This window comes from Geotrypetes seraphini, chromosome 13, assembly GCF_902459505.1.
Source record: "Geotrypetes seraphini chromosome 13, aGeoSer1.1, whole genome shotgun sequence".
Lineage (NCBI taxonomy): Eukaryota > Metazoa > Chordata > Amphibia > Gymnophiona > Dermophiidae > Geotrypetes > Geotrypetes seraphini.
Window position 1 is genome coordinate 61,037,189 of NC_047096.1, and position 144,179 is coordinate 61,181,367.

A 144,179-nucleotide genomic window follows, 5' to 3' on the forward strand; every position below is an offset into this window, starting at 1 on the left:
TGGAGTGGTCCTTTCCTTTTCCTGCATTGTCTCACATGGGTATCACTGGTTGGTTCTTAGATTGTTTACAGACTCTATTTTGATTAATGGGACTCAATCTTCCCCATTTGTTGTATCGCAAGGAACCCGTCAGGGATGCCCCCTTTCTCCGTTATTGTTCCTTTTAACATTTGAACCTTTATTGAGAACTTTGAAACATGATGTTCACAACACTGGTCTTTCGGTTGTGGGCCATGAATTGAAAGATTTGGCATTTGCGGATGATTTGATGCTTATTTTAACAAATTATTTTAACAAATTATTTTAACTAATGCTTGATGCATTAGATGAATATGGATTTCATTCTGGCTTTTTGCTGAATTTTCAGAAGTCTCTTCCGTTTCATCCGAGTCTACCTGCCAATTGGTCTGGTTCTTTTCCCCTTACCTGGGCGTCTGGGAAAGTTGTTTATTTAGGGATTATAATTCCACAAGATTTTACTCAGTTGCATGATCTTAATTTACAGCCCTTGTTGGAAAAGACTAAATCACATCTATTGACTTGGCGCCATTTTCCTATTTCTTTAATGGCCATATATAACATGATGATATTTCCTCAATGGTTGTATGTTTATCAAATGTTACCCTTGTCTTTTTCTCGGAAGGCGGCATGTCAATTGATACGTGGCTTTCTTTGGGTGGGAGGTCTTCCTCTTTGTAAGGTGATTTTACAAATTGATTGGGATGGCCTGGGATTGTTACTTTGCACTTTTTCATAGAGATGTGTCATATGCGGCATATTCATGATTGGTTCCTTTCTACATCATACTTTTCTTGGACTCCGGTGGAGTTGCAGTTCTGGAAACCCTTTCTACATCATACTTTTCTTGGACTCCGGTGGAGTTGCAGTTCTGGAAACCCTATCATTTTAGTTATCTCTTTCATACCCCTTGAGTTGTGGCTGCTGCTGTTCTAGGGAATCCTTATTAATTTTTTCTTGCTCCTCTGAGATTCACCTGGCAACGGGTTTGTGTTCAGTTACACCTGGATTATCACATTACACCTCTAGTGCCTGTTTGTGGCAATAGATCTTTTTTGCCAGGCATGACATCCGTTGGATGGTTTAGTCAGATCACCGTTTTATGTAATTTCTATTTAAAATGGCAAAAAAACCCAGGTAAACTAAGTAATAATTCAAGGCTTAGGAATAAGAAGATAGAAGTTATGGGAAGGAGTAAGGTTGACCATGTAGAATTCTGGTTACACTACGAATTGAGAAATATAGAGGGACAAGAAGAAAATGTTTTATCTTATTGGGAAATTTTAAGCAATCAAATTTTAGATGAAATAGCACCTTACAAAAAAAATAGTCAGGCGAGATAAAATACATAATAATTGGTTCGATGAAGAATTATTAGAACTAAAAAGGGCACTCAGATGGATGCAGAAGATTTGGTTGAAATCAGGTAAAGTAGAAGATAGAACTAATTGGAGATTGAAACATAGAGAATATAAAAATATGATTACGGAAAAGCGTAGTAGATATTATAAGGAAAAGATAGGAGACGTAAAGGTAAAAAGTAGAGAGCCTTTTAAACTGGTTCATGGGCTATTTGAGACAGACTCTAAGAAGCGTCCAAATAAGGAAAATATTCCATCTGCTGATGATTTGGCAACATTTTTTAAAGATAAAATTGATGGCTTACAAACTGCTTTTAGTAGCCAAAATAAGAATGATGATGTGAGAAAAATTCGCCATCTCAGATTGGGAACTTTTTAGCAAATTATATTCAAAGTATGCAAAAAAAATTGTCGTTTAGATATATGTCCAAGGAACGTATTGGTGAATTCCTCGCCTACCTTTAGAGCTCATCTCTATAAATGGATTACTTCTCAATTACAGTCCAGACAATTTGAAAAAAACCTAGGAAAAATAATAATAACCCCTATAGTAAAGAAACAGAAGGAGTCACTTGCTAGCGAAAAAAAATATAGGCCAGTTGCAAGTATCCCATTATTTGAAAAACTAATGGAGGGACTGGTGAATGCCGAATTGGTGAATTATTTAGAGAAATATAATATCCTACATGAAAATCAATCTGGGTTTCGTTCTGGACACAGTACAGAATCAGTAATAACATCACCATTAAATCAACTCACCATTCTGTTCAGTACTGGTACAAGTGCAAGAGGCCAAATGTAAAAATGAAGAACTACAAAAAGATCTGAAGGGACATTTTGTCTTCATAAAAATGGATGCATGCACATGTCACAGAGTCAATTATTTTGCTAGTAATGTTAGATTTGTTGATGAAAATAATAAAACGATAACACAATCCTTGGGAGTAAAGGATATCCAGGCACATCACACCAGTGACTATCTTCAGAAGTTAGTGCAGGATGTTCTAGAAGATTTTAAAATTATAAAGGAACAGATTCTATGTATTGTGACAGATAATGCTTCTAATATGTTGAGCATAACTGAGAAAATGAATAAAGTACATGAAGAAAGTGACAGACAGATATTAGAGGAAGACAGTTCTGCAAGTATTGGAGAAAGTGAAAGTGAAGAGAATAGTATCATTTTGGACAACATTGTTGAAGAAGCATCTAAGCGTACTACGTTTCAATATATGAGTTGTGCTGTTCATACTCTGCAACTTGCAATAAGAGATGGATTGAAAGATCGTCATGCATCTACTCTAATTGGCAAATTGAAAAAAAGTAACTGTTGCAGCCAGGGCCCCTAAAACAGATGCCATTTTGAAAAGATGTGCAGGAAAAGGAGCTATTTTGGATCAAACAACACGCTGGGGAAGCACTTATTTGATGGTAAAGCGTTTACTTGAATTAAAAGACTTTCTTGAAGAACTGGACAGTGAAAATGTTTTATTAACTGAAAGCCAGTAGGCACAAGTAAAAGTACTGGAAAATCTACTTTCTAACCCCTTTACTGTCACCAAGAGTTTGCAGTATGAAGATTTAACACCTGGTAAATTCTTCTTGAAATGGAAGAGCTTGATATATTGCCTAAACAAAAGTGGAGGGTTAATAGCTGATGGCATTGTATCTTCAATGAAGAAAAGAGAGAATCTTGTTAGCTATTTATCTTGATCCAATGAGCCGAATTTTGTTGAGCAATGACCAGACTGATACTGCAAAAAAAGGCCCTCTATGATGTAGCAGTTCACATGAAGGGATTATTTATTTATTTAATTTGATTTCTATCCTGTCCTCCCGGGAGCTCAGAACGGGTTATAAGCCAACAATCACAGTATGTTACATCGGACAGTATGTTTGGCAATACAATACAATATACTACAATACAATACCATATAATACAGTAGCATAATGACAAGGCTGGACAGTACAGTAACTTAAGGACAGCTTGGGTGGGGACATTCATAGGAAATTCCTGGGGAGGTAATACAGTAGATTGGAACAGAGGGTCACCAACTAGTAGGTGGTTGGTGGGAGAGAATTGAGGGGATTGTTTGCGGCTGGACCTTTAGTTGAAGAGAAAGGGCTTCACAGCTCTTCGTAAGGTTATTAATGAGTTCTGTGATCTGATTTGTTAGGGGAGGTGGTTCCAGAGCTGTGGGATGAAGTGGCTGTAGGAGCGTTTGCGGGCGGTTTCCATCAGGAGAGACCTTCCTGGTGGGGGGATGCACAGTCGTCTCTCTGCTCTAGAGCGGAGGGGGCAGGTAGGGGCGTAAAGGTGTAGCTTGGAACTTATATAGGCTGGGGTGGTGGTGTGGAATCTTTTATGAATGTGCAACGTTTTGAGATTGGTAACCAGTGCTCTGTGCAGAGGGCTGGGGAGATGGGATTATGATAATTGAGCTTGTATAAGAGGCGGATTGCTGCGTTTTGGACTCGCTGGAGGCGTTTGAGACGAGTTCCTCTTTGGCTACTCCATTAAAGATGGAGTTGCAGTAATCCATCCCGGAGAGAACATAGGCGTAGAGGAGTTGAGTTAGGTCTAGTTTGGATATAGGGTTTGATCCTTCTCAGTTGGCGGAGGTAGTAGAAGGAAGTGGAGACCATCTGGGAGATGTGAGTGGATAGGGACAGGTGGCCATCCAATGTTACTCCAAGGCTACGTACCTGGTCTGCTGCTGTTAAGGAGGTGGATTCCCATGATAGTGTTGGGCGGGTGTATTTGGTGTTTTTCTTTCTAATCCATAAGAGTTCGGTCTTAGTGGCGTTCAGCTGCAGTTTGTTATTTGTCATCCAGTTTTTCATGTCGGAAAGGCAAAGTTGGAGGTTGGCAATTTGGGCTGATCGATTTTCATCTAGTTGAATGTCGTTGGCATAGGAGTGGATTTTGATGTTGTATTTCTGGGCTATATCAATGACCGGTCTGATGTAGAGGTTAAATAGGAGGGGGGGGGGGATAGCAGGGCACCTTGGGGAACACCATATTTGATAGGTTTGGGTTCTGACTTGTGTGGTCCTAGTAGGACTGTTTGAGTTCTCTGATGCAAGAAGGAGGTGAACCATTGAAGGGCAGAGAGTCTGAGTGAAAAAATATTTCCTCCTCTTCAGCTTGGAAAAGAGACAGCTGAGGGGAGATATGATTGAAGTTTACAAAATCCTGAGTGGAGTAGAATGGGTACAAATGGACTGATTTTTCACTCCATCAAAAATTACAAAGACTAGGGGACACTCGAAGTTACAGGGAAATACTTTTAAAACCAATAGGAGAAAATATTTTTTCACTCATATTAAGCTCTGGAACACATTGCCAGAAGTTGTGGTAAGAGCGGATAGCGTTGCTAGGTTTAAGAAAGATTTGGACAATTTCCTGGAGGAAAAGTCCATAGCCTGTTATTGAAAAAGACATGGGGGAAGCCACTGCTTGCTCTGGATCGGTAGCATGGAATGTTGCTACTCTTTGGGTTTTGGCCAGGTACTAGGGACCTGGATTGGCCATCGAAAGAACAGGCTACTGGGCTTGATGGACCATTGGTCTGACCCAGTAAGGCTATTCTTACAATATGTTTTTATGTTCTTATATTTTTGTATTTTCCTCAGTATATAAGAAAATACCATTTATTTCTATTTCTGCAGGGTCTGGGTTCACCGGTGACAAGTAAACTCTTGTGAGCCGCAGGGTCTAAATGACACAGCTTCAAAGTGTGTGTCTATCCCACCAAAGGAACAAAGGAAAGACATTGTAGAAACTACTCCCAGCATGAGTGAGAATACAGGCAAAGAAATAGTTGAAGTGGCTGGTCTTGTATTGGATACAGAAATTCCTGTGCACACAGTGTTGCTTGCCAGTGCAGCAGCATGATCGTAGTGTAACTCACTCAGAGGCTGCAGATGTTTCTGTTTGGGCACAAGATTGTGGGAAAAGGTACACAGAAATTTTGTTTGAAGGCAAAGATCCTGAACCACAAACACAGCATCCAGTACATCCTCCAGCAACAGAACTAGTGCCTAAGATGGAGGAGAGGGGTCTGAGTGGACCTATCTCTTCAGCATATGGCTCTCCAGCTTGGTCAGATGCTAAACCAGAGGGCTCAGTTAAGCTCACTATATACTCTCAGGCCCTAACTAAGATTTCAAAGCCTGTAGCACCAGTGGCAGCCTCTTACTCTTACATTACTGTGAAATTTAACCCTGAATGTGCATTTTTCTCTGTCCTAGACATGACTAATGATTTTCAGAATTTGCCCCTTGCCTCTGAATGCCAGGACACGACAGTGCAGACAAAAGAAGACAAATCTAGCCTTCATCTGACTTCTGCACTGCAGTGGCCACTCCTCCGAGTGCAGTGGGACCCAGATGGCAGACATGTAGTCCAGGCCGGCCTGAATGAAACATGGACAAAGTCTGTTTTAAGTGACCTTGAGGATGCTGCCAATTTAAAATGTTTTTTCTTTTTCTTAGCAGCAGTTCGGATATATACATAGCCATCCCAGACCAGTTTTGGCACAGAGATATTTCTAATGTATTCCAAGGATCCTCTTTATCACTGCAGAGATAAAGACGCTCCAAAGAAGATATTAGCTTTATGCCTATGGAATGGTTATGCTATGCATTATTTGGCCATATACTTTACTCATGTGTTCATCTTTGTTTTGTTTTTCTATAACAATGTGTTTGTTTCCAGAGATAAGTTCAGCCATGAACACTTGACAGCAGGAAGAATACTTCCAAGCCTTTGTGTTTTGTCTGTGCCGTGTGGTCTGTGTTTTGTCTACTTGTTTTGGTTTGGGGGTGCCTCAGGATACATAACATTGGCCATTTCTAGAGCTCTATTCCCCACTTTTTACTAGCTTTTACCTATAGCTTTCATATTTTAAATGTAGGTTAGTTAGGGGTTATACTTTTAAGTACAGGTTTTACTTTATACCGTGTTTATTCTATGGTGCTCACTACACATTTCTGACATAATTTTTTTTTTTAATACATTCAGTACAGAATTATGGTCTCTCTGAATTGCCATAGTAGTTATATGCAGCACACAAAAACATATCTTTTTGGAATGTCTGATTAAGAACCTTAAGTACCTGAATATTGTCTCTCTTTTGCCATAACTATAACAAGTAAACAAATTAATATTGTCACATGTTGCCACATTCCATACAGGCAACCTGTCTCTCTCTCTCTCTCTCTCTCTCTATTCAGTACAGGCAATATGGTTTCTCTCTCGTTTTTCTATCTCTTATTTGGATTACACTGGAGTACAGCTGCTGAATGATATCTGGACTCTTCAAGCTGGTGTATCCCTCCCTGTACACAGACATCATTTCATCCCAAGGGTGAACACCACCAGTTTCCAGTGACTGACAGATCCTGTGCAAACATCATTTCATCCCAAGTGTGCATCTCACCAGTTTAAAGACACTGTCGGTTCCTGCTGACTAATTAATCTTCATGTTCCCTGTTCACAAAGATCTCCTACTCCTCTACTTCTTCACACACGTTGTACTACCTTGGAGCTGGACATTTTTGTTTTCACCTATTCTTTCCACAAAATGTTTCCTGTTCGTTGGATCCCCGGATTCATGACACACACCTTCCTAAGAATGCTTTGCTGTACAGTTCAACTTATTTACTGAACAATACCTGGTGTAGTCATTCACCTCTGTCCTCCATCACCATTAATGGGACAACCTACTCCACACCTCTGGTAACTAATGATTCTATGGACATTCCAGACTTTATTTCATATGCTGTGCATCCACTACCTCTTGGTATGGGGAATGAGACATTCCACAAGCTGCTGAACTTTACTGAACTCCATACTTACATTGAACAACTTAAGAAAACCTCCAAAGAAGAGAATCATACTATCACTTTTGAAAATGGACAGTTTGCACAAACTGTAGAAAATTTGCTATGAGACGCTCATCTCAGTTTGGGAACTTTTCTTTGGGTATTCGCCCACTGCAAACCACATATTTAATGTTTTAATTCACTCTATCATTATCTTAATTATTGTACAAATTTTGTTATGTATTGTTATGATTTTCCTTTGCTGTAACATAACATAACATAGTGCTTCTTGACCGCGTACCCTGAAGTTCAACGCGGTTTACAAAAAGTTATAAAAGTAAACATGTTACTTGAATTAAGATGATTCATTAAACAGTCAAATATTTAGAAAAAAAGATAGGTCTTCAATTGTTTTCTAAAATGGCCATAGGAATGGGTAGTAAGCAACAATATTCGGAATTCGTTGTTATGAAGAGCTGCCTGAGATGCCAAAGTATGATTTCCTGAATGTTTTGTAGTTGGGCGTCGTGGTCAACAAATTTGAGAAATGGTGGTCTATTTTTGCTACTCTGGTGGCTAGCAGCATACCACGATAGAGACTTTCGACACTTATTGCTTACATCTTGTTCTTACAAACCATTTAGAAAACAACTAAAAACTTTCCTTTTCTCAAAATTTCTGACCTAACAATTCACGTTGTATCTTTTTAATAAGCTTTTGTAAACCACATAGAACTCATGGTTATGTGGTCTAGAAATCATTGTGTGTATACATGAAAAATCAATGGAAAAAATGATATTACAATTAGTACTATTATGGGGGCAGGGTCTGGGGCGGAGCTTTCACCCCTGCCCCCAAACAAAAAAGCGTTCTGCTGCCTATGCCTAGAATGACTATTTGAATAAAGTTGGGATTAAGTATGTAACATCTAAGGGGTGAAAATAACCAGGTGGATCGCTGGAATGGTATCTCAGGGTGAGGAAGGATCTATACTTCTACTAAGACTAAAGGCCTCTTCTATCAAACTGCGATAGCAGTTTTTAGCGCAGAGAGCCACGCTGAATGACCTGTGCTGCTCCCGACGCTCATAGGTACTCTATGAGTGTCGGGAGCAGTGCAGGCCATTCAGCGCAGCTCACCGCGCTACCAACCACTAACGTAGTTTGATAGAAGAGGCGCTAAGTATCTTAATTAAAAATTTGGCCTGCAACTGAGCCTGTGTTTTAGATTTTGGTCCCTTATGTGATTGAGTTTGACACCCCTGGTATATAGTATACAATTATTCTGCATTCTGTCATATCTTCACTTGAAGAAATTTCTGGAAGCAGTAATACTGGATCGTGTTAGGCATGTCATCACATACACTGGTGCAAAATATCTGACAACTTGTAATATGTGAATATTTATCAAGCTTGGAAACTCCACGGGGAGGAGGGAGCTACATCAATTTTTGAAAAATAGGAAGGAAGAGTACCTAGAGTAGAAAGGACATTTTTCATTTTCGTGTGAAACACTTTAAATGGTTTTTGAAGTATAGCAGTCCCAGTTTGTAATAGATGTTATTTTGCCTTTCTGTTCGGAAGGTGCTATAGATTTTCTGCATCTCAGCATTCTTAGGATCAGAGCTTATTTTTTTCTTCTGGTGGTCAACTTTGACATCGTTGCATTGCCCAACAAGCAAAGTGCCCAGGCCATCAATAAAAAATTCTGCAATGAAAGCAAACCATTAGTTACCATCTTCATGTCACTCAAACACCCTATAAATCATGCAGAACATATAAAGCAGCGGTCTCAAACACGCGGCCCGCGGGCCACATGTGGCTCTCCAAGTTTTTTTTGCAGCCCGCGGTCTGGACTGGATAATTCCTTCCTTTTGGAGCAGCAGCGGGTCTGGCCGGTTCGTTCCATTCAAAGCCGTGGGTTGGCGGCTCCTTGCGCTATTCGCTCCTGCATCGGAAGCCTCTCTGACATCACAACATCAGAGAGGCTTCAGACGCAGGCGCGGATCTCGCAAGGAGCCGCCACTCGCGGCTTTGAATGGAATGAGCCGGCCAGACACGCTGCTGCTCCAGTGGCGTACCAAGGGGGGGGGGCGGTCCGCACAGCTGGTCACCCTCCACTGTTCTTCCTAGTGCGGCTCGCGGCTCCTCTAGAGCAGGGGTGCCCAACTGCTTCCCTTCCCTTCTCACCGCCGGCACCATGCTCTTTCATCTCCCTGCTTCTCTCGCCGCCCGACCTCAATTCTGACGTCAAGAGGACGTTCTGGCTAGCCAATCGCTGCCTGGCTGCCCGGAACGTCCTTTCCGACGTTAGAATTGACGTCGGGCGGCGAGAGTTGGTCGGCCCCATGGAGATCTCTTCCTGTTCCCGATGGCGGCAGCAGCAGCCTATTCCCCGGCGGGGGCGGCATGGGGGAAGGCAGGAAGGAAAAAAGAAAGAAAGGGGGGGACAAGGAGCCAGAAACAAAGCAAAAAATGGGACAAGGAATCAGAGAAAGACAGACATAGAAAAAGAAAGAAAAAGTTGGGGGAGGGAATGAGGTCTGGAGGAGAGGAAGCATACAGGAGGCTGAAAGAAGAGAAGAAATATTGGATGCACAGTCAGAAGAATAAAGTGCAACCAGAGACTGATGAAATTACCAAAAAAGGTAGGAAAATGATTTTATTTTCAATTTAGTAATAGAAATGTGCCAATTTTGAGAAAGAAAAGATATTAAACTTTAAATGTGAGTGCTGCAGAAAAAATAGAGTACTTGGAGGGCCGCAGAAAAAATAGTTAATGTCTTATTAAAGAAATAACAATTTTGCATAAGGTAAAACTGTTAAAGGAAAGTTTTATAAACTATAAAGTGTTTAATCTCATGCAAAATTGTCATTTCTTTAATAAGACATTAACTATTTTTTTTCTGCGGCCCTCCAAGTACCTACAAATCCAAAATGTGGCCCCCGCAAAGGGTTTGAGTTTGAGACCACTTATATAAAGAGAAATTAGGTTCTTACCTGCTAATTTACTTTCTTTTAGCCTCTCCAGACCAGCATAGGTTAATCTTAATGCATACCCCCCACGTGTCTGTGTCTTTCATGTATATATCCTATGTATACATCCCCCAATTTGCATTGGTTCCAAGTACAGAATCCATGTGTACATAGCACTGTTCCCGGAATGTTATCTAGTGTTATCTAGTGGGACATCAGAGTGCTCTGTGCTGATCCGACACTGTTTGTCTAGATTGTAAGCTTTTTCGAGCAGGGACTGTCTTCTTTGTGACTCTGTACGGCACTGCGTATGTCCAATAGTGCTATAAAAATAATTCATAGTAGTAGTAGTAGTGTGAAGACTTTCAATCTTTGGGAAGCAGAGTTGAGATTGTGATATCATAATGCCTCATTCCACCAATAAGAGCCATCTTCATCAGTGATGTCACAATGGCTTGATTGTCCTGTGCTCCCCTCTGCCCTCCAACCCAGCCAGCAGATTAACCATTCCCCTTAACTGTATCCATGACATCCTGTTTGTCTGTCTTGTCTTTTTAGATTGTAAGCACTTCAAAGCACTTCTTATTTGTGTCTCTGTACAATGCTGCGTACATCTGGTAGCTCTATAGAAATAATTAATAGTAGTAGTAGATCATCAACATAGCTGCCAGGAGGGAGTGAAATGTCTCTGATGCAGAGAGTAACCTTCTAGTATGTCTTGTGCTCAGCTGCAAGAAAGGTCTAGAAAGGAGTTCAGATGATCTTACTCACACTACCTACCACGCCTTTGGAATAAACTATCTAACCATATGAATAAATATAATAAACTTGGAAACTTGGAAACTTAGATCATCAGAAGGTCTACTTGAGCTTCAGAAGGCAATAAAAACTCACCTCTTTCCCTGACCCTCTATGAGTGCACCAATCCAAATTCCCCTAACCTTCTGACGATGTGCCCTGACCCTTGAGCCTCAAACGCTAGGTGATTCGTCCTATGCCAGACATACCATATTTTCTCATGCAATGTTCTTCCACACCTTGTCATACTGTTCACCATCTTTGTCCTAATGCACTAGACTACGCTTTTCTATAAACCATATTTACCATACTATGTTTGCCATGCTATGCCCATCATGCCATAATCTCTCATACCATGTTTGCCACTCAATGTTTACTGTATAAACATAGAAACATGAAGGCAGATAAAGGCCAAATGGCCCATCCAGTCTGCCCATCCGCAGTAACCATTATCTCTTTTTCTCCCTATTGGTTAAGGCTCTTAACATTTTGCATCTCCTCTTCCTATAGGCTAAGGTTCTTTACACCTGCATTGTGCGGTCATAGAACTTTATGGTTAAAGAAACATAGAAACATGACAGCAGATAAAGGCCAAATGGACAACTGGAAGCAAACGACCAGGACCTGGAAGCTGAATTGAGGCAGGTATGCAAAAGCGGAAGTGTGGTGGTGATGGGTGACTTCAACTACCCTGGGATAGACTGGAAAACTGGACACTCAAATTGCACGAGAGAAACAAAATTCCTGGAGGTGGTGAGGGACTGTTTCATGGAGCAGCTGGTCAAGGAACCAACACGGGGAGATGCCACTCTTGACCTAATACTCAACGGGCTAGGGGGACCCGCAAAGGACATGGTAGTACTAGAACCATTAGGAAACAGCGATCACAGCATGATCCAGTGCAAGATAGAAATGGGAGCATCAAAGGTGAAAAGAACTACAACAACAGCATTTAACTTTAGAAAAGGAAATTACGAGGCCATGAGGAAAATGGTGGGAAAGAAACTCAGCAACAGCTCAAGGAAGATGGAGACCGTAGAGGGTACCTGGGCCCTACTTAAGGGCACGGTGCACGAAGCACAAAACCTGTATGTCCCCAGGTTCAGGAAAGGGTGCAAAAAAAATTGAACCAAAAACCCGGCGTGGATAACAAATGCGGTGAAAAAGGCGATAAGAGACAAGAAAACATCATTTAGAAAATGGAAAAAGGACCAAACAAAGGACAACCAGAAGGAACACAAAAGGCACCAAAAGGACTGTCACCGAGAGGTTAGGAATGCAAAAAGAGAATATGAGGAGAGGCTGGCGGGGGAAGCAAGAAACTTCAAACCATTCTTCAGGTATGTGAAGGGGAAACAACCAGCCAGGGAGGAAGTGGGACCGTTAGACGATGGAGACAGGAAGGGAGTAGTAAAGGAAGAAAAAGAGATAACTGACAGGTTAAACAAATTCTTCTCGTCAGTCTTCACGAGAGAGGACACATCCAACATCCCAGAATCTGAGGAGCACATAAACGGAAACCCTGATGAGAAGCTAGTCCAACTAGAGGTAAACAAAGAGGATGTTCTCAGAAAGATAGACAGACTAAAGAGCGACAAATCACCAGGTCCGGACGGCATCCACCCAAGGGTATTAAAAGAACTGAGAAACGAAATAGCAGATACACTAAGCCAAATATGTAACCTATCCTTAAAAACTGGGGAGATCCCAGAAGACTGGAAAATAGCCAATGTCACTCCCATCTTTAAGAAGGGATCAAGGGGTGACCCGGGAAACTACAGGCCGGTGAGCTTGACCTCGGTTCCGGGAAAGATGATGGAAGCACTAATCAAGGACGCAATCTGCGAATACATAGAAGGCAATGGACAACTGAAGGCGAGCCAGCACGGCTTCTGCAAGGGAAGATCGTGCCTCACGAACTTACTGTATTTCTTTGAGGGAATAAACAACCAGGTGGATAAAGGGGAATCCATAGACATCATTTACCTTGACTTCCAAAAAGCCTTCGATAAGGTACCTCACGAAAGACTACTTAAGAAGCTGTGGAGCCACGGGGTGCAGGGGGATATCCACCGATGGATCAAACACTGGCTGGCAGGCAGGAAGCAGAGGGTTGGAGTAAAGGGCCATTACTCAGACTGGCAATGGGTCACGAGTGGAGTTCCACAGGGGTCGGTGCTGGGACCAATCCTGTTCAATATATTCATCAACGACCTGGAGACGGGGACGACATGTGAGGTTATCAAATTTGCTGATGACACCAAGCTTTGCAGCAGGGTTAGAAACGCGGAAGACTGTGAGGTCCTGCAAAGAGACCTAACAAGACTGGAAGAGTGGGCAAAAAAATGGCAAATGAGTTTTAATATAGAGAAATGTAAGGTCATGCATGTAGGGAAGAAGAACCCGATGTTCAGCTACAAAATGGGGGGATCACTGCTAGGGGTAAGCAACCTTGAAAGAGACCTGGGGGTGATGGTGGACACAACATTGAAAGCATCAACTCAGTGCGCAACGGCCTCAAAGAAAGCGAACAGAATGTTGGGCATCATTAAAAAGGGTATCTCGACCAGGACGAAGGAAGTCATCATGCCGCTGTATCGTGCAATGGTGCGCCCACATCTGGAGTACTGTGTCCAATACTGGTCGCCGTACCTCAAGAAGGACATGGCAGTACTTGAGGGGGTCCAGAGGAGAGCAACTAAATTGATAAAAGGTATGGAAAACTATTCGTATGCTGACAGGTTGAAGATGCTGGGGCTCTTCTCCCTGGAAAAGCGGAGACTTAGAGGAGACATGATAGAAACCTTCAAAATCCTGAGGGGCATAGAGAAAGTGGACAGGGACAGATTTTTCAGACTGTGGGGAACCACTAACACAAGGGGTCACTCGGAAAAATTGAGAGGGGACAGGTTTAGAACAAATGCTAGGAGGTTCTTTTTTACCCAGAGGGTGGTGGACACATGGAATGCGCTTCCGGAGGTTGTGATAGCCCAGAGCACATTGCAGGGTTTCAAGGAAGGTTTAGACAAGTTCCTAAAAGAAAAGGGGATTGAGGGTTACAGATAAAAAAGAAGAGGTAGGTTACAGAAACGGACAGGAACCACATTACAGGTCATGGACCTGACGGGCCGCCGCGAGAGCGGACCGTTGGGCGCGATGGACCAATGGTCTGACCCAGTGGTGGCAACTTCTTATGATCTTGTAGCTCAGAGTATGATGACATATAAAGAAGGAATCTAAAAAAGGCCTCTTTGAGATAAGTGAACTAAAATTGTTATGTAAACTTCTTCAATTCATTGGAAAGATAAACTGGAAGACCCAAATGAAAAGATTTGTAAAACTAAACACAATCCCCCTGGAGTGCCAAAATCTGGGTGTGATCCTGAGATGTGCACACAACTTAGTTGGTTAATGAGCCAATTAATGACCATAATTGGGCACCAACAATGGATTATTGATGTTAATTTGTACTAATTGGGATTTGCGTGTGCATCTTGCTATGTCAATTTTATAACACTGCCCAAATTCCACAGCGTTTAACCCCAAAGGGGGTGTGGCCATGGGAGGGGCATGGGTGGATCAGGGGCGTTCTGAAAATTTTCGCACAACATTCTAGAATACCAGGGATGCATTTATACCTGGCACCCAAATGTGGGCACAGGAATTGGAATTGACCTACAAGTGGATTCACTCATCAATATCTCTCCTCTCTTGTCTCTCCCTACATTCATCAGGCAAATCTGTCTGATCTGTACCCTTCTCTTCTACTGCCAACTCCATACCCCTTTCTCTCTTGCTGCATCTTACGCCTGGAACAAACTGCCTGAGTCAGTACATCAAGCTCCTTCTCTGGAATTATTCAAATCCAGATTAAGAGCCCATTTAACTCATAGCTCCCTTACCCTAAGCATCCTGAGAAACTCCCTAAGCCCCTACTTATCTGTTAATTTAGATTATAAGATCTACTGAGCAGGAACCATCTCTCAAATATGTTGTTGTACAGTGCTGCATATACCTATCAGCATTATAGAAATGTTAAATAGTAGTAGCAGTAGTAGTACCCTTTATAGAACAGCGTTGGGTGCCAATTTTTTCTGGCACCTAACTTTGGCCTGCACAACACACAAGGTAACTTATGTCAAATAAAACCTACTCTGACAAAATAACTTAGATACTTGGGAGAGTAGGCTATGCCTAAGTTAAACAAATCTTTTATCCGAAAAGAGTCTCAGAGCTACAGGCCCGGCCAGGAATGCCAGAGCCTCTGTATTCAGCTATACAGCTGGCCTGCTATAATCATCGGCTCCTCTTACAGCCAGCACTTACCAGGAAAAAATTCCACCCATGGGAGAAAAAAAACCTAAGGTATTGCTAGATGTAGAGACAAAATCAAACCAAAAGCACTAAACTCCCCAGTGTCTAAGAGTATGGTAACACAAAGAACATACACTTAACAAAACAAACACATAGACAAGCCAACAGTGGCGTACCTAGGGTATGTGGCACCTGGGGCCCATCATTTTTTGACATCCCCCCCCACCCACCCTCCATGTAAAAAATATTTTTTGTAATAACCATGAAACGGTACCTCTCTAACCTCGCTGAGAACATATCCACTTGTATTACGAATCTCCAATCCTGGGCCCAATCTGTACAAATGAAACTGAATGAGTCCAAAACAAAACTACTTTGGCTCGGCCCAACATTAGATCATTTACCCACCTCCATCCCATTACCTTCTGGACCCACTCTTCAGCTTGAGTTTTCAAGCAAAGTCCTAGGCATCGTCATAGACTACTCTCTCTCCTTCAATGATCACCTCAACTCTTTGATTAAAAAAATGCTTCTTTTGCCTTCATATGTTGAGGAAGGTGAGATCCTGCTTTCATCATTCTCACTTTACTGTCCTCGTTCAAACTACTATCCTCTCTAGACTGGATTACTGCAATTCCATCTATATAAGCCTAACTAAGAAAAACCTCCATAGACTTCACCTAATTCAGAACGCCGCGGCTAAGCTTATTTTCGCAAAAGGCAAGTTCGATCATGTCTCCCCACTCCTCTCCAAGTATACTCCAGAGTCCTCTTTAAATGCGCCTGCTTAGCCTTCAAGATCCTACATGGCGTCCTTCCTCCCGTTATCCCACTCTTTTGGAATTCCTCAAAACCACACTCCACCAGACCCTCCCAAAAACTGAAACTATCATTCCCCTCTATAAAAGGTATATCCCGCACAGGAAAACTTGGAACATCTCTCCCCTTTAGAACCACAGAACTCTGGAACAACCTCTCATCCCCACTCAGAAACTCAAGCTCCTTCCAATCCTTCCGCAAACACTTGAAAACTTGGCTCTTTGCAACTCCCATTCTCCAGTATTCTGTCCCTCTCTTTCCTCTTAGTCCCTCTCCTTTATCCCTTATTGTAGTTCCTTTCCTCTTAACTCTGTAAACCGTGCTGAGCTCTGCGCTTACAGAGATGGCGCGGTATACAAACCTAAGGTTTAGTTTAGTTTAGTTTAGTTTGCTCTGGGTGTCTGGGACTTGGACAAATTTTTGGTTGAGAATGCAGTATAAAGATAGACGTAGTGGTGGTCTGGGTGATTAAAAGATGTAATTTACTTAGATTTAAGCAAGGCCTTTGATATGGTTCCTCATAGGAGGCTGTTGAACAAACTTGAAGGGCTGAAGTTAGGACCCAAAGTGGTGAACTGGGTTAGAAACTGGTTGTCAGACAAACGCCAGAGGGTGGTGGTTAATGGAAGTCGCTTGGAGGAAGGAAAGGTGAGTAGTGGAGACCCTCAGGTCAGGGCCGATCCTGTTCAATATGTTTGTGAGTGACATTGCTGAAGGGTTAGAAGGAAAAGTGTGCCTTTTTGCAGATGATACCAAGATTTGTAACAGAGTAGATACTGAAGAGGGAGTAGAAAATATGAAAAAGGATCTGCAAAAGTTAGAGGAATGGTCTAATGCCTGGCAACTAAAATTCAATGCAAAGAAATGCAGAGTAATGCATTTGGGGATTAATAATCGGAAGGAACCGTATATATGCTAGGAGGTGAGAAGATGATATGCACGGACGGAGAGAGGGACCTTGGGGTGATAGTGTCCAAAGATCTAAAGGCAAAAAAACAGTGTGACAAGGCAGTGGCTGCTACCAGAAGGATGCTGGGCTGTATAAAGAGAGGCATAGCCAGTAGAAGAAAGAAGGTGTTGATGCCCCTATACAGGTCATTGGTGAGGCCCCACTTGGAGTACTGTGTTCAGTTTTGGAGACCATATCTGGCGAAGGATGTAAGAAGACTTGAAGTGGTCCAGAGGAGGGCGACAAAAATGATAGGAGGCTTGCGCCAGAAGATGTATGAGGAGAGGCTGGAAGCCCTGAATATGTATACCCTAGAGGAAAGGAGGGACAGGGGAGATATGATTCAGACATTCAAATACTTGAAGGGTATTAATGTAGAACAAAATCTTTTCCAAAGAAAATGGTAAAACCAGAGGACATAATTTGAGGTTGAGGGGTGGTGGATTCAAGAGAAATGTTAGGAAATTCAACTTTACGGAGAGGGTGGTGGATGCCTGGAATGTGCTCCCGAGAGAGGTGGTGGAGAGGAGAACGGTAACTGAATTCAAAGAAGCGTGGGATGAACACAGAGGATCTAGAATCAGAAAATAATATTAAATATTGAACTAAGGCCAGTACTGGGCAGACTTGCACGGTCTGTATATGGCCATTTGGCTGGAGAATGGGCTGGGGAAGGCTTCAATGGCTGGGAGGGTGTAGATGGGCTGGAGTAGGTTTTGACAGAGATTTCGGCAGTTGGAACCCAAGCACAGTACCGGGTAGAGCTTTGGATTCTTGTCCAGAAATAGCTAAGAAGAAAAAATTTAAAAAATTTAAATTGAATCAGATTGGGCAGACTGGATGGACCATTGGGGTCTTTATCCCATTGGGGTTACTATTTTTGAAAAAAAAAAGATTTGGATGTACTTCTTGAGAATGAACATTTTGCCGCTGCCGACTTTGAACGACTAGCGCCCTACGTGCAAATCGGACTTAGATGTTTCTTTTGATTATGCCCCTCCAAGTATCTTTTAAATAACCGGTACCTCAAAACTCCACAAGATGCACCAATCAAATTTCATTCTACCTTTAAATGGAGACCCATTATTATCAAAAGTCTCTGGTTTAAAGGTAGCATGAAATTTGATTGGTGCAATTGTGGAGCTTTGAGGTTCCAGATATTTAAAGATACATATTATTTAATATGGAGTCCTAGTTGCTCTCTCCAAAGTTTTAGCAAACCAATTTTTTTAAATTTTGGTATCCTATATAGTTCCCGTTGATATACATTTTTGATAATATATTTAGGTACATAACAAGTGGAGGCTCCATTTACCTGATATTTACCCATGTGATAAGTAGACTCCATGTATCCGGATTATCTGAAACTTGGTTATTTGTGAGATATTTACCCATGTGATAAGTAGACATCATGTATCCGGATTATCTGAAACTTGGTTATTTGTGACAATCAGAGGCCTTATTTACCTGAGTGAGCCACTCTTTGGTGTTTAGGATCAAAGCCAACACTTCGTGCTTTCTCAGTGTGTGCCAAGAAGAAATTCACCACGCCCCCAGTAACCGTGCAGTTTGGAAATCCTTCTAGTGGGTAGTAAAAACCAGATCTCCAGTGTAAACAGTGCCCTTCTTCATCTCCTTCTTCCAGTAGTAGTTTAAAATTGAAATAGTGTCCAGCCACTACACCACCTACCTGTGCGAAACAGAAATCTTTAAGTACTTGAATATATCCTTGTCATACAGTGTGCTAATTTTCAAATAATTAGAGACCTATACATACGAAGGACCACTGAAAAGTTCTCAGCCCAACCAACCAAGCTGGGGCAGTCTCCATCGAGGGTGGAATGAAAATAAATCGCTGGATTAAGTGTACAGCCCTCGATGGAGCCTGCCCCAGCTTTGTTGGTTGGGCTGAGAACTTTTTAATGGTCCCTTGTAGCACCAATTAACTGGACAGTGCTGCTAAATATGATGAACTGTTCAGTTAGATCTTGAAACAGAACAATTTAGTACATTTTAGGTAAAATCTGATAAAACATTAACGCTGGGTTTTACTAAATGGCGGTTGAGGTTTTTACTACAGGTCGCCTAGTTAAATGATCTGACGCTCATAGAATTCGTGTAGTAGAAATCTCTACTGCCGTTTAGTAAATGGACCCCTAACTTATTAGATCTTTCAGATAAATGATTTTCTTTTTCATATTTATTATTATTATATCAATACAATCACAATAAAGAAATAGTGCAACTTGGGAAATATCACAAGCCTTCCAAATTAATAAAAAGAAAGAAAAAGGAAATATCCAAATTGCTTTGACCACAAAAAAGGATCCAAGAATTAGGAAATAAGAGGAAATCTGTTCCATCAAGATCACTTTGCAGTGCTGGCGGCAGCAAAAAGGGCAAACAGAATGCTAGGAATGATAAAGAAGGGGATCACGAACAGATCAGAGAATGGACCTTCATGTATCAAGCGATGGATTGGTTTGGCATTGGATCTGGATTTGTTCAAATGATTCAAACCTTCCGCCAGACTGTATATTAATAATACTTTTTCAGATTGTTTTTGTTTGGGAAGGGGAGTTAGGCAAGGATGTCCGTTAACTCCTCTTTTGTTTGATATTGTTTTGGAACCCTTGTTATTGGCTATTCAACAGACAGAGAAGATTCAGGGTATTCCTTATGCAGGTCGAGAATATAAAGTCTCTGCTTATGCGGATGACATTCTGCTTCACTTGAAGAATCCGGAAACAACCATTCCACATTTACTTGAGCTGATTGAAAGTTTTGGGAAATTTTCAGGATATAAGATAAATTGGAATAAGTCTGAGGTCCTTCCTTTAAACGTTCACTGTTCCAAAGGATTATTTGATAAATTCTCTTTCATACGGAAGGAAAGAGGTATTAAATATTTGGGTATCCAGAATACATTGGAAGAAACGATATAGGTAAATGAAAAATCCATTTTGCTAAAAGTCTCAGAGATGTGTTTAGCATTGGAATCCATTGCATTTATCTTGGTGGGGGAGAGTTCAAACTGTAACTATGATGATTCTGCCTGTAGTTTTGTTATCAATCGGGTATGATACCAGTTTACTTTCAGGGGTCTTTTTATAAAATATTGAATAATATTCTTACTAAATTTATTTGGCTGGGTAAAAATGCTAGAATTGCTATGGTAACTTTACAAAATCCGATTGCGGAGGGTGGGGTAAATTTTCCCAATTTTTATAGATACCATCAGGCCTATATTATGCGCCAAGGAATGTATTGGATCCTCCCCGAGCTCATGGAACATATGCCAGACTGGTTACACCTGGAATGGGAAAATTATGTCCCCAATGCGACTTTCTCATGTATTAAATATTAGATTACCTAGCTATGCCAAAGACAACATAATTCTATTGGATACCTGGAAAACAATTACATTTATTGATAAACTAACAGATGTTCCTATATCGAAATCTACTTTACAGTCCTTATGGTTAAACTCCAAGATTCAAGTGGGCGGTCCTGGGATCGCCTGGAAGAATTGGATGCAGGCAGGTATTCGAACAATGGATGATGTTATATCTAATGAGAAACTGCTGGATTTTTCACAGCTGCAGCAATCATTTGGCATTTTGAAATCTCAACAGTATAGGTGGCTACAGTTGAAGCAGGCCATTCGGAGTGGGTTCCCTAAATAGAAAAATTTTTAAAATTATTATAGCCTGCAGATTCTTTGCTACCAGACAGATTTAATAGGGCATCAGGCTGCCCAGTGGTATAAATTAATTTCTAAATTCTTGAATAAAAAACCAAAAAATAGTCTTAGAGATATATGGAGCATTGAGATTAAACAGTATATTTCTGTATCTCGGTGGCCACGTATTTAGACTTGGAGATTGAAATGTACAGCGTCAGCATCTATGAGGCAAACATGGTTATTTTTATTACATAGGATTTTCTGGACCCCAGTTCGTTTGCAAAAATTAGATAGTTCCAAATCTAATAGAAGCTGGCACTGTCTTGCTGATATTGGGACTTTAGATCATCTCTTATTTTTTTGTCCGCTGATATTTAAATTCTGGAAATCAATTTGGGGTCAAATAAATATAGTTTTAGAATCGGATATTCCATTAACATACGAAGTAATAATTTGTGGTACTATGTTACAAGTTAAACCTCTCCTTGATAAATTTAAAAGCCGTCTTTTCTTGATTTTGACTGGAATTGCGATTCAATTGATCACAAAGAATTGGAAAAGTCATGATAGATTAAATTACGTGGAATGTTTAGGATTTAGTGTTTTATTTAAAAAGGTATGGAGTCCATTGACTTTATTTGTTGCTTCATAGTAAAGGATAATGTATTACCTTCTGAGTTTTTTCATTACACATCCGGGGCGGGAGAGGGGTAAGGGAGGGAAAGATACTGGAAAAATGGATATTAAATCTTTTTATTAAAGTAATAAAGCTGTTTAGTATTATCAATAATTGATGGAAGGGGGATATAGTTATGCTTCTATATACTAATTATATGAAATGGTGTATTCTCTGTAATAATTTGCTATTTTTAATCAAATGTATTACACTGTTGTAATTTAATAAAATAATTAAAAAAAAATTTTTTTAAAGAGAAGGTTATCATGCCGCTGTACCGGGTCATGGTGCGCCCTCACCTGGAATACTGCACCCAGCAATGGTCACCGTACACGAAGAAGGACACGGTACTTCTCGAAAGGGTCCAGAGAAGAGCGACTAAGGTGGTTAAGGGGCTGGAGGAGTTGCTGTACAGCGAAAGATTAGAGAAACCGGGCCTCTTCTCCCTCGAACAGAGGAGATTGAGAGGGGACATGATCGAAACATTCAATGTACTGAAGGGAATAGACTTAGTGGATAAGGACAGGTTGTTCACCCTCTCTAAGGTAGAGAGAACGAGAGGGCACTCTCTAAAGTTGAAAGGGGATAGATTCTGTTCAAACGTAAGGAAGTTCTTCTTCACCCAGAGAGTGGTAGAAAACTGGAACGCTCTTCCGGAGGCTGTTATAGGAGAAACACCCTCCAGGAATTCAAGACAAAGTTAGACAAGTTCCTGCTGAACCGGAACGTACACAGATAAGGCTAGACTCAGTTAACAGGCAGACAGACATGGATGACCCAGTTGACATTGTATATCTGGATTTTCAGAAGGCGTTCGACAAGGTCCCACCTTGAGCTCCCGTCGTAGTTTCGAGAGACGACGGGAGCTCAAGGCAGCCATTTCCTGTGAGCGATCTGCATGGGGCAGGAGCGTGGGCAGATCGCACCTGCCTGAAAACCCGCTAGACCACCAGGTAAGGCTTACAGGGCTTATAATAGCTGGGGGGAAGCGGGGATTAGGGGCAGAACCGGCACAAATATTATTTGCGGTTTTTTAATATTCGTGGGCCAGCTCTGCCGCCCCTAACCACCGTGAAAACGGAGGGTGAAGTGTATTCTTATGTTCTTATGGTTAAAGGTCTAGCCCTGAAATCTAAATCCTGGAGAAATTGTTCAAACCTTGCTTATTTGACTGTGAATTTTTAAAGATTCACTGCATTGTTGCAGAAGTGTTTTCAGCTCTTACCACATCCAAGTCCGTGTTTTCCAGAACTTCAACCATTTTCTCAATTTTAGTGTTTTCATTGAATAAAAAGTCGTCATCAACCCAAAGGAAGTATTTAGTTGTAACCTGAGATACTGCCAGGTTTCTTCCTGCAAACCATCCCTATACGAAGAGAAAAACATCCTCAATTCCTCTCCCAAAATGCAAGAAAATTAGTCATATTAGCTACTCATGACCCAGAGAAAGAAATAACTCTCATATAATTCAAACATAGAACCATTGTGAAGCTGGAGCCCTCATAAACAGGAGAGAGTGGGGATTGCTCCTGCACTTCCCACACTAGAGAAAAGGGGGGGGGGGGAGCTTTCAGAATGAGCTAGTGATTGGAGGGGGAGGGATGGAGGGGGTATGACTCTTTTTGGAAGGGCCAGTGTTCTTGGAAGAAGGGGTCAGAATTGAGAGGGGTGAGCAGCCCATGTAATACACATCAAGGAGTGCCTATTTTAGCATGCAAACTTTTAACGACAGGTCAGAGCTCTCATAGTCTTGTTTTCCTGTCAGTGCCTGAACATTGATTGGCTCAGGCACTGATAGGAAAGTAAGGCTAGAGCTCAGATTGCAACCCCTCTGATTCCACCTCCCACCGCTGCTGCAGAACTCCTATTGCTGCTGAGCCCTCCAATTCCCCCTCCTGTTGCTGTCGTGCTCCCTGCTGAGCCCCAAAACCCATCAAAAGTCTGGTAATCTAGTGGGCTGGGCTGCCCCCCCCCAATATAGCTCAGGGGCCTGCTCCCTCCTCCTCACCCCCCAACCAGGGCAGGATTAACCAATAGGCCTAGTAGGCACGTGCCTAGGGCCCGAAATGGTTAGGGGGGCCCGATGAAGAAGGGCATTAATATTGTTTTTTCCAAACGGCGATGGGCCCCTCTAGCATTGATCGGCAACGTGAGCCCCCCTGATCAGCAACATGAGCCCCCCCCAGATTGGTAACATGGGCACCCCTGATCGGCAACACGGCCCCCCCCCATCGATGGAAAGTAAGACAAGCAAGTAACATGGGTAAGAAATGCAACGGGAACTGTAATTTTGCAAGCAGTTCTGCTTGCCCAAAGCTTCCCTCTGACGCAGCTTCCTGTTTCTGCCTGGGCACATGGTGGGGTGGGGCAGGGCAGGGGGCCCAGTGTACTTGTGTGCCTTGGGGCCCTCATTGAATTAATCCTGCCCTGCCCCCAACTGGTCATACAGGCCAGGACTAACAAACCCCTGAGCCCCCCCCCCACCCCGGTACCTTCTATAGAAGAATGGCAGGAGGGATGCCCACTCCCTCCTGCCTCAGGGCCCACCTCTTCAAATTGGCGGCCCTGCCCCGCCCAGTGCATCCTGGTGCTGAATATTGGGTCCTATGTGTTAGTTTCAGGATCTTACATTTAATCCTCTGAAAAACCATCAGTCAATGATATTGTCTAAACAGAGGTGTGACGTGTGCTTTGCTTCTTAGCATTTACCATCAGTAAAAAGAGCAAAACGGGAATCAACAAGAAATAAAGGTTGCACCACAATTATGGAACCAACTTTCCACATTTGAGGCTCGAGCCAAATATTAAGGCTTTTAAAACTCTTTTGAAAGCCTTCTTTTTTTCGAGAAGCATTTGGAAAGAATATTACTTCAACTGATGTGGTTCATATTTATTAGGTCAGTTGGGATCTTGTGGCACTAAGATAAGATTTTTGGTAGACAGTACGGTTGAGTGTGTGTAAGAAGTAGTGTGTGGTAGGTCTATTCTATTCTTTTTTATTGGCGTTCCTTTCTTTTATATTGTATTTTTTTTAAAATTGTAAACCACTTGGACCTGTCATAAGAACAAGAGGTATAACAAGTTTTACTAAAGCATAAACCTAACAAACTAATTGCTGTATTTTGCTGTCTCCAAAATACCAAAAGGGGAACAAACAGTGAGGCTAGAAGTCAGGAGCTTTCCAATTGACCAAAACCATTTATTCAGTTCTTAAGCCAGGGCTGTGTTTCGGCAATATAGCCTCTGTTAAGAGTCAGCAGACCTTATAAGCAGCACAAAGGTAGCAAAGCGAAACGCTGTATCATGTATCACGGATCACCAGTGTCTCTCACAAAAATTAAACAAAATGCAATAAACATCATTCAAAAAGGAGGCCAGGCCTGTTTTGGCACTATTAAAACAGCAGAAGCCACCCTCCTCCTTTTATCTTATTATCCCTCCCAGCTGCCTACAGAAATGACTCCCCATGGGCGACCGACTCGGGCCATCCGGCCCATTTTTAAGGTCGCTCATTGAGGCCAGCTCTCGGGCTCTTTATTCTTCACTGTCCTTCGAATGGTTAGTGCGATGGACTGAGAACCAGGAGAAATGAGGCTTGATTTCCACTGCAGCTTCTTGTGACACTTAAACCTCCATCGCCCCAGTATAAAACTTAGATTGTGAACCCACTAGGAACAGAGAAAGTGCCTGCACATAATAAAGGTAAACCTCTTTTGGCTATACCACAGAAAGGTGATATATCAAATATAGGATTCTTTATCACTCTTTTTTGTGTTCTACAAAAAGCAGTTAATTAATGCTGGGTTTTACTAAACGGCAGTAGAGGTTTCTACTGTGAGCCAGCGAGTAAAATGCTCCAATGCTTATAGAATTCCTATGAGCATCAGAGCATTAACTCGCTGGCCAACAGTCAGTGGTGTAGTAATGAGGTGCAGGGGCAGACTGCCCTGGACAATGTCTTCGTGGGGGCATCTGTAGCTCTCCGCCCCCACCCCCTATGCCACACTTGTGCCCGCCCTTCCCCGCTCCTAGTAGCTCTTTAAAATCGTAGCAGCGCGAGAAACTACTCTGGCCTGCTGCTTGCACCGGCCTGGCTCCCTCTGAAATCACTTCCGGGTTGCAAGGCCAGGAAGTGATGTCAGAGGGAAAGCGAATGCCAGCACGAGCAGTAGGCCGGAGAAGCTTCTGACACTGGTGAAAATTTAAAGAGGTACAGGGATGGGAAGGGAGCGCGTGAATGTGGTGTAGGAGCATGCAAGAAGCAGAAAGAAGGGGTGGAGAGGAGAGGGTGGAGAGGAGGGGGTGCCTTCCACTCTTGCTACGCCACTGCCCACAGTAGAAACCTCTACCGCCATTTAGTGAAAGGTGAAATTTAGTGAAATTAGTAAACTAAACAAAGGGAGGAACATGGCATCGAACCCAATGGAGACAGAGTCCATTGAATTCAATAGAATCCAGGCAAAAAGAACTGGGCTGTCTCTCAAAAAATGATTCTAATAAAATCTTTCAGATAAATTCCTACTTCGATTTTTTAAATATTTAAATCTTTTTACTAAGGAACTAGTTATAACGGTAACCCCCACCCCAAAAAAAAGAAGAATAGGTAATTTTCAAAATGTCATCTGTAAGTTTCTTTTTTAAAAAAAATTCTTTATTGATTTTATTAAACATATCAAAAGTGCAACAGAAATATATTCAAGAATTCAAAACAACAGCACTTAAATACTTGCAAATTGCTTAAATCTCATTATCTATCCCCCCTCCCTCTCTCTCCAGCCCTTCTAGATGCATGGAACTAAAATCAAATCTGGAAGTAATATTAATCATTAAGATATTTAACAAATGATTCCAATGGACTTCAAATTTCCTTAACTTTCCTAAACTGCCCCAATTGGTCTGCTAACAATCTTCATAATGATAATACAAACAAAGTGTTTCCCACCAAAAAGTAAAATTCAACCTATCCCATTTCTTCCCATTTCTAATTTTTGTAATACACATGGATGGGGAGAGGACCTTGGGGTGATAGTGTCCAAAGATCTAAATGCGAAAAAACAGTGCATCAAGTGGCTGCTGCCAGAAGGATGCTGGGCTGTATAAAGAGAGGCATAACCAGTAGAAGAAAGAAGGTGTTGATGTCTCTGTACAGGTCGTTGGTGAGGCCCCACTTGGAGTATTGTGTTCAGTTTTGGAGACCGTATCTGGCGAAGGACGTAAGAAGACTTGAAGCAGTCCAGAGGAGGGTGACGAAAATGATAGGAGGTTTGCACCAGAAGACTTATGAGGAGAGAATGGAATCCCTGAATATGTATACCCTAGAGGAAAGGAGGGACAGGGGAGATATGATTCAGACGTTCAAATACTTGAAAGGTATTAACGTAGAACAAAATCTTTTCCAGAGAAAGGAAAATGGTAAAACCAGAGGACATAATTTGAGGTTGAGGGGTGGTAGATTCAAGAGCAATGTTAAGAAATTCTACTTTACGGAGAGGGTGGTGGATGCCTGGAATGTGCTCCCGAGAGAGGTGGTGGAGAGGAAATCGGTGATGGAGTTCAAAGAAGCGTGGGATGAACACAGAGGATCTAGAATCAGAAAATAATATTAAATATTGAACTAAGGCCAGTACTGGGCAGACTTGCACGGTCTGTGTCTGTATATGGCCATTTGGGGGAGGATGGGCTAGGCAGGGCTTTAATGGCTGGGAGAGTTTAGATGGGCTAGAGTGAGCTTTAATGGAGACTTCAGTAATTGGAACCTAAGAATAGTACCGGGCAGAGCTTTAGATCCTTACCCAGAAATAGTTAAGGAGAAGAAGACCCCCCCCAACAAATTTTTAGATTGAATCAGGTTGGGCAGACTAGATGGACCATCCGGGTTTTTATCTACTGTCATCTACTATGTTAGTATAAATGCTAACGCAGTGCAACGCAGTCCAAACCCGTGGCCACTGAGTAATAGAAATATTTTGTTGTATTTCCATAGACCAAATATCTCTCAAACTTGATTTTGGTTTCTTTGAAAGATATTCATATATGACTTGATACCACTGGGAGGCCTGGTGACCATGAGCCTCCATTTGGAAACATATGACCGGCAAGTTATGTTGATTTACTAAAGCACGCCACACAGGGAACCCTTTCTGAATGGCCTGCCTTAACTGTATCCATTTATATCCTTGAGATTTCAAAATTCCAAATAATTGTTGTAATTGCAAGAAAGAAGCCATTTTATTATCCATAATTACATCACTTAATATTCGAATGCTTGCCTTTAACCAATGCTTCCATAGGATTTTAGAATTGCCTACTAATATCCTGGAATTCAACCATAGGGACTGACTGGTGGTTTTATGTATCGGGACTAGAATTAACTGAGCAATAAATTTTAGTGTTTTTCATGTTGACTGAAAAATCATATTATTGTTATAGAGTCTGGGAAGCTTGATACTCAACACATGATTGAGATGAAGTGGGGCCATAAGATGACTTTCCAGGATTAACCAATCCGGCAGATGTTCTATAAGTTCAGGAAGGATCCAATACATACCCTGACACAAAATAAAAGCTTGATGATATCTATAAAAATTTGGAAAATTTACTCCTCCCAATGATTTAGATTTCTGTAATGAAACTAAAGCTATTTTAGGATTTTTACCAAGCCAAATAATTTTTAAAAGAATCCTTTTAAATAAAAAGATGATTGAAAATAAATTGGTAACATACTCATTTAGTAACAAATTACAGGTGAAATCATCATTTTGATAGTTTGGACTCTCCCCCACCAAGAAAGATGTAATGGATTCCATTGCTCATACATTATTTTGATCTTCAACAATAAAGTTTCCAAGTTTCCAAGTTTATTAGTTTTTAATAACCCGATCATAAAATGAATATCTGACCGGTTTACAATTATATAATAATTAAAAAAGAATTTAATATAGAATAGAGAGAAATAAAAAGAGTGTAAAAGAGTAGTTAGAGTGAACACGTATGACATTTACAGACAAACTAGAAAGTGAGGAAAAATGGGGAGGTGGGAAAAAGTTACATAATTGTAGAAGGAAAAAAGGATATAGAGGGAAAAGGGGATGACACATAAGGGGTGGGGGTAAAATAAAAAAGAAAGTGGACTGCTCTAAAATTAAAAAAAAAAAAAAAAAAAAAAAATTATATTATTATTTTATGATTAAGATTTATCGTAGGCATCTTGAAAAAGGAAAGTTTTGAGATTGACCTTAAATTTTGGTAGTTGTAGTTCATCGCGAAGATATTGAGGGAGAGAGTTCCATAAGGTGGGTGCTGTTATTGCGAAATTAGTTTTTCTAGTGTAATAGGATTCTTTTAAGGATGGTATATAGAGAAGTTTTTGATCAGTAGATCTTAAAGAACGAGGTGAACTTTGGGGTATTAATAATTTATCAAGAAATGAAGGTAAGTGAGAGTATTTAATTTTGAAAGAGAGGAGAATAATTTTATAGGTTATACGGTGAGTGATCGGGAGCCAATGAGCCTCCTTAAGGAGAGGAGTGACATTTACCATCATTGTATCTTCCAGCATCTTTTGAATCATTATCCCTAAATATTTTATTCCCTCTTCCTTCCAAAGGAAAGGAAAAGAGTCAAATAATCCCTTTACACAATGAACATTTAATGGAAGCACTTCTGATTTATTCCAATTTATCTTATATCCAGAAAATTTTCCAAAATGCTCTATCAGTTGTAACAAATGAGTGATAGTTACTTCAGGATTCATCAAATGAAGCAAGATATCATCCGCATAAGTCGAAACCTTATAGACTCGACCTGCATATGAAATTCCCCGTATCTCCTCTGCCTGCTGAATAGCTAACAAGGGTTCCAAAACAATGTCAAAAAGCAAAGGAGACAAGGGACATCCTTGCCGAACACCCCTCCTTAAACAAAATCTCTCCAAAAACATATTATTAATATAAATTCTAACTGAAGGGGAGCTATACAAGGTTTGAATTATTTGAATGAATCCATGACCTATCCCAAGCCACTCCATTGTTTGGTACATGAAAGACCATTCTACTCGATCAAAGGCCTTCTCTGCATATGGAAAAGGCTGGATTGCCGCAATCTTTACTCTCCGCTGTTTAGCTTTGAGATAGTTTGCCAATACTCTTTCCGCTTTATTCGAATTTCCATAATACACCGCTTGCTGAATAAAAATTATTTCCTAGCCAATTGTGAGCATATGTCATTATATTTGTACTTGGCCGACATCAAGGCATTTAAAGTTACTTGATCCCACTTTAAAGCTAATTTTGATTCTAAATCAAAAATAATTTTTTCCAAATTAGAAAACTCCAATCTAAGCAATTTCCTAACATGAGCCAAATAGGATATAATCTGCCCTCTTAAAGTTGCCTTAAAGAAATCCCAAAGAGTTTCCAAAGATATCTCATCTGAGGTGTTCAAATGGAAAAGCTCATTCTTGTTTATCTAAATTTCCTTAAGAAACTTTGAGTCAGCAAGCAGTGCATTATTAAACCTCCAAATCTTCTTTATCAAATTGATACTCAATCCAAATACCAGCATGTTCCATGATAATAATAGGCTCTATCTTGTACAACTAGAAACTAGAGAATGACACGGGGACCAATTTTTCCCCGTTTCCGCAGGAACTCATTTCCCATCCTGGCGAGTTCTTTTCCTGTCCCTGCCCCATTCCTGCAAACTCCGTCCTCATCTGCACAAGCCTCAAACACTTTAAAACATAAGTAGCGAGTGTTTCGGAGAGACACGGATCCAAGATGGCCGCGGTTGTGGTCTGCTGAACGCCGTCGGCAAGCCTACCTCCTAAAAACTTACTTCTCTGGCGTTGGTGCGGCAGAGTTTTTGCTATGCCGAAGAGAAGGGGAAAGGGAGCTTCTTCGGCCTCACGGCGTCCCGGAATAGCCTCCTCCGGTAACATTGAGGAGTTGCTGCGGCGGATGCAGGGCGTCATCGGAGCGTCGGTATCGCCCCCGGCTGAGACGCTTCCTGATGACAGACTGGAAGAGTCTCCTCGGGCTCACGAGATCACATTGAGCCCCGACGCACGAATCCCTCCTCCCAACCCTCGAGCCGCTAGTTCCCCGGGAGTGGGGAGGCAGCCGGAAGTCGGCTTGGGCCCCCTCCCAGAGGCTGTGGGGAACGGCGAGAAGAACATCAACCCAGGCTCACAGGGATCGCAGTTGAGCCTGAGTGCACACGAGGAGATTTCCATCTCAGAACCAACCCCGACACAGGAGATACGGAGAGGAGAAGGTCCCTCAGCTGGTGAGCCTAACTTATCACTATTAAACTTGCAGACATTTAACATAGTGAAACCCCAAGAAGTTACATTGGAGGCTTTGTGGGATCTGATTGCTAATTTAACTAAGACAGTAAATACTAATCATCTTCAAATAGAGGGAAAAATAAAAATTCAAGAGAAAGAAGTTTCTCAGATAAAACAAGACTTGGGAGAATCCAAATTAGATATTCAAAGTATTAAAGATCAACTTAAATCTTCCAAATTGCTTCAGGACACTCTAATTAAGGATAATATAAATTTAAGAAGAAAGATAGAGACATTTGAAAATTTCTCCAGGAATAATAACTTAAGATTGATTAATTTTCCACGGATCTCGACAGTGACTCCAAGAGAAATGTTAAAAAGGTATATGCTGGAGATACTGGAAGTATCGGAAGATTTAATGCCTCCTTTCACCCAGGTCTATTATCTACCTAATAAAACTCAAGATCTTCAAGAAGAAAAAATTCAGGGACCAATTGATGTATCAGCTTTGCTTGAATTATCTGATAAAGAAGTTGCTACACCTGCTACATTGATTGTGACCTTGGCTATTACGATGGATAAGAATTGGCTTCTGAGATTATTCTTTAAAAATAAAGAGAAAAAGTTTCTTGATCTAAAAATACAGATGTTCCCAGATTTGGCAAGAGATACACAAAGACGTAGAAAGGAGTTTCTAATATTAAAACCTGGTGTTTTGGCTCTAGGGGGAACTTTTTATCTTCGTCATCCCTGCAAGTGTATAGTTCACTATAATTCCCAGAAATATGTTTTCTTTGAGCCAAACCAGCTAACGGCCTTTCTCTCCTTGTCCCGCCTGGAGAAGGGGTAAGAACGAGGGCTTCAATAAATTAGACGCCTGAATATCAGTTTACCATGTACAGCTTATCTTTAATGAAATAAGTTTCTTTTAGTTCTGTTCAATATACATCATGGATCATAATTGTGGACTTGAGAGATTATACAAAAAATTTTCATTTTCTATGTAAATTTATGAGGTTTATTTCTTTGTTCATTTGATGTAATCACTTTCTGTACAAGATTTCATCTTGAATTGTAAATTTGAAATTTATAAATAAATAAATAAAAAAAAAAAAAAAAAAAAACATAAGTAGCAACATTCTAGAGCTCAGATTGTGATGTCATAATGCCTCATTCCACCAATGCCTAAGCTCCGTCCTCATCTGCACAAGCCTCAAACCCTTTCAAATCCTAAGTAGCAACATTCTAGAGCTCAGATTGTGATGTCATAATGCCTCATTCCACCAATGCCTAAGCTCCGTCCTCATCTGCACAAGCCTCGAACACTTTAAAATCCTAAGTAGCAACATTCTAGAGCTCAGATTGTGATGTCATAATGCCTCATTCCACCAATGCCTAAGCTCCGTCCTCATCTGCACAAGCCTCAAACCCTTTCAAATCCTAAGTAGCAACATTCTAGAGCTCAGATTGTGATGTCATAATGCCTCATTCCACCAATGCCTAAGCTCCGTCCTCATCTGCACAAGCCTCAAACCCTTTCAAATCCTAAGTAGCAACATTCTAGAGCTCAGATTGTGATGTCATAATGCCTCATTCCACCAATGCCTAAGCTCCGTCCTCATCTGCACAAGCCTCAAACCCTTTCAAATCCTAAGTAGCAACATTCTAGAGCTCAGATTGTGATGTCATAATGCCTCATTCCACCAATGCCTAAGCTCCGTCCTCATCTGCACAAGCCTCAAACACTTTAAAATCACAAGTGTTCAAGCTTGTGCAGTTAAGGCAGAGCTCACAGGAATGGGACAGCGACAGCGACAAAACTCGCAGGGACAGGATGGGGAAATTGAGTTCCTGCGGGGATGGGGAAAAATTCCTCACTAACCACAATAAGTTAAATTTCCGTACAACCAAGTCCAGTTAAAATTGCTTTCCTGGCTCTCCCCCCCACCCCCCCATAAAGGCCCCACTGAACATACCTTTCCATAGGGCATGAAGTACTGTTCCACATGGGGATCCTGCAATTTTTCAGGAGTTTTACTATCATCAGCAACAATTATAGTTATGTTTGGATAATACCGACGAATACTTTCTATTAAAAGTAGCAGTTTGTAATAACGGAGAAAAGTCTTTGTGCAAATGGTCACCATGGAATTGATCTTCTTATCTGAAAGAAATAAAATGGCAAAAAAAAAAACCCCCCGCAGGGTTTTTTCATTTCACGAGGCTTAATCTCCAAGGCAAAATCACCAGAGTCAATCCTAGTTAGAGAATGACATGAGGACAAATGTTTCCCCATCCCCGTGGGAACTCATTTTCCCATCCCGTCGAGTTCTTTTCCTGTCCCTGCCTCATTCCTGCATGCTCCGTCCTCATCTGCACAAGCCTCAAACACTTTAAAATCATAAGTGTTCGAGGCTAGTGTTCGGTAAGGCAGAGCTTACAGGAATGGGACAAGGACAGCGACAGAACTTGTGGGAATGGGGTGGGGAATTGAGTTCCTGTGGAGACAGAGACAAATTTGTCCCTGTGTCATTTTCTAGTCCTAGATTCAGGAGGGCCCAGTTATATCTGCAGAGGAATCACTGTGGTTGGGCTCTAGGCTCAGGAAATCCTCTCCCCAAAGGATAATTTCTGAAGTTGTACTACACTTTCAGAAGTGTCATTCCTGTGAGATAACTACTGGACTCATTCCACAGCTGGAGCTGTGCAAGTCTCAAACAGCTTGCTCCAACGAGGGGTCTGTGGGGTGGACCTCAGATGAGTCATTCTGTGCTTAAGAAGCACTAGTATAGCCAGACAACCAATTTAAGGTGGGCCTGAGACCAAAATGGGTGGGCCAAAAATTTCATCTCTACCCCCACCCCCCACATAACTCAAATTTAATTTCTGCCTCCTCACCCAAAGTAAATGACCTAGCTGTGCTGGCGGGGACTCCCCAAGACCCACCAACCGAAAATCTTCCTTCCACCTGCTTAGGGTTGCCAGATTTCATGTATAAAAAACAGAGGACATCTGGTTCTGCTCCCAGCCCCTCACCATTCTGTCTCTAGCCCCACCCCACACAAACCTTCCCGAGCTCAGGACTCTGCGCATGCGTGGACATCGACGTGATGATGTTGCGTGCATGCACATATGCATATGATGTCATTGCATTGACGTTCACGCATGGACAGATACCCTCCAGACGCAGCTCTGAGGTCTGGGTCTTTCAAAACCCAGACACCACTCCAAGAGGACATGTCTGTGGTTTCTGGACCTCTGCTGAAAGAACTCATATGCTGGGCAGCTACTGGCAGTGTCTTGGAAGCATTGCTGCCAGTCGCTGGCCTCTAATCTAAATCTTGGATTTATATACTGTGTCATCTCCCCAAAAGGAGATAAGAATCAATAATCAAAGTGAAAGTAGTTAGATTAGAGAGAAAATAACTTAATAATGAAGACCCTCATCTGACATCCTATACTAGAGAGAAGATAACTAATTTTCCTTAAAACAATTTTCAAAGAACTGTTGAAATAAGTGTTTTCATAGATTTACGGAAAATCTGGAAGGAGAAAAGAGTTCTAACACAAGAGGGAATCCCATTCCAAATCATTGTAAAAGTATATGAGAAAGATTGAGTAATATTACCAATAGATTTTATTCCTTTTAAAGATGGAAAGGACAGTTTAAATTTCTGAGACTTTCTTGAGTCAGAAGATGTCTGGTTATTCAAAGATAGAGGAATCAAAGACGTACCGTATTTTTTGGTCTATAAGACGCACCTGACCATAAGACGCACCTACGTGTAGAGGAGGAAAGACCAAGGAAAAAAAATTTGATTCCAAATTTTTTTTCTTGATTTTTTCTCCTCTACACATAGGTGTGTCTGGTGCTGGGAAGCCCAAAGCAGCCTGAAGCAGCCCCCAGTACCTTTTTTTAACTGGCATTGGTCCAGCACGGTCTCCTGCTGGACGGCTGCCTTTCTCATTGCAGAGCGGCTCATAATGCAGGAGCGCGACCTTTGTGCTTCCTGCCTTCTCCTGCACCACTCTGTGATTTGCGAGAACTGACTGCAGCCAATCATGGAGTTGAGCAGAACCAGGAAGGAAGCACAAAGATTGCGCTCCTGCGTTATGCGCTGCTCGGCACGAGAAAGGCAGCCATCCAGGAGGAGACCATACTGGACCACCACCAGTTAAAAAAAGGTACCGGGGGCGGGGGTAGGTGTATTCGGGGTGATAAGTGTGTCTTATCTCAGTCTGTATCTCACTATTAGCAATTGTTAAGTCCCACCCGTTTGTATCTCACTAGAAACAACTAGGTGCAAATTCTTCTTCAGTTTTTGTCCCTCTCCCGTTTTCACTCAGTTCTCACCTGACTCAACTCTCCTCCCTCCTGCCTGGCAAACTCCACACCAACCTCCTCTCATTGGTTCTCCTTGATTCCCACCATGAAGCCACCTTTCTGGCTCCTCCTCCTCCTCCTCTGCTTTTTCACCAACACTTCTCACTGCCAAAAACCTCTCCCCCCCAACCTTCCCGACTCTACATACTCCAACAACACCTGCCCTGGCCTCAGAATCCCCGTACTAGTACGTACCAGAACCCACCCCTTCAAAAAAACACCGAGGAGTTAACCACACCTCTCTAAAGCCTATTCCTCCAGCCAATCTACCCAATCTTACCTCTGATTCTCTCATCCCAGTCCCAACACTACTGTAACACCAGATCTGTCCGAAATAAGACCCAAATACTAAAAGATTTACTCGGAGACTTTGATCCGGGTTTCTTGTGCATCACTGAATCATGGATCGAAAAGATGATTTTTTTCACTCAAAACAAACTTTGCCCCCCTGGCTACTACGGCCTCTTCTGTCCCAGAATCAACCGGAAAGGCAGGAGGCCTGGCCATGCTTTACATATCATTCTTTGATGTCCAGCTCCTTGAAAAGGGCAGCCATACCTCTTTAGAATTCATGCTAGCTTCAGTCAATGATAAACTTCAACCCTATCCATTAGGTATCCTGTTACTTTACCGCCCACCTACCCCCTGGAACAAATCCTCCGAACTCATTCTTGAGACCATAACAAGGGCCTTCCTAAAATTCCAGAGACTATTGATCATTGGTGATATTAACCTCCATCTAGAAGAAGATAACACCAACAAGGCTGCAACTGATTTCAAAGACTTCCTCACCTCCCTAGGCTTCACTGCTCCTTCGCCCACCCCTACCCACGATAAGGGGCATACTCTAGACATCATCAGCTTCCTCGACCTGACTGAACACAAAACTTCTGCTGAAGAGGCCCGTTGGGAACATGTCCCCTGGTCTGATCACCTTCTAGGCTCCATCTGCCTTCCCAATTTTATGTCTCACCTTGGCAATCCACCCCGAACCACTAACTGTAATACCTACCGCAAAAAAATCACGAGTGAATTGTTCTGGTCCCAATTTCTCAACCAACTTCCCCCTTTTCCTAAACATGCCGACCCAGATTCCAATTGGCACAACTGGGTAACCCTTTCTGGGACCACTTACTGTGCTCTTGCCCCTTTATCTACTAAACCTATCTTCTATTCCCGCAAGGCTCCCTGGTATCTTCCATACCACAGGGAATTGAAGCAGAAATGTCGAGCCCTGGAGCGTAAATGGAAAAAATCAAAATCCCCTTCTGACAGACAATCCTGGAGAGACAATATCAAGTTATATAACACTGTATTAAAAAAAAGCAAGGAAGAATTTCTATGGAGATAAAATCACCAGATCAAAAAACCAAAATAGTACATTGTTCAACATCTGGCACAACCTAACCTCAAAAAACGACTCCACCTTTCCCCCTTCCCCCATCCGCAAACGACCTAGCCAAATTTTTCAACGAAAAGATTACTGCCATAAGGAGTTCTTTCCCCCCAGCTGTCTCTTACAATTCTCTGCCTCCCAATGACTCCAACCGTATCCCTGCTGATAGATCCTGGACTGCCTTCGAACTCGTATCCGAACCCCAGATCTCTAAACTTTATCTCAAACTGAAATCCTGCAAATGCATCCTAGGTCCTTTCCCATCCTACCTTTACGAAAACATTCCTGCGCAGGCCATCTCCTCCCTTACCAGTCTTATAAATGCTGCTTTACTATCGGGCCTGTTCTCCACAGAAATGGGACACATTGCCTTATCCCCTCTTCTGAAAAAAGCCGATCTCGACCCTTTCTTACCATCGAACTACCGCCCCATAGCAAATATCCCCCTCCTAACTAAACTGCTAGAGGCCATAGTCGCTACCCAGCTCTCTTCTTACTTAGAAAGATTCTCCATTCTCCACCCCTACCACCACGGCTTTAGACCCAGCTTCAGCACTGAGTCCCTCCTAGTTTCCCTAATTTCAAAGGTTCAACTACTACATTCTCGTAACAAATTTGCTGTTTTTTTACAATTCGATCTCTCTGCAGCTTTCGATGTCGTCCACCACGACATACTACTATATCAACTTTCCGAGATAGGAAATGACTCCACCGTCCTAAAGTGGTTCTCAAACTTCCTTCGCTCTCGCTCCTACACTGTCAATACAAATGGCACCATGTCCGTACCTTAGACACCATCTTGCGGTGTCCCTCAGGGATCACCCCTGTCCCCTATTCTCTTTAACATCTACATGTCCTCCCTGAAGCTCCTCCAACTTTCCCCCCTTGAAACAATCTACACATACGCTGATGACATCCTTGTCCTCCTTGAAACAGACCAGAACTTCACCAACCTCCATGAGAACATTACATCTTGCATAATGAGACTCCACTCCTGGTCCCTCTCGGTACAGATGAAACTAAATGAATCAAAAACAAAATTACTCTGGCTCGGCCCAAAGTTAGAACACCTGCCCACCATCTTCGCACTACCCACAGGCGCTGCTCTGCACCTTGAGTTCTCAAGCAAGGTCCTTGGCATCACTATTGATTCTTCTCTCTCCCTCAACGACCACCTCAACTCCTTGGCAAAATCATGCTTTTTCAGCTTCCACATGCAGAGGAAAGTAAGATCCTACTTTCGCCAAAAACATTTCGCCGTCCTTGTCCAATCCATCATCCTCTCCAAACTTGACTACTACAATGCCATTTACTTATGCCTAACAAAAAAAGTCTTCAAAGACTTCAGCTTATCCAGAATACTGCATCCAAGTTGATCTTTGCAAAATGCAAATCTGACCATGTCTCCCCACTCCTGTCCAATCTTCACTGGCTCCCAGTGATTTCCAGAATCCATTTCAAATGCTCCTGCCTGGCTTTTAAGATCATTCACGGCATCCTTCCTCTCCTAATCCCACTATCCTTTAACTCCTCGAGTCCTGACTCCACCAGAAACGCCCAAAGATATAAACTATCCTTCCCCTCTCTATGCGGTATTCTCTATGCAGGTAAACTGGGAAAATCTCTTCTCTTCAAAATCACAGGTCTATGGAACAACCTTACTATCCCGTTGCGGAACCTGGGCTCTCTCCAACTATTCCCACAAGCAAATGAAAACTTGGCTCTTCTCTAACATGTAATTCTATTTTCCCCCTTATTCTTCCATTCTATATATAAGCTCATGTAAACCTTTTCCTTTCTCTTCTTATATTTTAAGTTCTTGTAAACCATGCCGAGCTCCACTTCTGTGGAGAGGATGCAGTATATAAACTTAAGGTTTAGTTTAGTTTGGTAAATAACCCATGTGTGATTTTAAAAACCATAGAAGCGCATTTAAATGGTACTCTAAGACAGACAGGGAGCCAGTGAAAATTTCTCAAAAGAGGAGACACGGGGGGGGGGGGGGGGGAAGGTAGAGGAAAGGGGAGGAGGGACCCTGCTCGAGACCCGCCGGGTTTGACACCCCCAAAGTCAGACAGACCCCCAAACAGGATCCACCCAAGCTCAGTCCGGCAACAAAAAGAGAGAAAAATTCCTAAACAAATTCCAACAGCCCTATCAAGGGAAATGGGTACAGCTCATCACACCTGCTGGAGACTGAGAGAAGACTGAAATAATTAGGAACGGGGTCACATGATATGTACAGTTGCAAAGTTTTGTCTCAGTCTCCACCTGCTGATCATGATGATATATACCTGCTTGTAAGATTAACCTATGCTGGTCTGGAGAGATGCTAAAGAAAAAGGAGATTATTCATGAGGTTTCAAGTTACTCAAAAGAACTTCCTATTGGCACCAATTCAAACCATCCTGGAACTTTTTGAAAAGACTTTGTACACCATATCTAGCACACTTACTTTATCCAATTCTCTGGTCATCCAGTCAAAGAAATTGATCAGATTTGTCTGACAAGACCTGACTCTAGTGAATCTATGTTGCCAGGGGTCCTGTAATCTACTGGATTCCAGAAACTCTATTATTCTCTGTTTTAAAAGCATTTCCATTAATTTACTTAGCACAGAACATAGACATAATGGCCTGTAGTTCCCTACCTCTTCCTTACTTCCACTTTTGTGGAAGGGGACCTTATCCACCCTTCTCCAGTTCTCTGGTACCATTGTTGACTCTAGAGAAGCATTGAAAAGGTCATCCAATGGAGCCGCCAGGACCTCCCTAAGTTCTTTCAGTACCCTCAGATGTATACCATCCGGCCCTATTGCTTTGTCCACCTTCAGTTTCGCTAGCTCCTCACAAACACAATCCTCTGAAAAAAAAATCAGGGTCTACCACACCTCTATCCCTATTTGCGTTAGTCTTCTGCAATCTTGCCCCCGGCACTTCAGCTGTGAACACAGAACAGAAACATTTGTTAAGCAATTCAGCCTTTTCTTTATCAACTTCTACATATTTTTCCCCTTCACCTCTGAGTCTCACAATGTCAATTTTGCACTTCTTCCTATCACTAATATACCTAAAATATGTCTTGTTCCCCTGTTTCACCGTGTCAGCTATTTTTTTTCCATTTTTATCTTTGCTTTCCTGACTACTTGACCAGCTTCTCTTAATTTTTCCAGATATTTTAGCCTGTCTTCCTCTTTCTGTGATCTTTTGTAGTTTATGAAAGTTAACCTCTTTTTCGTTACCTTTTCAGCACTACTTTTGAGTACCAAAGTGACCTTCTCTTCTTCTTACTTTTAATTTCCTTACAAATGGTTTCTAAGTCCTCTCATTTGTTTTTGGCATATTAATACATTATTTTTGGAGGGACATTGTTCAGTGTATTTGCACTAGGAGTGAGATATAATACGATTCATTGTAATTAGACAAGGAAGCTGGTTGTGACTAATAGTTTGCCAGTTGGGACACAGTAGTACGCATTGAAGACGATCCTTTAATTTTCACAAAAGAAACAAAGCAAATGCATAGTTATGCAAACATGGAAAAAAATCTCTCTGAACCTGGGTTGTTAGTTCTGTTATCTCATAGAAAGTTTGTATAGGATTATTTTTAAATAGAAGTGAATACCTAATCTCCAGTATTAATGGGTCTGTTTCTTTATTCAAGATCCTCCCATGGTTTTCAGCATCACCTCTATGCTGATAACTCCCAGATCTACCCCTCTGCGCCAAATATCTCTACTGAAACCCAGATCAGTCTCACCCTGCCTGTCTGATATTGCCGTCTAGATGTCTCACCACCATCTAAAATTGAATATGGCTACACCTACCTGTCCGTTTCTCTGCTCATAATCTTGGGTCATCTTTGACTCCTCTCTCTCCTTCACTACCTAGATATAATATATTGCTATAACCTGCCACTTCTTCCTCTATAATGTTATCAAAATCCAACACTTCCTCTCTGAGCACACTACCAAAACACTTATCTACACCCTCATTACCTTGTGCTTAGACTACTGCAACTCGCTACTCTCAGGCCTTCCGCATAGCCATCTCGCTCCCTTCCAATTCATCCAGAATTCGGCTGCATGACTTATATTCTGGTAGAGCCGCATTATTCACATTACTCCTCTCCTAAAGTCACTTCATTGCCTTCCCATCTCTTTCCGAATACAATTAAAACTCTTCTTACTGACTTACAAATGCACTCACTCAGCTGCCCGTCACTATCTCTCTTCACTTATCTCCCCCTATGATTCCCCCATGAGCTCTGCTCAGCTGGTAAGTCCCTCCTATCTGTGCCCTTCTCTTCAACTGCAAACTGCAGACTCCATCCCTTCTGCCTTGCTGCACCATATGCTTGGAACAAGCTGCCCGAATCCCTACGATGGACTCTGTCTCTGGCAGTGTTCAAGGCCCATTTAAAAGCCCACCTCTTTGAGAGCGCTTTCGACTCCTAACTCCTCTCACCTTGGGTTCTGCATCCCCTACCCTCTATGTCAGGTCTTGTCTGTCCAAGTTAGATTGTATGCTCTTCCAAGCAGGGACGGTCTATAAATATCAAAATGTACAGCGCTGTGGAAGCCTCTCAGCGCTATATAAGTGATAAGTAGTAGCAGTAGTAGTAAAGTATACAAGCTCAAGCACCTGCCAGGAAAATGCACAGCTCTTGTGTAGCAAGTACAACCACCCTGCAGAACACAACAGATAAAAAAGGCCGAAACTGTCCCAACCTTGAAGCAGGGTAATATGCATCTTCGTGATTAATTTCTGACCTTGGCTAGAAAGGCAGTGTTACAAATATTTGAAATAAAGTTGTTGACAGCAATCAAATGCAGCCACAGCTTAGAAACACTTAACCTGGGTCTTAACCTTTTCCACTTGATATTGTATGAAGGACAGAAATGAGATTGCTCCTCCGCTGAAGGAAAGAAGGAAAGAGAGGTCGCCAGTAAGTGAAAATAGATCAGAAGTAGGAAAACCAAGAGTGAAATTAGTGGAAAGCAGACAAAAGTATTAAAACTGGATTTGATTAGGAGAGAGAAAAAGGCCCCGAGATGAGACAGAAAAAGGTGAAATATTTGTTTCTGGAGCCTAAAGCTCTGGGATTTTTGATTGCTAAGATTAAGCCCAGAAGTTTCTAATGCTTAACCATAGGAATCCTTACCCAGCTGTTCTAAACCATTGTACAACTCTTCATTAAGGCTATATATTTTTTTCCTTTATTTTTGGTGTAATCTTGATTCTCCAATTGGGTCCAAAGTATAATATTTACTATATCCTTCTCATTTTTAATATATTTTAGTTCATTCCATATTACTGTTCATACATTTTGTTGAATGTATGTGATACCATATCTAGAAATGTTTTGAAGAACCCACCAGTTTCACGGTGAAATATAATTTTCTATAAATGTAGGTTTTGGAGATTTACCTTCTCCAGGATCATACAGCTTTGCAATATGTGGTTGTCGGATAACCACAGGGAATTGAATTTTATGTGAACTCAGCTCCACGGTGACTGAAAACAGAACATACCATTTATTTATTTATTTTAAAACATTTATTATCTGCCTAAAGCCTAGGTGGCTTAGAATAAAACATTCATAGTCAGTTGAGCAAACAAACCTTAAAAAAATACCACATCGTTTGCATCACCCATAAATTATAATAATGATACAGAAAGCTCAGCAAGTTAATAGATCTTCTTTTCAAATACATGCCCTCCCTGTACCTTATAGTTGGAAAGTCTGGCTGGAGGAATGCTTACACTCTCCAGCTGGCAGGCCCGCCACTCCAAAATGGCAGGCTTTCCCTTCCCAATACATCCTGGGATGCACCGGAGAAGGGCCTAAGGCTCTGACTGGCTCAGCTGCCCCATAGGAGGGGCTTTAGGCACCTGCCAATCAAAGTCTTAGGCCTCCTTCCCAGTGCATCCCAGAATGCACTGGAAAGGGGAAACCCCCACCATTTAGGAGTAGCAAGCCTACCGGCCGGAGAGTATAAGTATCCCTCTGGCCAGACTTTCAACTACAAGGTATGTGGGTTGGAAGTTGGTAGAGTTATGGGTGCGGGGTGTCAGACCTGTAGCCTTGGGAGGGGTCATCGGGGGGGGGGGGGGGTTCTGGTTCATAGGGTATCAGAGTTTCCCGGGGGTGGTGGCAGGAGGGCGTGAGCATCCCTCCTGCCTGGCTGCTTCAATTGGGGGGGGGGGGGAGTGTTCCCTGCTGTTCGGATACTTCAACAGGAATAGGGGCAGGAGGGAGTGGGCATCACTTCTTTTGGGGGACTTCATGGGGTCGGTTCCCTACTATGACCGCTTAGCTGATCACAGCAGGGAGATTTCCTTGTTGCGATCAGCTTAGCAGCCGCATCTATTTGAAATGTAGGCCAGCATTTTGCTGGCCTCCTGTATATACTCAAATATAAACTGATCTTAATGTAAACCAAAGTAACCTCCCCCCCCATAAAAGGAGGAAAAAAGGTTGACTCGAATACAAATGGAGATTAGAAATTTGGGTATGTGAGTGTTGTAAGTAATGCCATAAATAATCACTAATTTTTCAGCTGGGGCTGTTTTAAGTCCAATAAAGCTGAAGGAGAGCCGACAGATATCTTCCTATTTGGGGCCAAGACACCAACCAAAGTTTCTGAACTTCTATTCCCACCAGAACACCTGGCCTCAGTCAAACCTGCAAAAAAAAAACCCTTTTCATATACAAACCAACAAATTAAAAGTACTATTGTACACAAATGAAACCCTAGTGGATATGCCAGACTCGGCACACAGTACACCACAAAAGAAATAGAAAGAAATGCATTCCTTCCTGAACAGTTCAAATTATAAAAGCAGGTGTAAATTTTCAAAATTGACTATTTCAGTCACTAAATAAAAAATATAAACATTTTTTCTTACCCTTGTTATCTGCTGATTTTATTTTGCTGATCATCTTGCTCCCTCTTTGCTCTTAACTCTGTTTCCAAGACCTCCTTATGCTTTTGCTGTTTCTTTCCTCTCCTTCACATCTTGCACTACTTCCATCTTTGGCACTGATTTTCAGATTCAGTTTTCTTCCATTTTTCTGCCTCTATCTTTCCAGCTCTTCCCCTTTCCTCTATCCATGTGCACCATCTCTTCCCTTTCCTTCCGTCCATGTGCACCCTCTCTCCCACTTCCCTCCGTCCATGTGCACTATCTCTTCCCTCTCTCCCACTTCCCTCCATCCATGTGCACCATCTCGTCCCTCTCTCCCACTTCCCTCCGTCCATGTGCACTATCTCTACCCTCTCTCCCACTTCCCTCCATCCATGTGCACCATCTCGTCCCTCTCTCCCACTTCCCTCCATCCATGTGCACAATCTCGTCCCTCTCTCCCACTTCCCTCCGTCCATGTGCACCATCTGTTCCCTCTCTTCCCCCTCCTACCATCCATGTACACCCAGAAAAAAAATCAAGAAGATATGCATAGAGGAAAACCCCAGAATATATTGAACTCATAAATCAGCTATGTGATGGAATTTTTGGGACGCATGATAGGATGTTCTTAGCTCTGAATTGCTCACCCACATCCACTGCATGATTTTGGTAAATGCTGCTCGTGTAGGTGATATGCTGCAGTATGTAATTCAGAAAAGCAACCTTCAAGCTGGAAATGATCAGCTTCTTCTCACCACGACCTTGTACCACGTTATGCGAGACTGCCACTAATATGTTCAGTGTTCCCAGGGTTACTTGTAATTTCATCTGCAGCAACACAGGAGTCAGAAGATTCGGGTCATTCATGCAGCCCCTACATTTGTACAGCGTGTATAGTTTCAAGTTTATTAAGGCTTTTCAATTCCAAAGCGGATTACATTATATATCTTTAAAAATTAAAAACAACAGAATTGTAGACATTAATACATAGGTAGACAAATCTCATGAACAACTACAAAACGCACAGGAAGGAAAAAGGAGGGGTTACAGTGCTAAAATAAAGAGGTGGTAGAGAAGGAAAAGACAAAAGGGCAGGCTGCAATGTATAGGATAAGTTCAAGTCTAGGTCTCATATGCTTCTTTAAAGAGAGTTTTGAGCATTGATTTGAATTTGGAAAGGTTGGATTCATGCCTATGAGCAAATGGCAGTGCATTCCACAACAAATATTGTTTTACGAGCAGTGTCATAAAATAACTTGCCTGATAGAGGGAACAGCAAGAAGAGATTGTTGGGTGGATCGAAGATGTTGTATATGGAATTAAAAGTCTATCTATGAAAGCAGGTGAGTGATTGGAAAGTACCTTTGACATATGTAGGATGATACTGCATCTGAAGCCCTCATTGGACAGATATAAAGGTCGGCTTTTCCTTATTATGACCGGGACAAATGATTACTCGCAGTTGGAAGAACTGGGCAAGTTTATGTTTAAGTTATAGATTTGAAAAAATGAATGTGGATATGCTGGGACATACTAAGAGATTCAAGTTAATTTGGGGCCCTTTGATGTGTTTTATAGATACATTATAGTTGTCTTTTCCTTTATTTCTGTTGGTATAATGCACCTACAACCAGGGGGAGGGAGGGAAGGTGGTGGGTATTTTTGTCATGGTTTCATTCCCATGTGAAATATTGGTTGGGTGGGTTTTTTAAAAATTTTGTATGGATTTTGATTGATTGTAAATGCATATATGATCGATATTGTTTGTGGGGATATTGTATTCCACCCAAATTGTTTTCCCCTGCACCCCAATCTCTGACTAGATACTTCATTTTGATTCAAACCATCTTGGTTCTCTTCCATTTGCAATTTGTATCCCAGAAAGTACTTTTTCTGTTCCCCTTACATCTCATACACTCATTGTATGTATCTTGTTGTAAACATCTCTTACTTCCTGTTGTAAACATCTCTTACTCTCATTGTATGTAACTTGTTGTAAACCGCTTTGAATTTATGGTATAGCGGTATATAAGAAATAAAATTATTATTATTATTGCATTTTTGTTGGCTTTAGAAACTCAGTAAAGTTTTTAAAATAAAAAAGAGTATTTTAAATGTAATTCGATGGGAGATAGGTAGCCAGTTGCCTTTTTTAGGAGTGGGGTAACGTGATCGAATTTAAGAAGCTATTTTCATACCTCCTGATATTCAGCCAATGGCAGTCATCATTTAAAAAAAAAAAAAAAACTCTTACTGTCACTTGCTGAATTATCCACTGATATTCAGTGCCGGGTCTTGTAGTGACATAGCGATGGTGGGAGTTGCCTAGGGCTGGTGGCAACTCCCACTCCTTCCCCACCCTGCATGTGCGAATGCACCCCTTCCCTTTACCTCGTTAATTTCACCGATGCAAGCTGCATCTGCAACCTGCTGCCCGTGCTGGTGTCAGCTCTCCCTCTGACATCACTTCCTGATCCCATGACCAGGAAGCGACTTCAGATGGAGAGCTGAGGCCACCATGGGCAGGAGATTGGAGCTGCTGCTCGTACCAGTGAAAAGTTAGAGATTCAGGGGGAAAGGAAGGTACACATGGGGCTGGTAGGGGGGGGAGGGCAGAGAGGAGGAGAGGAGCTGGTGTTCCCATCAAGACAGCGCTCAGGGTGGTCCGCCTCCCCCACTCCTCTTACTGCGTCAGTGGGGCCATGTCTGGGCCCTGGCACTGAATATTAGTAGATCATTTTGGGTGGCCTGGTCACTTCAAACATATGCAGGCCTGACCAATATTCAGTCGGAGCCACATAAAGAGTTATGGTGGCCCTGGCTAAATATCAGAGTGTAAATATAAATTCATTGAAATAAGATAAAGGTATATTAATGTTTAGTTGCTTAAATATCAGAGTGGCCACATAAGTTTTTAAAAAAATTGTTGTTAAATTCCACCCCCCAAGCCTCCTTCCTATACTGTGAGCTGTCGTAAGAGATTATGGCAGCCATTTTGGAAGGCAGGGGGCTGCACTCCTGTCCCTGAAGACCCCTTGCTGGACCATCAGACACTTAGGTAGGCCTGGGAGGTTTACCTACACATGGGAGAGCAGGAAGCCTGGTGTTGGGAGAGCTTTGCCCATATGCTGGGGGGAGAGAGCAGGGGCATCATGGGTTTGAGAGGAGGAACGAGGGTCAGGAGCTCTAGATTAAAAAAAAAAAAAAATTAAAATTAATAAATGCTTACGCAGGCTCTAGCTTGATATTCAGCTGAGGCCCGCAAAAAACTAAGTGGATGAATATCCTGGAGGCCCGCATAAGTCCTGGCTCCTCCTCCAAAATCCTATTAGCATCAGAGCAGCATTGGAGTATTTAGAAACCTCTACTGTGGCTTAGTAAAAGTGTGTGTGTGGGGAGGGTAAATAATAACATTTATTGTTACATTCAATATTTCTAGTGAAGATTAAAATATAAACATAGGTTGAGCAAAGTTTCTTTTTAAAAAAAATTATTTATTTATATATTTCCAACCATACATTACAAGAAAATAAAACCTCTTGTTACAGCAATACAGTAGGTATAATGTTATTTCACATTATATTAATCATAGGAATCATTTTACCCTTCATTAGACCACATGAGCAAAAAAGGGGAGTTCAGGAAGGCTTAACTGAGAAGTAATTAAACAATAAGGAAAAATGTTAAAGGAACAATTTTAACACAATTCGCCCTGGATTCACCAGGCAACTTTGAGAACGAGCTCCAGTGCTGTCAGAATTTTCTCCTCTGCTATAATGCCGCATAAACGAAAAGTAATTGTGAAGGTGTTAGCCTCCTCGACGCCTCTAAGTCATTGAGGTAGCAACCGATTGAGCGATTTTTGCTGGCGCTCTGTCCACAAACGGACGAAGGAAACCCCGCAGCGTGTGGGGGTGGAGAAAGCCAACTCACGCAGGGGTACAAGATCTCGCTGTCGCCCCCATCTGCAGCAGCACCTCCTTGTCCGGCTGAAGTCGCTACTGTGCTAGCAGGAAGCAGTATTGCTGAAGGGGCAATGGGCTATGTGGCTCAGGAAGCAACAACGGGAGATGAGCTTCTACTGAAGGAGACCATCACAGGGGAGATTAGCCCCTCTTGCGAGGTGACTTTGGAAGCAATTTGGGGAATGCTCAAGCGGCTGGATGCAGCTACCCAGAAAACATCTGACGAGGTAAAGGCTCTGGGAGAAAAACTAGATGAAATATCTAAAACAAATGGAAGGTTGAACAAAGTTTCAACATACTTAACAATACAATATAGTAAAAGTTAAACGTGGTTGATCCATGGGAGTTCCAACTTGGCTCATTGCTAAAAGATATTCAAATACAAATGTTGACTTATTTCAAGTCGTATTATACATGAAAGTTATCCAACAAATAATGATACAATCATATTGTGCTCTTAGGGCAACAAATACTACTAGAATATAGTCTATATCACGATAACGAGCTGTAATTAATCAATTAAACCGTATTCTTTTAGTGGTGGCCATATTTTATCAAAATTCTTCATATCACCAGCTCTTTCAGCTGCTATTCTCTCATACTTAATACCACAGATTATAATCTAAGTCAGTGTATCGCAAACTGTGTGCCATGGCACACTAGTGTACCTCCTGAGATTTCAGGTGTGCCGCGGCATACTGGGGAGGCTCTTGTGGCGAAAGGCACATTCTGTAGGCAATCAGCTGGCGCCAGTACCTCTCCTCTCCGACCCTCTTCCCTGCTGGCACCCCCCACTGGCATATCAAGGCCCATCTGAAGGGCCTTCACACATGCGTGGATGCCACTGTGATCTCGCACATGCACCCAACGTCATCACTGCGCCCATGCACTTCCGTGTGCCTTGAACTGCGGCCACTACCTTTTCCAGTTAGATAAAATTAATTTGATTCTATCAATAGTAAATTTTTTAATAGCTTAGATGCAAATTGGTCCAAATCAGATTTTAACCCCTAGTAAACCTGCTTGAAGGAGGAGGAGCTCAGTGGATAGTTGTGACTGGACCTTTCATTAGCAGACGTGGAACCAGCAGGATCATGATCAGATGAAGAACCAGAAGAGCGAGCAGGAGACAGATCCATCTACAGCATCTTCCCACATGCTTTCATCTCTGTGCCCAAATGCCAAGAGTTGGACACCAGCATTTATAATACCGTACCAGAATGGGTTCTAAGAGATATTCTATAAAGTGTACTCAACTTGGAGCGCTCTTTATAAATACTATTACTGCTATTAATTATTTCTGTAGTGCTACCAGACAAACGCAGCGCTATACAGAATCACAAAGGAGACAGTCCCTGCTTGAAAGCTGATAATCTAAAAGGAAAAGACAGACAAATAGGATGTCATGGATACAATTAAGGGGAATGGTTAATCTGCTGGGTGGGTTGGTGGGCAGTGGGGGTAGGGTTATGGATTGAAGGCTATATCATAAAGGTGGGTTTTCAGTCTGCTTTTAAACAAGGGAAGGGGCTTGGTGGACAAACTCAGGTAATTTATTCCAGGCATAGGTGGTAGCTAGATGAAAGGAACAAAGTCTGGAATTGGCAGTGGAGGAGAAGGGTATAGTTAAGAGCAGCTTATGTGAGGAACGGAGTTCTCTGGTTGGTGCATAAGGAGAGAAGAGAGGAGAGATATTGAGGAGCAGCAGAATGAACACACTTGTAGGTCAGCAATAGGAGCTTGAAATGTATGTGAAGGCGGATAGGGAGTCAGTGAAGCGATTTAAGGAGAGGGATGACATGAATGTAGCAAGGTTGGTAGAAGATGAGTCATGCAGCAGAGTTTTGTACAGATTGCAGGCGAAAGAGGCGGCACTGCAGGAGATCAGTTAGAAATAGATTGCAGTAATCTAAGCATGAGGTTACGAGAGTGTGGACAAGGGTTTGGGTAGTGTGCTTAGAGAGGAAGGTGTGAATTTTGGTGATGTACAGATAGAAGCGACAGGCCTTAGCAGTTTGTTGGATGTGAGTAGAAAATGAGAAGTCTGAATCGAAGATGACTCCAAGGTTGTGAGCATAGGAGACTGCAACGATGACAGAATTATTTACCTAAATGGAGAACGGAGGAGGAGGAGCAGAGGGAGAACGGAGGAGCAGCTCAGTCTTGGACGTGTTTAGTTTCAGATGATGGCAGGTCATCCAGGCAGCAATGTCAGTCAAACATTCCACATCAATTTTTTTCTGGAACCCAAATTTAGGCATCATTTACGGAATCCAAACCTTACTGTACACCATTCTGATAGCTTCTCTACCACTCGGCTGTTGCCTTCTTGTGTTCCAAAAAGATTCCATTCTTGGTCCAATTCTCTTTAATGTTTTTCTGACAAGCGGGCAGCACAGCTCCGCATAGTATGGAATATTCCTGGGTATCAGATGCTATGCACATGGCTGTATGCTGGCATGTACCCAGTTAACAGGCCACCTGTACTTGGGTATATGCTGGCATGTATTTATGCAGTTGTTACACAGTTTGTCAGCATTCCCCACATGACTGATACATTTATAGCATATTTTTTTTCTAAAAACTTTTTCTGTAAACTGTTGTGTAGTATAATCATATTATGGAGCAGTGATGGCTTCTAATTCATGGTTTACGCATAGCTGTTTACATTAAGAAGTTATAAATTTGTTGTTGGACAACTGTCTACTTGAAGTGGAATGGAGTAAATTGATCCAGTTGTCGAAATGGATGCTTTATGAAGATCTGCATGCAGAAATTATAAGAGAGCATTGCTGCATTAAAAGGTTACCTGGAATCAGTGAATTGCGGATGAATTATATGATTAAAATTAATTACATTCATACACAGTGTTCCCATTTTCAGACTTTCAAATATAAACTTACCTCATATATTTCATCATCTGGCCTATGAATTTTCAATCCTAGGGGCAACAGAGATTACAATTAGTAATAAGGCAAGTTCTCAAACTGAAAAATTCTATTAGGGATCACCTATACTGTCAACCCGGCAGAGTCAATGCAAGGGTGTTCTATACACTAGGTGACCTTTAGCTTCATGTCCACTTTAATTAAGTTTCAGGCCCCCAAAATCCCTCTTAAGATTCTGATAACTAAACTCAGCAATCTTGATCACTCCAACAGATCCCCCTCCCCAGAACAATCTTATAAAAAGACATAATTGGATATCACAGTCTCAGATATTAAAAAATTTATGCCCAATGTGCTTATCTGGACATTAGCGAAACATGCATGTCGGCAGCAACGGGTTTATGAATGGTATACAGAGCTAATGAACAGTAGTGGCTCGTGGCCAGTAGGGGGTGATATCTATGGGACAGACATGAGGACATGATAGTGCAGTATTTTGTGGAGTTTTTCTACAAAAATGGCCTTCTTTTCATATGATTCTGGGTAACTCTAGTCAGATACAAGCATATGTGTTAGTTAAGGTCACACCCAATAGAAGCGTACGAAAAATTGGTGAATAAAAATCTGAATATGGATGTAGCCAAGGCCAGAAAAACACACTACAGATTAATATTAAGGAAAAGCATAATAATATTCTTTTTATGTACTTTGCTATTAAGCTAGATCATAAAGGAAATCAGGATATACCTGACCTCCATTTTGAGGTAGTGACTCCATTTTGTTCTCTGTCTTTCTTTGTCTCTGTTTGGTTTTACTCCATTTTGTGTCTCTTTTGTTTAGTTTTCCCGCTTTTAGCATCATGGTTCTAATTGATACCAAATGTGCCTTAGGCTGGCTAGAAAAAGTATATTAGATTACGTATCCCAAACTGAGATATAACATGTATTAAATATGAATGACATATAATGTGTGCAGCTATGAATGTTTGGGGCCCCTGAATGAGTGATTATGTGTATGGATGTGTATTGAACAAAAGAATTGGTTTTGAAAAAACATATTATATATATTTGCAACCTAAAGAAATTTAAAGGAAGCCTGAGCACAACATCTGGAAATTAAAGAGTCAGAGACCTATACCAGTCTCTAGCATAGAAAGGGGGAAAACAGCCCCTCCTTTTCCTCTAAGGCTGACCAGTTTTTTTAGGTGTAACATGAAACTGTTAGTTGTTCAAAGCAGGCTGAGAATATTTCAGCACCCTTTTAACAAATGCAGATTCTCTTAATATACATTTTGTGAAAAGGATAAAAGGAATATTGGATATGTTATAAAATGTTAATGTATATTCAGAAAGGAATGTGAACAAACAAATATGAATTCTGAACTTTTAAACATGTAGAGGAATTTTCTTTGTCTAACTTTCAAGACCACCTGTTTTTGATTGGCTGACAAGCCAATGATGTCAAACTGAACTGAAGGTATATATTGGGGAGCTTCGAAGTATCGAGTTGAGTTTGTTATCAGAAGGCCAGCATTTTGGCAACTATAACGACCTCCCGCTAATGCAGCTAGCCTTTTGATGTCCATGATAGAAAAAATAAAATTAAATATCTTGGTGAACCTTGCGTTATGCGTCATTTCCATGTTTTTGTTATTTTTCACACCTTGAGTGAAAGCTAGCAGCTTAATTGGCAACTGCAGCTTTATGAGTGTGCTGGTGTCTCATGGTCCATGCTCACTAAGTACAGTATTTTTGTTACATTTCGAGAATTTAGAATATCACAAGTGAAACTGAGATAGATTTATATTCAACACTAAGTCATCTGCACCCAGATAAGTTGCCATTGGAATCAGATTCCACTTCCATAATTAACCGAGTATGGGCCTGTCACTCATGGAATACAACTATTATTCTAGTGAAATATATGGTATAGTACAGTTCATGTCCCAATTGATAGTCAGCACTGAATGCTCAATACATCACCATTTTGTGGTTAATTTTTAAAGGAGACAGGCTTGTATGGTGCCCATATTGATATTGCATAAGGCAGTTAAAGAGACATTTATATATAGGGTTACCAGATGTCCGGATTTTCCTGGACATGTCCTCTTTTTGAGGGCTGTGGGCCGTGACTTGGGTGGGGTTGGGTAGAAATGGGCGGGCTGGGGGGCGGGGCTATGGGCCCGGATTTTACAGGAGTAAAAATGTATTTCTGCAAAAACTAAATTTCTATAGATACCATCAAGCTTTCATAATGTGGCAGGGTATGTATTAGATCCTTCCTGAAGTCTTGGAGCATCTTCCGGACTGGCTGATTTTAGAACATCAACTCATGTCCCCTTTACGATTGTCCCAATCACAAAAAATGGTAAACAGATATTAATCTCCTCAACTGTACGTCCTACAATGGAAAGATCATTGCACCGTCAGCTATGTTCCAATAAACGAACCATTCAAAATAGGAAATAATAATAAAGAAAGGCAATCAGTACAGGCTTAGTTCTCCCTTCGTGATGACCAATAGCCTCAGGCAGATATTCATAAAGTGACAAGCACTAACACTACCGTCTCAATAAATTCTGCCCCGTACATCATAATGCCATAATATTTAATAAATAGGCTGATAAAAATCAGGTGCAAGTATCCATTCAAGGTAAAAAGACCAGGGGAAAACAATATAAGAATAAGAGAGTGAAAAAAGTACCTTGCAAGTCATAAAAACAAAAAATGAATCAAAAACTACTAACAAAAATAAAAAAAACAGTAAAAAAAGTCAAACATATCCCAAACCTCATTCAAAATCTCAATCAAACAACCATAAAAAAGTCCAAGTCCACATAACAATCCTGTGCCCAATCCTAGTGCAAGTGGAAATCCTCGGAGAAATCCTTAATCCTTAATCGAGTGATGGCAACACGCTGTGAAAAAAGTAGCTACACGTATCAGTTCTAAATAGCAAAACATAAGAAATGATGTAATTAGAAAATGTAAACACGAAGAAAACCAGCTGGAGAACTAAAACCACTAGTGGTTAGGAATCCCGCCCGCAGCAATGACTGGGAGGGAACTTACAACGCTCATGTTAAGTCAAATAAACCACTTAGCTCAGACAGCCTGTAGTTCGCTGAAGATGACCTCCACACAGATGTCAGGGAAAACCTGGACATATCCTCTTTATACAGGACCGTCCGAGTGTCTGCAAGGATTTCCAAAACCCAGCAGTTTGTCAGATCTCAGGGTCATGTTTGCACCTGCATGGATGTCAACGCGATGATGTCATACACATGCATGTGACATCATCTTGTTGATATCTGCGCAGGCGCAGCCCCAAGCTCAGGGAGGTCCATGTGGGGTGGGACTGGGAGCGGTATAGGGTGGAACTGGAGGCAGAACAGGGCGGGGCTGGAGCCAAAATGGGGCGGGGCTAGGTGTCCCTTTTTTTTTATAGAGGAAATCTGGCAACTTTAGTGTTGATATATTATAAGTAAGACTCCAAGTATTGCTCACAGTATTCAACTTACTAATCAAGATGTTTTGCCCTCTCCACTGAGCTGCGCCACACCCCTACTTGCATTATGAGACAATAGAATGATCTATAACACTGGGGATGCTGAAGTTTCACCTGTGTTTTGCCATTTGCGGGACACAGACCAAATAAGTCTGTCTGCATGGGCCTCAGTTAAAGGATTTGTGATCAGTGCAATGCCATGTACAGAATTGGTCCCTTATGAGTGTCCATCAGCAAACATCATTCTGTCAGCAATGTGGCAATTAGAGAATGACATGGGGACAAATTTGTCCCCGTCCCCACAGGAATTCAATTTCCCTGTTCCGTTCCCATGAGTTTTGTCGTTGTCGCTGTCCCTGTCCCATTCCTGTAAGCTCTGCCTTAACCGCACAAGCCTCAAACACTTTTGATTTTAAAGTGCTTGAAGCTTGTGCAGATGAGGACAGAGCTTACAGAAAAAGAACTCGACGGGACAGGAAAATAAGTTCCCTCGGGGACGGGACAAAATTTGTCCCCATGTCATTCTCTAGTGCAGGGGTAGGGAACTCTGGTCCTCGAGAGCCGTATTCCAGTCGGATTTTCAGAATTTCCCCAATGAATATGCATTGAAAGCTGTGCATGCAAATAGATCTCATGCATATTCATTGGGGAAAACCCGACTGGAATATGGCTCTCGAGGACCGGAGTTCCCTACCCCTGCTCTAGTGACAATCTCTTGATTCTAGTTACCAGTGAGAAAATCTACCTGGGATCAAAATAGTATGAAGAGGCATCACTTCTACTCCATAGATGGGGTAACTCAGTGGGGAGTCTGGTACAGCTAGAAGAATTTTCTGAAACTTAGGTGCATGCCTGTAAAACATGGAAAAGAAATTAAAAAAAAAAAGTCGCACATTATGATACAGTTCAAACTGGGTGCAAGAATACTAAGAAGGTATCTAAGCACAGATGTACAAATGAATTTATTTATTGAAAATTATTTGATCAATATTCAAAGTCAGCAGTGAGTGCAGTTAAGAAAACTGCTGGCTGTAGCTTTATGTACAGCAGTAGAGAATGACACGGGGAAAAATTTGGTGACCACGCGCCTTCCCTCCCTTAACTGCGGGGATAAGGCCATTCATCGATCCTCAGGGCACTGGATGGCCTTGTCCCCGTGACCGCAGTGAGCACTCCGCCCCCCTCCCCCATGTTTCGGCAGGTTACCCGCAGCTACCCGCCACAGTATCATTCTCTATACAGCAGTCATATTTAGGGGTCCTTTTACTAAGGTGTGCTAATGGATTTAGAACACACTAACGATTAGTATGTGCTAAATGCTATGAAGACCATTGTCTGAAAAGTTCTCAGCCCAAGCATGAAGAGAATGACGTGGATATGGTTCAATCAATGATCTGAAACAATGTCAAAACATAGAATTTTGTTTCTGCAAATAAGATAACACTCTTTACAGCTCCAGTGGCAAAATAACGCTCAGAATTCATGAAGTTGGTTGGTTGGGCTGAGAAGTTATCAACACCCCTTCGTATGTAATAAAAGCGAGCCAAGTATAGGACAATCAAGCCATTGTGACATCACTGAGGAGGTTGGCTAATATTAAGGTCTTGTTGCAGACTGAGTGTGTATTCATGTACATACTATTGGTACATAGTCTCCTGGTAATGATTTTGCAATGTATACAATCTGGTTTAGGTTGCTACAATCTCTGCTCTTGTACGAGTATTGGCAGGGTAATATGGGTTTCGTCTTACCTACAATCGCATCTGGGGCCCCTAGCATTTCCATTTGTGATGGCATTTGGTCTAACTGGAGTTCTTGACTTGAGTAGAAGCTGTGTTTGAGTCGACGTGCTCTATTGAAAGGTACTTTATTGTTTGTTGGAATGGCATAAGTCAGATTGTAGTTATTGTGGTAAGCTCCATCAGTTAGTCCTACTTAATTAAGATTGTGCCTATTAATGTCAAGCTTGCTATCTGAGCCCAATTCATCTTGACTCTTATTCTGGGGGCTATAATTATAGGATTAAAAGGTTTTAAGTGAACATAATACATGCAACCATCACTAGTAAATACTGCACTTATAAGAAAAGGACTTTAGATCGGCATACTTCTGATAACACTTCTAGTAAATACTGTAACATCTTTATCAAACATTGCATATTTAAGATTAAGGATTTTAAATCAACATACTTCTAGTAACACTTTTAGTAAATTCTATAACTACGAGATTACATTCGCAAATGGATCATGAAACTATCTTTAGCACAAGTAGCTAAGGCAGATTGACAAGTTTGAGTATCAACTTTCTCTAACGTATTCTCCACGTACAGATTCAACTCTGGTATCCTGCTCTTTAAATCTAGTTACTGCTTCTTCAGAAAAATGACTAAAACACACACTAATTTGTCAGTGGACACCAAGTCAATTAACGCAGTCTATATAATGCTCAGCGCATGCTCAGTAAGGCACCATTTATAGAACAGCACTTAGCGCCAGGAATTGCACCTAATTGTAGCCGTGGCCATTTACATAAGAACATAAGAATTGCCGCTGCTGGGTCAGACCAGTGGTCCATCGTGCCCAGCAGTGCGCTCCCACGGTATTTCACCCTCGATTCCATGGCTCGTGGGACCTTGTCGAACGCCTTATGAAAATCCAGATATACAATTACGACTGGCTCGCCCTTGCCTATCTGCCTGTTTACTCCTTTGAAGAAGTGCAGCAAGTTCGTCAAGCAAAATCTTCCCTTGCTGAAACCGTGCTGGCTGGTCCTCATCAGACTGTGTCCGTCAAGGTGATCGATGATGCAGTCCTTTATCAGCACCTCTACCATCTTTCCCGGTACAGAGGTCAGACGCACCGGTCTGTAGTTTCCTAGATCTCCCCTCAAACCTTTCTTAAGAAAGGCGTAACATTTGCCACTTTCCAGTCTTCCAGAATCCTTCCCGATTTGATCGACAGATTGGCTATTAGTTGAAGCAGTTCAGCTATAGCCCCTTTCAGTTCCTTGATGACCCTCGGATGGATGCCATCCGGTCCCGGGGATTTACTGTTTTTAAGCCAACTGAAATGTGGTGTAAATCCTTGCAACTAATTTAGGCATGGATTCCCCTTATTCTATAACTGCGTGTTTTCACCCACCCGGCCTCTGCTGGGTAGAGCAAGTGTGGGGAAGGGTTACTTGGCTGAATAATATGCTTGAGTTTTTCAGTAGGTATGGGGAGCAATGGTTGAGGTCATAGGCTGCATGGCTGTATTTATTATAAAGATTGTTGAACTCTGCCCATTCTATAGATGAGAAATGGGACCAGGTTCTATCTGCTGCGACTGAGTCTTTTTCTGTTTGTGGAAATGATGTTTCTATGTGTGAGGGTGTTCCGTTGAAATAGGCTCTAATATTTGTGATTTTGTTTTTGAAGTAGGTAGCTAAGAGAGTGTCTGTAGGTGGGGGCGAATTGTTGTTCTCTATGTATGGTGTTGTGTTTGTGAGGACTTTTAGTGAGAACTTTTCTTTCCAGTTGTCTACATTGTCTTTTGAGTTGGAGTAGTTCATTGTCGAACCATTTGTTTGATTTTCTGTGGATTTTGGTTTTAGGTTTTTCTGGGGCTAGTTCGTCTAGTGTGGCCCTACTTAGCAGGTTCCATTTTGAGATGAAGTCTTTAGATGTGTAGTGTTGGATTATGGTGTCTTTTTTTGTCCAGAATACTGAGGGATCTATATGTTTGCGTGAGAGGAAGGTAGTCTGTTGAGTAGTCGGAGTGTATTTGTTACAAGACCAATTGATTTCAAAGGAGTAGGTGTAGTGATCAGACCAAAGGGAACGATTCCATTTTCCGTTTAAGGTTTGAATTTCTGGGTGTGAGGTCTGTTGGGACATGTAAGCTACGATGTCCAGCTGGTGTCCTTTTTCATGTGTAGTTTGAGGATCTAAGATTTTATATGTTAGGGCTTCTAGGTATGCTAGTACGGTTTCAGCATTTTTGCAGGAATGGTTTTCAAGGTGAAGGTTGAGGTCTCCTAGAAGGAGGTTGTAGGTAGTTACTAGGGAGTTTCAATAGATAAATTCTTCAAATATTGGCTTGGCTGTGCTCCAGTTACTTGGGATTATGTAGCATAGTATGCATGTGAGTGTTCCTTTAAGTGATGTGCTTGAGAGTTGACAGGCAAGTAAATCCATGTATTGGTTTGTTATTTTGTCTAGTAGGTGTATGTTTAATGTGTCTCTGGCTATGATGGCAATTCCTCCTCCTCTCTTGTTTTCTCTGCATACCAGTGTCATTTTGTGGCTTTTTGGACAGACTTCAGTTATTCTGGGGACTGTATCAGAGGTGAGTTAGGTCTCTGTGAGGAAAAGGCAATCAAGGTTATCTTCTATCCAGTTTTTAATGCGTTCTGTTGTTCATATAGGCGCATTTGAGAGGGATATATTCTATTGGTGAGTTGCTCGTTGTTTTCAGGTATATGAGTGATCTTTGGTGGGGTAGTTTTGTGGTATTGTATGGATTTGTTGGTTTTCTAGTTGTTAATTTAGAGGAGGGTTGATATGTGAAGGGCTGATAGTATGTGTTTCTGTTTAATATGAGATGCCAGTTTGGCTGGGTAATTCCTTTGGAATATGCTATGATGGGTATTGGATATATATTGTGTGCAGTTGTTTTCCAGTCTGTTAAGAGCAGGAGTATCAGAAGGATTACTTGTGTATAACTTAAAAGTGTGGTTCTTATGGTGGTGCAAGATGTGAAGCTCATTGTACCTAACATATCTAGTATGGTATAGAACCCTGCTGGATCGGGGGAGGGGTGGAGCTGTGCTCCTAGGTCCTTGCCGCTGGCTTCGGTGCGGCCCCAGCATCTCCTTGTGCTCACCGTTATCCCCTGCTGGATCGGGGGAGGGGCGGAGCTGTGCTCTTAAATCCCTGCTGCTGATTCTGCTGCCTGCTACTGGTTTCGGTGCGGCCCTGGCGTCTCCTTGTGCTCACCGTTATCCCCTGCTGGATTGGGGAAGGGGTGGAGCCGCTGCTTCTGCTGCTGGTTTCAGTGCGGTCCTGGCGTCTCCTTGTGCTCACCGCTATCTCCTGCTGGATTGGGGGAGGGGCAGAGCAGTGCTTTCAAGTCCCAGCCGCTGATTCTACTGCCTGCCTTTGGCTTCGGTGCGGCTCCGGCTTCACTATTCTGCTCGTCAGTATCTGTGCTGATTTTCAACTAGCAGTCAGATAAAGTTTTCAGAGTGGGAGAGAACTGTACCAGGCTGGAAAAAAAACCAAACATCAACCGACAGCCAGTTCACCAGCCACTGTCAGCACTCCAGCCACATAGCTCCCGCCAGCTCGAAAGACGAGTGGATCAAACCTCCTTTGTTTCCTGTGCTGGTTTCAAGCTGCTGGATCACGGTCAGTCGCCGTCAGTTAACTCAAAGCACCGATACTGCTTCAATCCTCTGCTGGTTAGTATTTGATTATCAATTAGCAGTCAGATAAAGTTTACAGAGTGCAAGAAAACTGTATCAGGCAGGCAAAAACAAACATCAGCCGACAGCCAGTTCACCAGCCACTGTCAGCGAATCAAAACTCAACTGCCAATAACTTGCAATCAGCCAAATCGCACTTCTGACCTACTTCTCAATGGCAGCTCTCGTATTTTCTCAGCAAAAACTGCCACACAGCTGTGAGACAAATGACAGCTGATTTCAGTCATTAATGGCAAAAAAACGCGGCACAGCTAAGCTCCACTGATTACTCATCAAATCCTTCATTCAGCAGGTGAAAACATTCCTCTGACTGACGCGATCTGTAAAGGAAGTTTCCTTCTTCATCTCAAACACAATAAAGACATCCAAGAAGCTGTCAGCAAATATCAAATTAAATCTCAAGGTGGCTGTCTAAATCTAAAGAAACTTGTCAAGGAACTCTCAGTTTGGCTGTCAGGACTTCTTTCAGTACGGTCCTAAAGGTCTTTTTCAAGACTACCTGAAATAGAGATATCGCTGTAATATCCTGTGATCAGTTTGGTATGTCCCCTGAGGAAGGCAGTGCTCTGCCGAAACCAGGATCCTAGTTGGGACTTCCCATAGGAACTTTCAATAAAATCCCTCGTGTTGTATTGTGACAATGGCTTTGCCTTTCTTTTGTTTTATATCTGGAATAATGCAATATTACATTTCACACTCCAGAAAAAATAGCTTCTCTGGTGACTATTCCACACCCTCTTTCACTCCTTCCTCTTCACCCCCCCCCCCTTTCCTACCATGCATACATATCATTAATATACACCCTGGAATATATACATTAGATTTCCACTTTCCATATCCTTACCCCACATATTACTTTGTCTCCCAGTATAACATCTGGAATATTACTATGTCTCCCAGTATAACATCTGGAATAGTCTATCAGCAGAGCTGGTCATAATCAAACTTGTGACAGAATTTGTAACCCAGAAGATAGAGTAACCTGAGGGTTCAAATCCTGCTTTTCCCTTGGACAAGTCGTTTCATTCTCCTAACCTGCAGTAAAGCAGCACACTGGTATACTATTCTTCTAAAGAGTTCTTGAACTAATGGTATCTTAGTAGCATCAGTGTTAAATTTATTTTGTGTGGCTGTGGCCAGGAACATAAGGGATCCCATGCCTCAGGAACACAAAGATCAAGGGCCCCAATTCAGGCCTCCTGTCTTCTGAAAGTCACTAAATTTCCTGAAAATGTTCCCTCAGCACCAGATTCCATTAAAAAACAAAAGTTCTGGCAGGCCTCCTTACCTCCTCCACGTGTTATTTATTTATTTAAAATTTGTATAATCCGCTTTTAGCCAAAGCGGCTCACAATTAACATACATAACTTAAAAACACATAACATGTCTACAAAAATCAAGGCAACTAAAAACATGAATCAAAGTGAGGGTACATCGCATCATATCCAATGAAAGAGGAAAGATACATCTCCATAACTCAGTATAATGTACAGCTAAAAAAAAAGCTTGTGCAAAGAGGTATGTTTTCAATAATTTTCTAAAATGCAACAAATTTCCACGTTTCCCATCCTTTTCAAAAAGTAATGGTCACCATCTTCCATTTCATTCTGAAAAATGGCAATCCCTAGACCAGTGTATCGCAAGTGTGCCGCGGTGCGATTCCCGGTGCGCCACGAGACGCTGGTGAGGAGGAGAGGCACTGGCTGACTACCTACAGGATGTGTCTCTCGCGGTGCCTCTCGTCCTCACCAGCACCCCCCACTGGCGGCTCAGGACCCCGTCTGGAAGGCCTCCGCACATGGGTCAACATTTCCAGATGCTCTCCAGCCGCAGCCCCGAGTTTAGTGTGCCGCAGCTCCAGAGAGTTTGCAAGGCAGTGCCCTAGACCCGCTCTACATTCCAAGCTCTTTGACAAAATTTTGTACTGTCTCCAGCCCTCTCTATCCCCCAATTCCCTGGCTTTCCTCTGCTCCTCCCCAGCTTCTCCCAGGGTATCCCTGGATCTTTTAGGGTGTATTTATTTTAGCTTACAAATTTTTAACCCGCTTACAATTTTCTCTCAGTCTCAAGTACAGACGAATATTCCACTCCATGCTCACCTTCCTGGAAGTAAAAATTTGTTTCATAAACAGAAAGGACTGCAGAGGCTGCCAGAGTCTTCAATACATTGCGGATGCCACTGCTCTGTCTGTCCGTCCTAGCCTGCACAGTGCCACAAGGCCCCTGCAATTTCATTTCCTCATATTTGCAGAGAGATCTACCTCCGAGGGAATCCTTTACCTGCTCTGGAAGTGACTCATTTCTTTCTTTCTTCTTTCTCTGACAAACTTTACTTCATCTGGGCTGAAATACGTGTGCAGATGATAGACTTGCATTCCTCTCATATTCTGACAGGAGCACGATTTATTCTGAAATAAGCTGTAGAAAAAAGTATGGTTAAATAGACTCTTTTTTTGCATCCCTCAATGGAAACCCCCCCCCCCCCACACGCCTTAGGTCAATATTTAAAGGAAAGTATCGCGATAACTGCCATAGTTTTATCGTTTACACTTCTCCCTCCGTATTTGCGGTTTCTTTTTTTTTTTAAATTCTTTATTCATTTTCAAAACTTTCATGAAGTGTACAAATATCAAATCAGTATCACAGCATACATCACTTTATATTCTTACTATTATATCTTATAATACAAATATTTAACCCTCACCCCACCCGTCAAACCCATTCACAATTTCTAAACTGAACAATAAAATATAATACCCTCCCCCCTTTCTATACTAACTGGTGTATACTTCCAAAGGAAAATGGCGTTAATCTTTACAAAAGGATGTTAATGGCTCCCAAATTTTAATAAAGTTCTTATAATTTCCATGTTGAATAGCTAATGATCTTTCCATTCTGTACATGTGACATAATGAATTCCACCCAAAATTAAAATTTAGTCTACTGTGATCTTTCCAATTATTAGTGATATGTTGAATGGCGATTCCAGTCATGATCAATAAAAGAATGTTATTATGTGAAGATATCTGACTCTTTTTCCTCATAGACATTCCAAATAATACTGTATCATAAGAAAATGCCACATGGTTTTCTAATAAACAATTTACTTGATCCCATATTGAGTTCCAAAAGGCTAAAATAAAGGGACAATTATCTAAGGTTTTTAGCTTGCTGGCTCCTCTCCCCTAAATTACATCAGCTTATATAGAGAAATCGCCAATTCCAAGGGTTTACAGAGAAAAATTGCTGATTCCCAGCACTTTCTTCACCGTGTTTTGCCTCTCCTTCAGTTACAGGCCAAGTTTCCCACCATGTTATTCGCGGTTTCACCATATTCATGATAGTTTTTAATAGAAAACAGCGAATAACATATGAAAAAGTTATTTGCAGTTTTTCTGTATTTGCGGTTCTGTTAATCCCCTATCACAGCGAATACGGAGGGAGAAGTGTATTTATTTGTATCCTGCCTTTTCCAAGGAGGGTCACATACGTAAAACACTACACATTCAAGACCATTAGAAACAATAAAATAAAGCGACCTGAGCTATGTCACTATATCCAATTGCAAAACTTAAATTCTATACTTCATTTGACAAAAAAGGTAGGTTTATCAGCAATTTTTTTTAAATTCTGCTGCCGACGAATATTCAGTGGAAGCTTGTTCCATTCACTGAGACCTATGCATGAAAATATACTCTCCCTGGACATCTGCAAAATGTAATTCCTTAACAGTCGGAATATGTAAGTCCGCATGAGCAATAGACCAAAGCACATTGGCTGCTCATCGAACGTAGAATTACATAGAAAATCCTCCTACTAACATTTAAAACTAGAGCCAGCAATCAATCAGAATTCATCAATAGACTTCTTATTCTCTACATCCCCTCAGAGCCCTTCGTTCCGTTACACAACATCTTCTCAATATCCCATCTCTAAAACATATTAACACCATGCGATCGAATATTATTTCGGTTACTGTACCAAACTACATAAGAGAAGAATCAAACCTAAAACATTTCAAATCTTTCTGATTAAAGACGCTGTTGCATAGCAACTGTCCTCATTAGAACATCCTGACATTCCTCACCTAGGACTACTCCCTACCTTTTGTTTTGCTCCTTCCATGTTCCTTTTCTTTTAAATTTTGTAGGTCTACCCCTTTTTCCTTTCGTTCAAGTTTGGCTGTCTTGTTAAACTTTCCCCAATCATGTTTATATTTTTTAATCTAATTGTTTCAATTGATTGATGTACACCGCCTAGAAGCCTGATTAGGCGGTATAATACATTTTTAAATAAACTTGAAACGCAGTTGGCGAGGCAGTTGGTTAGTTATCTGAGGGCTGCTAGCTACAGTAATCGCTCTGACGCCCATAGGAATTTAATGGGTATCGGAGTGTTGCAGTCACTACCACAGTTTTGTAAAAGGAAGGGTGTGTGTGTGTGTGTGTGTGAATGTCTGGATAGTGCCACTGAATATTTGTACACAATGTCTTGGTTCTATAGTGACAGGGAAGCGAATGGCATTAATCACGCAATCCTAACATAGCCATCTGGATAGTGATTTGCATCTCAGCATTCTTCGGGCAGTGCAGCCATTCGTCATGCTATCCAGATATTCCGAGCTGGCATCAATCTGAATATGGAATGTTGAATGTCTGGGGGAAAATATTCAGCCAGCGGTGGTGAGCGTTTTGGTGGCATTATTCCCGGGTATTCAATGCCAGCATTTTGCAGGACTGTGTCCATGCTTTAGCATTAAATATCCAGTTTATGTTGGCTAATACATGGCCAGTTAAATCAATATTCAGAACTTAACCAATCACGGGTTGCCGCATAGAGATAGCCAGTGGCGTAGTAAGGTGGATGTGTGTGTGTGGGGGGGAGCGGTCTACCCCAGGCACGGTCTTCTTAAGGGTGTGGAACCCCTTCTCCTCTCCGCCCCCCCCTCCTCTCCTTGCCGCATGCCCCTCGACTTTCCTCGAACCTTTTTTACTTTCCCTACGCGAGGTTGTTGCCCGCTTTGGCATCGGTGCTCTCTCTGATCTCATTTCCTGGACCCGCACCTAAGAAATGACATCAAAGGGCGAGCTGTTATGGATGTGGGCAAGCTGCTCACACCAGAGAAGTTAAAAAGGAATGGGGGAAGGGGGCGAGCATGTGCGGCAGGGGGGCGGGGGAGAGGCACCTCCTCCCCGGGTGTCGCTCACCCTTACTACGCCTGGAGAATGACATCTCTGCAGGAACTCAATTTCCCTGTTCCGTCCCGAGTTTTGTCACTGTCACTGTCCCTGTCCCTGCCTCATTCCTGTAAGCTTTGCCCTAACACAAGCCTCGAACATTTATGATTTTACAGTATTCGAGGCTTGTGCAGATGAGGACAAAGCTTGTAGGGATGGGGCAGGGACAGGAAAATGAGCTCCCACGGTGACAGGGAAAAATTGTCCCCATGTCATTCTCTAACTACATCATTGGAGATAGCACAGTGTTTTATGCGGTCTCATTTATGCCGTTACACTGGTTGGTAAAGTGCTGAATATTGGCACTTAACTCACCAAGTGCTGACTCCGTCCCGGAAATACCCCCAAAATAGCCGTGATATTTGAATTATCTCAAGAAAGATATAGCGGCACTAGAAAAGGTTCAAAGACGAGCAACCAAGATGATAAAGGGAATGGAACTCCTCTCATATGAGGAAAGGCTAAAGAGGTTAGGGCTATTCAGCCTGGAAAAGAGACAGCTGAGGGGAGATATGATTGAAGTCTACAAAATCCTGAGTGGAGTAGAACGGGAACAAGTGGATTGATATTTCACTCGTCAAAAGTTACAAAGACTAGGGCACATTCGATGAAGTTACAGGGAAATACTTAAAACCAATAGGAGGAAATGATTGTTCACTCAGAGAATAGTTAAGCTCTGGAATGCATTGCAAGAGGTTGTGGTACGAGCAAGTTTTAAGAAAGGTTTGGACAAGTTTCTGGAGGAAACGTTCATAGTCTGTTATTGAGAAAGACATGGGGAAGCCACTGCTTGTCCTGGGATCGGTAGCATGAAATGTTGCTACTCCTTGTGTTCTGGCCAGGTACTAAGGACCTGAATTGGCCACTGTGAGAACGGGCTACTGGGCTTGATGGACCATTGGTCTGACCAATAAGACTATGCTTGTGTTCTTAATTGTGTCATTCCATGGTGTTACCAGCGACAGTTGCAATTGTTTTTAATTTTTTTATGTTTTTGCTCATCAATAAACTTGGTTATATCGACTCTACTTTGCTTCCCATTTGTGGTTAGTGTTGTTTTATTACATTCAGTGGAGACAGAGGTTTCTTGTTTGTGTTTTGTTGGGTTCCGGTCCTGGCCCTGGTTCCAGCTAAAATATTACTTTTGTAAATAGTTACTCTGTATCTGGGTATGTACTAAGCAAAAGATTAGGCAAAATGCCAATCAAGTTAGAAGTCCTGGGGATCCAACTCTTGCATTACTCTGGGATTTCAAAGCGGTTGTAGAGCATGTTGGAGTCCTCCTAGCCAAGGAAAAAATGGCTATTCAGACCGTGGGAGATAGTCCAACCACTGGCATTGAATTACCGGTTTAAAGTTCACCACTGTGGACTCAGTTGGCCAAGCCAATATTCAGCAGTTAGCCAGCTAAGTCCTAATGGCCAAAGATAGACTGGCCTATAAAGCAGGTCTATCTGGCCGCATGCCTTGGCCAGCCAGCTACTGAATATTGGTGGTGAGCAGTTATGTTGAGCACCAACACCTAGTCACCAGGCTAGGTGACAATCTAGACATTCAGAGGAAGGTATTGATGTCTCTGTATAAGACTCTGGTGAGACCTCATTTAGAATATTGTGTACAATTCTGGAGTCCGCACCTTCAAAAAGATATGAAAAGGATGGAGTCGGTCCAGAGGAAGGCTACTAAAATGGTATGTGATCTTCATGTTAAGGCATATGGGGACAGACTTAAAGATCTCAATCTGTATACTTTGGAGGAAAGGCGGGAGAGGGGAGATATGATAGAGTCTTTTAAACACCTATGTAATATAAATGTGCATGAGTCGAGTCTTTCATTTGAAAGGAAAATGCAATGGTAGTGCATAGGATGAAGTTAAGAGGTGATAGGCTCCGAAGTAATCTGAGGAAATACTTTTATACGGAAAGGGTGGTAGATGTGTGGAACAGTCTCCTGGAAGAAGTGGTGGAAATAGAGACTGTGTCTGAGGGCCTGGGATAGGCACGTGGGATCTCTGAGAGAGAGAAAGAGATAATGGTTACTGTGGATGGGCAGACTTGATGGGTCATTTGGCCTTTATCTGCAATTATGTTTCTATGTTTCTACTTTTAATGTCCTCTATCCCGTAATTTCTTCTGTTTGAAACATAAGCATGGTATAATGATGGGCCAAGCTATCAGTAAACTCTTAAAACTTTGCATGATGATAGATAAGTCTTGCCTGATAGTTTTTACCAGATCAACGCAAGACATGGCTCCCGAGTTGTTCCCTCCTAGGTGAATAATGAGGAGCTGCAGAGATCCAGGTAAGGTCCACCTTTTTTGAAGGAACAGAATGAGTAGAATCCAGTACATTCCCACAGATTCCATCCTGTAGACAAAGATGTCTTTGAAGCCAAACCCAAATGCCAACTGTGAGGTCTTCATTCTGTCCTCTTGGAGGCCCATTTCACAAGAGTTCCACTAATCCAGGGGTAGACAATTCCGGTCCTTGAGAGCCACAGGCAGGTCAGGTTTTCAGGATATCCACCATAAATATGAATGAGATAGATTTGCATCTCAAGGAGGCAGTGCATGAAAATCCATCTCATACATATTCATTGTGGATATCCTGAAAATTTGATCCCCCCTCCCCCGATGGTCATGTGACTGAAACACTTGCAAAAACAGAGCGTCAGGCAGTTCAAGCTCATATAACCAACGTTGGATTGGCTCTTTACTTTGTTTTTTCTATTTACAAGACTTTTATGTCTACCTCCAGGGAAACCCTCACCCCTCTAGTGAGGTCTCCAATGTTCTTTTACATGTTTCATTAGATTTAAAAGGCTACTGACCTGATTCCATCGTAGAGAAACAAGTTGTCAAACGTCTTATTAGAGTGAAATGCTGGAAGCGATGCAGAAGTTTTTCTTTTTCTAAGAAAAAACCATGTTACCATGAAGTAGGACACGAATCCCACGACCACAAATTTCACCAACAACTTCAATATGTTATTCCTTCAAAGAAACAAAAGAAAAAGAAGATTAATGGGTAAAAGGAGAGAGAGATGGAGTTGCCTAATGGTTAGGTGGCAGGCTGAGAATCAGGGAAGCCCAGTCCAAATTTCACTCACAGTCCTTATGATCTTAGGCAAGTTACTTAGCCTTCTATTGCATCAAATACAAACCTAGGGTTCCTTTTACAAAGGTGTGTTAATGGATTGTGCATGTGCTAAATGCTAAGATGCCCATTTTATTCCTCTGGGCATCTTAGCATTTAGGGCCTGATTCTATAAACAGCGCCTAGGAAAATGGCACTTACCGCATATCATTCAAAGTTAGACACCATTTGTAGAATCACATTAGGTATAGGTAGGCGTCTAAAACTTAGCTGTCGGTATATAAGGCCAGAATTTTCATGGCCTAAAATAGGGCACCTGAGGTAGGCGCCTACCGGTGTCTAATACAATCCATGCCCAAACTCTACCACTAACCATGCCTACTTTCCGGGTAGGTGCCTTGGAGTAGATGCCTACATTGCGTCTACCAAGTTAGTCACCTACTGGAAAATTATTTTTTAAAAATAATTTTTAAATTGATTTTGATGACGGGGTGCTGAAAAGTTCTCAGCCCAACCAATTTCCTAAATTCTGAGCGTTATTTTGTCACTGTAGCTGAAAAGCGTTACTTTATTTTGCAAAGTGCCAATTTGCAGAATCGCAATGCTATGTTTTGACATTATTTTAGATCATTGATTAAACCAAGTCATTGAAAAGTGTGGAATTTTCAAGAGTGAAACTCTGAGCAATCAAGAGGTTACTATTCCTGTAGAAGAAAACTCCAAAGAAAATCCATTAAGGTATGATGTAAACATTGAGTGAAAAATGCCCATCATACTCCACAGTGAAGAAGTGGTGTGCAGACTTTCAGCTTGGAGATTGAGACTGAAGATGCAGCAAGGTCTGGGAGGCTTCAAACGGTGTCAGCTCCTGAAATTGTTGACTATGGCCATGATCTGATTTTGGCAGGTCAACGAATATCAGCTAAAACAATTGCTAAGACATTACAGATATCCAGGGAATATATTGGGTGTATAATCCATGAGCAGCTGGGTATGTAGAAGCTGTCAGCTAAGTGGGTACCCAGATGTTTGAATGCTGATGAGAAACAACATCGAGTGGACACTTCCAAGTTAATCTTGCAGTATTTTCAATGAGCTGGTGCCAACTTTGATCCTTAGACAACAATCCATGCAATGACAGCACTCAGGCTCTCCAAGGCCAAGGGAATTTAAGACCCAAAAATATGCAGAAAAGGTCATGTTCACAGTGGAGCAAGCCTGGACCCTATTCAAGGACACGGTAAATGAAGCACAAAACCGGTATATACCCAGGTTTAGAAAGGGGTGCAGAAAGAATCAAGCAAGAGACCCACCATAGTTAACCAAGGAAGTTAAGAAGGTGATAGGAGACAAGAAAAAATCCTTCAGGAAATGGAAAAAGGATAAATCCAAAGAAAATTGGAAAGAGCACAGGATGCATCAAAAAGAATGTCACCGCATGGTCAGATCAGCAAAAAGAGAGTATGAAGAGAGATTTGCCAAGGAGGCGCGGAATTTCAAACCATTCTTTCGATATGTGAAGGGGAAACAACCAGCAAGGGAAGAGGTAAAGGTGGAAAAGGAGGTGGAGGACAGATTAAACACATTCTTCTCGTCGGTATTCACAAAAGAGGACACATCCAATGTGCCGGAGCCGGAAAGATTCTTCAAGGGGGACGAAGAGGAAAAATTATTGTGCATGGAGGTAAGCCTCGAAGACGTACTCAAACAGATAGATAGACTAAAATTGGACAAATCTCCAGACCCAGACGGAATTCACCCGAGAATACTAAAAGAGCTTAGAGATGAAATAGCAGAGTTACTACAGCAGATTTGCAACCTATCCCTGAAAACAGGGGTAATCCCAGAAGACTGGAGGATAGCGAATGTTACGCCCATCTTCAAGAAAGGATCCAGAGGCGACAAAGGGAATTAAGAAAAAAATAAGCTGATGAGAACTAGCCAGCATGGTTTCTGTAATGGTAGATCATGCCAAACAAACCTACTGCACATCTTTGAGGAGATAAGCGAACAACTAGACAAAGGCGAACCCATAGACTGGATTTCCAGAAAGCCTTCGACAAGGTGCCCCACGAGCGCCTACTAAGGAAACTGTGGAACCACGGAGTGGAAGGGGACATACACAGATGGATCAGAAACTGGCTGGCGAACAGGAAACAGAGAATAAGAGTGAAAGGTCACTATTCTGACTAGAAAGGGGTCACGAGTGGCATCCCGCAGGGGTCAGTGCTGGGACCGCTGCTGTTTAATATATTTATTAATGACCTGGAAGCAGAGACGAAGTACGAAATTATAAAATTTGCGGATGACACAAAACTCTCCGGTAAGGTTAGAACTGTTGAGGAATATAGAGAACTTCAAAGGGACCTGAACAAACTGAGTGACTGGGCAAATAAATGGCAGATGAGCTTCAATGTAGAGAAATGTAAAGTCATGCACAAGGGAAAAGGAAACCCGATGTACAATTACACGATGGGGGGGGGGGGGGATATTATTGGGGAAGACAACCTAGAAAGGGACTTGGTGATTATTGTAGATAGAACAATGAAACTAGCGGCACAATGCGCCGCGGCCTCGAAAAAGGCGAACAAAATGTTGGGCATTATCAAAAAAGGTATCACTACCAGAAGCAAGGAAGTTATCCTCCCACTGTATAGGGTGATGGTGAGACCGCATCTGGAGTACTGCGTTCAATACTGGTTGCCGTATCTTAAGAAGGATATGGAGGTACTTGAGAGGGTCCAGAGAAGAGCAACAAAAATGATAAAGGGCATGGAGAACCTTTCCTATGCTGAGAGATTAGAGAAGCTGGGGCTCTTCTCCCTAGAAAAGCGGAGACTTAGAGGGGATATGATAGAAACTTACAAGATCATGAAGGGTATGGAGAAAGTAGAGAGGGACAGATTCTTCAGACTGGCCAGGGAAATGAAAACTAGAGGGCACTCGGAAAAGTTGAAGGGAGACAGATTCAGAACAAATGCCAGGAAGTTCTTCTTCACCCAGAGGATGGTAGACACCTGGAATGCGCTTCCAGAGGAAGTGGTAGAACAAAGTGTGATTGTGGGTTTCAAAATGGGACTGGACAAGTTCCTGAAGAAAAAGGGGATTGAGGGGTACAAATAGAGGGGTACTATGCAATACAAAATACTTTAGAGTAATAGATAACTTACAGGTCATTGACCTGGGAGGGGGGGCCGCTGCGGGAGCGGACTGCTGGGCATGATGGACCTGTGGTCTGACTCAGTAGAGGCGATGCTTATGTTCTTATGTTTTGGTCTCGTATTTGGGCCACTATCAAAGACATCACTTCCTGTACTTCTGACTTAATAAGCAGTGTAATTCCAACCCCGCCCTTAGGTGCTCAGAAATAATGATTATGGTACAAATATTTCCAATCAAATATTGTTTATTAGAATTAACAGAAATCTTGATTCAAAAGGCATTTGTACAATGGAGATGCATTTACAGTCAGGCGTGAAAATTGTGCCTTTCCTGAAATAATACATGGTCTCAGAGAGCCGATTCCACTAGGTTCACTTATATACTTTTGCAGTGACCAGTATGACATCACCCCTCATCAACCAATCAGCCAACAGAAGCTGGTCTTATGTATTTGAACAAAGACCTTTTTTAGCATAGATACCAGGCTTATGAAAAGTTTTACAAATTATGTTTTTGTTCACAGCCATTTCTGAATGCATAACACATTATGAGATACCCATTGAACACTTTCTCTCTCAGTAATTCTTTAAAAGTTTAAATCAAACCAGCTCTCTGAGTCTGGAGAAAAATGACAGTTTCAAGTTTCACTGACACACACACAAGAAAAGAAAGTCCAGACAATCCCCCTTATTGAAAATTCCTATGCTAGAGGTCAAACTAGTTGACCCTGGGCCTCTAGAGGGTTTCCATGGTAACCGTGTCCCTGGCTTTACTTAATCATTTCCAAAACCTTAAATTTTATAATAATTTTAAATGCACATTTTATATGTAAGAACACACTCAAAATTCACACACATATGGGATCCCATACAATTACTCACAGGCACACGCAACACGTTATATTTGAATAATTATTGTTAAGGTACATATACTCTATCTGTATTCAAAAATGTAAAACCCTATATTTTCCCTCCAACTACCACAAGCCAGACTGAGAGGTCTGGCATTAATTAAACCATGAAGTCAAGGTGGGAAAACTACAGTAGTTTAGACAAAGGACACAAAGAGAGACAGAAAGAAAATGGAGGCAGTTTTAATACCTCTATAATGTATGTATCTAATTTCCTTTATGATCTTGCTTTACCTAGCAATTCACATAAATACGGAATTCCCATTTTCCTATGCTATACATCGGTTTCCTGATGTTTTGTTAATTATCCTGACTTTTCCAAAGTTTTTTAATGTGCTTGCATGTAAGACACTGATCAGGACTTAGAAAGGTCTCTGCCACGCTGTTTGCACCTACCAGGCCCTCATCAATCCTTCGTTCTCAGCACTCTTGTTTCTTTGATTCACATTGCCCTCCAAAATTAATTGACTCTATGTTTGCAACGGCCCTTATGCATATCCTTAAGAACTGGAAATCATCCTCCCTGTTGGATTACACTTTTTGGTGGAACTCACTTGGACTCTATAATAAATACGAACAATGCTTTAGAGAAACACCATCTTTCTTCACCAGGCTCTCATATTTCTTCTCATACCTCACCTTGGAAGTTTCTTGATTGTTATGTTTGTTTATCGTGACTGACTATCCTCTTGGCTACTTATCTATATTTGGCATACAGTGTATTTTGGAATTGAAATGTGACATAGATGACTATTAATCTATTTTCTTATCTTTTCTTTTGTCATGCTATGTACCAATGACTGTATCCTTTGACTATTATTTGTTGTTATATCAAAAATTTCAATAAAAAGTTTGAACAAAAAAAAGAAAAAGGCACACAGTTCCAGAACTTATGCAAGCACTCCAACTGGGAGAGAAAGCAAAACTTTCGATAAGTTTGGATGCAGAGTGTTCCAGAGTTCCATGCTGGCCAGCAGAATACTTAACTATAATTTTTATATGACATTTTACATGAAATCTCTCATACAGAAAATGTCTCTTTATGAGCAATACATACCATCAAAGCATCTAAACTCCTACCAACATTAAATGACAAGTTTCAAGTTTATTTAGTCTTGATATACTGCTTTAAATGGTACATAAACTAAACCGTGCGAGACAATTGCGTGCGGACATTGCCGGGCAGACAATCGCAGGCAGGACATCAGTGCGCTGGATTAAAATGCAATTTTAAAGTGCTCCGAGGGAGTGTGTGTTGGCGCTCTCGTTGTGGGGGGTGTTGGGGGGAAACCCCCATTAGAGAGGAAACAGCCGATTTCCCTCTTTATTAGGGAAAAATTACAGTTTCCTCTGTAATGTGGGGTTCCACCCCACAACGGGAGTGCCAACTGTTCTAAGTAAAGTAGGGGGTTACCCCATATACCCTCTTGGAGTGCTTTAAAATTGTGTTTTAATCCAGCATGCTGATGTCCTGCGTGCGTTTGTCTGCCCGCAATGTCCGTGCACGATTGTCTCTCGCAGTTTTGACTCATCACCACTTTAAATGCCAAAGTGGTTTACAGTTGTACAAAATTTTAAAATATAATATACAGTATATTAAAAAAGGGAAAGAAAAGACTGGTAACACGGTCAATACAGACAAAACATGCTACAAAAGGGGAATAGGTGGGTTACATTGCATAAAAATAAAAGAAAGTGAAATGTGAAAAACGAGAGGGAAACTGGAAATACCTGATGTTTGGCTGTTTGAGTCTTTTGAACAATTAATCCTAGGGAATATCTGATGTCTGGCCATTGCCTAAGTCTCTTGAATAATTAATCCTAGGGATAGATCTCATAGGCATCATTGAAGAGAAAGGTTTTGAGGCTAGATTTGAAATTGTTGAGCTTAGTTTCCTGTCTCACGGTTAAAGATAACTGACAGACAGAAGGGACTGTTAGAAGATATTGTTGAGAAGAATGGAGTGATCAACAATCTGTCTATAAATGAGGGAATGTGGTTAGATTGAACTTTGAAAGCGAGAAGAACTTTGAATGTAACTCTGTGGGAAATAGATAACCAATGAGCTTTTTTCAGAAGGGGAGCGACATGATCAAATTTCTTTGTGTTGAAGATAATTTTTATAGCAGTGTTTTGGATAAGTTAGTCTTCTAATCTCTTTTGGAGTAATTCACTGATAAAGAGAATTACAGTAGTCTACAGTGGATATTACCAGTGAATGGATCAGAATATAAAGTGAATTTGAGTCAATAAGTGAAGAGAGAAATCTTATCTTTAGTTAAAGAAACATTACCACTGAACTTATTTGAGGATTAAAAGACAGTGTGTTGTCAGGAATCACTCCTAGGAGTTTGATGTTTGGTACTAACTGAATAGGGGTTGAAGAGATATATAACGGGGATGCTTGAGACAAGAAAATACATGGTTTGTTCCACTTTGACATTTTTGACATAGTCTCTTGCACATCAGTAGTGTCCAATGCTATGCATAGGCAAGCATGGCTTAGATTCTCTGACCTTGATGCCAATGTACAAGATTGCCTTTCCAATATTCCCTGCATAGGGAATGATTTATTTGGAGACCCTATAGAAGAGGCAACACAAAAGATTAAAACATAATGATTGCATGACTACCTTATCCTCTTTCAAGTCAGCCTAGGCTCAGGTGCCCAGGAAATATTCCAATACGCCCAGAAATTTTATTTATACTAAGCGTAGATATAACCAACTGTGGCAGAGTGCACCTATGGAAATAGAGGAGTCTGGACAAGCAAAGGAACTAACTTTGCTGGATGCGGAAGTTCCAATGGAAATTCAAGAAAGCTTTCCTGAAGTTGGTGAAGACCTAACTGAGGACATGGAGGTTAGCCTATGCACCAGCTGCAGGTAATAATTGAAAGCAGTAAGTTTTGGCTTTTGGAAACTGTTTGCTTTTGAACTGTTTGATTTTGGAGCTAATTGATTTAAGCTCAAAAGTTTTTCTCAAAGCTAGAAGTGTCTGGGGAGAGGCTTGCTGTCACCCAGGGAGGGAATTTTGAAAGTTATTATTAGCAAGCCTAAGAAACTCTCCTTTGCCTGGCAGTGATATGTGTAGGCTGCCGGAGGCTTTATTTTGAAGGACTGTGAATTGTGGAAACCAGTGCCAAGAATTTTATTTTGGTGGATTGGATCACTTGCGTGGAAGCAGGCTGTGCAAGCACTGAGGAGAGCTTTAACCTCAGTTGCAGTATTGACTGAGTCAGTAAAAAGGTGAAAGTTTGGACTTTATTTTGAACTGTTTATTTTTCCCTTCTCTTTGAAGTTTGGCTTGTTTGAATTTTTACTTTTGCCAAACTCATCCTTGTTCATGCTATCCTGACATTATTAGTTTGATAAGTAAAAGTGAAAGATTTTGGTTCAAAACTCTACTTGTGTGATTTTGATTGTTCTTCTTGAACTGTGTCAGTCCAGTCCTGCAGGATGACTCCAGGCCGGGTCACATGCTAGTGTTCTTTTTCAATGTAGCCACTTGGAGTGCTGTGGAGTCCCGGTCAAACCACAGTGTGGGTTACAGGGCCAAAATGCGTAGTAGTAGTAATAGCTGCACTTCTATGTTCATCCAGCCTTCATGTGTTCCCTTACTTGGACAACTGGTTAATCAAGGCCCCAATGTTTCAAGAAGCTCACCAGCCTTGAATTCAACAGTACATCTACTAGAACTTCTTGGATTTTCAGTGAATTATGAGAAGTCTCATCTCCAACCCACTCAGACTTTGGCGTTCATTGATACAGTTCTAGACACAACTCAGACTCTTGCTTTTCTACCTCACGTCACAGCATATAAAGTTCAAGCAATGACGACTTCAGTAGCTCATCTACGTTCCACTCCCATTAAGGACATCCTGGAGGATTGGAAGATAGCAAATGTTACCCCCTTCTTTAAAAAAGGATCGAGAGGTGACCCGGGGAACTACAGACTGGTAAGTCTGACATCGGTCCTGGGGAAGATGGAAGAAGCACTGATAAAAAACAGCATCGAAAAGCATCTAGAAAGAAATAAACTCATTTCAATGAGGCGGGCTGGCTGCCCAGTAGCAAGACCCAGCTGGCCGACCAATGATTAAAGGTTAGTGTGGGGGGGGTTCCTCCGGTAGGAGAAGTTGGGCGAAATCCTGCCAGCGATCGTACGGTTGGGCGGCATTTCAGCAGGAGGGGTTGGGAACCCTCGCTGGAAATCGGTGGGCATCTTCCGGCAGGAAGGTTGGGCACCCTCCTGCCGGTGATCGGGGGCGTTGGGAGCATCCTCTGGCATGAGGGGTTGGGCACCCTCCTGCCAGAGATCATCGGGGGGAGGGGGGACAGGTGGCCACCATACGTATCGCAGTAGGGAGATCCTTTGCCGCGATAAGTGTAGGGGGCAAGCCTACTCTAACCCGATTCTGTAACCAGCGTCTGTAACATGGATATCGGTTACAGAATCGGGGTTAGTATTAGGCCTGATTCTGTATAGGGCGCCCCTCCCGGGTGCCCTATACAGAATCCTGGCCTTAGTGCAGCCTAATCTTTAGCGCATAATAAATCTGTTAGCACGTCTTAATAAAAGGACCCAATAAAGTCTATGAGCTGTCTCAGGTCAAAAAAGGAATAAATTTAGCCTCAAAGAAATTGTCTTAACATCTTTAATCCTCCTCTCCCCTTCTTTATATTTTTCTTTTCTCCCTCCCCACCCATTCCATTTTCTTTCTTTTCTCCCAGACTTCCTGAGTCTCTTCTCTTCCTGGAACATGCTGCTCATTTCTGTGTTTACTATCTCCAAAAGAATATTATTTATTATAGTCTTCTGCTCAAAGTCTGAGCTCTAGTTTTTTTTTATATAGTAGACACTCTGAGCATCCAAAGAGCTTATGAGCCTCAGTCCCACCACTCTACCGCATCAAATATCTTTCATAGCGGTGAGCTTTATGTGGTTATTTCCTCATCGGCTCTTACTAATTTTTAATCCGTGTTCCTTTGTTTTAAATCTTTTAAAAGTGCATTGTGCTATATTGCTACAGTTCTTTTATTGGTATCTACAAAGTGTTTAATGCTTGGACCCTCCCAAACCGAGCAAATTAAATGAATGAAGATAGATGAACTAAGCTCTAACAACGGTCACATAAGCTAAGTTTTCAAAATATTTATATATTTATTAAACTTTTACAAATTTAGTTTGAAATATAATGAGCTGATTAAGCACTAAGCACTTTTAAAAGATTTAAAACAAAGGAAAACGGATTAAAAATTAGTAAGAGCCGATGAGGACATAACCACATAAAGCTCACCGCTATGAAAGATATTTGATGCGGTGGAGTGGTGGGACTGAGGCTCATAAGCTCTTTTCTGTGTAGCATACCTAGTTTCTCAACTTTTTCTTTTTTATTTTTATTACTAGCAAATCACCCGGCATTCCCCGGATATTTATTTATCCCAAAATGTCCCCTCCCCCCACACACACATGTCCCACATGCCCCACCCCCATCATGTCTCACAGGAATGTCCCTCTCTATGGGGCTGAACTTGGACTTAAACGGCATCGGGAGTGTCAGTATTCATCTCAGCGAGCCCGAAAACTATGGGTTAGACACTAATATATTTCGTTTTTGAATATTTTTTTAAAATTTCTTTATTTAATTTATAATTAAGTACAAAATTGTACTTAACAAGTAATATTCCGATATTGTAATACATCCAATATTCTATTGGGTTAAACAATATGAAACAAAGAAAAAAGTAATATTTTGATATTAGTAAATCCATTTTCTATTGGGTTAAACAATATAAATCAAAAAGTAATATTTAACTTAAACATAGTCCTCAATCGGAGAAAAGGAGAGAAACAAGAAAGAAAAAATTATCATCAACAAAAAGAAATTAGAGTGAAACCCATGGCACAACAATGGAATTGAGTTATTCCGGACATCACTAAGGTGCAAACGAAACTCCTTTCCCTTCTAAAAAGAAACGTAATTGATTTGAATCATAAAAAATATATCTATTATTTTGCAATACAATAAAACATTTACAAGGAAATCTTAACTGAAAGGAGGCACCTAATGAAACAACTTTGTCCTGATATGTAAGAAATTCTTTCCTTCTTGACTGAGTCCACTTTGAAACATCTGGATAGATATATATATATATTCTTTCTCCCATTTCAAAATCATTTCTTTATCCTGGTGAAATATTAAGGAAACTATTAATGTAGCTCGACCAGACAATTCGAGATTTGATGATTCCAAAAGTACTAATAAGTCTTGTTCAGTAGTTGCATCAATCTCTTTTATTGTCCTTTTTAAATAATAAATATTTTGCAAAGGTGGTATATTCACTTCTATAATTTTTAATATGGAAACTAAGAAGTCCTTGAAGATCTCTCTAGGAGTTTTAAATTTAGACATAGGAAATTTAAAATCCTTAAATTTAAACTCCGATTTTGATTTTCTAAATTTTCAATTTTGCGAAGGAGAAATACTTTATCTATTGCTTGCTGTTTATTTACAATTTTAAACTGTTATAGATTTTTCAATAGCACCCCATAGTGAGTCCAGTCTAACCACTGCCGGCTTGAGCCGAGGTAACCCGGGATCCCGTTCTCCTTCCCGGGTTTCACTACCCTCAAACTCACCACCGCTCGACTGCAGTGCTCCTCCTCCCTCTGTAATCCTCTCCAGAGTCACCAGCAATGACATTTCCTCCCCTCTCGGCTGTTCCTGAGGTCCCTCAACATGAAGGCCAAGTTCCGTTGCTTCTCTCGGAGGAGGAGGAGGGTCAGGTCCCGAAGGGCGCAACAAAATCTCACCATCCAAGCTGGGCTGCTCCTGGGGCTCAGCTACGGATACGCCCTGCACCATCGAGACTGCAAATGCTGTAATTGCAGTCTGACGCGGAGTCGAAGTCGCGGACAGAGGACAAGGGACACTCCTCTGTCTTCCCCTCCTTTTGGGCATCAAAACGGTATGCAAATATAAGTTTTAAAGGTAAAATTTAGCCTCTAGAGTGGGAGCTTAGACTGCATCCACTCAAATCACCATCTTGAATCTCCCCTGTTTTTAAATATTTTTACATGTCACCTCCTTCCCACCCCCACAGTATTTTCCCCCATGTGATATGTATATCAAGTTTGGTTGAAATCTGTTTCAGAGTTATGCTGGAACATACATACACACATACTTCTGATTTTATATATTTAGACATAATTATCCCCCCTTTTATGAAGCCGCATTAGGGGTTTTTTTTGGGTTTTTTTTTAATCACAGGGGTGGCAGTCAAAGCTCCAATGCTCATAGGAATTCTATGAGAATGGGAGCTTTTATGGCCATGGCCAGCGATAAAAACCCTAACACGGTTTCATAAAAGGACCGAGCATATGCTTGTACAGAAGAGACATATAAAAGAAACATTTAAGAAGAAACAAAAACATGAGAAATTGTCTAAAATAATGATCACTAAAGTCCACTATATTGTGGGAATGGAGCCAGTCATTATATCAAGGAAAAATGTCAAAGCAAAGCAGCTTTAAATGCAGATAATCCCAGGAATATTGCAATAAATGAACATTGCATTGAGCTAGTAGATGGAACAACAAGTTCAGATCTAATTCTATTAACAGCCAGAAATTAAGTTAATTGTTCAGGAATAAAAACATATATTTAACAGACCTGCATTTAACAATGCATTTGCAAGGAAACTTAAAAAAAAAAAAAAAAAAAAAAAATTACCCCCCCCCACCTCCCCACCTACAACAAACAAACCAGAAACAGTGCACCTAAATGAAGAACATAAGAATAGTCTTACTGGGTCCAATGGTCCATCAAGCCCAGTAGCCCATTCTCATGGTGGCCAATCAAGGTCCCTAGTACCTGGCCAATATTCCAAGCTACCGATCCAGGGAAAGCAGTGGCTTCCCCCATGTCTTTCTCAATAACTTGGGGGAAGCCGCTGCTTGCCCTGGATTGGTAGCATGGAATGTTTCTACTCCTTGGGTTTTGGCCAGGTCCTAGGGACACCAGGTCTTAATAACAAAAATTCCTTCTGCGTATCTCTTGAAACTTCCAGATATACCCTGACTTTGTTATCCAAGGAAAAATTATTAACTTCTTTTTTTAAAAGCCTGTTTATAGCAGAAATACCAAGGGGAAACATTCACCGTAAGAGTGAACAGAAATGCTTCCACCCACCTATGACCCCTTCCCTTGCTTCCTAGAAATAGACTCCAGCTGAAAGTGTTAATTAATTTATGTTAAAAAAAAAAAAGAATAACGCAAGCTCACCTACCTGGTTGTCCACATTCTTACTGTCAGTGACAATTGCAAAAGGCAAATGAGCATAACACAATTGCAAACTTGCCAGAGACCTGCATGCCCAACCCACTAGCCACACCTATACTTATAGTCTAACCCGGTTGTAACATACTAACATATGAGGGAGTGCTGAAAAGTTCTCAGTCCAACCAACCAACTTCCTAAATGCTGAGCGTTATTTTGCCACTGTAGTTAAAAAGAGTATTATCTTATTTCATTAAGTGCTAAATTGCAGAAATGAAATTCTACATTTTGACATTGTCTCAGATCATTAATTGAACCCTATCCACGTCATTCTCTTCTTGGTTGGTCTGAGAACTTTTCAGCACCCCTTTGTAGTAAATATCATCAGATAAAAATCTGACAGGTCTATTATAAAATTCATGATTAAATTGTCTTTTTTTCTTTGATAATTCTGGGGCATAGACAGTAGACTGCGAGGGGACATGATCGAGACGTTCAAAGTGCTGAAAGGCATCGATAAAATAGAGCAGGAAAATAAATTATTTACATTGTCCAACGCGACACGGACAAGAGGACATGGTTTGAGGCGGGGGGGGGGGGGGACAGGTCCAGGACAAATGCCGGGACAAATGCTGCTTTACGCGGCGAGTGGTGGACGCCTGGAGTGCTCTCCCAGAGGAGGTTATTAAGGAATCCACTGTGCTGGGATTCAAGGGCGGATTGGATGCACATCTCCTTGCGAGGGGCATAGAGGGATATGGGTGACTAAAACTACATCAGGTGTATACCTGACTGGGCCTCCGCGTGTGCGGATCGCCAGACTCGATGGACCATGGGTCTGATCCGGAGATGGCAGTTCTTATGTTCTTAAGTCTGGCTGGTACTGCCCTTAGGTTCCAACTACTGGAGTTGCTGTCAGCCTTTGCAAACTATCTTGTCATCTGTGGGATTCAAACGGTGCTGGATTAACTCTAGAAGCAAAGTAAGCACGTGCTTAGGGCATCAAGGGAAGGGGGGCACCACAGAAATTTTTCATAGCCGAATTTATCATTTAAATTAATTAAATTTATAGCCATTTTCAAAATGTAATGAGCATGAATAAGCTTTATTTATAAAGCGTTATCTCTTGTGCCATCATGTTTATCCTGAAAATAAAGTACACTGTGTTTGCAGATTGTAAGCTATGCAAATTTTGAACAAGTCTAGACACATTTGAAACAGCGCAAGTGAAGGGTACTAGCTCATAAGAAGATCTTTCTGGTTTTTTCCAAAAGCACTTTATTGATAATTTAAGGGCTCCTTTTACAAAGGTTCGCGAGGGCCTCAACGGGCGCAATAGCGCGTGTTAAGTTCCTGAGCGCACTGGTCACTACTGCCTCCTTTTTAGGCGGCGGTATATTTTTGGCTACCGCGCACGTGCACTAAAAACCCTAGCGCACCTTTGTAAAAGGAGCCCTAAATATTTTTTAAAAATCAATCTTATAGAATCAAACTTTTAACAATACATTAATTCCTTTTATATCTTACTTCTTAATACATACTGAAAATATCAAGTTAACTAAAAAGCTTCTAGAACCCTCCCTTCCTCCTCCACCCCGGTGAGAGGATATGTGCAGGAGATTCATAAACAATACCAGTAAGGTATAATTTAGAGATCAAAAGGACTACTCCTTTGGAAGCTAACCCAATTTTCATATGTATCCAAACGGTATTATATCTGTGTATCCGGTTTCTCCAGAGAGCAGTTAATTTTGACATTTGTTGTTTGAATTGGACTTTAGACAGCAACACTTGGAGAGCCGGAAGATCAGTCAATGGCAAAACCAGTCGGCCCTGCTGTCATTATCAAGTGTATCCACCTCTGTTGCTTAATTGGCAAGGCTGTTGGTCCTATATTCAACAAACAACACTCTATAGTCTTGGGTATTGGAATTCCTAGCACTACTTCTATAAAGGATATCACTGTTTGTGCCTCTGTACAATACCACAATACATGTTCAGACATACCTACTTCCTCACATCCTCTCCAACATTTATCTGATCCTTTCCCATATAAAATTTGTAGCCGCACTGGAGTATAATACCAGCAATATAACATCATATAACCATTTTCTATCATATTGCTAGCTATAGTGCCATAGAGAAGGGAATGCATTATTTTAGACCATTCTTTATCAATATAATATTTGCCAATGATCTTTTCCCAGCGTCGCCTATACTTCAAAGGTGGGTGAAGATGCTTCAATTGTGCACTATATAATCTAGTACTACCTTTCCCACTTTCCTTTTCTATGGCCCTACCTAAATTTGGCTGTTCAGTGATGAGTTCTTTAAGGACCACTTTCCTAATAAAACTTTCAATTTGTTTATAATAAAATAGATCTCTCAGTAAAAGACCATATTCTTCCACCAATACTTCAAAAGGGGTAACTTTCCCATCATCCAATAACTGATCCAATGTTTTGAGTTCTTTCTTACCCCTCATATGGAAGGGCACATCAACCTCACCTGGAGCAAAATTAGGCATATCTAATATAATAAAATGCTAGGCCGCGCATGCGCACTAAAAAAAACGTGTTCCCTGATCCGTCGCGAAAACACGAGTGCGCATGTGCACGTTTTACGTCATCACCTACTCTCCACCTCGCGCCACCTATCACTGTCATCACCTGCTCTCCACCGATCACTGTTCCTCCTGCACCATGCCACGCCAGGCATGTCCGCAGCCGGCCTCGAGCTCCTGGGGGCCGGCGGCGCTGTGCTGAGGTCCCGCCTCCCGCTTCCGCACTACACGGCGCCGCCAGACCCGGCCCTACACTGAGATCCGCGATCGGGTTGCCATGGAAACCCCGCCGCAGCCTCGCAGCTAGGTAGGGGGACAACAATCGTGCTTATGTTCAAGCCGCCGCCACGACTCCCCTCTCGAACCGCACCAGGATCGAGAGAGGAGCTGCGGCGGGGGCTTGAGCATAAGCGCCATTGTTGTCCCCCTACCTAGCCGCGAGGCTGCGGCGGCCTTCCTCACCCGGCTCACATTGAATCCAAGTAAACAACCGGGGCTGCCTAAAGAAACAAAGTTTCACGGTGCTTTGGCCCGCAAAACAATTCCTGCCGTTGCCAAAATTTGGCCCACCGTTCCTTCCCTTCCTCCATCAGGTACAGTTCATCTCCGCCTATGTTAAAAGGAGTTGCTTTGAAATTGGAGCCCTGCCGCCACCGTAACACATTCCCTCTGCCGCGGTCCCATATGTCAGAGAAGGGGCAGGACCAAGGCAGAGGGGAACGTGCTACAGCAGTGGCAGGCCTCCGATTTCGACGCGGCTCCTTTTAACATTGGTGGATTCACTGCACCTGATGGAGGGAGGGAAGGAAAGGTGGTTGGGCGCTGTTGAGCCCCTCTTTAGCCTTAGACCCTCTCCTAACTGCTCCCTCCTGTCTCAGACCACTGGAGCACCTGATGTAGGGAGGGAAGGAAAGGTGGTTGTGTGCTGTTGAGCCCCTCTTTAGCCTTAGACCCTCTCCTAACTGCTCCCTCCTGTCTCAGACCACTGGAGCACCTGATGGAGGGAGGGAAGGAAAGGTGGTTGGGCGCTGTTGAGCCCCTCTTTAGCCTTAGACCCTCTCCTAACTGCTCCCTCCTGTCTCAGACCACTGGAGCACTTGATGGAGGGAGGGAAGGAAAGGTGGTTGTGTGCTGTTGAGTCCCTCTTTGCCCTCAGACCCTCTCCTAACTGCTCCCTCCTGTCTCAGACCACTGGGGGGAGGTGCCTGTCTTCAGCTGCAGGGATGGAGGGAGGGAAGAAGAAAGAAGGGGCCCTGGCAAGCCAGTTATCAAAAGCCAACCATAGCCTGGGACCCCTACATGATATGAATAATGACCAGACAACAAAAGGTAAGAAAAATAATTTTATTTTCTGTTTTGTGATTACAATATGTCAGATTTGAAATGTGTCTTGAGGGAGGCTTCCGCCGCGGCTTTGGACAGAGGGGTACCATTTTCGTGGGAGCCGGCCTTCGGAGAGGCTTGGGACATGGGGACGGATGCGGGAGGGGCTGCCGCTGCGAAGGGCTTTGGTGGGGGAGCCAGCCAGACCATAAGTGTGGGGACGTTGTAAGCGCGGATTGGTCAAGGAGCCGCCGCTGCTGAAGCTTTGAAATTGCTCTCCCACCGTCACTCCCTCCCGCCCCGGCTCTGCCTCTGCCCCTGCCCAGGTTCAAAAGCAGGAGACATCTAGCACTCGTTAATCTAACGGGCTTAAACACTAGTATATATATAATAGCTGCACCCATGAAATAAACCTTATCTCCAAAACATTGCCTACACACCTGAGTCCACACATCGAGAGTGTGTCGTATTATAGGATTAGACCTCTTAGCTATAATAGAAAGTTGTGAATATTGAAACCAGGGTATTGCCCAAAGTGGGAATGCACCCAATAGCTCTTGCTCCATACACACCTATGATTTTTCCTTATCCCATTTCCAATTGGTTAAATAACGTAATTGGGCCGCTTGATAGTAATATCGAAAATGTGGAACTGCCATTCCTCCCAACTTCCTATGTTGATACATCATAGCTCAGGTTACCCTTGGCGTCCTATATTGCCATATATAAGCAAATATCTTTCGCTCCTAGTGGAGGAAAAATTTACTAGGTAGAGGGATCAGTAAGGCTGAAAAAAGATACAATAGTCTCTGAAGCACCACCATCTTAATTGTTTGTACTCTGCCTAGCCAGGAAATATCAAAATGTTTCCACCTCTCCATTTCTTGCCAGATCACTTTCAAAAGGGGAGGGTAATTAACTGTATACAACATATCGATTTGCTTAGTTAAATTGATCCCCAAGTATCGTAATGTTTGTTGAGCCCATTTAAAGGAATAGTTACTAGAAATCCACCTACGATCTAAATCTGATAGAGTAAGAGCCAAAATTTCTGACTTAGACATATTTATCCAAAATCCTGTTACCTGTTCATAAGCTACATCAAGTTTCAAGTTTATTATAAAATTTGATTAATTGCCTATTCCAAATTCTAGGCGATGAACAAATCAGTAAAATTACAAAGTTAGGGAAAACAAACATAACTAACAAAAAGGCTAAATCTATGAAACATAATCAAAGCCAGCTTACAAACATAATAAAACACAAGGAAAGAATAGGAAAGAAATACAATCTGATTAATAAAAAGAAAAACATTTAAGGTCAAAAAAAGTAGGAAGGGGAAAGAGAAGAGCTCTCAAAAAATATGAAGATACAATGAAACTCTTAAGCAATTCATTTAGTCAACCACCTACTCTGACAAACTAACTTAGACACTCGGGAGAGTAGGCTACGCCTAAGTTAAACAAATCTTTTATCCGAAAAGAGTCTCAGAGCTACAGGCCCAGCCAGGAATGCCAGAGCCTCTGTATTCAGCTATACAGCTGGCCTGCTATAATCATCGGCTCCTCTTACAGCCAGCACTTACCAGGAAAAAATTCCACCCATGGGAGAAAAAAAACCTAAGGTATTGCTAGATGTAGAGACAAAATCAAACCAAAAGCACTAAACTCCCCAGTGTCTAAGAGTATGGTAATACAAAGAACATACACTTAACAAAACAAACACATAGACAAGCCAAGTACTTAGCTGCTCAGTCCCAGGACTTCAACAGAAGCAAGGTGCATAGATCTGATCTCGCAAGGCCCCAGTTTTAAGCATACGTACCCTTCTTCTGAGTAATAAGTATAATCAATCTCTGTCAGGTATTGATGTCTCCATATATCAATAAGGTCCCAGGCTTCCATAAATAGACGTAAATGATGTCGCTCAGCTTTACCATAATTGACACCAATATTAGAATTATCTAATTTCACATTTAGGGTAAGATTAAAACTCTTCCCACTATAATTTTTCCTTCTGCATATCAACTCAATATATGCCATCTTGATTCTATTAGCTTCTTGGAATAGAGTTGTCATTTATGCTGAGAATTTAGCCCTCAAACATTCAAGGACATAAAAGATCTTTCAGTCATATGTTAAACATAAAGCTGCCTTGAATGTACTCCCTAACATATATTTCCCCAATCGTTCTTCAAACTTATATATATCTTTCCACCAATCATATCTCATATATACTTCTCTCTGCACACATCCCCTCACCCATATATCCTCCACCCCCCTCCCCATCCAGACCTTTCCCATCTCCTAACTTCCAGATGTCAGGGTCAAAGAAAGTTAACCTTATCCCGGTATCTCCACGCCTATTAATCTATAATCTACCCCATTTCTGCTTATTCTCAAGTTAACCCTAATCCTGGTTTCTCCATAGCCTTATTAATTTTCTGCCCCATTACTATTCCCTTTTTCCACCCCCCTTTGGGTCTTACAAACATTGTCAAATTTATTATCAATTCCTCTCACTATTTATATTAGTATTCTTAATCTACTTGACTATTAAGTCTCTAATACAGAAGTTACTTTTTAGTATTTAGAAGTTACATTAAAATATTTATTTTCCTTCAATTTCTAGTCCTTATTATTTTGAAATATATTTATTGAACAACAAAGTGCAAGCAAACAAAGCACACAAAATAACAATTTTCTGTGGTATACGCACATTAGAAACCCCACCTCCATCCCTCCCTCTCCCCCTTCCCTTAGCTCCAAGCATGGTACCCGTATGTGAGCATAAAACACAAACTATCTAAATCACAAATTCAAGAGCATGCAGAGTAAGATCCATCCAGAAATGTTCCCAAATCAGACTAAAGCGGTGGCCCCGACCCTTAGTCAGATCCACATATTGTCGACATTTCAAAGAGGCATAGGTAATCATCAGAGATCTCCAATAAGTGTAAGTCGGTGGGTCGTTAGACAACCAATGGAACAGGATAGTCTTTTTGCCCCATAGCATCACTCATGCCACAAATGCAGACATTCCTTTGGGTGGAGGCGCCGTTATTTGGTAAAAGCCAAAAAGAACTCTGGGAGTGGGCGTCCATCTCCTCCCCCAAATTGTTGTAGTGTATTGGCCCAGACACTGCCAAAACCTGGTGATGTGCGAGCAAGACCAGAACAGGTGGCCCAGTGTGGCATGCCCTTGAGCACACTTAGGACAATTATGAGATTGCATAATGCCCATCCGGAAAGCTTGCATGGGCGGAATATAAAGACGAAGAAGTAACTTAATTTGCATTTCCCAGTGCAGTATATTAGGAGACAATTTCCTCAAATTTTTCAGAACCTGCTGGACTTGCAAAGCAGTGATAGTACAGTGAAGATCCTTCGCCCAAGATGCAGCCAAAATCTCAAAATTGATGCCTGGTTGACAATCTCGGAGTCCCACATGGTGGAATCTCAAGGGAATCAGTTGTTGAGCAGATAAACTGAACATTTCCGATAGTGCCTCACGGCAGTCCTCTTTTAAGTGGCAAGCGGGCAAAGAATGTACATAATGGAGAAGTTGAAAATAGGCAAACCTATCCAGATCAGGCAGACCAAACATGCATTGCAGAGAAGCAAAGCTGAAAGAGGTAATGCAGTCCTGGGAGAAAATCACTATTACCCTGGATTGGCAAATAGGGAGTAACCAGGGGAGACAAATTTAAACAGCAACATACCCATCATCACGTTCGTCTTACAGGGGCAAATATATGATATTGCGCCACCACAGAACGGAGGGCCGGGATGAATACATGCAACACATAACTAATATGATATGGTGATAACAGTGACATTTCTATCAGAGTAGCTGAAAAATAGGTGGTACCCCTAAACCAATCGTTAATATGTCTCATCTGGCAGGCTATAGTAAACTAGCGAATGTTCAACAGCCCATAACCCCCTCGCTCCCTAGGCAAACAGGCCCAAATAAATGTCATGCGTGGTCTCTTTCTCCACAAATATAACGTTGCAGCTCCCGGGTGATCTGAAAGTAATGGTTATGGGATAACAAAAGTGGTAAAACCTGAAATCTATATAACCATTTCAGAGAGAGCACCTTATTATATAAAGCCATCTGCCCAGCCACTGATAATGGAAAAGAGATCCAAAGTTTAAGCAATTGCACGGTCTCCGCCAAGAGCGGGGTAACATTACAAGCATACAGGGTAGACAAGTCCCACGGCAACTACACGCCCAAATATTTTATCGCCGTTGAGGCCCATGAAAAGGGAAATCCACCCTCCCAGATGTCCTGCAAAGTCACCGGAATAGCTAAGGCCTTGGATTTAGAATAGTTTAGCGCAAATCCTGAATAGAACTTAAATTCCTCCAGGGATTGTGTAAGATGTGGAAGGGAAATACGCGGGTGAGTAAAAGTAAAAAGTAAATCATCTGCAAATGCTAATACCTTTACTGTCTGGGCAGCAAAGGTCTTCCCATTTATAGCCGGATCCCATGATAACGTTCTCAAAAAAGGCTCTAAATAAAGCAGGAAAAGGAGGGGAGACAGTGGGCATCCCTGTCTGGTTTCTAGTCTTAATTATATATCAGTTCTTCTAAATATATTTATTTTAGTTGTCTTTGTAGTCTCATCTTATGATCCACTCTGTGACATCTCTGATTTGACAGTCCTGCAGGTATAATTTGTAATGACTCCTTTTGCTGCTTCTCACTCTGAGTGGGCCATAATTTAGCCTGAATAAGTAACTGTTGGGCCTCTAGGGCTGATGTAACTTTATACTGTTTGCCTTCGAGCGTAAAAGAAATCCCAAATGGATAATGCCATTTATAACGGATGTTATTTTGTTGTAGACATCTAGTTACTTCCCGGCACTCTTGTCAGCGTTTCAAGGTCGCTAAAGAGATGTCTGCAAAAAGTTCCACTTTGTCATTATTCCACATCAAATGTCCAACTTTTCGTGCCGCTTGTAGCACTCTCTTTCTGTGGATATCTTAAAAAGCACACTTATATCCCTTGGTCTCTCAGGTTTACGTGGCCCCAAGGTTCGATGTATCCTTTAAAATTCTATAGTTGGCAAATTAGCTGCTGGGTTTTCTGTTTGCAGAAACTTATGACATAGAGACTGTATAAAAGCCGTTGAGTTTTTAAGTTCTTCTGATTCAGGAACTCCACGAAATCTCAAATTATTTCGTCTTGCTCTGTTTTCTCCATCTTTGACTTTAAGAAGTAATTCCTCTATTGACGAATCAATTTGCTTACAATGATCTTGGATTTCAGTTATCTCCTGTTCATGTTCTTCAAATTCCTGGAGATTGAGTCATTTCATCCTTTTTTTTGTAAACCGTCAATATTAATTTTTATATCTGAGGTCAATACTGCAAGTGAAAGTTTAATATCAGCCATCTCTTGCTGTATGTCTCCTTTACTAGCTAATGCTAAGTCAGCTGGAGGAGAGTCTAATGTCTCTAATATTTCTTTTCCAAGTACATTTGGCTCGACTTCTTCTTGTGTTAGATTTTGTTTGGGGCCAGTACTTCCATATCCACTAATTCTTCTGCCCGGTAGGCAAACATTTTAAGATCAGGTCTTGTTTTTTAACTAGTCATATTTCCAGGATTAATTCAGTTCAATTCAAATTCTCTTCTCAAAAATATAGATAATTCCCCAGGGAGATAGTTATATTAATTAGTTATCATCAGACTCCAATTATTAAACACTATCTTGACATTCACTTCTCAAGTCCCAACATAGGAAAGCCCTCTTTAACTCAAATTATACCACATGCAGCAAAGGTTCCATGGCTCACAGTTTTCCGAAGTAGTCGTTCATGCGGAACCTTGTCAAACGCCTTCTGAATATCCAAATATACAATGTCGACCGGGTCGCCCTTGCTTGTTTACTCCCTTGAAGAAGTGCAGCAAGTTTGTCAAACAAGATCTGCCTTTGCTGAAATCGTGCTGGCTGGTCCTCATCAGACCGTGTCCGTCAAGGTGATCGATGATGCGGTCCTTTATCAGCGCCTCTACCATCTTTCCTGGTACCGAGGTCAGACTCACAGGTCTATAGTTTCCCAGGTCTCCCCTCAAACCTTATTTGAAGATCGGCGTAACATACGCCACCTTCCAGTCCTCTGAAATCTTTCCCGATTTGATCGACAGATTGGCTATTAGCTGAAGCAGTTCAGCTATAGTCCCTTTCAGTTCCTTGATGACCCTCGGATGGATACCATCCGGTCCTGGGGATTTATCTCTCTTAAGCCTATCAATCTGCCTGCATACCTCTTCTAGACTAACCGTTAACCCTGTCAGTTTCCCGTTTTCACTTCCAGCATATAGCCTGATGGGTTCCGGTATGCTGTGTATATCCTCTTCGGTAAATACAGATGCAAAAAATGTGTTCAGTTTATCGGCGATTTCTATGTCCTCCTTTAGTGCTCCCTTTATTCCTTGGTCATCCAACAGTCCCACCACTTCTTTCACGGGTCATTTCCCCTTAATATATCTAAATAACGGCTTGAAGTTTTTTTGCCTCCTTGGCTATTTTCTCCTCGTAGTCTCTTCTGGCCCCTTTTACCTCCTTATGTCACCTGCGTTGATGTTCTTTGTGCTTTTTCCAGTTTTCATCTGTTTTTGACCTTTTCCATTCCTTAAACAAAGTCTTCTTGTCTCTGATCGCTTCCTTCACCGCTACAGTGAGCCACATCGGTTCTTTGTTCTTTTTCTTCTTGGATCCCTTGTTGATAGAAACATAGAAACATAGATATACGGTATATATAGATTTTGCACCTCGGTGAGCATGTCCTTAAAGAGGGACCATGCTTGCTCTAGAGTTTTTACAGTGTTTATCCTCTTCTTAATCTTCTTCCCCACCATAAGTCTCATCCCTTCGTAATTCCCTTTTCAGAAGTTCAGTGCCAAAACTCCCTCCTGGGTTATCACTTCTCTTCAGCCACGGCGGGACTCGCCAAAGTTTATCAGTGAGGGGATCACCCTTCTCTACAACCCACGCATTTGCAGTGAAGCAACCACCAAGCAGGACATGTCAGGGTTTAGCAATGGAGGAGCACCCTCCTCCAGAGCCCTCACAATCGTGGCAGAGGCACAGTCAAATAGTCCCTATGGCAGAGCAGCAACAGCAAGAAGGTTCCTACCACTCTGCAGGGCTGTTGCTGGCTCCCACCGCAGTCCACCTACTCCTGGCAGGTACTCCCCTCCCAGAGTTCTGCCACTTCCGAAGCGAGCTCCCGAAACTCAGGCCACGTCTCCACTCCCACGCTCTTCCTACAGCCGCTGAGGAAGGAGTCTCTGAGTAGAGGCAATATCCTCGTCCACTGTCTGTGCTCTCATTACGAACACTGCCCTCAATACTCCAGCCGCTCCTCCGCCTCTGCTCTCCTCTCAACCCCGTCAGGACTCACCAGCATCCATTGGCGGGGGAATACCTACCGCTGCTGCCACAAAAAGAAATTCTCTGCCCTGCCCAGAAAATCCTGGTAAATTTGAGGTCAGTGGTTAATGGGGCAGCTCGCTAAGTTTCTCCATTCTAGCGTGGAGTCCGGGCCAGCTCTCATACTAATCAGCCATTTTCCAGAATGAAGATATTCCCCCACCAGTTTTTCTGTTGTATTTTTACTCGATTCATCACTGAAACCTTCAGTATCTGCAGAGGAACCCTTATCCAAATTCATAGATTTCTTCTTACGGGAAGAAGCAGCAAAGGTGAGATTCTTTTTGAAGGATTCCTCACATTTTTTACGGATTTTGCAATCAACATGTGCTCTGGATGAACATCTATGGATGGTGACTTTGGATGTCACCACCCTTTACACCCAAATTCCGCAAGAGCAAGCATTGGAAATTATCGCTCAGACTATCTGACCGAGATGCCAACACCAACGTATTACAACTGAGTTTTTAATACAGCTGGCAAAATGGGTCATGCAAGAAAATTATTTTGAGTACCACGGTGAATTTTTACAAGCAGATCCAGGGGGTTTCCATGGGGGCAACGTTGGCACCCTCGGTGGCCATACTGTACATGGTACAATTTGAGGAGACATTTGTGTATGTGACACCTTTTTGGGAAAGATCCCCCTAGGGATGAAATTCCTGGATGCTATATTTTTCCTATGGAATGGTAACTATGAAGATCTGGGTAAACTCCAATATTTGAACTCTAGGGATGGACATATTAAATTTACTATGACAAGCCATATGACTGACATTGAGTTCTTGGATCTTCGGATCCAAAGGATCCATGGGGTGTTCCACACATCCCTGTATATTAGGGGGCTAGAAAACTGGTGGCTAGAAACACACTGCTGCACTTTAAACTTGAGTTTATAGGGGTGATGGTTGGTAATCTTCCGATCAGCCAGTTCCTCCGGGTACGTTGTATTTGCTCTACAATGGAAGAATTCCACTCCCAGTCTTATCAGTTGCAATGGAGGTTTCAGGCTAGAGGTTACCCTGTTAAATCTATCAAAAGAGCATTTTTGAGAGTGACATATGCGCAGAGGGACCTCTTACTACTTGAGAATTGCAGATCTTCAGATGGTCAACAAGAGGGTGAGCGGCTTGTTTGCATTCTACCCTATTCTCAGATATCTAGCAAATTGGTTGAAATTATGAGGTCTTACTGGCATATTCTGAAGTTACACCAGCCTCTTCAACAATTTCCCATGATAGCTTATAGCAGAGGGTTAACGATCGGCCAAAAATTGGGGTTTCAGAAGTTTCAGAAAGGTGATCAAATTTCTCTCAGGAATTCTGATGGGTACCACATTAGATGTGGTCGGTGTCAGTGTTGTGTGAAAACCATATAAGCGGGTGTATGGAGAGAACTGAAAAGTGGAAAGCTACTTAAATCTAAACACATAACTGACTGTAATAGCCTGCAAGTTGTTTATGCGATTGAATGTCCTTGTAAGTTGATATATATTGGCCGTACAAGTAGACTAGTCAAAATAAGATTAAACGAACATAAATCTCGGATATTGAATAAAAATCTTCACGCACCCATGGTCCAACATTGGGTTCTGTAACAACATTCAGTGGAAGATATCAGATGGCGAATTATTGATCAATTACAAGTAGGGAGGGAGGGTGGTAATTTAAAAAAAGCTTTGAATTTGAGGGAACAATGATGGATTTATAGATTGGGCCTGGTAGAACCTGGAGGTTTAAACATTGAAGTGGAATGGGTCAGTTTATTCTAATAAGTTTCATTTTAGTAAAATAATGGGCTGGGGTCCCCTATGGTGGTAGTACCCTAGGGGATGGGTAGGATGTTCTGTCTCTTTAATTAATTTTACACTGCAAATGAACAGTTATCAATAAAGTTATTTAAACAGTGTAATGTTCTGTATTGCTGCAAATGTGTGACATCCTTTCACAGGGTGTGTAGCTTTATATATGGTTTATTCTGGGAATGTGCACTGCCCTTTGCTGCCCATTTGCTGTTGCTCAGCCCAGGAGTCAACAGCATTCTCTTTGTGAAATCAAACTGGGATCGACAGCATTCTCTTTGTGAAATCAAACTGGGATCCTTGCTGAAGTAGTCAGGAGAGAAGCAAAGTTTCTTAATTCGGCTCAGCTCATTTCTGCCCCATGCAAATACAAACCTAAGGAATGCTCTAGTCACTATGCAAAGCTTCCAGTTCCAGTCTGCAATCTTCTTCCTGGACTTACACAAGAATCACCAAATCAGTGTTCCACACTAAGGGCTCCTATTACTAAGGTGCGCTAGCATTTAGTGCTTGCACAAGATTAGCGCACGCTAGCCGAAAAATTACCGCCTGCTTAAAAGGAGGCGGTAACGGCTAGCACGTGCGGCAATTTAGTGCACGCTATTCTGTGCATTAAGGCCCTAAGGCACCTTTATAAAAGGAGCCCTAACTGTCTGCTTCATGAAGCAATTCCTTCCAGGAGTCTCATATTATAAACCATTCCAAATCAGCTGGAGATCATTTCAGGACTATGACATCACTCTTATTCAAATGAGGATTGCAAGAAATCAAATGGAAGACAGTTTGAAAAATGCAGACTTTCCAAAGTTCTAATATTAACTGCCCACTACTGCAGCCTTAAACTATTACTGTAAAATACTCTTTACCTCAAAAATTACACAGTATTAATAAATTCAAATCAACTGATATCATTGCCATTCACTGTATCCAGTATAGGGAGCTTCTATCAATCCAAAATCAGCATTAATCCATTCGTTCATCCTGCTTCTTAATAAATTCCTTTAGCTCATTTGGATTTTCATAATTAATGGTCTTATTCACGGTTACCCACACAATTGCCGGGTAAAACAGACCATACTTTGCCCCATCTGCCAGAGCTGTGGATGCAAAAGAAGGAAATCCTTTTTTACAGCTGCTGTTTTGTTGGCAAAGTCAAGCAGGATTGAGATTTTATTATCTTGCCATTTAAATTGTTTGGCAGCCATCAGGATTTGCATCACCTGCTGATGCCTTAACAGGTCTTGGTCCTACCTGTTTGCTTGATCTATAAGCCAGCAAGAGGTGCACCCGCTCAATTTCAAAGGGCGAGGAGAATTTGAGGGATAAAAACCCAGGTAAGTATTCCTCCAAGTACTGAATGATATTTGTTCCTTCTACTCCCTCTGGATGTCCTAACAGACGAAAATTATTTCTTCTGTTATAATTGTCAGCTGCTTCCAGATCTTTCACAAATTTTTAAAATTATTTTCCTGTCAGTGGCTGTTTGAATCATGTCCTCTTCAATTACTGAAATTCTCTTCTCTAGCTGGTCTGTTCTGGTGGAACAAATTGTCAGTTTCTGTGAGAAATTAAGGACTTCAGGTTGAATGGAGTTAAGCCCTTCCGTGTTCCCCTGTATAAGATCTTGTATTTGTTGTAGCTGCTCCATTAACTGGTCATTAAAATCCCCTGTCTCAGCTGGCAAAGGTGTTGAGGAATCTTGTTTAAGAGTCTTTGTTCCTGATCCAGCTGGTACTGCAAATGCTGTCTCCAATTTAGTTTGAGTTTGTTTTTTTAAGCAGTCAGATATTGCTTCACTAGAAGAAAAAAGGGTTTAAAAGTTGTTGCTGAGAACTAGTAGAAGTGCAGGGAAGGGAGAGCACAGATCAGGTGTCCATTCCTCTCGGCAGCCAAGCTTTGCCTACATTCTGTTCAAACCTTTTTTTTAAACCAGACACATTAACCAGTTTTATCACAACCCCTGGCAATACGTTCCAGAGCTTAACTATTCTCTGACTAAAAAAATATTTCTTCCTATTGGTTTTAAAAATATTAATCTGTAACTTCATTGAGTGTCCCTTAGGGCTCCTTTTACTAAGGTGCGCTAGCGTTTTTAGCACGTGCTGCATTGCCATGTGTGCTAACCCCTTGCTACGCACCAAGAACTAACACCAGATCAATGCTGGCGTTAGCATCTAGCGCGCTAAGCGTGCACTAAAACTGCTAGCACACCTTAGTAAAAGGATCCCTTAGTCTTTGTAAATCTTAATGCAATAATAATTTAAAAAAAAATCGATTCACTTGTACCTGTTCTACACCACTCTGGATTTTGTAGACTTCAATCATATCTCCCCTCAGCCATCTCTTCCAAGCTGAAGAGCCCTAACCTCTTTAGTCTTTCCTCATAGGAGAAGAGTTCCATCCCGTTTATCATCTTGGTCACTCTTCTATGAACCTTTTCTAGTGCTGCTCTATCTCTTTTTAGATAAGAAGACCAGAACTGAATACTCAAGGTGAGATTGCATCATTGAGTGATAGAGGCATTTTTTTTAATTCTTTATTTATACACTTTCAAATAAATCCACAAGAATCCACTTGTTACAGAAAACAGAGTATGTAAAGCAAATATGGTTATCATTTCAAAGTAGAAGAAAATAAAATAGAAGTATCCTAATATAGATATCCCATAAATTTTTAGGTATTACAGTTCTATCATATTTTAAAACTCTTAAGAAGTCCTTTTGGAAAAGAATAAGAAAAAGACAAGGAGATCTTATATTCCTAGGAATTAATACATAATAAAATGGCTTAACATGCTAATAAACAACCAGCCTTTTCCTTTAGACTGCCTTACAGCATTTTCTTAGTGTCCAGAAAGCTGCGAAGGTGTTCAGGAACAGTGCATCTAATTAAACATTTACAGGGGTAACTAAGTAAAAACGTAGCACCCAAACTTTTAACTTCTTCCCTCATAGCTAGAAATAGCTTCCTGCGATCTTGGGTAGATTTTGTTACATCAGGGAAGATCCAAATTTTCTGACCCAAAAAAAGACTGAGAATTCCGGAAAAAAATTCTTAATACAGCATTAAGGTCTTGATCAAATACAAAGGGAATTTTCTAAAATGTCAGTTAAATTTAAAGCCATAGATTGTGGTCTTTCAACCTGATTATCTCGAAAATTATCCAATTTCTTTGGTAGATAGTAAATCCTATTGATAGGCGGAATTGAGTCCAAGGAAAACTTTAGATTTTCAATCAAATATTTTTTTGAACATATCAATAGGAGCAGTAATTGCAGATTTAGGGAAATTCAAAATTCTTAAATTAAGTCTTCTGTTGTAATGCTCAAGCTGCTCAATTTTTTTCTGAAAAAAGAGTCTATCCTTAACCAGTGTTCCCAATAAGTTTTGAATTGAAGCTATTTCCTTATTAATATTATCAAACTTTAAGTTAGTCTCAGTTTGTATGTTATGAACTGAAGTTGAAAGATCATCGATTTTACATACAACGACTGAGAAATCACTAGTACATTTGGTAACAGCAACTTCCAGTTTTTGGAGCACTCGCCAAATGCCGACCAATGTCACCTGCGAAGAGCGGTTCTCCCCCAATTCTTGTGATGTTGGAGACTCAGCATTCAGGTCAGCTTGAGGCCACCCACTACGCGAGGGCGTCGGACTCATCAGGACCTCGGCACTCATGCTTTCAACATCTGCCTGTGCTGGATTAGGTGGCAAGCGGGCTGCCGGGGGACACACCGAGATCTCAAGCCCCAAGGCTCCGGTGGCTCCCTCCATCGGAGTTACAGCTGGGCTCCTTCCCCCTTCAATACTGGCCGGTGAGCTGGTCAAAAAGCGATTCATCAATACTTGCCTGGGCATGGAGAGGTTCGCCCGAAGAAAGCCCTTACGCTTACTAAGGGGCATTATTGGTTGTCCTGAAAAGGTAAAAATGCAGGATTGTAAGGCACGACGGAACTCGCAGTCAGACCGCTAACTTGCCACCGCCATATTGTTTTTCTGAGGCATTTTAATATCCTTAGTCTTGTTTACCATCACCTTTTCTAATCATTCCTAGCATCTTGTTTGCTTTTTTGGCTGCCGCCGCAAATTGAGCGGAAGGTTTCAGCGTATTGTCCATGATGACACCCAGATCTTTTTCTTGAGCACTGACCCCAAAGGTGGACCCTAGCATCTGGTATTATGATTTGGATTATTCTTCCTAATGTTCATCACTTTACATTTGTTCACATTAAATTTTATCTGACATTTGGACATCCAGTCTTCTAATTTCCTAAGACAGTTTTTCACAGTCCGCATGTGTTTTAACAACTATGAACAGTATAGTGTCATCTGCAAATTTAATCACCTCACTAGTCGTTCCAAGTTTCAGATCATTTATAAATAAGTTAAATAGCACCAGTCCCAGTACAGATCCCTGCATCACACCACTATTTACCCTCCTCCATTGAGAAAATGGCATTTAACCCTATCCTTTGTTTTCTGTCTGATAACCAATTCTTAATCCACAACTAAACATTGCCTCCTATCCCATGACTGTTTAATTTTCTCAGGAGCGTGTCATGAGGAACTTTGTCAAAAACTTTCTGGAAATCTAGTTACACTACATCAACCGTCTCACCTTTATCCACATGTTTATTCACAACCTGCAAAGAAGTCAAGCAAATTGGTGAGCCAAGACCTCCCTCAGTTGAACCCAAGCTGACTGTCGCTTTAAATCATGTTTGTCTACATGTTCCACAATTTTTTTAAATAATTTTTTCAACTATTTTGCCTGGCACTGAGGTCAGGCTTACTGGTCTATAACACCCAAGATCTCCCCTGGAACCCTTTTTAAAAATCGGTGTAACATTGGCCACCTTCTGATCGTTAGGTACTACAGACAATTTTAGTGACAGGTTACAGATCACTAATAACAGATCAGCAATTTCATGTTTGAGATCTTTCAGTACCTGGGATGTATACCATCCAGTCCAGGTGATTTATCAGTCTTTAACTTGTCAATTTGGCTTAGTACGTCTTCAAGTTTCAAGTTTATTAAAAAAATTTGATTAATCGATTATTCAAAATTCTAAGCAATGTACAAAACAGTAAAATTACAAATTTCTGGGGAAACAAAACAAACGAATAAGACTAATCTGACAAAACATATTAAACAAAAGAAGAAATGGGGAAAGAAATACAAGTTGTTGATAATAAATAAAACAAGTAGGGGAAAAAAAAAAGGAAGGGTGAGAGCGGTGGGGTTCAATTAAGTTGGGAAATAGGATTCCATTGAGGCTCATAATCTAGCTTTCTAGCAGTCAAATGCATCTTTAAAAAGGAAACATTTTAACTTGCTCTTGAATCTGTCTAGGTTGTGTTCTTCCCTTAAATGAATAGGGAGGGAATTCCATGTTTGGGGGGCTGTGACAGAAAAGATGAATTGCCGCTGTGTGTTAATGTTTTTGAGAGAGGGAACAATTAATAAATGTTGGTCGTTTGACCTAAGTAATCTTGTTGGAGTGTGGGGAAGTTTTATAAAGAAGGCGGGAGTTTTATAAAGAAGAGATTTGAGAGTTAGCAGACTTATTTTATATATGTTATGCGGTAGCTCACCGCATAACTGGAAGCCAATGCGCTTTCTTAAGGAGAGGTGTCACATGGTTGAATTTCTTAGCTTTCATTATGAGCTTAATTGAAGCGTTTTTGGATAATCTGTAAATGTCTGGTTTCTTTCTGGGCTGTTCCCTTAAATAGAGCATTACAATAATCGATTTTTGAGATTATCAGTGAGTGAATTAATGTGTTAAGTGACTTGGGACATAAGAATTTTGAAACTGAACGAATTTGATGCAGTTTGAAGAAAGTTGATTTGACAATACTACTAATGTGGTCGTGATAAGTTAGTTTATGATCAAAAATAACCCCTAGGATCTTAATGCTACTGATCGACTATTGAGTGGTCTTCCAAGGTTCCTCTGTCTCATCACCCTTGAAAACCATTTCTGGTTCAGGTAGATTTACATAGAAACATAAAAACATGATGGCAGATAAAGGCCAAATGGTCCATTTAGTCTGCCCATCCACAGTAACCATTATCTCATCCTCTCCCTATTGGCTAAGGTTCTAAACATTTGCATCTCTTCTTCCTATAGGCTAAGGCTCTGTGCACCTGCATTGTGAGGTCATAGAGCTGCCCATCCACAGTAACCATTATTTCTTTCTCTCTCTCTGAGAGATTCCACATGCCTATCCCAGGCCTTCTTGAATTCAGACACAGTCTCTGATTCCACCACCTCTTCCAGGAGACTGTTCCACGCATCTACCTCCCTTTTCCGTAAAAAAGTACGTCCTCAGATTAATCCGGAGCCTAACACCTCTTAACTTCATCCTATGCCCTCTCATTGCAGAGTTTCCTTTCAAATAAAAGAGACAGGAGAGGGGAGATATGATAGAGTCGTTTAAATATCTACATAATATAAATGTGCATGAGTCGAGTCTCTGAAGCAACAACAAACAGAAAATCCAACAAAACTGCAGTGAAATAGAGCCAAAGAACAAACAGAAACTGTACAGGATGCACAGGACGCCAAGTCTTTAATAAACAACCCTGAAAATGAGAACATAAAACAGTTTGTTTCCAAAGGGAGTGATATGACCGGACCCGATACTTTTTTGCCCTGCATTGTGTAAGAGCATTAACAGCTATCCACTGCTGTTTCCAGTTTTCATTCAGTTGTTATCCATCAGATTCTTTTGTTTTGATACATGTTAGGAGCCCTAAGGAAGCAGTGTTTCTTCGATACACGGACCATGTCGGGTCCGGTCTTACCAGTCCTTTTGGAAACAAATTATGGGGAACTACAAGTACAAGGGGGCACTCGGAGAAATTGAAAGGGGATAGGTTTAGAACAAACGCCAGGAAGTTCTTTTTCACACAGAGGATGGTGGATACATGGAACGCGCTACCAGAAGAAGTGATAAGCAGGAGCACGCTACAGGGCTTCAAAGAAGGTTTGGATAGGTACCTAGAGGACAAAGGGATTGAGGGGTACAGATAGGAGTAGAGATAGGTTATAAGAATAGGATTAGACGATTAGAGGTAAGTTACAAAATTAGTCTGGGACCACTGTTCAGGCGATAGGCCTGATGGGCCGCCGCGTGGGCGGACCGCTGGGCAGGATGGACCTCTGGTCTGTCCCAGCGGAGGCACCTTCTTATGTTCTTAAACTGTTTATGTTCTCATTTTTACGATTGTTTATTAAAGACTTGGCGTCCTGTACATCACTACTGCAGTTTCTGTTTTTGTTCTTCGACTCGATATTTCTCTGATTTTGAAACCAGGCAAAGATCCAATGAACTATGGCTCATATCGACTGATATCATAAAAATTTTGTAAAATAGATTGCAACTATATGTCCCTCAGTTGGTGAAAGATGATCAGGCTGGATTTAAAAGGGGGAGCGTAGAAGCGGTGAAGAGAGAGGCGAATCAGGCGGAGGGAGAGAAGAGGAGCCAGGAGCCAGAAGTTCCATTCAGTGGTGGAAAGGAGCGGTAGCGGCGAGAGAAGGCTCTGCCCACCCCCTCCGCGTAATCGCCGCATCAGGGCCCGGACTCCCCCTTAAAAGGAAGGGAGCCGCGGCGCCAGATTATTGCGGGCCACGTGGAAGTGGCGAAGAGAGGCGAATCAGGAAGAGGGAGAGAAGATGAGCCAGGAGCCAGAAGTTCCATCCAGTGGTGGAAAGGAGCGGGTAGCGGCGAGAGAAGGCTCCGCCCATCCCCTCCGCGTCAGCGCCCGGAATCCCCCCTTAAAAGGAAGGGAGCTGTGGCGCCAGGCTACTGCGGGCTACGTGGAAGCGGCGAAGAGAGGCGAATCAGGCGGAAGGAGAGAAGAGGAGCCAGAAGTTCCATCCAGCGGCAGAAAGGAGCAGATAGCGGTGAGAGAAGGCTCCACCCACCCCCTCTGCATCAGCGCCCAGACTCCCCCCTTAAAAGGAATTGAGCCGCGGCGCCAGGCTACTGCGGGCTGCTTGGAAGTGGCAAAGAGAGGCAATTCAGGCGGAGGGAGAGAAGAGGAGCCAGGAGCCAGAAATTCCATCCAGCGGCGGAAAGGAGTGGGTAGCGGCAAGAGAAGGCTCCGCCCACCCCCTCCACGTCAGCGCTGGCCGCGTTGGCGAATGGACATGAATTGAGATTTCACTATGAAGACTACTAAACAAATAAGATAAGTTTTTGTGGTCGAGTTTTTCAAATTTTGATATTACACACAGTATTGGATACAGATTTGTTGAATGAGTATTTAAAAACCACATCTTAAATATTGAGTGGTACATTACAGAATAGCATTTAAAAAAGAGTTTCTAAGGCCAATGATTGGAGCAGGAGTTTTTTCTACGCGGATTGTCTCAGTTTGTGACTGCATTGCTGTGCGTAGGCTCCATTTCTGAGGCCGAGGATAATACTGATGTGTATTGTTTGATATAGTGGTATTTCGCTATTATTTTTGTATTTGTATTATATACCACTGGGTTACATTACATTAGGTTTGACTCCTAATGCTAAACATGTCGACAGACCTGCCTTAAAAATTTCTGAGGAGCAGAAATTGCAAAACTGTGACAGTCAGACACTCACTGAGACAGTGTGAAATGGCAGGAATGAACAGTTCAGAGGGCATGTGACACACACACTAAGTAACAGGCAGTGGCATAGAAGGGGGAGCGGGGGGCAGACCGGCCCGGGCACCATGTCAGTGGGGATGCTAGCACCTCTCCGCCCTGCCACACCACGCTCGTGACATCTGTCCCTCCCCCCCTGTACCTCTGTAGACCTTCGCTAGTGCGAGCAACTTTTGCCTGTTCTTTGCGCCAGCCTAGTTCCCCTTTGAATCGGGCCAGGAAGAGACGTCAGAAGGAAATCTAACGCTGGCATGAGGAGCCACTCGCGCTGGTGAAGATTTAGAGGTACGAGAAGAGGAAGAGCCCAAGTATGGAGTAATAATAATAACAGTTTATATACCGCAGGACCGTGAAGTTCTATGCGGTTTACAAAGATTAAAAGAAGGTACAAATAGATTGAACTTAACAGGGTGGAAGCTAGTGATTAACAGCTCAAGGGATCAGTTATTGAAGAGAAAGAGTTGTTTCCTGAATTCCCCATAAGTAGTAGGCGTCAGCAATTGTTCTAGATCTTTACCCCATAATGCTGCCTGATGTGAGAAAAAGTGTTGATGGTGTCTTTTGAGTTTACATCCTCTGACTGGAGGGGAAACGAAGTTCAAATGTGAACTTCTCTTATGTCTGTTGGCTGAGAAGGAGAAAAGGTCAATTATGTATTTAGGGGCTAGACCATATAGTACTAGGGACAGGAAGGAGTGGGGGGGGGGGCACGGAATGATGTGGAGCCATGAAACTTACAAGTTATTCCACACTTTTCATGACACTTTTCGTTTCAATGAGGCAAATGCATAGGGGCACCAAGCCATTGTGACATCATCGATGAGGTTGGCTCTTAGGCACTGGTGGAATGAGGCATTATGACATCACAATACAAGGGGATGCTAAAAAGTTATCAGCCCAACCAAGAAGTGAATGATGTGGAGCCATGAAACTTACAAGTCATTCAACACTTTTCGTCTCATTTCATATCATTGAAATGAAAAGTGTCAAGAAAAGTATGGAACAACGTAAATTTCATGGATCCACATCATTTTCTTCTTGGTTGGGCTGATAACTTTTCAGCGGCCGCTCTTAGAAAGGGGGACCAGTAAAATAGCCTACTTCGCATATAGAACACTATGAGGTACATAATCGAAACAGAATTATGTCTAAAAACCTGCCTAAATCAGCACTTGGGCAATCAAAAAGATAGGTCGTTCAAGTGCCGATAATCGAAACGGGTTTTAGACGTATCTAAAAACAGCTTAGGCCTTTTTAGTGCTACTCTACGCCCAGAGTGAAAAGGGTTGTTTATGAAGGAGTGGTTAGGGCAGGAATTAGGTGGGATGTGGGCCGACCTAAACTTAGTTGTCCTGCAGCGATAATTGAAAGTTCAACGAGTCTTCTTATACAGAACTTATACGTTGTGACTTAGGCAGTGGCTTAGGTATGTGGCACCCGGGGCCCATCATTTTTTGACACCCCCCCATCTATATGAAAAATATGATTTTTAGTAACAATCCACATATCGCACAACAAGAGTGTACCTAGGAAAAGGCAGCATCTTAAACACTGCAGTGAGCACTAGAACACCAACACATACATTGTAAAACTAAACAAGCCAGATCCCGCACAGTCAATGCCAACTGAAAACTATGTTCTTTTCATACACACAGAACAGAGATACACCCTCGCCCAATATGGAATAATCACAAACTAAAAATAGAAATTTGTAGACAAAAGTTAAACTGAACTGCCAAGAAACCAGACCCTGGATACAATGCAACACCACAAAATCAGTAACACATGTCCTCTAATACAGTGCAAAATATAAAGAAAGTAGATATAAATTTGAAAAAACTGATACATAACAATCACCACTTTACAAATTAACAAATAAAAATAAAACAAATAATGAGAAATAAAAAAATACCATTTTATTGGACTAATCCCCATAAGCTCGGTCCCCATCCCCGCAAACCACCTGATTCCATCCACACAAGCCTTGAATTGTTTATATTAAAGTATAAAAAGAAACAATATTCTGTACAATTGTCAATTTATAAATCAGCGTCTTCTCCCCACTCTCTCTTCCCCATTTCCCTTCAGCGTCCTCAGCCCACTCTCTCTCCACTTTCCTTCAGCGCACGCACCCCACCCCACCCCCACCTTGGTATGCCACTGTCTGTACCTCACTCCCTCCCTATGACCAAAAATTCTCCTTTCTTCTATTCCCCGTGTACACAACCATCTCTTTCCCTCCCTTCCTCTCTCCCAAGTCCATGCCTTCTATGTCCAAAATCACATTCCCTCCCCCACCTCAGCATCTCTTTCCCTCCCTTCCTCTCTCCCAAGTCCATGCCTTCTGTGTCCAAAAACGCATTCCCTCCCCTACCTCAGCATCTCTTTCCCTCCATTCCTCTCTCCCAAGTCCATGCCTTCTGTGTCCAAAAACCCATTCCATCCCCCAACTCAGCATCTCTTTCCCTCCCTTCCTCTCTCCCAAGTTCATGCCTTGTGTCCAAAACGCACTCCCTCCCCCCTTTTGTGTTCCGCGTTTGCCTCCCAGCCCATCTTAGCAATTTTCTCATTAAAATGGAGCTCGAGCCGCGAGGCTTGTCTTCTATTTCCTGCCTGTCCTGCTGCGCACACATAGCCAACTGGAAGTCTTCCCCGACATCAGCGCTGATGTCGGAGGACAGGCTTTGCGCTGACATCGGGGAAGACTTCCGATCGGCTATATGTGAGCGGCAGGGCAGTAGGAGCAGAAGACGAGCCTCGCGGCTCGAGAAATATTTAAGCCTGCGGGTCCCCCGTCATCCCCGTTCAGCTTTCTCCTATGCACCCCCTTGGGGCATGCATCCGGGGCGGACCGCCTCCCCCCCCCCGCTCCCCTCTAGGTACGCTACTGGACTTAGGCAATCTAAAAACAGGTATAAGTGCCCAGAAGGTATCAAAAGTGACCAGATAACCTTTTTCCCTTCTCCCTTCCCTCCTCCCCCCTATCCAACAGTAACTCTCTTCCCATCCCTTTCCCTCCTCCCCTCCCAGCAGCATCTCTCCTTCTACCTCCCCCCAGGTTCAGAAGCAGCTATCCCTTTATCCAGCACCTTCCCAGCCTCCAACAGTGGCTTCCTCCCCTTCCAGCAGCTCTCAGTACTTGCCTGCAGCAGCGATTTACTTAGGCAGCTTTAGGTCCATTGTCACCTCTGAGGAAAGAGGAAGAGACTCACAGAGGGAAGGCCCCCAACGTCGGCAGCCTGTCTTGATAGCCCGAGGCTGGGTGGAACAGCAGTCTTCCACCAACACCACCACAGTTGGCAGGAAATTTAACCGCCGACTTGATCTCACCGGCCCTGCGCAGACCAGCAGGAATTTTCTGCGGACCGGCACCGGTCCACGGACCGGTGGTTGAAGAACAGTGGTGTGGAGTAGACAAAGACTGTGTCTGAATTCAAGAAAGCATGGAACAGGCACGTGGGATATCTTAGGGATAGGAGGACATAGTGGATGCTGCGGATAGGCCATTTGGCCTTTATCTGCCATCATGTTTCTATGTTTGTGTGTAGAGGCTGAGGTTTATCATATTCTTTACTTGGAGGAGAAATCCTATAATGGCAGCAGGCTGTAAAAGAGATCCAGTTTGGGAATATTTTAATGAAGTTTCTCTACCTATGGGTAAGGCAAGAATGCATGCAAAATGCAAACACTGCAACAATTGTATTGCAAGACCTGTTGGCCTGAATGAAACGATATCATGAGAAGTGCTTTGATTAAGATGACAAAAGGAAGATCTTTGAACAGGCAGAATCTTCAGGTTGGTAACTGTTTTGATTTCATCATATTTCTTAAAGACTGCTTTGAGGAACTGTCATATTTAAACAAAAATATAATTTGTTATTATTACTGCATGTTACTGTCATTTTGATACAGTTGTTATAAAGAAATAAAGAGAAGTTGTTGGGCAGTACAGAGTGGCAGTAAATACATATTGAGAAGTTTATCCACCTGAAATTTGAAATTGGGACTTTGTTGGAGTACCTGGGAGATGCCTTTGCACAACTGGATTTTAAAGGAGATTTAGAATGTCTAATTTCTGGATGGTATGGTACGCTGGAAAGAGCATTAGAAAAAATTACCCCTCTGAATAAAATTGTGACAGGGCACAACTTTAATGCCTCAGACCGCCAAAGGCATGAATTAAAATGTTTGCGAAGGGAACTAAGAAAATCTGAGCACATTTGGAGGAAAACAAATGATATTGACAACCATGATAACTATCAATTCCACTTAACAGAATATCATGCATTTTGTGAGGTTCAGCAAGAGAGGTATTTTAGTGAGAAGATCAAAAATATGATCAATCAGCCAAAAGAACTATTTGAGATAGTTCTGTATAAAGGACTGTGGAGGATATAAGGAAAAATCACCAGAGGCAATGGATTATTTAGATTTTATGGCAAAGAAGATGGGAAGGTTATATGATAAGATCCAAGGAATGGAAGATCCTGATGAAACATTCGGTTCAATTGTGACTGTTAAATGGGATAGTTTTTGAAATGTTAATACAGAAATAGTTGCAGGGATTCTACAAGCACTGCGTCCAACAAGAGCTGTAGAGGATCTCTGTTCATCTTCTGTTGTTCAAAAAATTAGGGAAAAATTTTTTGCCATCATTAACACTGACTGTTAATAGGTCATTGCAGTCTGGTTATATGGCAAAATTACTAAAAACAGCCACTGTTAAGCCTAAGTTTAAAAAAAACATCACTTGGATGATACAGAATTGGCAAACTTTAGACCAATTTATGTATTACCTTTTTTGGGAAAGATCATAGAAGGTTGTTTTGGAACAATTGGAGGAATTTGTTGAGAGAAAAAATAATTCTTGACTGTCATCAATTTGGATTTCATGCGGGACAGTGTTGAGACACTATTAGTGACTACAGTTGATCAATTAAAAAGATGGATGGATGAAAATAAAACGATCTGCTTCATTTCAGTAGATGTGTCTTCAGCCTTTCAGCATTTTATTGCTTACGTCATATTTTCAAGATCGTACGTTTAGGGTACAAAGAAGTAGTAAGCTATCTGATATTAAGCCAATGAGTAAAGGCGTGCCTCAGGGTTCCGCCCTTAGTACATTACTTTTTAATTTATGCATATCGTCATTGGGTGAGAATTTCCAAAGAATAGGAGTGGCATATCGTCTTTAGGCTGATGACATCCAAATTTTCTTTATTTCTTTCATTTCTCTTTGCTCCATAGTCTATCTCTCTACCTTCTAGTGTCACTCCCTCCTGCATCTTCTCACACTTCTCACCTTCCCTCCATCATAATCTATCTTTCAGCTTTCTCTTAACCCCTCTTTTTCTGATCCCACCCAGATATATTCCATCTCTCTCCTCTCCCTCAAACTTAAAGCCTGTTTCATCTCATCTCCCAATTGCTGTCCTCATCACTCTTTTCTGTAGCACTGAAAGGCATACACAGCGCAGTACATTCAACATTCATTAGACAGTCCCTGCTCAGAAGAGTTTACAATCTAATTTGGACACACAGACAGGATATCTCAGGGTTGGGGAGCATTCATGACTTTCAGCTCTTCATACAACATTCTTTCCCAAACAATAACCCCTTCAATTCTCTTCACCCCTTTGTAGCCCCCTCTGTTTCTTCTCACAACTTCACTCCCAGCCTCTGTCCCTGTTATCCAGCCTCTTTCTCTTAAAATTACTTTCTTCCTATTCCAGCCCTTGACAACAGTAACCCCTTTCTAGCCCCCTCTATTCCTCTCCATACAGCTTCACTACCAGGGCACGTCCCAATCACCAAGCACCCCTCCCCCCCTTTACAGTTTCTTTTTGTTCTAAGCTTTACGTGCCAGCTCGTCATTGGGTTTGTTATTCACTTATCTCTTATAAAGAGCTTAAAGTTTTCACTATCTTGTGCTATATATTTATAATTCAGTAAGCTGATACTTAGCTTTTGCATAACTATCTCCGTTTAAGATGTCTATGCCGTTGAGGGTGTCAAAGCCGACATGTTTCGCATGAACCGCTTTATCAAGGCTCCACCCCTAAAAATAAACCAACAAAACCTCCAATTAATACCGATTAGACAGCAATAGAACAAAAGGCTCTTACCAAAAGCAAATAACCAAACTAAGTCCCAATGCCTTAAACTTACCTACTTTCTGCCGACTACCTCAATTTCTTTACAGAGATGGCGGCAGCGTTCTACTGTTTAAATAACAGAGGCCGACCTATCAGACAGGCCCACACAATGACGTGAGGGACCTCCCCCTAAAATTCTTATTCGCTGAATAGACTCCTCCCCCACTCAACAATTTAAGATCAAACTAGAGACATCCACTCTAACTCTGTATTTAGCCCATATGGAAATACAGTATTCAGGGAATAAATCCACCGTTGTTCCTTATAGTTTAACCGTTCTTCTGTATTAACCACTCCCTCCCTCCCACAATTTAACTGATCGATAACTCTCCATTTAAGATGACTGGCATCATGTTCCTAAGCTAGACAATGTTCAGCTATAGGAGCTTGTAACGCTTTAGTTTTAATACGTGACTTATGTTCATTTAATCTGACATGGATCGGTCGTGATGTACGACCTACATATACTAGATTACATGGACATACAAGGATGAATATTACTCCTTCTGTCTGACAATTAGTATTGGCAGAAGCTACTATCTTTCTCTTCGTTTGAGGATCAATCCAGGTCGTCCCCTCAATAGTGCTGGCGCACCATTGGCAATGTCCGCATTTTGTTTGCTTTGTCTTACTTTGTCTCAGACCTGTCTTTTGTTGGATCAAGACTTGGCCTATAGTCTTTGCTCTCTTAAAAGAGAACATCGGAACCTCAGTAAAAATTTCATGAAGCTGTAAAATGTGCCAGTACTTTTTTATCTGAAACCTCAGTACCTTAACTACTTCTGAATAGGGCAGTACACAGATAAGTCTATCTCCTCCTCTGATGCTAATTAGGTAGAGTAGGAAGAGGAATGCGCATCGATGAAAGTTTGGAAGGCCCATGGTGCAGAACTCTCAGGGAAGGCTAGGAGTTGAGGAGGGTTACCTAACAGTTTAGGAAAATGTGGTCAGTGGAGGTGTGCAATGGTGTAAGTAAAAATGGATGGTGTATGGGAGTTTATGAGAGGTTGGTTGGAAATATGGGTCAGAAAGGCAGGGCCTGAAATGTGGAGGCGGTGGAGAATGTTTAAGGTTCTCAGGACCTGGTTAGCGAGGGTAGGAAGAGATCACAATACTTATCAGACTTTACATTACTTCGCAGATTACTTATCAGGCTTTACAATACTTATCAGACTGCAGGTCTGGTCTGCTGGATCCAATTCCGCAGTGAAGGGTGAGCTACTGCTATAGGTGTTCAATCTGCATCAGGTCTGATCTGTGAGGTCTAATCCTGCAGTGGAAGCTGGCTACTGCCACCACAAAGGCGCACACTAAGGCGCAGGCGCCTTTGCCGCATGCCTCAGCCGGCACGCCGAACGGCTGTGCACCGTTGGTGCTGCGGTTTTTATAGGTGGAACCCCGCTGGATCAGAGGAGGGGCAGAGCGGTGCTCCCATGCCTGCTGCAGCGGGGCTCCCTCTGGTTTCCGTCGGCCCGCTGGTTTCGGTGCGGGAAAAGGAGGGACCCGATGGCGCTGCGGTTTTTATAGGTGGAACCCCGCTGGATTGGAGGAGGGGCGGAGCGAAGCTCCCACGCCTGCTGCAGCGGGGCTCCCTCTGGTTTCCATCATCCCGCTGGTTTCAGTGCAAGAAAAGGAGGGACCCAATGGTGCTGTGGTTTTTATAGGTGGAACCCCGCTGGATTGGAGGAAGGGTGGAGCGGTGCTCCCACGCCTGCTGTAGCGGGGCTCCCTCTGGTTCCCTCTGGTTTTCGTCGGCCCACTGGTTTTGGTGCGGGAAAAGGAGGGATATGAAAGTGGACAGAAGAAGGAAAAGGAGAACAGATGAAAAAGCCAGTAAGTGGAAAGCCTTAAAAAAAATGAGAAATAGAAAGGAGAAAAGCCATGAGACAAAGCAACTGCATTTTTAGTAGTAGGAAGGGATGAAGGAAAGATAAAAAAAGATAAGGATGAAGAAAGAGATATTGCTAGGCAAAAGAAATCAAAACGAAAGTAAGCGAGTATTAAAAAAAAACACATACCCAGAAATCGACAAAAGGCCTGCAAGAAAGGTAAATAGAAAAAGGAACAAATGGTAAAAACAAACCATGGGTTAGTGAACAAGTAGAAAAGGTTTGCGGTAAGACGGAACCAGCAACAGTAATAACACTGAGCAGTATGCTAAACACTCCATTATACTCATAAAGACAGAAATAGAACAGCTAAACCAGAACTTATAACTTAATCAGCCAAGATCTACCCATTGGAGCACAAGCCGTGCCCAGGAGTGCCCAGACCTCCAACCTGGAAAACAATGCTGGGTGGATATATAATAGGCAGGTCTTGTCGATGGTAGTCGGATGGACAGATTCGATGAAGTCTGCTAGTTCAGCCGGACTAGTATAGTCCTTTGTTGAGTTGTTAAAGGTGACATGCATACGGGACGGATAAAGCATGCCGTGTTTGGCGCCCATGGCTGATAGCTTAGGCTGGAAAGCCAGGAGTTGTTTTCTCTTTTTCGCGGACTCTTTGGATAAATCCGGAACCAGAAGAAGCTTGCTACCCTCGAAAACAATCGGTGAATGTGTTTTGGCCTTCTGCAGGAGGATTTGTACTTGTGATTGACGAAGCAGGGTAACCACGATCGGTCTTGGGTACCAACAGTGGCACGCCACATGTTGTGGCACACGGAAAGCTGTGTCGAAATCTATTTTCATCTCTGCAGGAATCTTCAATAGTTCAGGCAGGAGAGCTGCTAAGAAATCCGTAAGGTCAGAAGTTTCCCTACCCTCGGGTAAGCCATGTATGCGGAAACTGGTACGCTTAGCTCTGTTATTTGCATGTTCCAGCGCGGCTTCCAGTTGAGAAATACGGGATGTCTGTTTCATGAGAACCTTAATGGAGTCTTCAGAAGACTGCATTTTCAGCTCCAAGGTTTCCATGCGTTGCTTAACGTTACCGAATTCCTCTCGAAGGTTATTGAGATCATCCCTCATGTCGGATATGTCTTGTTTAGTGTCCAGAAGTAAGTCATAAATCGATCACAACTTTGCCATTATTGAGGCCTGTGAGGCGTCATCCAGTTTAGCATCAGTGGATTTTTGAGGCGAAGATGATTCGGCACTCTTTCTCTAACTAGGCTTTGCTGTGGCCATAATGATCTTTATCTCAGGGGGCTAAAAATAGCAGTAAGATATGGCCACTAAAGTGGAGTTATTTTCGATTTATGTAAAATTGTTGCCGGAGCTCTGCTCTCACGCATCCTTCTCCATTGCTGCTCACTAGCGCCCCCCACTAAACTGTTTTCTGATGGTTTAGCCTCCACTCATTTCAGCGGTGGATCAAAACGGCGTCTCTGTTTTTAGCAAGGTTTCTAGAAGTCTCTGACACTGCCATGTAAATGGGCTCTTCAACATTAAAATGAGCACTCCAGTGGATTCTTAAAAATCACCGAGCCATTTTCTAACAGCAGTTTCTGCTTTTGGCGACAAAAATCAGCGACTGGTCCGGGGTGCCGGTACAGTGACAGCACTGTTTTAAACCCTGGCATGGCAGTGTCGGAGACTGCTAGAAAAGCTGATTGTGACTCCCACTCCCCCAGCAGCGGGAGAGATGCCCATCCTCTCCCGCATACCTTTAATTAGATGGCAGACCGGAGGGATGCCTACTCCTTCTGGCCAGCTGGCTCGCCTCTTCCAAAATGGGCCTTCCCCTCCCCTGTGCATCCTGGGATGCACTAGAGGAGGGGCCTGGGGCTCTGATTGACCCAGGTTGTTTAAGGCCCCTCCCTTAGGAGGGGCCTTATACAATCTGGGTCAATCAGTGCCCCAGGCCCCTATCCGGATGCCCCGGGAAGGGGCCTAAGGTTCTGATTGGCCTGGATGCCTAAGGCCCCCTCCTATCAGAGCCTTGCTGCCCGCTTTGCTGGGCCCATACAATCTGGGTCAACCAGTGCCCCAGGCCTCTCCCTCTGACCTGGCCGTCCCTTTCTGACGCAACTTCCCGGGCAGGTCAAATCAGAGGGAGAGACCCAATACAGGCAGCAGCCTTTGAATACAGCTACTGCTGTTGCTGCAGGAGCCCAGCAGGGCCAAAGACATGATGCCAAGGTACACCGGGGACAAGAGAGCTACGGTCGGGTCCACGTTTGGTTGAATCCACAGATCCAAAACCCCTGGATACGGAGGGCTGATTATACATCATTTTTTTTCTCAACATTGATGTTTTTCATGTTCTACAGCCTAAAAACTGCAAGTGGGGTAGGTGATTTAAAGGATTAGATACTTTTTTAATTTGATAAATGTTTCTCATTTTTTGGAGACTGAAATTTTGCAGGATTATGTATTGATATCTCTCTGTCTTGTGGAATAAACAGGTCACCCTCCCCCCCCCCCCCCCCCCACACACACACACACTTTTGATACTTTTCACTCAGCAAGTCACATTTTTCATTCCGCTTGCTTAGTCTTATCAGTGCTGTGGCCCCTAAGATGCTAAGGAGAGGCTCTTGCCCACCTCAGTTCTGATTATTAGGCTGGTTGAAGATATATAGTGCCACTAAAAATCTCTTCTGACCACTGTGGCACTAGCTGGCTAGTACTTGGGCGGTCTATGGTGGGAGAGACAGTGTAGAGGCTGGAAGGTATGCAAGCCCGTTTTACAAAGCCATGGTAGCAATTCCTGTGGCAAATGCACATAAGAATTGAAGCCCATAGGAATTAAATGGCTTTGGTGCATTTATCATGGGAGAATTGTTACCGCGGCTTTGTAAATGGGGCCCTTAAAAAGAAGAAAGGATGAAGCATCTGATAGAAAAATGTGGCCTTTTGAAAACTAATTCGCCTTAGTGCAGGTAAATGGGACATTCCTGGGAATTGACAGAGTGTAAAAATATAAAAGGACATCTATTTATTTCCATATATAAACTGCCCAAATCAGTGTACAAAAACAGTGCTGCTACTACTACTATCCATTCAGTCGTGTCCGACCCTCGGATACTCTGTAGGCCAGTTCTCGCAATGCTTCCCTGTTTTCCACGGCTTCTTTCAATTGCTTGATGTTCATTCCCGTGTCATTCTTGATGGTATCCAGCCAACGGGCTTTTGGTCTTCCCTGCTTCCCTTTTACCACAGACCAAGTAGCACCTCCTTTTCTAGTTAATTCGCCTCATCACGTGTCCAAAATAGGTCAGTTTCTGCCTACAATCTTGCCTTCCAGGTACAACTCTGGGTTATACGATCAAAACATCTTTGTTGGTGATCCTAGCTGTCCATGGGATTCGTAGAAGTCTTTGCCAGCATCACAGCTCAAAAGCATCAATTTTTCTTCTATATGCTTTTGCGAGTGTCCATATCTCACAGCCATATGTCGCAATTTGGAAAACAATGACAGTGATCAGTGGCGTAGCGAGGGTGAGAGACTCCCGGGGTGGTGGGACTCCTCCCCTACCCCAACCCCTTCCAAGTCAGGCGTACGCCCCCCTTCCCTTCACTTCCTAGGCAAGGGTCCAGGAAGTGACATCATATGAAGAGCCGAAGCTGGCGTGAGCAACAGGTTAGGGTTGCTGCTCGCACCACAAATGTTAAAGAGGCACGGGGAAGGGAAGTGGCGCATGCATGCATTACTAGGAGGCAGGAAAGGAGTGGGTGGAGAGGAGGGGGCTGGCGCTCCCACCAAGGTGGTGCCTGGGGCAAACTGCCCCCTCTTATTATGCCACTGGCAGTGATCAGTCTTTGTTTGATGGTGACTGAGGCCTCCTTGCACTTCCATATTTGGTCCATGCTTACCATGGCTGCACGCCCCAGTGCTAATCGATGCTTGATCTCTGCTGTCGAACCGCCCACTGTGATCAATGAGGGACCCAAGGAAAACGAAGCTGTCAACCACAGAAACAGGAACAATCTAAAATGATTCATGTTCTCGAAGTACTGTTTATTATAGTTTGTAAATTTGTGTTATACTGCCACCCTGTGGCATGTGATTTTGTAGCTGCATGCAAAGGTTTTGGTGCACCTGGTGAAACGATATACAGTAAGTCTTTCCTTAAAGTCTAGAGCATATTATCCGTCAGGGACTCATTTTATGGACATGTGCTAATCGTCAGTAAAAGACCCACAGTATGTTTCACTGAACGGCTAAATTAATAGAATGACTTCTACGTGGTACAAAATAAATTTTCTGTGTTCTTTTACCTTATTTTCTTTTGGTGTGGTTTTTCTTCCCTCTTCCTCCCTTTCTTTTTTCTTTCTCTCTCTTTTTCCTTCTTTACTCTTGACCCTCTTTTCTTCTTTTTTTTTTTTCTCCTTACCTGTGGCTTTTCATATCTCTCTTTATACTCACCTTCCTCTTTCTTCAGTTCAGGTTTTACAATGCATGAAATGTTACACTCGAGATTTTCTGTATTAACATCTAGTATGGTTGCCAACTTGTTACAAAACTTGTTCTTTCAATCAAATAGCTTTTGAAGTTTGTTTACGCAGCTACATGTTTTACGCTCTTTTATTGTCTTATGTAAATATTATGCTATGTTGTAGTTTTTTAGTTTTTCTCCTGATGAAATATGGTATTTTGATGGTCCTATTTCAATATTTTTACTACACATCTTTGTTTTATCCCAGACCTGTCATCTGTGAACTTATACGCTACAGGTTTGGTTTCATTTTTAGGTATTTGCATAAACATTATCATATGTTTTGCTTGTCATATATATATATATATATATATATATATATATCTTTGACATATGTATCATTTGTTATATTTATATGTATTTATTTATTTATTTGATTGGCCTCTGGTATTGATTTATTTGTATAGCTTAAAAAAAAAATTCAATTTTTATATGATGTGATTTAATATGTTATGTTTTTATGTTTAGTGACCCCTGATGCAGGCGTTCCTCAGACGCCGAAACACAGTGCTGTGTCGGGTCCACAGCTTCTGCTTGTGTCCTTTTATGAAATAAACATCAGTGATCTTCAGTGGAGTGTTCATTGTCCGTTCCCACTTCCTTTTCTACTGTTTTATACCCTTGGGTTCTCTGTCCTGTTAGGCTTTTTGGGGTTTACAAAATTAAACATAAACATTTTGGATTCAGGTCGCTGCAGAATAATAATAATTTATTTATAACCCACTATACCTCAACAGTTCAGAGCAGTTTACAACAGAGAATCTGCCAGGCGGGCAGCAAGTCGGTGGCTACTTGTGCCAAAGTTAAAAAGGAATGGGAAATGGGTGAACGCGCACGGCAGGGGGAGCAGGGAAGAGGGTGGAAGTGGTGTGCCATCCCCCTAGGTGCTGCTCACCCTCGCTATGCCACTGAGCCTGTAGGTACTCGTATAAACCCCTACATTCTATAAAAAGCTAAAGGTTGTATATAAAAATTGGGGTGTATGCCTAATTTGCATGCACAATTTAATTGATTAACAAGTCAATTAGCGCTAATAATTGGGATTTTAATGAACAATTAATGGTGCTAATTAGTTTTCATGAAAATGTACGCATGTAAATTTAGGTGTGGGTTCCACGCCTAAATGTTACGCATGAATCCAAAAAGGGGCGCTGAAATGGGATGGTCATGGGAGAATTGGAGGGGGGACGTTCCTCCAAGTTACAAATGTCGTTATAGAATAAGGGGGAGCCGCGCCCAATTTGCACCACGTTTCAGTTCATGCAAATGGTGACACCTATGGCGTATGCCCTGTGCATAAGTACTATTCTAAAACCATGCTTAACTTTAAGCGCCATTTACAGAATAGCGATGAGCAAATTTTTAGGCTCCTTATATAGAATGTAGTCTAAAATGGGCATCTTGGTATTTAGCACAAGCCAATCGTTAGCATGCATTAAATCATTTAGCATATGGACGCAGCTTAGACGTAAAAAATTTCTGACATTTCGTCAGTCAGTTTTGGCCTTGGGAGCAACCTTTCAACTTAGGTTTCCTTGTAAATGCTGTATTACCTATCAAACAAATAAGTATATTTTTTATGATCCAGAACAATTGCAATTTTTCTTGGAAGGAAAGGCTGCCACTAAGGCTCCTGACCCCTCTACAATTTCAACCACTTAGGCCTTAATGTAATTAACCAAAGAACCCTGTATATTTGAGGCATATGTCAATATGACCGAGTATAGTTTTTCTTTAATTCAACTCCCCTTGATTGTGTATGGTTTCACTCTCCCCTAATGTGGACTATGATCATTGTACTGGAATTTATGACTTGATAATAATTTCTTGAGTATATTTAGTTGCCTGTATCAAAGTGTTCTTTTTTGATCTTTGATGTGAAAATGAATAAAATAGATTTAAACATAAATCATTTAGCATACCTTAGTAAAAGGATTCCTTAGTATGATTTCTGTTACCTTTCATGCAAAAATCCTAATACGTCCATTTTGGTGCAAAACAACTCATAAGAGAGAAAACTCAGGCTTATTGGGCAACGTTTTTGAGTTAATCTCAAACACATGCTTTTTAAAAAAAATTATTTATTTATACTTTTGTTACAATTTGAATAACAAACATAAAGGAATATCCATTTCATCATCAGCATAAAATGCTCATAAAATAAAGTACAAAGAAAATTATATCAATGATCTAGTCCATATCATTTAGCCCGCTAGTGCTGCCGCTAGGAAAGAAGTAACTAAACCAAATATATAACATGTGGCATACCAAAAAAAATGTGGCATACTTTTAATTGTCAACTAAACATCCTCCCAGACTTGTAAAAGTAAATTAAGAAATTGGTTTATCCTTAAGAAAAAGTCTTCCAACTGGACTGGGTCTAGAAACACATATCTACAAGTCTATGCGGATCCTAATCTAATTTAATGTAAACCGCCTAGAACTCGCTGGGTATGGCGGTATATAAGAATAAAATTATTTATTATTATTATTATTATATCTATCACTTGCATATGATATAAGGCATTTACAAGGAAATTTTTGAAAAATGTTGCACCCAACGCTGAAACCCTACGTTTAAGCAGTAGGAATTGCTTCTTCTTTAACTGAGTCTGCTTAGATACATCAGGAAAAATAGAAACTCGTTGGCCGCAAAACAGAACTTGCTTCTTCGTAAAGTACAACTTTAAAATAGCTTGCTTTTCTAGTTCTGATTTGAACACTACCAACAGAGTAGCACGTTTTGTTATTGGGTCTTCAGATGACTCAAGAAACTGAGATAAATCCAAACTGTCTGGTGAAACTAGTTTATCTATTTCCCCCTCATCGATATCTTACTTTTATTTAATCATTGTAGTTCTCCCCTTTTTTCCACTCGTACCCGTTTGGCTAATCGTGTATATCATTGTTTTGTCTAATCTTGTATGTTTATTTTATTACAGTTATGTATAACCACCTTGAAATAAATGATAAGGTGGTATATCAATCAAATTTTTAATAAACTTGAAACTTGATCTACCACCTCCTTAGAAGCCCTCAGAATGTAGTAGAGATAATTATCAGGATCAAAGGTATCCACTTTAGTATATTGCAAATTCTCCCGCAAATACTTTCTCAAGAGCTTTAATGGAGATAGGTAGTGTGTGATAGGGAAATTTAAAAAGTGAAGAATCTTAGCTCTCATATGATTCTCCATTTTTTCTAATTTAGCATGAAACAATATACTATCTTTAATATTAGACGTTGCAGTGCTCTGTAAACTACCCACAGATTTATCTAATTTCTCTACTTTATTTCCTAGCTCTGCTATATGAGTTTCATGCTCATTCATTTTTACAGTTGTATCTGAGGAAAATTGGCACAATTTCAAAAATGTAGTTTGTAACGAAGACTCAATTGTATTAACAATTAACCTTACATCATTTAAAGTGATAACTTTATCTTTAGGGAGAACATTGGGGATTGGGCTCCGTAACCATTTGTATCGGAGTCAAGCCTTTTGTTCCCACTACTCCAGTTTCCTCTAAGACATTAAGTCCAGTTGTATCAAGAAATGTCTTAGAGGATGTCTCTACTCTTCCAAGAAGACTTAATGGCTGAGGAGGTGGTGACGGTTCCCCAGAGGAGAGGGAAGCAGATTGTGTATCTAAAGTTACCTACTCTTTCACTGGTGGTAAAGTCAAAGCCATGAGATAACGATCCATAGGACCTGTGCCTGAAACTAGAGAGGTAATTTTCGCTTTCCTTTTATGCGTGGTAGAAGGAAAAGATAGTAGCCCACTCCCAACTCATCATGGGCTCCGAAGGGGCTCGTCCTGCCGCTTTGGCCACACCCTGAAGGACCCCACCTGGAAGCGCTGGGCGCCGGGTTTCTGCGGGGGCTGCCTGCCCCGATGTGAGAAATGGTGCTGCTGGCAGCACTGTCTGGGCTCCCTCTTGTGGCTCCCTGTTCTTCTTATGAGGCCCAGAAGGACCCCACCTGGAAAAGCCAGGTTGCTGCAGGGGCTGCCTGCCCCGATGTAAGGAATGGTGCTGCTGGCGGCACTGGCTGGACTCAAACATGTTATTGTTTATTTAAAACTTGATAGAAAAATAGAAATAATAAACAGTAGTTTCTTTCCTATTTTGATGATCTCTTTGAAAGATATCTTGTTTTGAACCATGCTCTTTTGAGTGACTCTCTGCCTTCCCCTATTAAAAGCTACTCTATCTCCTTTTTAAATGTTGATGCCAGCAGATTTATTTGATCAGCCAAAATGACAATGGAAGGGAATGGAAGCTCCTACTTTGGGAATGTGGAGGACAGCGGTGCAAGAGCAGCGGTTGCATGAAACAAGAACTACAAAAACGAAACGTACAATTGATAAAAATTAGAAAAAATGGGCTCATGTTGTGTACAGTTGTAATCCTTGATGGCAATTTGTGCTATTCCATTTCATTGTTAGTAATTATATATATATATATGAGCCCCGTGAGGCTAAGATTTAAGCTTTAAGTTTGTTTCTGTTCCAGGGTGGTTGCAACACAGTAGATCAGCAAGGACATAATCATAAAAATTAAGAAGCCATAAAAAACACCTAAGTGGACACTTGGACGTCATAATCGCCGGGACATCCAAGTGCTGATTTTCAAATCCGTTTTCCTGGACATCTAGCAAGACATTTCATCCGCTGAGACATGCTACGGGCATGCTTTGGGTGTGCTAGATTTCGACATCTTGCAGGGGAAATCAAGACGTCCTGGACGGAACGCAGATGTTTTGGGCTAGACCTCTTTTGGAAGCGTCTAGAGCAGTGGTTCCCAAACCTGTCCTGGAGGACCCCCAGGCCAGTCGGGTTTTCAAGATAGCCCTAATGAATATGCATGACAGAGATTTGCATATAATGGAGATGCCAGGAATGCAGATCTGCTCATAGGAATTTCATGAGCGTCAGAGCGTTTAGCGCTCCAGTTCACAGTAGAAACCTCTACCGTGGCTTAGCAAAAGGGGGTTAATTGGCAAAATACCCTTAATAATTGGTTTACAAAAAAACAATTTAATTGGGCTATAGGCACCTATCTGATTCTACAAAAGATAGGCACCTAAGTGGGCGTTTCTATAGGTGGAGCGTGACTTAGGCACTGCTAAGCGTGATTCTCCAAAAACTAAGGTGGCTGAAATGTAGGCCTTTGAAACCCTTGCCTACATTCCATGCGCCTGAGTTTTTACATAGGCGCCGCTAGCCGCGATTCTGTAAATGGTGCCTAAGTGTGATTGGCAGCCAATGCCATTTTTCTAGGTGCCGGCCGATTTAGTCCCAATTTATAGAATCAGCCCCATAGTGCCAATGAAAATCAGTGGCCAGTGGACTTATATATTTCTTTGCTGTAAGGAAACACATAAGACCCTTTGAATACCAGGACCAATAAACAAAATCAGGAATAGAGAATGGCATGGGGACAAATTTTTCTCCGTCCCCATGGGAACTTATTTTCCCGTCCCATCCCCATGAGTTCTTTGCCTGTCCCTGCCCCATTCCAGCGAGCTCCGTCCTCATCTGCACAAGCCTCAAACACTTTAAAATCCTAAGTAGCAACATTCTAGAGCTCAGATTGTGATGTCATAATGCCTCATTCCACCAATGCCTAAGCTCCGTCCTCATCTGCACAAGCCTCAAACACTTTAAAACATAAGTAGCAAGATTCTAGAGCTCAGATTGTGATGTCATAATGCCTCATTCCACCAATGCCTAAGCTCCGTCCTCATCTACACAAGCCTCAAACACTTTAAAACATAAGTAACAAGATTCTAGAGCTCAGATTGTGATGTCATAATGCCTCATTCCACCAATGCCTAAGCTCCGTCCTCATCTGCACAAGCCTCAAACACTTTAAAACATAAGTAGCAAGATTCTAGAGCTCAGATTGTGATGTCATAATGCCTCATCCCACCAATGCCTAAGCTCCGTCCTCATCTGCACAAGCCTCAAACACTTTAAAACATAAGTAGCAAGATTCTAGAGCTCAGATTGTGATGTCATAATGCCTCATTCCACCAATGCCTAAGCTCCGTCCTCATCTGCACAAGCCTCAAACACTTTAAAACATAAGTAGCAAGATTCTAGAGCTCAGATTGTGATGTCATAATGCCTCATCCCACCAATGCCTAAGCTCCATCTTCATCTGCACAAGCCTCAAACACTTTAAAATCATAAGTGCTCAAGACTTGTATGTTTAAGGCAGAGCTTACAGGAATAGGACAGCGACATAGCTCACGGGGAGGGGATGGGACGAGAAAATTGAGTTCCTGCAGGGAGAGGGACAAATGTATTCCCATGTCATTCTCTACACAGTACCACTCTAGAAATCAAAATGTAAAAGAAGTGGACTGAGTACAGTTACAGTTATTATGGTTATTTTATTTGATATACCACCATTTTAAACAAAAAGTCAAATCAAAGTGGTGTACAATTAATAAAAAACAATGGACAATATTTAAAATAAAAACATAACAAGGGGGAAAGTACAGGAACAAATGAACCAAACTAGACACAAAAGGACAAAAGGGAAGGAAAAGTTTACAATATTTAAGGGAATAAACCAAGCAGAATAGGAACAAGAGGGTAGGATACAGAAAGAATAAAGAGTATAGGATAACCAAGCCATTGTGACATCACTAATGAGGTTGGCTCTTAGGCATTGGTGGAATGAGGCATTATGATGTCACAATACCAGCTCTGGTTATCAGAGGCTGAAACTTTTCATACTATTTATTTATTCAATTTTCTATACTGTTCTTCCAAGTAGAGAATGACACGGGGGACAAATTTATTTTTCCCAATCCCTGCGGGAACTCATTTTCCCTTCTGGTCCCCATGAGTTCTTTTCCTGTCCCTGCCCCATTCCTGCAAGCTCCTTCCTCAGCTGCACAAGCCTCAGACGCTTTAAAAATCATGAGTGTTCGAGGCTTGTGCGGTTAAGGCAGAGCTTACAGGAATGGGGCGGGGACAGGGACAAATTTGTCCCTGTGTCATTCTCTAGTTACAGAAATATTGACTGCTCACTAGATTCCATCTTTCTTGTGCTCTTTTTTTTTTTCCGTCCAAGATATCTGCTAATTTATCTGCGAAAAGTCTATTAAAACAGGATGCCTATCATAGACTTCTAGAAAAAGAAGGATGAGCCAGATCTGGTGAGGTTTTGTGGTCTATCACCGGACCCCAGGCTGGATTTATTGTCCAGACAAATATACTCAAATCTTACTCATTTTTAAAAACCTTCAGAATAAGAGACATCTCGACCCTTAAGTTTTAATTGATGCAGTGATTGGGTAATCTGCCATTACATATGTTTTGTAACTTTACTCTTAAATTCCCTGTTCTCTTCCACTTTCAGATTTCAGGGTCTGCAAGTGACTCTTCTTTTGAGTCATTATGAGTGACAGTAAGCTTTAATTAATATGACTAATGAATTATCATTTTTTCCCCCAAAGAAGTGGCATATAATCGGCATACTCTGTCCCCCGGCCCTGAGTTCTGTCTTTGTGTTCTGAACTGTTCTTTGGACACGTGACATCTAACCATTTGCAAAGATCTCCAGAAGAACATCAAGAGACAGCAGAAACTTTCTTAATAGCAGTTTATTTTTCATGCATTTTTCTATTTTTTCAAATATCTTCCTAATCTAGGTTGAAGAAGAATTTGGGGGTGGCTTTTTGTCATTTTTTAATGATAATGTCTCAAGCAATTTTGGGGAGATTTTCTATAGTCCTGTTTCTTTGCTCACCTGTCCTTTCCTTGATTTGTAAAGGACTCCAGCCCCAGCAAAAGAATCTGAGTAGAAAGATCCTTCTTGCATTTCAAGCAATGGTAAGTTAATACTTATGTAATATAAATTATATTCACCTTGGTTTACATCTTTAATGCTAGACTACCAGAGATATTTATTAACTTTTTCCTATCGTAATAAATTTTACGTTCCAATCGTAATTAGTTTAGCAAAGTTTTGTATTATTCACCGTTATCATTTACGGCTATTGTAAACATAATGTAAATAAGCCATAAGTCTGTCAATTCAAATATTTTGTGTTCCTGGCTCTTTATTAGTCCATACAGACTGTTTATCCACTGTCTATGTCATTTTTGGAATGTCCCGTCATGCGGGACACACGCTCCCAGAGGTGATAGGGCAGAGTACATTATTGGGCTTCAAAAAGGGATTGGATGACTTCCTGAAGGATAAGGGGATTGAAGGGTATAGGTACAGGTATTAAATGAATAGGGGATGAAAGACTTAGGTAAGGTCCAATGACAGGTCACAGACCTGGGGGCCACCACAGGTGCGGACTGCTGGACACGATGGTGTCGCTTGACTTACCTTAAGATGCTGTGAACTTTTTAAAATGGCATATACTTAGAACCAAAAATTTAAAAACTTAAAAAAATGTATGTCTTTACTTTTTGTACTGTAGCAATGGCTTCATAGCTTCCAATGGCATCACAGTGAGCGTTTTGCCACAATAATACAGAATATATTTCCTTCTGATATCACAGGGGGGTAATACTAGTAAAAACTAGGGAAAGTCAGAAATTGCTTTAGTCAAAAATGTGAACTGACTTTGCTGTTACAATAGTAACCTATCTATGGTGTGATCAAGGTTTACACTCAGCTTCTTGGATCTGTATTTAAATCGGGAGGGTGACGCTGTGTTCTTTCTGGCAGTTTGAGAATAACTTTGTGAAGAGAGAGCAATTTCCAGCAGTGGTATGTACATTGTAAAGTTCCTCCCGTAGTTTTAGCCTTACAAATCACTATGAGTTTTGTCGTGGTGTGGGTTGTGGCATTTTCTCTCACACCCAATTTTATGTTATTTTTTGTCTTGTTGAAGCAATTATACATCACCAATTCTAATATTATTCAGAGTTTTAAAGGACTTTTATCAAATTTATGACTGGGTCTCCTGAGGAAGAAAGCGAAACGGGGCCACGTTGGGACCCCAAAGCCTTCATAAAGTTAAGTTATTATTTTACAACTTACCCAGTTTCAGTGAAGTTAACTTAATACTATTCATGAAGAAAAGAAAGCCATGACACATTGAAGCATTGAAAAATTGTGATACATTCTTTATTTATCTGTATCCTAGCTTGAAGTGTGATCTTTATTGAAACAGTTACAATGATTGGAAAGTGAACTCTGTTCCATTCTTGGGAGGGTATATCCCTTCCTTGTAGAGTTTCATGCCTCTGAGTAACCTGGAAAAAATCTTGATCACACCATAGATAGGTTACTATTGTAACAGCAAAGTCAGTTCACATTTTTGACAATAATACAGAAGCCAGATTTATTTTCTGCTCGTAAAGAATATCTGCAGAGGATCAGACTTTAAAGCAGATTCTATTTCCAGCAATCACACTCCAACAGCAAATGATAACAGTGTTTATTTCAATAATATTTGGGAAAAGAAAAAAAAAGAATCCAAGCTGGTTACCTTTTCAAGTTCATGTATCTCACTGTCTCAGCATCAGTTGTTGGAACAATGCATTCAGCGTTGTAATCACACTCTCGATTCACAAAGTCTTGTTCCTAGTTACATTTTAAAAAACTACTAAAATCGATATCATTTACTAAATTTCTAGAGCACTAATACGATCGTATGACAAGTTTTGTAGATCACCGGGAATGTCCAGTTTGTATCTTTTTGTGAACCGCATCGATCCGCACGGTTTCGCGGTCTACAAATGTAATGTAAGGCCAAAAAGAAATCAAGAGTGATAAAATGATAAAGGGTCAAGATATATGATGTATGAAAAAAGGCTGAAAAAGTTGAGTCTCTTCATTCTTGAGAAAGAAGACTGAAAAGTGACTTGTTAAAAAAATAGATCCATTTGTTTTCCATCGATCTTGAAGACAAGAAATAAGAATCCTAAATTAAAATTAGGAGGGTAAGGTTGACTCCCAGGTCTTTTGACTGTGAAGGTTAGTGAAACATTGAAACATATTACATCGCATTAGGGATTTCTATTCTGCCATTACCTTGCGGTTCAAGGCGGATTACAAATGGCTTATCCGGAGATTAGAAGTATTTAGGGAGTAGTTTGTACATTTCTTTGAGTTGCTAAGGATTACATCTGAGTTGTCATGATATTGGAAGTACATATGTAGGTGATACTTGGGACATTACCTAGGTCGAATGACGGAACGCTATCACTAGATCATTTTACAAACAACCTGAAGAGACATCTGTTTGGGATAGCTTAGGCAGCATGTATTCCGCCTTGTTGACCAGATGATATATCGGATCCATGACCCTCTGCCTTTTAAAATTCCTTCCAGCCCTATCTTTCTGAGTCTGAAATTACATAAGATGTAGATTAGTTGTTAGGGCAACAAGAGAACGCCAAGGATGCCAAGGCAAAATCCAAATTCTCCTTGTCAACTTGGGGATGTCACGTCACCCTCAATTACCTCAGCTACAATCTTAGAAAATACCCCTTGAAACAGGAATTCATAACTTACCTTGCACGTGGATTTGGAAAGGCAAATGATTAAGTCTTATGTCCTAATCCATTTGAACCTGTTGCCACTTGGAGTGTAAGGTAGCTTAAGGCGGTGTATCCCCTCTGTGGATTTCTATTATTATTTTAAAATTTTTACACTGCCCACCCCTTTGTTGCGTTTTGCAAAGACAGTACTGAAAATAAATTGAACTTTGAACCTACTGAATATGTCAAATTTGTAAAAATATTTAAAGAGATGACAAGTGCTAGATTTAATTTATTATTTGCTGGTGTTTTATCCAGTAAAAAAACATTAAAAGCATTCTAGATGGGTGCTTCCATAATATCTATATTTGAAGGTATTTGTTTTCTAGTGGTCATAGGGTAATAAAGGTACAGTACATCTGGTCAAAGAAACATAGAAACATAGAAATAGATGGCAGATAAGGGCCACGGCCCATCTAATCTGCCCACCCCAATGACCCTCCCCTACCTTTCTTTGTGAATAGATCCCACGTGTCGATCCCATTTGGCCTTAAAATCAGGCACGCTGCTGGCCTCAATCACCTGAAGTGGAAGACTATTCCAGCGATCAACCACCCTTTCGGTGAAAAAGAATTTCCTGGTGTCCCTATGCAGTTTCCCGCCCCTATTTTTCCACGGATGCCCCCTTGTTGCCGCGGGAGCCTTGAAAAAGAAGATATCTTCTTCCACTAGTGAGCTTGCTATCAGTTTTTACTAGGGCTGCATTTTGATAAAATGTTTAATCGCAATTAATCATGCAATTAAACAAACTTTAATCTCAATTAATTACACAGCTAAATGTATGTATTTATCAACTGCAGCTCCTTGTAACTCTGGGCAAATCACAAGGCACAAAATAAGTAGTTGAATACTATATGCCAGGGCTGCCCAAGTCCGGTCCTCAACCAGGCCAGGTTTTCAGGATATCCTCAATGAATATGCATGAGAAAGATTTGACTGCACTGCCTTCTTGGTATGCAAACCTCTCTCATGCATATTCGTTGTGGATATCCTGAAACCTGGCCTGCCAGTAGATCTTGAGGACCGGACTTGGGCAGCCCTGCTATATAATATGTAAACTGCTTTGATTGTAACTACAGAACAGCAGTATATCAAATCCCATTTTCCTTTCCTTCTCTAAAGAACTGATAATCTCCCTCCCAACCCCACATCCAGCATCTCTCCCTTTCTCTTCCCTCCACTCCTCCCCCCCCCATCCCCATGAGCAGTGGCACAAACTTGGTGATAAGCATCAAACTCTTCTGGTGGCTGCTGGAATAGGGTTGCCTAATAGCTCCAGAAAAAGAGGACAGATTGAGATATCTGGGTTTTACTTCTATTGCTGTCAATGAAAGTAAAACTCAGAAGTCTCTTTCTGTCCTCCTTACTTCTATTGCTTTCAGTGGAAGTAAAACCTGGATGTCTCAATTTGTCCTCCTTTTTCTGGAGCCATATGGTAACCCTATGCTGGAGTTCATTGCCTCAGCCACAACTTCTATCAGTGACCCCCCCCCCCCCCCTCTAGTTCTGCTCTTGAGTCTGCAGCTCACTTCCCTCCCCCACCTGTGGTTCAGTCTCTACCACCCCGCAATCTCCCCTGACCATCTACATTAAAGATGGTCTTCTGCTGGTCCCTGGAAGTGGCAGCATTGCCTGTGGCCTGCTCCGAAGCTTTTCCTCTGGCCTGTCCTACCTCCTCTGACATCACTTCCTGTTTCTTCATGGGCAGGATGGGTTGAAGACACAACCCACAGTACATACATCATTTTCCAATTTTTAGTTTATTTTTAACTCTTCGTGATCTTTTTATTATTTAGCTTATTCGTATGGTTGTGTTGTAGGCTTAATTCTATAAAGCGGGTGCTAACATTTAAACACCAATGCACACATACATAAGCAGAATACTGGCAGAATCAGGTATACTTCTGCACATTTATGCGTAAATGCCAATTTTCCAGCATTATGTCCAAAATTCAATGCCAGGCTATGTCCATGCTCTGGCATTGAATTTCCCAGTTTCTGGAGCCGGCTAATGCATAGCTTGTTCATTGTGATATTCAGCTCGAAACCAGTTATGGGTTGCTGCCTAAAAACAGGATTGAACTTTATGCGGTAGTGTTTATATAAGAACATAAGAATTGCCATCTCTGGATCAGACCCTGGGTCCATCAAGTCCGGTGATCCGCACATGCGGAGGCCCTGTCAGGTGTACCCTGGCATGGTTTTAGTCCCCATATCACTGTATGCTTCTCAAGGGAGATGTGCATCTAATTTAGCCTTAAATCCTAGAACGGTGGATTCTGCAATTACTTCCTCTGGGAGAGCATTCCAGGTGTCCACCACTTGCTGCGTAATATTGCTAATTTTACTAAGAAATGGGCTCCCCCCTGGATGGTTTTTGTAAAAATTTGAAGGAGAATCTTCCCTAACTCCCTCCCATCTGAATTGGATATATGCAGCTTATTTGTATTTTATTTTATTCTATGTTTAATTTTAGGTTGTTATTTTATAATAGACATAGGGCTGCTTTAATAAAGCCACGCTAGCGGTTTTTATCACATGCACCGGATTAGCGCACGCTATAGCGCTAGCTGGAAATCTACCGCCTGCTCAAAAGGAGGCGGTAACGGCTAGCATGTGCGGCAATTTAGCGCGCGTTATTCCACGCATTAAGACCCTAGCGCGGCTTTGTAAAAGGAGCCCATAGTCCTCATTAAGTTTTAATAAAGTGTATATAATTATTATTGTATTGGAAGTGTGTTTTATTGTTATTGTACGTATTGTTTAATCAGATTTTTGATTAAATGCTTTTTTGAAACTACAAAGCGTTGAACAAGGTTTAAAATAACATTTAAACAACTTTAACAATTAAGACATATATTTATATAAAAAATTACTAGACTGACGACAATTACATACTGGGTAAATACGGACCTGAAGGCCCCTAAACACAAATAGGAAGGGGGGGAGAAATACAATTGATATAGAAAATGTGAGAAACGTTTAAGATAAACACAAAAGGGACTGGGAAAATGAATATAAATATAAATATTAATAATTTTAAAAAAAGAAAATCACATGCTCTGTTTTCATTTCCTTCTGTTAAAGGCTGCAAAGGCAAGAAATGCCATGATCATCTGCTTTCATTTCAAGCAGCTTTTCATGACAATGACTTTCATTCACTGTTACTTACTTCTCACTCTTATGAACACTTTAGGAAACAACTGAACTCTTATCTTTTCCCTAAGTACTTGTCTGAGTAGTTATCTATGACCCTTTTGTGTAGATTATGTAATTTTTTGTAAACCACATTGAACTTATGGTTATGCGGTATAGAAATTTGATGTTGTGTTATCTGTGTTTTTTCAGAAGTGCCGCTCAATGAAAAAAAATTCCTCCATTGTTTTAAAGTTACCGAGCTCTTCTCGGCATGTACCCTGCTCCCTAGATCCCCCCTCCCTCCCCAAATCTGTGACTCCTGCCTGAGTTGAAATAGCTGGCTACCTGCCATTAAGATGTGCCTGTCACCTCTAGATCAATATGCCCGCGTATCTGAATTCTAACATGGGTAGGACAGTTTGAAATATTTGGCACAGCCCAGTTTCTGAGATCAGCGGCTCAAGTCACTTCTCGTGTTTTACGTGGCTGGAGAACCATCTGTCCCTGAGATATAGCATTACTGCTGCCAAGTCATGTTAATTCAAAGCACACACCACTTATTGACTAATTCTAACCAGCCTGAATATCCCACAGAATTATCTGCTTGGGTAAGAACACGATCGAAAAGTTTCCAGTAATAAATTAATCTCCAGACAGATTATTCTAAAGAGTCTATTGTTTCCCAGTTACGTAACAAAATATTTATCATTCAGTTGTACAAGAATGAATGAATTCCCAAAGATCCATTCTTTAAGGAACTTCAGGAATCTGACTTTTAAAGTATAATGTGTGGTTTAGTCATTTGCTAATAGGCAGTTGCCTAGTGTATGCCCAGAATGTGTTCCCTTATTAATTTTACAGTTGTAAACCACTTAGATGTTTTTAACTAAATGTGGTACAGCAAATAAGTGGACCTATGAACTATTAACCATGATCACCCCTGGTACATAAACAATATTGCTTTGGTTTGGACTGGGGCTAGGACCAGAATCCTCTAGGAGGCCATAAGCAGCTTTACTCTCTCTCCACACTCACCATTCTCTCAATAAGCCAGTCTACCACAAAGGGTGTTGTTCTGAATTGTTTCCTCAAGTCATTGCCTGTATGCAAAAAGGGTTGTACGTGCTGTTTGACGTGAAACAGAGAAAATGAATTGTGAAGTTTTATGTGCGTAAATCTCTAATGATAAATCAAAATTTAATTATTTAACAGTCAAGAAGATTTTACAGCAGTGTCCTGACATTTAGGGCCTGATTCTATAAAAGGTACTTGAATTGGGAAACGGCACCCAACGGATGTTAGCCAAAGTGGAGTGTCGTTTATAGAATCGAGGCTGGTTGAGCCCAACTTGAGATATGTTTATTCGTATTTATAGACCGCTCTTCGCTATAACATCGTAGCGGTTTACAAAAATAAAAACATAAAGGAAAAGAACTCCATTAATCAAAGAGAAAGATACAAAAGTAAACAAACTTAAAATATAGCATTAAAAAATTACGGAATATAAAATACAGAATTTAAAGGCTGTGACTGGAGAATGCTTCCCAAAGTTTCAATCCAGAATAATGCTAATTATCCCTTAGAATAAAATTCTATCTAAGGAAATGCTAAGCTGAAAAGAGAGGCTTTTAAATAGGCTTCTAAATTGAATATAAGAAAATTCACTATGTAGCTTTATTGGAAGAGAAGCCCACAGACAGGGCGCAGAAGCAAAAAAGGCAGCGGTAGGTATCTGTAATATAGGCAACGTTACATTAGGCCAGGGGTTTCTTGGCCTAAAATACCGGATTGTAAATATCGTTGTACAGGTACTAGAGACGAACCGTAAATCTCAAGTGCTCACTATCAAAAGCCCAAAATTTATAGTTGAGTCTGATGACTTACACAGTGAGCTATCATCGGTCTGGTTATTTACTCCATAACTGTACATATAATTTATTCAAAATACTTTTTTCTTATTCTTTCTTTCGTTTTTACTTTTTTTATTTTTTGCTTATTATCTACTTATTATCCACTCCCTTTAAAATATACGGAGTTACTTAGCTTTCAAAACCTTTAGTCGAAAATGTTCAGTTTCCGTTTTATTATTTCTGTCAGTGTTTAATCTATTTTCATTTTCATAATCTATTTAATCTATTAACATTTTCGACTAAAGGTTTTGAAAGCTAAGTAACTCCGTATATTTTAAAGGGAGTGGATAATAAGTAGATAATAAGCAAAAAATAAAAAAAGTAAAAAAGAAAGAAAGAATAAGAAAAAAGTATTTTGAATAAATTATATGTACAGTTATGGAGTAAATAACCGGACCGATGATAGCTCACTGTGTAAGTCATCAGACTCAACTATAAATTTTGGGCTTTTGATAGTGAGCACTTGAGATTTACGGTTCGTCTCTAGTACCTGTACAACGATATTTACAATCTTGTATGATTGCCTATCTTAAGGATATTAGTGAGTTCCACAATTTTTGAAGAACTAAAATACCGGAGCCTGACACAATCCATGCCCAAACTCTACTCCTAACCATACCTACATTTCATGTGGGCTCAGGTCGTTACCGGTAGGCACCTTAGTGTAGATGCATACTTGGTGTCTACCTGAAAAAAATTTTTTTTAAAAAAATCTGTATTCATTTTTAAAACTTTCAACAAGTGTAACATAAGATACAATCATTTTATCCTTTAACATCACTAAATATACAATCAAAATCTAACTCACATCAAATAACACCTTCCCTTATACCCGAGAATTGTTTTTAAGCATAAGAAATCATAAAATATTCCCTCCCTCCCGCCTCACCCTGGACGTGTATGAACAAAGGGAAAAAATAATATTCATTCTGTACAATATTTTGTTAATGGCTCCCAAACATCCCTAAATTTCTTAAAATGCCCCTGCTGTATAGCTATTACCCATTCCATTTTAAAGGTTTGGCACAACGAATTCCACCACAAATTATAATTCAGCCAATCCCAATTTTTCAGAATTTGCTGTATGGCAACCCCTGTAATGATAAGCAAAAGTTTATTATTATTAGAAGAGATTTGACTTTTGGCTCTCATGGAAATACCAAATAACACAGTGTCATATGATAATGCCTACCTGAAAATTAATTTTTAAAAAAATTGGCACCTAGGCACAGTTTAGAGAATTTCTCCCATTATGTCAAACACTCATACCTCATAACTCCTTCCTGGCTCCATCCAGTTGCATAAAAGTAAGTGCAATGTTTTCATTTTGCATTTTTTTATGCATGCATTCCCCATACAATTTTTAGAGTAGACATTTCCTGTGTGTAAATATGCGCTTTTTGCTTTTCCATCTGTCAAAGGATGCAAATTTTTTAAAATATCATCAACGTCTTTTGTCATCATATCAAGCAGCATTGTGGGATAGAGATTTGCAACCCCTAATAGTGACATCTAGTACCTATCAACATTTCAGGAGAAACTTAAAAACTTATCTGTTTGCTAGTTTTCTGGGTAATTGTAGCCAAAATTCTCATTAGATTGTAATTCAGATTTCTTTTAACTGCATAGAACTTTATGGTATTGCGGTATAGAAATAAGTTTTTATGTTATGTAAATGGCGCGCCATAGATTGGCTAAGTGCACCAAACTAGGTGTCTAACGGCAGGTGCTTTTTATAAAATCAGGGCCGTAATGACACTTTGGCTTTCAAGCGAAAAAGTCAAGTCTTCAGGCAAGCAAATACACTATTGCAGAGGCAGGTGCCATGTAAGAAACGGGCAGTACTTACAGGACAGGATTTTGAAGACATACTACAGAGCATGGTATTATCCAAATTGGACTACTGTAATGCTCTATACTTGGGGATGGCATGGGTTCGGGTGTTACAGGTAATACAGAATACTGCTGCACGCATGTTGATGGGAAGTTCACCTTTTGATCACATCTCACCTGTATTAAAGGAGCTTCATTGGCTCCTCCCTGCGCCCTTACTAAGCCACTGAATAGAAAAGTTTAAATATTTGACAAGCTTTAATAAATTATAGGAAAATGAAAGGCTGACTCAAGGGAGATTTGGCTTAGGTGAAATAGCACATAGCTGGCTGTCCACCGATACTCAGCAGGGGATAACCAGATATCTTCCGCTCAATATCCTGATCAGCAGCTAGCCCGGTGCCTTAGCTGCTCACTGTCAATATTTGTTGGCTGGCTAGCTATGTTCAGCAGCCAAATAGACCCACCTAAAATACAGGTCTGTCCTTGGCTTCTAGGACTTAGCTAGCCAGCCGATGAATATTGATGGTGAGCGGCTATGTCTTGGCTAGCAAAAAATCAAACAATCCAGAAATTCAATGCCAATCACTGGATATGGCTCTGGCATTGAATTTCTGGTTTTGCTGCTGACCATCTCCCATGGTCTGAATACTGGCTCCAGTCCAGCCCTGTATCTCTACAATGTAAGCATGCAAACACCAACTGTGTGACTAGCATAAGTACTCATGCCTTAATTATAGGCATGTATATTAATTTACTGCAAGGCCAGTTTACTATAAAGAAATATAAGCTCCAGTTATAGAATTACAGATTCAGTATAAGACACCCATAGTTAGACATCATTAAGCTCCTAGGATCCAATATTCAGCTGCTGGTGAGCAATGTTTTGACTGCCCACCATTGGCGATCATCCCAGATATTCAATGCTTGCAAGTGGCATTGAGTACTCAGTTTCAGTACTGACCACAGCAACTTACCCGATTAAGCGCTAACCTTAACATATAACTGCAAGATTGGCATCTCTCTAACTTACACACATGCCTTCTAGAATATTATAGGGGAATGTGTGGTTCAGTGGTTAGAGCTATAGCCCCAGCACCCTGGGGTTGTGGGTTCAAATCCCACACTGCTCCTTGTGACCCTGGGCAAGTCACTTAGTCCCCCAGTGCCCCAAGTACATTACATAGCGTGTGAACCCGCCAGAACAGATAAGGAAAAATGCTGAGTACCTGAATAATTTGTAATCCAGATAGAATTGTAGGATATGTGGAAAATAAATAATTAAATTAATCATACTGTTACACACGTTGCATGACACACTTAGATGTGCCCATTTCTGCCTGCCATTGACCTAGCGTAAATTATACTCCTTAGGCATGCCAATTCTGATGTATGTTAATATTCTATGATGGCATCTTGGTGGAATTGGTGGTCAGTGCATGGCATCAGTGCACCTCAGAAGTGCCAAGTTAGATTGCCCTCTTAGATTGCAAATCTTCTGGAAATCGGGAAATGCGGATCTTGAATGAAATTGAAGTTACTTCTGCAAAGGGGTGAGCTGCACCATTCTCTCCCTCCCCCCAAAAATAAATAAATAAATAACTGGAATTATAATTGAATTGGGCAGAGGGGCTATGTTGATGACCCAAGCCAAACCAGATTCAGTCATAGGTATAGTGAGCTGATGCAGAAAGACTCCTCAGGCCCATCTTTAGCCCGCTTCAGCTTAGACAGAACTTAGATTAATCCCTCCCTACTATAAATATCCTTTGAACTATTAATAATTTTTGTCAGAGCTATTTTTTGTTGTCATCGTATAAGTGTTTAATTTAGTTTAAAAACAATAATTTGAAATAACAAGTGACTCATAGATGTCTTTTTTCACAGGGCCACGAAGACAAGTTTATGCTACAGTGTCTACAGAGTGAAGCATTTCCTGGAGATATTGACTTTATCTACAAAACCTTAGAGGTACAAGAAGTTGGGGCTTTTTTCAGGTGGGAGGCACTGGTATAAAGTGCCACCATCTTTTTTTATTGCCTAAAAATATGCCCACAATCTTTCTGAGCCAATGTCGACACAAAGTGGGGAGGGGCTTCAGGAACCTGGGTCCCTCCAGTTTTGCCTCAGCATCCTTCCCCCTAGACAGACTACATGATCGTTGCGTAGTAGACAGTGAAAACTTACGGGAGTGTCAGATCGTTAGCTTAGAAAAAAGGAAGAGCTGGGCCTTTCACGTATGCACGCTCATAAAGGCAGCTACATCCCTGGTACAGGATGCAGCAGCCTGTTGGAGTATACATGTTCGGAAGACCCCATATGGCTCCAGAAAAAGGAGGATGGATTGAGACATCCGGATTTTACTTCCATTTGTTTCAATAGAAGTAAAGCCCAGACGTCTCAATCCGTCCTCCTTTTTCTGGAGCCATATGGTAACCCTACCCTTGCTTCCCTTATATCGTAGCTACTACTCATATGAGTTCCCATTCTTTGGCAAGCACCAGCACTGAGCCAATGTAGAGGGAAAGGAAAACTGAGATACTGGACCACTGGAGAAGGGATACTGGACTGTGTGAAGAGGGGTTGGAATGCTGAACTATGGGGGGAGGGGGAAGAGGGGTAGGATGACGATGGGTATATGGTAGAAGAGGAGGAGGAGAGAGAGGGGAGATGGGAAAGAAGATGCTGGACTACAGGAGGGAGATGCTGGATTCTGAGGGAAGGAAAGGGACAGGGAAATGTTGGATGGGGAGATAGTGGACTAGGAGGGGTAAGAGAGACAGGGGGGGATGCTGGACTAGAAGGGGAGAAAGGAAAGATGCTGGATGGGATGGAGATAAAGGGGACTTGCAGGGTAGGGTTGAACAAAGAGGGTAATTCCCTATGGAGAGAAGCACATATTTTCCAGTAAAGCAGATCTGAGTTTCCCAGGGGAGCTAGTAGGGCTGTACTGAATATTTGTATTTGATATGATTCGGACCAATACATTATTTGTACTTGGCCAAATAGTGATTTAAATTCAAATACAAATAACCTGGGGCTCTTTTGTGCTAAATCCTACTCAAAAACACTTGATCTCTAATTTCACGTTGCTTCTTTTATTATTTGTTGTGTTAAAGCTCAATTCCCATCACTGGCATAGTAAGGTGTGTGTGTATTGGGGGGGGGGGTCTGCCCTGGGCGCGGTCTTTGTAAAGAGCACAGGCACCTGTCCTCCTTTCCAACCCCTCACCCCCGTTGCATGCGTGCGCCCCCTTCCCCTCCCTTGCATCTCTTTAATTTTTCCTACATGAGCAGCAGTACGTACTTGCTGCCTGCATCGGTGTCGCCTCTCTCTGATGTCATTTCTGTGCCTCGTGCCTAGGAAGTGATGTCAGAGGGATAGCCGATATGACGCAGGCAGCAAGTTCGCAATGTTGCTTTCGCCTGGAAAATTAAATAGGTATGGGGAAGGGGGGTACGCGCATGGTGGGGGGGGTGTCAGGAAGGAGCGTGGGGGCAGAGAAGAGGGCGGGGGAGGTGTGCCACTGCTCCGGGCACCACTTACCCTCGCTACGCCACTGAAACCCATTATTCATATTCGGTATTTGTATTCGGCCAAATAATAGTTTTCATTATTTGTATTCAGCTGAATAGTAAAATATGCAATTTGGTACACCTCAAGGAGCCAGCACAGATTCTGCTGGAACCAAGCTCAGATTTCTTACTAGGACTGGCTCTGATTCCCATGGGAGCAGTTTCAAATTCCTATGGCTCAAAGTTTGGTTGTGGGATCATGTGGACTAGGGCTATGCTTAGAGCTAAATTTAGGCTAAGGCCAAGAGTAATCAGAGATAATAGTTCTAATGTAATCAGAATGAAGGAAAAAAAAAAATACCTGTGGTGGTGATGGGTGGCTTGGGAGAAAAGTCCAACCCCAGGAGGACGTTCCAGAGACCCAATCGCGGATCTTACACTGGATCTGGCGCAATCGCCGGATCTGAAGTTTTTCAAGGCCGCTAATGTAGCAGGCAGGGCTGGGAAGAGCAGACAGGAAAGACCCAGGTCTTTGCTGAGGCCTGGGCCGGACTGATGATCTGGTTACACAAGGTCTAAATATAATGGAAACCTGTTTACCAAGACCTATGGGGAGGCAATTTAGAAACCGAGATCTTCAGGTTGGGACATCACGAACTTTACAAAATTTAAGATTCTAAACCCTCTAAGGATAGAGAAAGTATCTGCATATAATACGTGTAAACCGCTTTGGCTGTACCATAGAAAAGTGCCATATCAAATTCTAGTATCCTTACCTTTACCTAGTGTGGAGCCAGTTTCAAATAGATGGACAAATGGATGGTTACTTGCAGCCATTTTAGACAAATAAGGGGACCTTTTTCTACACCACATTAAGCATTCATTGCTCAGTTTGCCCTCCATAGCCATGTTTAAGAGCTTCACAGCATTTTCACAGTTAGCATGAGATAGACCAGCTGTTGTGCTTTTTCTGTCAGGAGGCATGGTGCGGGTGAAGAGTGGATGTGGAAGACTTTTGGCAGATAACACAATGCATTTACCACAATCTACTGCCTAACAAAGAGTTTATGCAGGACCATGTACTACCTTCTAAATAGTGCTTTCAGTGCCCTCCCCCCCCACTATGTATTTTTGAACTGTTCACCTACTTGACCAGCATCTTCCATCTGCTGTTTGCGCCGGCCTCAGATCCCTTCTGATATCACATCCTGGTGCTGCAACCAGGAAGTGATGTCAAAAGGAATCTCAGATCAGTACGAGCAGCAGGTGGGAGATGTTGCCGGGCAACCCTCTCTTACTATGCTACTGAGTGCTTTCATGTTAATCAGGAGCAGGCACCACTCGTTAATGTGAATGTTAACACATGACCTGCCAAACAAATAATTGTAACACCCCCAATAGTGCTAAATGTTGGCACTTAAGTGCCATAAGCACTATTGGATTCTACCCTGGAAGTGCCCGCAAAACAGCCAGTTTCAGATTAGGCACTAACCCCCAATTCTATAAAGGGTGCCTAATGTAGCAAATGTAAGTGCACAACTTAATTAATTAATTGGCCTAATCAATGCTGATCATTGGCAATTACCACCTTGTAATTGACGCTAATTGGGACTATTTTAAAGTTACATGCACAACTCTGAAAGCATGATGCTCTAAAAAGTAGGTGCCAGTTGCAGTGTGCAAATCTCCACCCCACTGCCATGTGTGTACACCGCTTCCCTTCCCCCGTACCTCTAATGTTCCTGGCGCCAGCAGCAACCCCCAAGCGGCTGTCGCCCCAGCGTCAGTTCTTCCTCTGATCTCACGTCCTAGACCCGGGCCTAGGAAATGATGTCAGAGGAAGAGCTGACGCGACAGCAGCTTGGGGATTGCCGCTCATGCCAGGAACGTTACAGAGGGATGGGGGTAAGGGAAGCAGTGCGCGCACGATGGGAGGGGGCAGGAAAGGAGCGTGTGGAGGTGGGGGAGGGGCACCTCCACCCCGGACCCCTCTCACACTACACCACTGACCCAGTTCTTGTTCATGTGCTCCCTAACTCTAATTTATTTATTCATTTTTATGCCTTGGTTCAAGTTCTCTTTGTTTATTGGTTTATGGTTTGAATAAAATGAACAAAAACACCCATGGAAATACACTTATCAATGTAATTATCAGCCTTTGTGTGTAAAATGTTTCTGAAAAAGTAATATTTGGACAGCACTGCTGAAAATTATGAACTAAATCTTTTAGGTGGAAAGCGGCCTGGTTATTCTGCAAGAAGTTATAGAAAAAATTATCTGGTTTTATCAACACCATCACTTGGCTGGCGGTGATAATGAAAGCCTGGAATATTTTCTAACTCTGCTCCACCATCAGAGCCAAGACCTGAATGACTGTGTAAGTGAAGACTGGAAACCTATCCAGAGCTGCTTCTATAACAGCCGGGGGAGGGATTTATTGATGGAGTCCTGAAAACTCACGTATCGCTTCGTTCATAATACGAGGGGCCGCTGGAAAGTTCTCTGCCCAACCAGCAAAGTTGGGGCAGTCTCCCTCACTTAGGGCTCCTTTTACTAAGCTGCAAGAGTGGTTTTAGCGCACTAAATTGTCGTGCATGCTAGACGCTAACACCAGCATTGAGCTGGCGTTAGTTCTAGCTGCATAGCACGGGTTTAGCGCGCAAGGCAATTCTGCACGCCCTATAAACGCTATCGCGGCTTAGTAAAAGTGATTTTCCACCTTTTTCATTCTGTTGGAAAACTAGGGAATGAAAAAAGTGGAAAATCACTGGACTAAGTGTGTAGCCCTCGATGGAGACTGCCCCGACTTTGTCGGTTGGGCTGAGAACTTTTCAGTGGCCCCTTGTAGTTCTTCTATAGATTTGATGCAAGATATTGGAACTGGCACAGAATCTGATATCTTTCGGAACCAATAACAACAATAATGACTCTGCAACTAAATATTAACAAGAAATTTATCATTCTCTTTTCAGATTCGTAAGGGCTCAGGGAATTCTGACCTCCAGCAGGGCATGAAAGAAGCAGTGAGTGAACACTTCAGCAGTCTTGAAGCTGCTTCATTAGATAAGGTCATTAAAAGATCTTATTTACTTATGTATCAAAGATGAATATGTGGACAGCTACTTGAGAAGCCAGTGACACAATCAAGATAGAGTTTATTGCAGCTGATAGGACTAGAAACATAGAAACAAGATGGCAGATAAATCCCAAATGGCCCATCCAGTCTGCCCATCCGCAGCATCTGCAATCTCCTCCTCTCCCTGTTGGCTAAGGCTCTTAACATTTGCATCTCCTCTTCCTATTGGCTAAGGCTCTTTACGCCTGCATTGTGATGTCATAGAACTTTATGGTTATAGAAACATCTTGGTGGGGGCGCCAGCACCTCTCCATCCTCCCATGCCAAGCTTGGCACCACTCCTCCCTTCCCTGTCCTTGTATCTCTTTAAAATCTTCGCCAGCGTGAGCAACTATTCTAGCCTGTTGTTCACGCAGGCCTGGCTCCCTCTGAAATCATTTCCGGGTCGTGGGGCCAGAGGGAAAGCCAGCGTGAGCAGCAGGTGGAGAATCTGCTCATGCTGGCAAAGATTTAGAGGTTTGGAGTGGTAAGGGACAGTGCGAGTGTGGCTTGGGAGCACGGAAGGAGTGGGGAGGAGAGGAGGATTTGGGTGGTGCCTCCAACCCTCACTACGCCATTGCATCCACTATCTCCTCCTCGCCCTGTAGGCTAAGGCTCTTTACACCTGCATTGTGATGTCATAGAGCATTATGGTTATAGAAACATAGAAATATGATGGCAGTTAACGGCCAAATGGCCCATCCACAGCATTCACTATCTCCTCCTCTCCCTATTGGCTAAGACTCTTAACATTTGCATCTGCTCTTCCTATTGGCTAAGACTTTTTACACCTGCATTGTGATGTCATAGATCTTCATAGTTATAGAAACATAGTAGCATGATGGCAGATAAAGGCCAAATGGCCCATCCAGTCTGCCCATCTGCAGCATCCATTATCTCTTCCTCTCACTAAGAGATCCCACGTGCCTATCCCAGGCTTTCTTGAAATCAGACACAAAACTATAAAATCCCTAAATATTATCTCACATCAACTCCCTAAAAAAGGATTTTACTCATGCAGCTCACCCTCTTTGTTAGTTACATTGGGAATTCCCATTTAAGAGATCTTGTAGCATAGTAACATAGTGAGTGTCGGCAGATAAAGACCTGCACGGTCCACCCAGTCTACTCATTAAAGTGGCCAGAGTTGAATCTTGCACTCTGCACAGGTTCCACTTCATGATTAAGCATGGATAAATGTAATTTCTGTCTCTCCCTGCCAGTTTTGGAGCTCATTCCATAGAAGTCTGCCCGGCACCAGTCCTACTTCCCAACTACTGGAGTTACTACTGAAAAAACCCATTCCAGTCTTGATCCTGATCTGTTTTCTGCCATTTATGGGACCTAGACCATAGAAGTCTGCCCTGCATTAGTCATACTTCCCAACCCCTGAAGTTATTATCAAAGCTCACTCTAGTTTCAAGTTCATTTAACATGGAGCCTCCATAGTAGAGAATGGTATTATGAAAGTAGCCCTGAGAGCAGATTTAGAATGATTCATAACCAGCATCGCGATTTACATGCACAATTTATAAAATAGACTTGGAAATATTAATCCCTAAACTAACTGTGTCTGTCAAATCAGCAGGTGAGTTTCATTTGCAACTTTATCATGGACCCAATACCGTACGAGGGCCACTGAAAAGTTCTCAACCCAACCAAGAAAGTTGGGGCAGTCGCCATCAAGCGCTATACACTTTATTGAGGTTCATTGTGTGTCTAAGTGCTTTGAAAATGAGCCCCTGTTAGTCCAACAATTTTCCACTTTTTTTGTTCCGTATTTTTCCAATGGAATGAAAAAAGTGGAAAATCACTGGACTAAGTATATAGGGCCCCTCATTTTTCCCCTTCAACTGCTTCAATTTAATCTAACAGCTTTAAGAACAATCTTTCCAAATGGAGTTATGAAGTTATAAGAAGAGACACTTATCAAAGTATCCATCTGACACGTCAACGTCCCAGGCAACCTCATCTGCATCAGGGTATAGGATTCTGAAAAAATGTTCACTGATTCTATCTTAACAATGCTCCATATAACATAAACATAACATAACATAAAATTTTATTTCTATCCTGCAATACCTTACAGTTCAATGCGGGTAACAAACAATATAAGAAACTGTTCATATACTGTACAGGGAACTACAACTATAACTCACACAATTAATAAATCCACAATCATAAATGAATATTTAAATGCTAGGCATCTAAAAATCGAGAACTACTCCCCATTATAAGATCGTCTTCGTCCTATATGCATTTCAGGTGAAGATTAAAAATATACTTGTTCAACAAATTCCTAGTAGAGCATTAAACCTTGTGCGCTCTCTGCGTGTCTCACACGCTCCTAAAGACGGCAATAAAGCTCCATGAAAAGTTTAATACAACTCTTACCACCTCTCTCCCCTCCCTCTCTCACCATCCATTTTTGGGTCTCTATATCCTTATCTGTAGCGGTTATCAAAAGCTGTTCACTCACTTGAGTTGGTATGTGGTCTTCATCATAAAGTATTTGGGGACAGACTTAAAGATCTCAATCTGTATACTTTGGAGGAAAGGCGGGAGAGGGGGAGATACGATAGAGACGTTTAAATATCTACGTAATGTAAATGCGCCTGAGCCAAGTCTCTTTCATTTGAAAGGAAACTCTGCAATGAGAGAGCATAGGATGAAGCTAAGAGGTGATAGGCTCCGAAGTAATGAGGAAATACTTTTTTACGGAAAGGGTGGTAGATGCATAGAACAGTCTCCCGGAAGAGGTGATGTTAACAGAGACTTTGTCTGAATTCAAAAGGGCCTGAGAAAGGCATGTGGAATCTTTTAGAGAGAGGAAGAGATAACGGCTACTGTGGATGGGCAGACTAGATGGGCCATTTGGACTTTATCTGCCTTCATGTTTCTATAACCATAAAGCACTATGACCTCACAATGCAGGTGTAAAGAGCCTTAGCCTATAGGAAGAGGAGATGCAAATGTTAAGAGCCTTAGCCAATAGGGAGAGATGGAAATAATGGATGCTGCAGATAGGCAGACTGGATGGGCCATTTGGCCTTTATCTGCCATCATGTTTCTTCTTATTTTGTCGTATTACCTTACCATGATTGTATTTGACACTGACCTTCTCTTGCTCTTAAGTTATTTGTACTTGTATTCTCACCTCTCATGTACAGTCTTTTACATAATTCCTGTTAAACGCATCTAACTTCACGGAGTATTGCAGTATAGATATACAATTTTATGTTGTGTTTTAAGCAGTTTTCTAAACTAGAGATAAGATGTAGAATTTAGTAAAAAAGCATGCATTTCTGATTCCCAGCTTGCTGCCTGGTAAGAAAGCAGTCTACCCTGAAATTTCTTAAACATGCAACCTCTGGCCGTGGGAAAGACAACGAATGCCAGATTTTGTGAAGAGTGAAGAGAATTGTTAAATACAAAGTGATCCAGTAAATAACCAGACAGCAAACCGTGAAATGCTTTTAACAAAAACAGCCTAATCTAATATATGCCTTCACAATAACCAATGCAATTTACGAAAGTAGGGTGTAATATGATTTGATCTTTTTAAATTGAAAATCAGACGAACCGCTGTGTTTTTGTACCTTGCGGAACCTTTGAAGAAGCTTCTGGATATCAGACAACGTAACTGCATTACAATAATCTATAACTGATAAAACTAAAGAACATATTGGATGGATATTAAATTAAGTGCCGCCTCTAAGATAAGTCTTTTCTTTAAAAGTTTATAGTGGAATAAGAACAGTTTTTGACTGCTGTGGGCAATGAAGAGAAGCATACTTATACTAATGAAATATATGCTATGACTGGGGAGTGAGGCAATATTCTTGGGGCTTTGGCCCCTTGTTTTTGCCTCTGTGTCTCTGAGCATATTTTTTCACGTTTAAGAACTGACTGTGAAAAGTGTATAAGGAGAGAGTTTTAACAGTTCGAGTAAGTGACTTTTTGTTTTTCTTAATAGCCTCTTATAACATGACAACTCCATTTGAAAAAGATTGTTTTTAAGGCTGTTAGATATAATTGAAACAGCTGAGGGGAAAAGATAAAAAGAAGATAAATGGGGTCTATGAGGAAGTAGGTGATCGCTCCATGATAAAATTTCAAATCAAGCTCACCTGATGATTCGACAGACACGGCTGTTAGTTTGGGGATTTACCGTTCCAAGTTTTATTTCCTCATTCAAATATATTTTCACCATTGTTGGATTGCTGTATTTGTAAAATATGAACCAACATTTTCATCTGCTTCAAGATAGGACTTCATTTTAACCTCAGTTTGTGTCGCTTCTCTGGAGCAATTTCATAAAGATACATAAGCCACAACTAGGCCCTTTCATGGCCTCTCAGCTTAGGTGACCTATTAAAAAATTACCCTCATAGGCACTGGCATAGCAAGGCACCATCTTGTAATCTCTTTTCTGCTGTTTATTGCTTACAGGAAAATGGCCTCTGTGCTCGGATCATCAGCAGACGAGTGGTACAGAAACATCTCTTATATGTCGCCCATATTTTGGTCTGGATCCGATGGATGGTTCTCAAGAACATTTCTGTTCTCCAAATGATAAACTAATGATCAACATGGAGAATGTTTACTAAGATGGACTAATATTTATATTGAAATATTTTTCAATCCACAGTTGTCATGTTCATATTTTTTATACCATTTCTGGGATAAAGTGATCTTCATTTCTTGGAGATTTCAGATGCAGATTTTGGTTACAGCTGCAGTTAAACTGTTATTATTTAGGAAATGAAGATAGGATTTGTAAACCACATGCGAGTGTGTTAACCAGGAATATATTCTGGGGTAAGAAAAGGAACAAGTTTTCCTTTCAAGCTCCAGGAAGGATAATAATAATAATAATAATAACTTTATTTTTCTATACTGCCATAATCTTGCGACTTCTAGGCGGTTCACAGAGAAGATTAGCTGTACAATCAGCGAATTACATATACAGATAAAGAAGAGATTACAAAGGATCATGTTCAAAAGCTATTTCTGTGGCTCACACAGAACTTTCCATGGAGAAATAGAGTTTTATAAATTCTCCTAGCCATTTCACACAAGAAATATTCCTTCTTTTTTTTTTTTTTTTTAAATCTTTATTGATTTTCCAATCTTCAATAGTGAAATACATAAATATATCATATATAATAAGTCAATATAAGCACATTTAACTTTCAAATATACATAACCAACCAATTTCTCCCCCTACCCACCCACCTAATGAAAATTTAATAAAACACAAACATAGACTGGAGCTATATTCCACCCAACCTATTTCCGGGTTGTAATCTCTCTTTTGTTCTTTACTGAGTTCAGATTGTCATTAGGCTAATGGGTACAAAATGGGATCACAACAAGCATAACAAAGACACCGTCTTTCCTTCTACTGCCTCCATCCTCCGTCTGCCATGTTTCTAAGTTCACATCACAGCGGAGGATGGAGGCAGTAGAAAGAAAGGCGGTGTCTTTGTTATACCTGTTGTGATTCCATCTTGTGGCAAACTGTGTGTTATATGACATCCTACAATTCTAGGCCTAGAATTGTAGGATACGCTGGTTATAAATTTAAAAAAAAAAAATGGATGCAACACGTTACCAGACTCCTGAGGAAGGCACTTTAGGTGCCGAAACACTGGCCGTGTTGAGTCAGTTAGATGTTTTCAACCAATCAACAATAAAGATCTCAGTTGATACATCTCTACTGGCGTTTATTTCATTTGGAATTTCGTAGAGGTTTCTTTTCCAGTTCTACGTTTTTCGTTCCACATTGGGTACAGGCTTCAGGGTGAGGGGCTTTTCCCAAGGATAGCAGAGGAGTTAACACTTACTTGCATATATTTAGACCCAGTAACACTGAAGACTTAAGAGGGTGGGT

The 144,179-nt window shown here is 41.7% G+C and overlaps 1 protein-coding gene across 1 annotated transcript; it reads right to left on the reverse strand.

The window, feature by feature from the left end:
• Window positions 1–8,597: 8,597 nt before the first annotated feature.
• Window positions 8,598–79,967, reverse strand: B4GALNT2 (beta-1,4-N-acetyl-galactosaminyltransferase 2). Its single transcript, XM_033917502.1, has 11 exons — window positions 79,923–79,967; window positions 67,294–67,455; window positions 61,507–61,644; window positions 54,506–54,612; window positions 50,269–50,306; window positions 44,048–44,228; window positions 41,919–42,005; window positions 32,687–32,874; window positions 22,650–22,790; window positions 18,531–18,753; window positions 8,598–8,915 (listed from the first exon to the last, which is right to left on the reverse strand). Exons 1-11 carry the CDS (start codon window positions 79,934–79,936, stop codon window positions 8,704–8,706), a joined length of 1,491 nt encoding a protein of 496 aa, XP_033773393.1. The 5' UTR covers window positions 79,937–79,967; the 3' UTR covers window positions 8,598–8,703.
• Window positions 79,968–144,179: the final 64,212 nt, after the last annotated feature.

What these genes read in the sequence shown, in the direction of transcription:
- B4GALNT2 (XM_033917502.1), bottom strand. An exon ending in TTTCTCTACGATGGAATCAG is followed by an intron (nt 61,645 to 67,293) that starts GTCAGTAGCCTT and finishes TTTTTTCTACAG; the next exon opens with CTTATTTCAGAATAAATCGT. An exon ending in CCAAAGAGTGGCTCACTCAG is followed by an intron (nt 8,916 to 18,530) that starts GTAAATAAGGCC and finishes CTTTCATTGCAG; the next exon opens with AATTTTTTATTGATGGCCTG.